General features: G+C 38.4%; 2 protein-coding genes across 2 annotated transcripts; one reads left to right on the top strand and one right to left on the bottom strand.

Annotated features, from left to right (window-relative positions):
• Positions 1 to 69,680: 69,680 nt before the first annotated feature.
• Positions 69,681 to 70,225, bottom strand: LOC131586092 (F-actin-capping protein subunit alpha-3-like). The gene is given in 4 exon segments (XM_058852832.1): positions 69,681 to 69,796; positions 69,799 to 69,947; positions 69,949 to 70,123; positions 70,126 to 70,225. Coding segments are annotated over 4 exon segments (540 nt in total).
• Positions 70,226 to 70,340: 115 nt separating this feature from the next.
• LOC131586091 (1-phosphatidylinositol 4,5-bisphosphate phosphodiesterase zeta-1-like) lies at positions 70,341 to 116,476 on the top strand. Its single transcript, XM_058852831.1, has 12 exons — positions 70,341 to 70,495; positions 71,508 to 71,658; positions 86,540 to 86,695; positions 94,575 to 94,677; positions 94,878 to 94,892; positions 96,407 to 96,435; positions 96,938 to 97,094; positions 99,022 to 99,138; positions 108,065 to 108,237; positions 111,138 to 111,270; positions 112,815 to 112,964; positions 116,391 to 116,476. Exons 1-12 carry the CDS (start codon positions 70,341 to 70,343, stop codon positions 116,474 to 116,476), a joined length of 1,425 nt encoding a protein of 474 aa, XP_058708814.1.
• The last annotated feature ends 20,264 nt before the right edge of the window (positions 116,477 to 136,740 follow it).

Raw genomic sequence — 136,740 nt, 5'->3', positions numbered from 1 at the left:
ACTGGTAGCAGCTTCCTCAAGGCATCAGTTTTATTTCAAAAGCCAGCTGGAACACACTTAGGAGATGAGGAAACAGGCTTCTGTCTGCACAAAGTTACACCAGAGTGCCACAGGGATCCACAGAGCAGATAAAAACAGAAGCCTGAAACTGATGGTGATTCTGATGCTGATGTGAAGATGTCCTGAACTGAATTCTGCCTGTTTTTAAAGCAGCAACACAACCACATGCTGCACTTAACACTGCAGATTGTTTTGGTAAAGAACACCCAATCATGAGGGTATTACAGACTCAGCTGTTAGGACAATGAGATCCACGGGCTCCACACAGCAGCTACAGTGAAGTCACAGGATTTAATGTCCTAGCTGACATTTCTTTAGGTAAAAATCTACTGCTTTAAGGTGGTGTCAATCTGGTAGCAACTCTCACAGTTTTAGGTTGTGTTTGTCATCACTGATATCTGCTGGCAAGCAGGAACAAGAGATAAATTGAAAAATTCTCATTGTAAGAAGCTCCTTGAGTAACAGCACCTTTTGGAAGCATCTGGTATTCGACTAGAGAAGCTACATGAATGAGATTATTTAATTTACAGTTCTACTGCACAAAACACAAAGCCGTCTTGCTAAAAGCTATGGAAGCATTTGGAATTGAACAGGACAGAATACACAACTTCAGATTGGTAATGAAGGAGCTGCTAAATGTTCTTATAACTATGAGCTTCACTGGAACAGCAGCAGCACAGAAGAGCCTTGTATTCCCTTTCCTAAAATCTGACACAATAGAGGTAACACACTTGAAACTATAAAAGCATAGGAATTACCAGTGAGGAACTGCAGAGGGAATTTTGAGGTGAAAGCAGAGCAGAGGCATTGGGAAGAAAGCTTCAAAAACATGTCAAGTTCTATCTTTCTCTCTGGTTTAACCACTTTTGGTGTGTAAGGAAAGTCTAAAAAGTCAGCCCAGAAATCACTAGGACACAGTGTAAGTGCCAACACAGGCAACCTTTTTGAAATAACTTCTGAGGTGCCTGAAGCTACAAGATTAAATCCCTTAGGAATTCTAACTCAAACCACTATCCCATTCACAATAACAACTCGAGTATTGTTGATGTGGAGGTTCCAGCAGGATTTGCTGGCAGGCAAATTACCTCAAACTTCTCAGACTGCTCAGCTACGTCCACCGCACTGCTGGGTTACGTCACCTTAATTGAGTAAAAAGCAACTTAAGTTGTGCTGACTGCTGACAGACAGAAAGACTAATCTGAAGGCACATTTCAAAAACCGACCTGCTCTCTGAAGTGATGTGATTTATTCCTGACTCTGGAAACGAGGACAGAGCTCCTGAGCTGGTGGAGCATTAGACTGAGAAGCAGAACGTAAACATTCTGGTTCTCATCACAAGCCGCTGCAGGGATGTGACAGGGTCAGAAAGGCATTCTTTGGAAGGCAGTGTGCACTACGGCTTTCCTGACTGCTTCCCAGATAATTTCTCAGCTCTGAACCCAACGTGGAGATGTAAAATATGCAAAATTTTATTGCTTGTTTTTGAGAGGAAATTGTTTAAAACCTTGCTGGAACGCACAGAGCTTTCTAGCAAGAGTAAATAACCACTCACTGCCCTACTGTCCTGGATAAAGCTGCATACGAATTTCAGCTTTACCCATTAGGTTGCTTTGAACAGCTGCAGAATGCTGCTTTTTTTGGAGAGGTCATCTTTTAGTGTTAAGAAAATCACTGCCCTGTTATGCCTCAGCCTGAAATAATGGCATTCAAAACATGCTATATTTAGTTTGTTCTGTTTATATTTAGTTTGTTATGTTTTCAGTGACTAATTAGAAAAGAAAGATGCTTGTTGTTTACAAGCCAATAAAACCCCAACCAAAAACCAAAATACTCTAAAATACACCCAAGGCAACATTTTTTTTTACTCCTAGAAAAACAAGTTATTTTACTTCTCTACTGATGGTTCCCTAAGAAGCAGAGTGAACCCTAACTAAAGACTTTTAAGCTACAAGCTGCAGTGGTTTTTTTTTCTTGAGTTTCCAAGCTATACAGCAGGAGTCAAAATACAGAGGCCCAAATTAACTCTGAACATGGTCATGTTGAGTTAACTGACATGTTTGGTTCACACAGCATTGATCATTTGAATAAACATGATGCAAGCTCTTTAAAGAAGCCAGTGCTGCAATCTGAAGTTTATATTATGCAACTTGTATTAATTGGCCTGTTCACTGTACAGGAAGATTCCACCAGCTGCAGTCTTTGTGTGACTACAGCAAAGGAGCAGATTTAAACTCTATTTTTTAAAAATCAAATGTTATGCCTTTAAAATAGAAAGTATTTTATGGAAGAAAGATGAAAACCAACAACTTCCTGCAGTTATTTCCTGAGACACTTTTACTGATTTTTACATGCAATGAAGCTAAAGAGTCAGAGAGAAATGCTCAGTATTAGAACTCCTTAAATGAAATTCAATGCAAATTCATTTACAGCCAGTTTCTACACTGCCAGTTTGGGATTATAACTACTTATGTATCAAAGTCATGCACCACTTTGGAGGCTTTTGCACGCCTTTGTTGTTTCCAAGAACACAATAAAATGATTAGTAACTGATAGAATTCTTCATTATTTATATCTTGTTAAGAAGTCAAAGGTCTCGTGCAAGAAGAACATATGGAAGGTGCTCATTTGAAACAAAGAGAGGCAGGAAAAATAAAGAGTAAATCCAGCAGCTGGAGCCGTAGTGCAGCTCGGGTCCACATGGGGGACCCAAGCCTAACACTTCAATAGCTCTGGCACCGAATATTCCCGAGGTGAGACATCATCACAGCTCTGGGAGAAGTTTAAAGTCTTTCCAAAGTGGCACATCCAGACAAATCATCTTTCTGATTACCGCAGAAGGAAGCGCTGCAGGTAGGCGAACATCGCGGATGGAAGGGAGGAGAAGGACAAGCGCTCATCCACTGACTGACACAAAGGGACAGGACACACTGGGGACTGAGGTTCCTGAATTTGACAAACTCAACTTCGTATTTGTTTCGTGAAGAACTGACTCATGACCCTCTCCCTAACTGGGAGCAAGAATGCGCTAACCCACCTAATGTCTAGAACTAATGTCTTTAGTTTTGTGAAGTTGTGCCATAAAAGCCTCCATTGCCAAAAAAACACAGGTCCCAAACATTCTAGAACACTGAGGAATTTTCTTGACACTTCTTCATTGGTTGTCACATCAAATATTCCGAAATAATTTCCCGTTACTTCTCCCCAGAGCCATTTCCTTCTTAAAGAGTGACTACTTAAAAGCAAAAGCGATACCCCAAAAGCATTTTAATATTGAAGAAAATTACTTCAAGTTGAAGCACCATGGCAACTACGAGTTGCTATGCATTTTAAGTTTATCACTTCTTTTGAATTTCCATTTATAACAAACCAGAGTTGTTTAACACTCAAACACACTGACAGTCCAACCCTCCAAACAATGACATTTTCATGTGTGATTCTCCATCATTTGTTTCTCAACAAACAAAAAAGGAAAAGAAGTTAACAAAAAACATTTTACTGGCAAGAATAAAAACTGAAATACTGAGGGATGGGGTGACCCTCATAAATTGCTTATTGCTTAAACAACTATTAACATTCTTGCCAGTCTTTTCATATGGAGATGTGGGGGGTCGTAGGGAAATGAATGCACTCACATGAGGTAAGGAAATGTGAGAAATGCTTAGAATGGGAATAGGAAACCATAGGAGGATAACTGAGGATATAAAGTAGAGATGAACACCTGGCAGGAATATTCAAGCTTTAAAAAAAAATCGAAGTATTCTACATGTGGTTGCAGAATGTCTTTACATTTCCATTTACGACTACCTTCCAAGTCTAAAATGTTAAAATCTGCACATGAAATACATCTGAAGATGAAGATCAGAAGTACAAACAAAGGCGCTTCTTATTTTTCTTTAGAGGGAACCATTTTTTCAGTAAAATTGTAAATTTCCACAAGTTATAGGATCCATAGCGATCAACTTTCTGCATGCTTTAGGCAAGAAGAGATCTCAATGCATTAGTACTTTTCTTAAGAAACTCTTCATATTTAAGCTGTTTCAGACCTGTTTTAATTCCTGTGCAGAAAAAAAGAAAAGAATAATATCCCCAGAGAACAATGCAGCTTCAATCAGTTCTCGTGATCTCAGGATTACGCACCTTGACTATACCTTTAGCAAAACAGATTTCTTTTTAACAGTATTGTTATTTTTAAGCTGTTTTGGACTTCTGATGAGATCAAAATACTGCTCCCATCAGAAGAGTTACTGAATCCAAATGTTTCCAAGGAAAACTTAAACACAGAGTAATTGCTAAGCACACAGTACAAGCAACTTTTTGGTGGAAATGCATTAGTTGGGCTATAATGTACAAGTTTCCCTTCTGGATTTATTTCAGTTCAGTTCCTGTACTGAGGAAGTTGAAACCAGAACCATTTTCCCATTTACAAAATTGAAAGGTTCAAAGAAATATTTTCTACTGTGAAACACGTTCCATGTGCTTCCTGCAAAACACAACTGTGTATTCCTCTTGCCTCTGCGAGTTTCCCAGTAATATCTAACTGGCCAGGGAGTTTGTGTCCAGGGTCCAAATCATTTCAGTTCAGTGATTCTGCTGCAGCAGAACGCAGACACTGCAAATTCAAACCAACACCTGCCTGTGTGACAGCTGGAACTTGTATTTCAGACCTGCAGGGACCCCTTTTCCTACACAGTAATTCAGCTAAGCCCTTCCTGCCAGTACCTTGGGGCTCACATCACAATCTTTTAAGGAACTCAGCAGCCAAAGTTTGGTTGCATCTCTGTTTAAATACAACTCCTCTGCCTGCAGTAAATTCTTCCTTAAAGAAAAGTCAGTTTGCTTTGTGAAAACACAAAGGTATTATGGACTATACCATGGACATAGCAATTTGCTTCATAATGAAGTGAGAAAAATATGACGTATTTCATATTTTTGTTCTGTATTTTTACAGCTGTCTGTGCCACAATAGTCACTTTTGCTGTAAAAGTTACAATTAAAACTAATGTTGGCAGTCTTTATGCGCTAAAATAAAAGATAGTGAATTATTTTTCCATTTCTACATGAAATATTCAAATGAAGCCCGTACAAATTAAGCACCTATGCTCAGCCAGAGGTTGCATAAAATTTATAGATTACGGATATTAAGTGTTTAATATAACAATTGTATAACTGCAATGCATCCTGTGTGACTCTCTTTGCTGAAAAGGTTTCTAGGATTCATTAAAACAGGAAAGGCAAGAAAAATAGGCCTTCATGACCATTTTTAATGGTGTGCAAGGTAAACGTTTAAAAAACTAAGAATTTTTACTTTGCTGCCTTAATTGGCATTTCAAAACTTGGAGATTTCTGAGCAGAAAGCAGCAGCAAAGGATTACATAATGGAAGGCACTCTTCCAAGACCAAAGACTATCAGATTTTTCTAAAAGGAAAGAAGTGTCAATTAAAAGATTCACTAATTGATAGAAGGCACATCACAAAACGTTTAAAATCCTGAGCAGACACAATCCATAAAAACTTTTGAACAGATGGGAAAACAAGCAGGGAAATACATCAGAAACTGATTATACTATTTTGAATATTGTCCATTTCCTGCTGATAAATAAGTAATAGCCTGTTTTAAAACCATGTGAGCAATTAACAGATCATAACAAGCACATTTTACAGTCATTGACTACAGAAACAAGTAGAAGAAACAGGAACAGAACTTTAAAAGCAAAACCCTTGGTGCCAAGGACACTACACATTAGGTTTGGTTTTGGTTTCAAACACTCCTGAGGAGCTACAAATTACTCCCATAGGTTATCACCTGAAACAGAGCACAGGAAAAGGAAAATTTAAGCTACTATTTCTGCTTCCATGGCCTCTCTTGGCTGACAGAGTAGAGCTGCAGGCCCACATTTTCCTGGAGGGATGATCTGTGGAAGAAAGGGTGCTCACAGAGATGCTCAGCACAGAAATCTCCCCAGTTTCCAACAGAGGGAGCTGGCCAAACTTGCATGGTAGTCTTGCTGGTCTCAAAATAAAACTCAGAGGTAAACCAACCACACGGAATAACTTATTCTCACTTCTGTAGGAAGCAGAATTTAAACATGCCAGCAGCCAGGCTATATAAAAATGGGGGAATGTCACATTATCTCATAAAAAATCCAACAAACAGAAGATTCTAAGGCAAGCAAGTGGCAAGATGTTTGGTTTTATTTGAGACATTTCAGTTGAATATGATCACTTAAAAAAAAAAAAATTAAAAAAAATTTGTAATCTATTCCAATTAGTAGGCTGCTTACAGGTCATGAACAGACCAGCAGAGGGGACACCCTTATTGCCCAGCAGGCAGAGAAGCTGAAAATCATCTCACAGTGATTCCACTAATTTGGAAAAAAAAAAAAAGAAAAAAAGATAATTTTTTTCTGGGTTTAAAAGCTGCTAAAAATCCACAGCACTGCTAAATCTTATCCTTTTCCATAATTCCATATGAAACCACACGAGCGAATTATTCATTGTCACAAGTGTGAATGTCAAGCTGTGACCATCCTGACTCCGGACAATTTGTGAAAGAACTCTTTGATGTGGATTTAAATTAAAAGGGCTCTTCCTCTTGCCCCCAAGGTGCAGTAAAATTCAAATGCAGACTTCAGTATCCTGGCTTCATTTATAAATTACTTTTTGACAGACAGAAGACTTCCAAGAGATTCTCTTTCAAGTCGATGGGAAGATAAGAAGAAGGTGGCTGTTAATCATATCCATAACATGCATGCATATTGCAGCTACCAGTTTTAAAATTACCAGGATTTTATATTTTTTTAGCACTTGAAATTCTTGCAGAAGCAAAATTATGTTCCTAACATTTCTCAGAAGAAAAAGCGAGACACTTCAGTATTTTCACATGTAAGAGCTACTTGAATCAAGGGCTGATAAGGATCTGTAACTAATTGATTAAGATGCCAGTTGATATCTACTAAAGATAAAATACAAATGAGAAAAATCCTCTCATATATTATATACACAATTAATGCCTGTCTACTTTTGGAAAAAAAAGAAACTATTAGTTCCATAGGGTTACTTGAGGTTATGGGAAGACTTTCAAATACACTTCTGTGCATCCCCTCCTCCCAAAATATCTAAAAATTGATAACCTGACAGCTCAGGGATGCACTCTGGCAATTCAAGAACTAAGACACATTAAAATACGTGCTCATTTGTGGACTGTAAGCTATAGATTTTCTTTATGATGTGCTATAAATAACAGGAACATCTCTTGCTGCATTGACTCTCCTAAGAGAATGACACAAAAATACCTTTGGTAAAAGTGTAGAAGTAAAGCAGCCTCTTAAATTTAACATCTAAGCAAGGAAACCTCTTAAACCGCTGTAAAATGCTGAAGTCTATATGAAAGTAGACTCATTAAAGGATCAGCTCAGCTTCCACATCTTGCAAGTTTCCAATCATTATTCCCCTACCTTGGTTCTTTACACTTATTTATGTAACATATATAGTGTAGTCCATTTTCTGCCATATTCAGATTGCACTGAGGGTTTCAGGATGCATCTGCCACTTCAAGCACCTTCTCACCCAGAAGAACGACTTCAAATAGTCCTGAAGTACCTACCACTTGTGACAGCTATTCAACTTCATTAGTTCAGAAGTTCTGATGTTCTTATCACTGCTGCTGGTGAATTCTAACCACCAAAAGCCTTGGGAGATGCTTGACTCTGCCCCATTGCTCAGGCAACAAACTCAAAATCTAAAAAATCCTTAATGCTGAACAACTTTTATTAGCACTGTATTGAGTCATTCCTTCTGCTCTTGCTCTTCTCTTAGTTTTGTTGTTGCTGTTTTCATTTAGTTTAATTTATGAGTTGTCATGCAATAAATTCAACTTATAATTTTTTTGGTAGGTACCAATGTGATACACCGTTTTCCATGTTAAAAATCAACACACATTCACATTCATGAAACTACTTCCTGCCTTGAGGGATTTTTGTTATATCTTACTGTTGAATCTTCTTCCTAAAAGATTAAACTTTAATCTCCCTAAGCCAAATTTATTTAAATATTTTGGCCTGAAAATTATAAATCCCACTTATACAAAGCTGTGTTTGTGAAGTCCTACAGATTTTTACTCTTTCATACTGGCATAACACACTATTTCTCAATGAAGCAAAAAAGTCAACACCAGCATTAAAGTTTGCGTAATCCTAAATTATTTGAAAATGGAGAAAAAAAAAATAAAGAAATAAGAAAAGAAAACCCTCAAGAGCTTCACAGCACTCATCAGTTACTCACCCTGGGGCCTAAAACAAGTTTTTCTTGTTGACCACACCAACCATAAAGTTCATAGTTTAACATGGAAGAACACACTCCAATTAAGCAGTGGTGCACAGAAAGGATGGTTTTTTTTTTTCCTTCTGTGTTAGTCCTTGATCATTTATAATCGAGGTAAGATAATTAATTGCCAAAGCTCCTCCACCCCAGCATTACTCATGTGTTTCAAGCTAGAAGTGGAACAAAACAGTGAAAAGCTTAAGAGACACTGTGTTCAAATCAAAGCAACACAAACACCTAAGCCAGCATTTTATTGCTATTACCTGTTCAACTACACTTGAAAGACGAGGTCCTAAACTGGTTGTAAACTGTTGTAAACTCTAAGTTCATCACCTGCACCACCGCCCAGGAGAGCCAAAATCACATGGACAACGTTGTGCAACACACTTAATAAACTTCATACAAAACTCACTCAACCCCACGTTCACCACAGCTTGCATTGGGTAATTTCTGATAGCTACAATATTGTGGGTCTTAAAAGCAATAAATTAACTTTGCTGATGAATGTTGTCCATTGTTTGATGTGGTTCTGGTAAAAGGACTCCCACAGAAGCAACTGACTTCTTTTCTTGCTCCCAAAGATGAGGTTTTCATGTTGGAGCAAATAAGGGATCCAAAGGGATGCTAAGCACCTATGGAAGACGTTTTACAGGCACTTGCTATTTCATGATGTCAGATGAGAAAGATACTGAGGTTTTGGACACAGGATTGCTCATTTTTGAGAGGTGTCTAAGAATGATATCTGGGGGAATTTCTCTTAATTTGGGAAAGTGATTAAACATCCAGATGCTATAAAAAAATAGAGGAAAATATTACAAGATAGCTCTCTGAAGCTCAAAAAAATTAGGCACTTTCACACATTGCCACAACAGACTTAATAACAGGACTCCTTCTCCCGTAGATGAAAAGTCTTGCTTTATGCTTTGAAGCATATTATTAGTCTAAAATACAAGTGTTTATTCCACTTCCTTTTAACCTATGTCAGCCCTAGGAGAGAAAAGGTGAGGGCTATAGTTTAACATGTGGGTCACTTCAACAAGAAGCTCGAGTTCTGTTTCTCTTCTGCTTCTACGAGTCAAAAAACAATCTGTGTCCTAAATTCCCAAATTACTCTTGCTCAGAGTTCTGATCCTGGCAATTAGTGCCCTCCTGAGCAGTCAAGCTGCAAAGTTAAGAGTAGTCTCTAGGTAAGCAAACCCAAACCAATACAGTCAGAACTGGATCATTATTTTAGTACAGGGACATCACTCACACCAGGAACAGGCGGCTGCAACCTCATTTTTACAATCTCTGTGTCTAGAAGAAAGGTTCTGAGCCCATTAAGCCTCAATAACCCTGCATCATTTACAGCCTTTAAGTACAGTATTAGTGGTTCCTTGCCCTCTGCTTTAACTACTGCAGTTTTCTTCCTAAATAATATTTCTAATAGAAAGGCACTATTTGAATACTCAAAAAAAACCCACCACGAGAAACACCTATCCCTAAACCCCACAACAAATGTACACTGATTTGGCTTTAAAAACCACTGTCAAAGAAATTAGCATGATTTAGATAAAAGATCAAAGCTTCTCATATGAGGTGACACAACTGCAGCCATGACTCACATTCATTCTGCTTCTTAAAGAAACAGGTTTGACCGAGTGAAGAAGTTGCAGACTCAACAGGTAGGGTGTTCTCAATATCCTGCTCCTCAAATGAGCTGCTTACAGAATCCTTGTTACTCTTGCAAATAGTTTCTCCTGTCCAGATGAAACCACGGCAGTCAAATAGAATTTTCCCAGTGTCTTTTACAACTTATTTCCCCCTACACTGCCATGATGGGGTAGGAAGTTGGGGGTTGCCTGCACAAAAACATGAAGCTTCACTCCATGCACCCTAAAAGTTATCATTTCCTCCAGTCTGCTCCTCATTGTACCACTTCTTCATCCCTGCTTCCAAGTTTTGGTTTTTTTTTCCAGACACATGAACTAAAATTAACTGCAGCGATGATCTCACCAACACAGACTCACTCAAGGAGGTGCCCAAAGTTCATGCTTGCTCTATTTTCTGAAGGCTGGAAAACACCACACTTTGGAAGGCATCTGGTTAGGCAGCCTTCTCTCTGCTCTACCAGGGAATGTCAAGAAATGTAGGACACGTTAAAGATGTGAAAGCACAGTGGAAATCTCTAACAGCCATCAAACTGGAAATACTTGCACACAACACAGAACTATGCAGCAATGCTGCTTTGGTCTGGAACTAGCACAGAAGTATGCCAGAGATGAAAAACAAACAATCTGAAAATCTTTTTATGCTCCAGAAAATTCACTCAGGAAAGATTTCTTGATTTAAGTAGTGGATTCTATAGCGTATCACACAAAAATTAATTTCTGAAGTTCTCCATTATATTTTCTCCACACAGAATAAATGCTTCTATCTGTTTACACAAAACCTTGTAGGGATTAATCATGTTTGAGCTCTAACCCACACCAGGCATGTTTGAAATTACTTACAGTAGATAAATGCCTTTATAAACATGTAGAAATTCATCTCTTCACAGTCACATTGGAACCCTGTGCCTGTTAGCTTGGCTTCCCCTGGGCTGAAAATCAAGGATGAGGATAACACCACCTAAATCAACATCCCACTAAGAACCCCACAGTGCTCTCAAGCTGACACAATGACCTTGCCCAGGTGACAACAGCTACAAGGTTTGAGGTTTTAAACGCAGTGGCAAGAGAGACCACCAAGGAAAACAGAGACAATGAGAGGACAAAAGTTTCCGAGGGTAGCTGTACCCCATACTTGGTGCTTTTCTCCCACATAAAGAGGCAAAGCTGTTTTTCTCTCAGGTCATCTGCATTTGCCACGGCAAAGTTGCACTAATTGATGCTTCCAGAGAGTGCATAAACCCAGTCAATCCAAAAAAGTGACCTCAACCGAGTTACAAGTCTGTGTGGGATCACAGTCACAAGGCCAAAGCTTCTCCCTGCAATTATTTCTTCAAGAAACACGTCCCAGTGAAATAAGATTAGGAAATTCATCTACTGGCATGAAAAGGCAGTAGTTACAAAAGACAGCAAAAATTAAAAAAAACCCCAAAACTCCCCAAATAAGCACATTTGTTATCAAATTTCCACAACAGATGCTCTAGAACAAACAAAAAAAAAATAAAGATGAGTCTGTAATTTCTACAAAAGTCCCTGTTTCTCTCTTCCCATTTTGGATTCCCACTTAATAGAGGGAATTGTAAAATTTTTAAATTAGATTTGAAGCATAAATTAAACCAGGATTATTTGTAACACACTGCAACAGACTCAAACCACCAAAAAACCCCTCAATAGTGCAAGTACTAACAACTTTAGTTGTTATTTATAAATTTAGGCTCCCCAAATTTAAGGAAGTTCTGCCTCTTTTTATCATATTTACAAGTAACATTCACAGTTACACTACATAAATTAAAACTAATGCAAAAACAGGCATGCAAAATGTAAAAAATAAGACTGTACTGGTTTCTAGACTTCTTGGTCTAGAAAATAAAGAAAAGAAAGAAAAAAAATGAAAGCACCTATGTATCACATCTATAGGTGTATATATATATAAATATAGATATATAAATACAGATATATAGTACAATCATATTATGGAGAGAGATGTTTGGTACCTAAAAACCTACACATTCCTGAGACTTCATAACATACAGTTTGTTTGAATGTACTCTATCAAGAGTCAATTCAAAAAATAAACATATAATGGTAGCTTACATCTGCACTTGTGCTTGGAGCCCTACTCTTACTAGCAGTGCTACTTATTTTACACATAGCAAACCAGAAACATCTAGGCAAGCATTGTGCCTATAACAATTACAAGTAAATATTCAATTGCCACTGAATTTAAAACAAAACTAAAAATAACAACCAAACAAGAACAACAAATATCAAACAACTTATTTGATTTATGCTTTATCAAATCAAACTTATTTTGTGTGATAACACCCAGAAATGCTGTCACACTCAATTATCCTCCAATTTAATTTTAAATGATTTAGCATCAAATTCTTCATGGACAAGCCCATATAAAAGCACAGAAACAAATTACAAGTTTAAAAAAAAACACGTAAAAGAACAAACTTTAATATTTGAGTTCTTTTGCTGTCTACCCAGAAGTAAAAAAAACAACATGAACCAAACTGAGAAACACTTTATCATTATCATCATCCATGGGATTGAAAAGAGATTTTCCTCTCTCTTATGAAGTAATATTTTACTGGACCAAACCAGAAATGAAGCAACTTACAACACTGCTCTGCAACCTTCCTGCATATTTTCATTTGTGTACCACAAAGCTATCCCAAGAAGGTACACAAGTGTTGGATTGTTTTGTTTGGCTGCTGCTGTTTTTAGACAATTCAAAGACACTACCAAGCTCCCTCTACTCTTTTATTTATTCCTGAGATGCCATTAAAGCACAAGGCAGGAAAAATGCCTTGTCCTAGACACATCTGCATCCTGGAAGAAGAGGTAATTTGATTACTAAGACTCATTTCAACATTTTTTTATAAACTGAAAAGTGCTACGTTCCAAATTCAATGTGATATAGAGAAGATTTTCCTTAATAATTACTGTAGCCCTTCCAAACAAAATATACAAATTAATATGAAGTAGAAATAATCCTTGCTACCAAAAAAAAAATAAAAGAAAATCCACAAGCATAATAAAACCCACTAAAAACACTAAACACAGTAAAAGCACCATAAATTTCTCCTTCACAGTTCACCAAGCTCAGGACAAGCCGGTGCCTTAACCCACTTCCATTAACTTTTATTCTGTATTTCAAATATTAATCTTTCATTGCATCCACTGGGATATGAGGGGGGGTCTTTAAGCTTTCTCTTAACATCACAGCCAACCCCAACACTGCAAACAAAGTCAAAATGCAGCTTTTGTGAGAAGCCTGGGCATGGTGCTTGCTCCCAGTATTCATCCCAGTCCAGACTGCATCACATCAGGCAGCTCAGAACTGAGTCAACCACCTCAGTTTGAGCTTCAGTTCCCTCCCAGGTACACACAGCCAAGACTTTAAAGTCTACATTTAAGGTGTGTCTTGATTTTTTAGTTCAGGGGGCTAAACTGAAAGTCACCTCTCATTGGTAGTGAGATCCACAAAGGTGCTCAGTTTTTATCATTACTGAACAAACTGCAATTTCAGAGACATTTCCAGCTCTCTGTAACCTACAACTATACTGGCGACCACAAAAGCATCAAAAATCCCCATCTCTGCTCACCCTGATATCACTCACTTCTCAGAACTGAGATCTGTGTTTGCACTCACATTTATTCTTAGTGCTTCCATATCTCAGCCACAAGCTGATGTCCATGGGGAAAAAATACTGTAATGTTATCATCTTATGGAAGAGCCACTGCTTCACTGACAAAACATCACCCAATGATTTAGGCTGGGAGCCACCTCTGGAGCTCATTTATTCTGACCCCGTGCTCCAAGCAGGAACAGCCTCAAACCTCGTTCAGGTTAATTAGAACCTTGTGCAGTCAAGTTTCAACAATCTTCAAAGACAGAGACCCCACGGCCCCTCTGGTCTAAAGCTGAGATGAAGCAGGTCACAGATTATGCTCCTCTCAAGGATAATTACATTTCCTTATCATCAAGAGCTGGCAAAAGCCCCTGCCATTGCTGACAAAATGATATTACTACGTCAAATAGCACTGGAAGAGTTAGCAGCAACAGCAGCAGCAGCTGTCAATGCCCAATAACAGAGTTTCTGCACTGAAAACTGTTTCTGACAGTATTTTTCAAAGCACAACCATTTCCTGAAGTCATCTTGCCAAAACTGACAGAACTCTGGGTATTCAGTCAGAAATATCTCCTCTATTTCATGGCATAGAGGTCCATATATTTACTGCTATGCTGCGATAACAGGTGGGTCAAATGCAGAATACGTTTTCTGCCTTTAAAAGCAGCAGACACATCAAATAATCCATGGAGAAAACACAGTGCTTACGAACAAGTCAGCTAAATGAATGGTCTTTTCCCTTATTTTATCAACATGATAAATGACTTGCTGAATCACTTCTGAAGTCAACTTCTTTTGTTATTTTGGGGTTTTGTTTTGTTTAGTTTTAATCAAATATAGTAATGAATCAAAGACAACTTAAAGATTCAAATTCCCCCTGAAACTTGTTGCCAAGGTAAACACTCCTTTTGCCATTATTTTATATTTGGTGCTTCCCTCCTTGATTGAAAAACAAATCTTTACCTGCTCAGTCAGCTTGGCACTCATTTTCCTATGTTAACTTCAATAGTTTAGTCTCTAGATATGATCTGTAAGTCCAAGAGAGGACCTGAATTTTTGATATTGAAACTGGCAGGAAACTATACTAAATACCAAAGTTTGTTTCATGTGCATACAAACACACGTGCACACACGTGACAGCCAAGAGAAAACACACAGGGGAATCAGCCTTCCCCCAGTGCCAAAGTTCACTTTTGAAAGCACCTAGAAGTTTAGACTTGCACCTGGCAAGTGTAATCCACAGGTTTTACACTCGTTTCAGAGAGTTCTAGTTATTTAAGATCTCAACACACACTGCTAAGCCAGAGCAGCTAATTCTACAGTTCTGATTCATTCCTGTCAGTACAGTTACTTTTTAACTTGATTCAGCTTCCATTTCAGCTGTACCCAACAACATTCTTTTTCAAACTTCTGTGGACAGGCAAGTCGCTCAACCCAATAAGCAGTATTAGCAATTTTGCTGGGTTCTAAAGTTTCTGCTGATTTTGGAGGCAGACTTCAAAGAATATCTCCACATCTTTATTTCAATATGCCTTCTATGCTAGAAATAGCACCTACTTACTGTTTTAGTTAATCAAAGAAAACTGTAAGCATAAATAGAAACACCAGTGAACCGCAGGGAAATACTGAGCTGGCATCACTTAAGTATGCACATAAAAATACTGTATAAAAACTATAAGCAAATCTACATGGCAGATTTTTTTCCCCCCATAGAGCATTACCAGGCAGCATGATATTTGGTGAGAAACATTTCAGCATTAACAAACCTTCTTTAGGCAGATGGAGCCTATGCCAGCACAAAAGTCTTTTGCCTGAATAGCTGAAACTGTCTGAGGAGCTGGTATTTGCAGCAGCTCTTCTGGAAAGTGATACAGGTCCACATCAGCTCATATCTCACTGTAAACTACAAATGACACATTTTCATTTTGATGAGACTTGCCCTATGGCTGCATGATTGCAAAAATTATTGCAAGAGAGGAAAGACTTCATGACCACAGGAAAAGGAATCTGTGGCACTGATAACTTTTATAGCTTCAAGCCAATCTCAGCCAAGATGAACCAATCCTGGCAAAGTGCTCCAAAGGTACAGTGAAAATACAAGCAAATAAAAACCCCTGAACACCTTTTACCCTTGGACTGAGCCATTAACCCTGAGCCTGGCAAAGCCACATCCACTCTATTTATTTCTCTGACTGCAGTTTGAAGTGTTCAGCCTGGAAAAGAGAAGGCTTAGGTGTGACCGAATTGTGGCCTTCCAGTACAGGAAGGGAGCCCACAGGAAAGATGGAGGGCCTGGAGGGACAGGACAAGAGGGAATGGCTTCAGACTGACAGAGAGTAGGTTTAGATTGGATATTAGGAAAAAATTCTCTACTATGAGGGTGGTGAGGCCCTGGCACAGGGTTCCCAGAGAAGCTGTGGCTGCCCCATCCCTGGAAGTGTCCAAGGCCAGGTTGGATGGAGTCCTGAGCTACCTGGGACAGTGGAAGGTGTCCCTGCCATGGATGGTCTTTAAGGTCCCTCCCAACCCAAGCCATTCTACAATACATAATTGTACAGCAGAGCCTGAAGAAGATCCATTATCATCTTTCCCCTATTCTGATTATGTTGCTATATTTTATATATTAGTAAAGGCCTGTATGCACAAACCAGCCTTTGAAATAAGTCGTGATATTAAGGGCTAAAGTCCTTGAAACCTTCATGCAGAAGAGAGAGTAAAGCAAAACAATATCCCTGTGTGTAAGAGAAAAAATGTAAACTGTGTGTGTTAGCCAATAGTAGCTTGCTCTGCCTGCAGACCCTGTAGAACCCTATAAAAGGTGTGCTAAAGACAGAAATAAACGGCATTCACAATTACTTCTGTGAAGACTGGTGAACAGCTCGGGGGTCTTTCAATATGATTATACATTTCATACTGTCAGCAATTAAAGTGGCCTCAATTCACCATTGCTTCAAGCTTGCTCAAAAATTACACATCAAACAGTGGCAGAAAGCAAATGCTGCTTTGACAAATGCAGCTCTTGACATAACTTCTAAGTTATGTCAAATTCCTTGTGTTGTTCCCTGCATTCCAATTTCTTCAGCTATTACAAAGAGTTCTGAAAGAGTTAGGTCCCAAGAGTTTTTTGTAGAGAATGAAAATTAGAAAGCCGCACCCCAATAATTTTTGATGCAGACAGGCCATCACATTAGATTAGGTGCAAGCAATTATGTGAGCTGAAAAGCTTGCACATAATACAAAAACTATTTTTAGATAAAAATACTTTTCAAGTGTCATTATTTTATGCAGAAGAATTTTAAAGTAACTGCATAGAAAGCTGTAGTCTCTCTAGAGTGGAGTCCATTTTCCATTTAGACTTGCTTCTGGAAGACTGGAGATCTTTAACTTTTTTTTTCAAAGTTCTGTTCGTGCTTTTGCTGTCAGCAACCTGGCTTAAAAAGCTGAAGGTAGTGCCAAGATACTGGCTGCTGGCTTCTCTGCCAAACAATTCTTCTATTGTTCCTCGGGATTTAAACAGGCTTCTTTTTGGATAAGGAGTAGTCACAAACCAGTCCAAATTAAAGAGCCTGAAAATTGGGAAAGCATGGCAAGATCTTTATCAGCATTTGGAAACTCACTCGGCTATTCTTCAGTTTTGTTATTTTCTTATTCTCTCTTCAGAAATGGACAACCATGCAAAAAAAGCCACCAAATGGCTTTAAAAGCTTTGCTGAATACCTGGTAGGATTTAATTCAGGCAGTGTTGGTAGAAGCTTCACAACCTAATTTCTGCTGATGAACAACTTAAAGAAACAAACTTGAATTAAAAAGTATTCGTTTCCAATATTCTTGTTACTCAGTTCTCTCTTGTTTACTAGATCACATGAGAACCCAGGTTTCCAGTACTCTTAGATACTTACTCCTAATCTTGCTCCTCCCAACCCAAATGAGAAATCATTAAAAGCACATAAACCCTACAGCGGGAATCCAGCTGGTGGTACACTAAGCAGCTTTTACCAGCTAAATTCTCTTCATAGCATTTTCTTCATATTTTAAAGATATTCCAGTGGCACATCCAGCAAATTTAGGATTTGATTCCCATCCTTTGAGAAAGTTTACAAGTCTATCCCCACAAATACAGTTTAACAACAAAACCCATAATCTGTGTCAGACCAGTAATCTGTATTTCCACTCTTCCAAACATCTAAATAGGAAAAAACACCACAGGTTTTCTGTTCTGTTTGATAACATGAAATAATATTGAGCCCAAAGCATCAAACCTTTCACAGAACCTTCTAACAGAGGGTTCTTGTCCTCCAAACCCTTTTGGAGTTGTGTGTATACAACCCACAGTGATTTACTATTAGCAATACTAAGGTAAGTATTTGGCTGTCAGATTTTAGGAATATGCAACTTTGTATTCTGACACTATTTTCTTAGGAAAACAAAAATTCATTTTCAGAGCTGACCAACATTGAGATCCATATGTAAAAAAGCTTCTGGATTCATTACTCAAATAAATTCATAGCTTCACTAGCTATAAGGAAAAAAATCCAAATCCATAACTTCAGAGAAAAATGTTGTCTAAATTATGATTAAACCTCTACAACATTTATATCCCACTTGTTACATTTTCCAAACAATTTATTTCTTTAGAGAATAATATAGAAAAGATAGTTACTTCCTAATAATCCAAGTACTGATCTAGAGTTGAAGAAAAATCATTCTTCAGATGCCCATGTGCTTTGATAAAATGGATCTTTTGGGAAGAAAGGGAGAGAAAAAGAGAAGATTTTCTTTTCAAGTAAGTAAATATTTCATCATTTAGACTGTTGTAAGCATCTTACTCTACACACCCCAAGCTTGTATCATCTAAATTAATCTCCTACTATCTCTAAAATGATCTCATAGGATTTCTGAAAGCAGGTACAAGTTTAATACTTCAAATCCATTTATAATCTGAAAAACAATTCAGCTTTAAAACCTTTTTGCCAGGTTCCAACTCATTCACCCAAACCCCTTTGTGCAAAAAGTCAATTACACCAGTCTGAATCAATACTCAGCCAGCAGACAGTATCTAATGATTTCATAACTTTTATGTTTCTCTCATTAAATCTGTGTGTGTAGTAAAGCTTCAGTAGGAAGATCAGTAAGGTTTTCATGTTTACACAGTTTATTTTCAAAACAAGTTAAAGCCAAAACCTTACTATAAGCAAACTATTAAGCATGCAGCCATGCTTTGTGCACACACAGCATCCATCAAAGCTTTAGTGATAAGATACCAGCCAGAGATACTCTGCAAGACCATTTCTAAGTACCTGCAGCGCCATAATTAAAACAACATTCCTCTCATTTACTCCTAGTAAATTAATATTTATACCCTGGTAATTAACACTGCTCTCCAGAGCTGCTGAACTAGGTTAGATCCACACAGCAGTGCTGTGATCAGCAGCAAACACCTGGGACAGCCCATCAGGATGGGAGGGATGCACAGGGATGCCTTGTTTTGGCAATTCCAATGTTCACAAGTGGGACACCAAACGAAAGGAGTGACCACAGGATTCCATGACTGAAGACTTCCAGCCTACACCATCCCCAGCTACACTTTCCATGTGTTTTCAGCCACTTTCCTGAATGACAGGCATTTCTTTCAGACCTTTGGAACACCAGCCACAAGGGCCAGCTCTTCTTGATTTGTGATTCCTCCTGGTAGCTCTCTTAGTGGAACACACAGCAAACATGTTCTTTACTTGTTCTTCACTTTACTATTTCTAACTTTGAAGACCTGCACTCTCCACATCAGCCCTCAGTGAGGAATTGCAGGCATTCCTCAAATGAAGCTCTTCCATCTTTGATCACCCTTGTCAAACTCCTCTGGGTCTCCAGTCCTGTTATATCATTTTCCTGTTAAACCAGTACTACTTTAGCATAAAACTAAGCTCGCTGAACTGGAACAATATTATTTCAGATGTCAGGCCTTTACAGCCACATGGCTTTTCCAGCTGGAGTCTGATTTTAAGAAGCCTGTTTTCTCTCTGCACTGTGGATGAAGGCCATAGCTTCTGCTTCTTCTCCTAAATGAAAGTGATAAAATATCATCCAAATATCAATAGATTACATTTTTTCCTATCCTGAGGGCATGCAATTCTGTCAATTCATAAGCTTAGCATCACGAAGATATCAATCGAATTTGAGCAAGTAGTGCTGCCTTTCAAATAGGAAAAGGAAATCTTGTTAAAAAGAGCCAGAAATCCTTGCTTGAAAAGGTCAGTGAAAAGCAGTGGCATTGTGACAAAAAAGAGCACACCTAAGAATCAAAAAGCACTTTTTACTTCTCAAATGAAATTATTAAAAATCCCCACTCATCTGAATAGCTTAGGACTCTCTAAGAACTAGAAATACCAATAAGGCAACAAATTGATATAATTGCATGTAAAGTTTTTTTTTAAATGCATGCAGAATTTCCTCGCTCAAACCAGAGGAGTAGCCATTAAAGAAGCAACATTTGCTCCAAGTTAATTTTAGCAAAGTAGAAATGAAAGATTCAATTAAGATACCGGCTCAAAAGGAGACATAAAGAAGAAAAGAAAAACACAAACTCCAACTCATCCACCTTTGGAAAGTCATCACTAAAATTTAAGACCTGGTGGCTCCATAAGCTGAAGTGATAAAATAGCATCTATTATCTGCAGGTTGCCTTTGAAGAGGTTCAAATCACATCAGGCAAAAACAAACAAAAAAAAACCCAAAAAAACCCAAAAACAAGCACAAGCTGTTGTTTAACTCAAAATTAAATTTTAATTTTAGTGCCTGCTTCACAAAAAAATCTGTACCACAATTGACAACAGTTGGGATATATTTGAAAAATTTGAAAGTCTGAAAGAATATGGAGCTGATACTCCTCTGTACTCTGTGTTACTGCTGAACTCAGTATTCACCTTGACACATTTAAAGTGAGAGGCCAGTTTTCTTCCTAGTTATCTTGAATAAGAAACAGATTCTTATATTTTTTTAATTCTTTTTCTAAAGAAACCAGTGGTAAAATCTGCAAAGAAAGGGATTTCAGTGTTCAAGTCAGTACCTAAAGAATGAACCCTACGTGTCAGCTATAGAGAAAAACCTTGAACCAGTATTAACACTACATAGATGTGCTTTTTTTGGCTATTATTTTAATTTCAAAAAGTCCCTCCCCCCAGGCAAATGGGAAAATAAAATAAAAATAAAGAAAATAGAAGAAAATCAATTAAGTAGTCAAAATGAACAAGTATATAAAGAGGAAAAAACATTTACCAAAATAAATTCTCTCTAGAATGTCATTACACATCTCTTTTTATTTTTTTTTTAATGCTGACTACCTATACAGGGTAACCAAGAAAATATTTTAATTGGCCTCTAACTTCATATTCTTCCACCTATTAATCTTGCACCACAATGAAAAGCTTTAATCTGTTTTTGTGGCAAAACAATCTCTGACAAGCAGATGGTTAATTTTGGTTAGATAAAAATAAAATCCTTTAAAAGGGAGAGCTGAGCCATGTAAAATATTTAACATCAACCACTTCAGCAGCCTCAAAACAGGTTACAAAGATACATAAACTTTTGATGAATTCACACTATTTAGTTCATCTACTGCCAAGACAGGTCATATCTTGAAAACACTGCTGTTCTTCTCAGCTTAAAGGAAACAGCTCCTGTATGTAAATTCCTGTCCTAATTTCATGGAGGGTGTTCATCACTCTCTCCTCAGCTGCCAGGACTGCTCATCAATCCTACTCCTGAGCATTTGGAGAAACAATCTTTCTTGTAGATATTTTCTTTCCTCCATTATAAGTTTTATTTTGAAGAAATGTCTCCATTCAGAGGGATGCTGCCTCTTCCCCAAGAGCTCCCTGTTTACTGCTGTAACTCACCAAATATTTACATCTCTAAAGTTACCAATGCACATCAGCTCCTACTCTATACCATTCTCTTTTTTTTTGGGAGCTGCACCTCCTCAGCTTTACATGAGTCAGCTCTCCCCAAATTATTACCCTGGCCATTAGCACCAGGTGAATCAAAGTAAGAGCACTGGAAGAGTATAGCAAATTACTGAAAACAAAATCCTAGCTTCAAAGATCATTCATTCCACACACAATATTTATATACTCTTCTTTATTACGCCTCAAGCAAGTAAATAAATAAATAAATATATATATATATATAAATTTATTAAACATCCAAGGATAACTTACAAACTAGCAATGGTCTTACATAATTTTTGGTGGTCCAAAGAATCACCAGAACAGCAATCAGAAATAGCTCAAAGCAGTGTCACCAGAGAACTCTAGAACTAACATTTCCATGGTATTTTGTGCAATACAAAACATGGCCTAAAGAGCATGAAAAGCTGAGATGCTTTGAAAAGTGAGCAAACACGAGCAGTGGTTTCGTATGCAAATTAAAAAAAAAAAATCAAATATTTAAAAACATAGTAAACTCAAGTTGCTAAATTATGGAAATTATTATGAAATTACATTCTTCTCCATTTCCACCTCTTTTATTTGAGTGCTGGGTGTTAAGAATGTACCATTATGTGGAATTCAGTCAAGCAAAAATTTTTTGCTTTGTTTTACCATTTCAATACATAACTTGGAAAGCAACCAGTGAAATGGCACAACTTATCTCTTAAAACAAGACCAGAGATTTTAGTGGCTCTCGATTATGTTTTCCTTACAATGATCCTTTGCAGAAAAGTACAAGTTTCAGTTTAGAGCCCTGATAATTAGTGCCTGTGGGAATAAAGTAAATTATTTTTTCCACAGCAACATAATTTCCTGTAACTTTAATTTTTCCATGATGATATTCTAGTAGTTGCTCAGACATAAGATTTTACTGCCTGCGGTGTGATCAGGATTTGAAACAATTATCTGCTTTCAGTTTACTCTCCCCATCCAAAGAAAAAGCTGGGTTTATAGTTATTAAAAAACTGTATATGAGGAAAGTACTTGCCAATAAGCTCCAGATAATTTTAGGGATGCTAAAGAACTCTTCTCCTTTTGGATTCAATTATTTAAGATGACAAAATCTAACAGATGCAACTTGAAAGTGCACCTGGAGTAGAGGTGCTGCAGCCACCTTCTCGAAAATGAGAATTTCCTCCCAAAACTCTCAGAATTCATCTTCACTGACCAGGAAAAGCTTAACCTACAGAAAAGGGGTGCAGACAAATTGCTTAAACACAGATTTCAGAGCATTCAGAGCTGCCAGTGGTTTGCAGAGAGGCAAAACCACAGAGGTGATGCTCCAAAGTCATCCCAAAGCCCGCTCAGTGGACGCGCTGACGGAACCCCTGTTGTTCTCAGAGCCTTTCACCAGGTATTTTTCACTCAGCAATGAGAAGAAACCGTGCCTTGCATGGCACAGAGCTGTACAAAAGACAGCAGATGCAACCACCCTTTCCTACTGAAATGAAAAACAAGTATCAGCACTTTTTTTTCAAGTTTTAATGATGCACAGGGATGCTATGTTTAATCATCACACCTCATGAGGAGGAATCATTAAACACTTCAAAAGAAGCCTCTAAAAAAGATCAATGTTCTACTTGATTGAAAAAAAAACCCAAAAAACCAAACAAACATTGGAAACTACATTCCCTTGTAGACATCTCAGCCAACAATATTGGATCTTTCCCAAAAGAAACGCTGGGGTTACAGAATCAGACCAGGGAAATCAGTGATGCAGTGATGAGCTGAAGGGACATCGTGGTGTTCACTCAGGCAAAACCCAAACCTCAGCCAATCCAGATGGTGAAGTCAGGCACTTACTGGTGTTTCCAAAACCCAATTCAACAGTGTTGTAAAAAACAAACCAACCAACCTCACAAATCCCAGCCAGCCACATGCCAGACTTCTTGTCATCCTGCTGATGAAATTCCCATCGTTTTCAAATGGACATTGGGAATTCCTATTATATCATTACATAAACAACAACAAAAACACCACATATATATTCTTCTATTAAGCACCATCAATAGCTTTTAATTTTATTTTAAAAGAAAGAACTGATAGATGAGCTGTTCCTACTCCTTCACATCTAATAGCCTGAGTTTTCACTTGAATATTTTAAGCAAGGGTCTATCAGCACACAGGTGTTTTATCTTTTAATTTTTAGAGAGAAAAGGTATGAAATGTTGATCTCCCAAGTAAATCATTTCTAGGAAAAAATGCTGCTGTCCAATGGCACAAAACTAAGTATTAATAAAGCTGTTCAAGGAACGTATTTTAGTGCTATTCTTGAAAGATAGTTTTACACTCCATAATGCATTCATCTTTGCTTCAGAAGGAGTATTTCCTAATGTATTCATTTGAACTTAACACTACTTTGCTTACATGACAGCTACTAATGCTTTTCATTTTAAAATCTCTTTTATTCTGTGTTCAGCACTGTAGTTTTTCATCAATACCTCTAACAGTTATTTTCAATACCCACTTCAATCCACTGAGAAAATCAAAGTGTTGTATTTAATAACCAAATATTCCTTCATCTGAGCATCATGAAGTCTCCAAGACAAAAACATGAAACTCTACCAGGAACATAACAAAAACATTGTGAAGCAGTAAGGACTTATCTAATGACTACAACACTATTTATCTCCTCCCAAAAAGAAAACAGCTTTGATTTAAAAAAAAACCAACAAAAATTCCCTGACCACAAATCGTATTTTTCTGTTATCACAGTGACATTACCAAGACATCTAAGAGACCTGGAGAGAAATGGAGAAAGAATCAGTCTTGCCATGGTGTGCCAACAGAAAATACCAAAACACAACTCAACCCCTGGCTTGTCTATTAACCTTCAGAGGTTATTTTCTTCTAATTTCTTCAATTAGACAGATTCTTCCCCAAACTCATAGCAGCCAGTCTTTCACAGACAACAGTCTGGAAGACAAATAGAATTAAAGTATGTCAGTCTAATGACAGCAGCCCTACAAAGCAAAAACCCCTCAAGTTCAATTGTTCATCTCCACTTCCACTCCTTGTAAAACGAGAAGTACTGGCCCCTAGCAAGCAATTCAAACTATCATATGGCAAATTAAAGAGCATCACTGATGTGAAGGAATCACAGGGTGCAATTCTCCCTGGAAAGAATGACCAGCAGGTTGTTTGAAGTACAGGAGAAAGTCATAAAGAACGATTTGTTTTTGCTCTGCCACGTGAGTTTACCCCTCTCCATCCTTGTCCAGGGAGAAAGGGAAGAGTGAAGGAGGTGAGGGGAAAAACAGAGGAATAGATGGGCTGAAGATTTTATTTGCTATTAACAGCACATTAGTTGAATGTTTAAGTGTCACTGTATTAAATATGTTGCAGGTGAGCATGCACATACATACACCTCTTCCTCATTTTCAGAAATAAATCAAGTAATCTAATCCATCAATTTACAGAGAGAGATTTCTAAACATATCTGTTAATTACCACAATTCTAGTGAGTAGTCCCTAGTGCACACTTACTTTAGGGGAAAAAAGTAAGCTTAATTAAAATAAAAAAAAATAAAATTAAAAATCTGTAAAGTTGAATATACAATTCAAAGTCTCAACTCTTCAACATTTAGCAGCGTATCCTGAGCAGGCTTTAATTTTGACTGAACAGCAGAAAATCTTGCTGGGTTCATTTCAGGCTGCAGGCATTTGATACTGCACTGACCTCGCAGTATTTACATTCCCCTCAGGAAAATCTGGCATGCAGTCCAACTGGGGAAGATCATGTCTAACACTACTTGAGCTACCAGTGCTAGAAGCAAGCAGAGTAACAGTGAAAATAGTAGGGTGAACAGTAAGGGCATGTACACAGAAATAAAATAAAAAGGAAGAGAAAGAGAAGGTCAAACAGCAGAAGAGGAGAAGAACTGAAGAGACAAAGACTTGGAGACAGTTGTTTTTCTGATATAAATAAATCCTTATTTTTTTTTCCAAACCAATGGTGCAGAGAGGCTTTCAGACTACTAAAAAACCAAATTACTTTAGCTCAAGGAAAATAAACTGATCAGAAGACTTGAAATATTTGCCTCTGATCAAAACAAATTAACAGCTGCCAACTGTAGCTTTGTCTGCATTGTGTTGAATTTTTTGTTGTGGTTGACATGTCTATGTCAAATTTGGACAGAAAAAAACAACCCAGACCATAAAATCCTCCATAAGCTCTGCTTTTGACCATCCCCTCTCCACTCCTAACAGAGACACGTGGTGAACCCAGCTGTTAAATCCAAAACCTGCTCACCTCCATTCATTGCAATTCAGGCTCCTACTGCTGCAAAGAAATTAGACAGGAATACAGGAGCCAATTTTCCACAAATTCTACTCCAATATTTCTTAGAGGTGCTTAACCCATCTTCAAACAAGTGAAAAATTTTGTTTGTTCTTTACAGATTCACTCTGCCAGCAACATAATCTCCTGTATATCAGGCCTGGTGAAAGTGTATGAGACACACAGGTCCTGAACCAGAGCCAGATTCATTTCTTCAGCTCCTTGAAAAAATAAATAAAAGCCTTAAGTTACCAGAACGCCTTTTAAAACCCTGTTTCAAATTGCACAATGCAGTTTTTCACGGAAAATAATAAAAGCAAGAGCTCTTGTGTAAGTTAATGGTTGCAATACTTGACAAAAATGATGGTACCTTCAATCCTCATTAAAAGTTTGAGAAGTCTCTGTCTGCACTAATGACATAAAAACAGCATCACTAAAAGTCAGAAAGAAAAAACAACTCCATTACTGAGCAAAAGACTTCCTCCCCCTCTTATTTAAAACCAGGATGCTGATAATTCCAACTCCTCAGCCTGATGCAATCTTTGCTTAAATCATCAAGGGCTGCGAAACCCCACTTAGAGCCTAATAGGACATCACCACTTTAATCAACAGACTGTTTTCTATTTATGTCTCACTTCTAGTTCTCTTTCAGCAACCAAACAGCAAGATTTTCAAGGAACTTACATATCTGAACTCAAAAATGTTTTGAGGCAGCAGTCACCCAAACAAAAGATTATAATGAACAGGATAAAAGACTGGTATTTGAATTGCTGAATTTGATAGCACTTTTTGTTGTTTTGAACCACAAAATGAGCAATCAGAGGCACCAGAAATCCCGAATTTCTTGTTAGACAGGTTTGGCACTTTCACCTGAAGTTGGATGAAAACCACAGAGTGAGCTCAGTTCTGAAGCACATTGCAAAGTGTGTAGCTTCGAATGCAAGAATAAAGAGCACTTCAGGAAAAGGTTCAGATATTTATTATACCTTGAAAGTGAAGTAAAATGCAAATGTTCCAGGTAAGAAACTTGGGAGTGGGTGGTCTGTAAAAGAGGCATAAAGAACAATGTGTTCTGAATATATATATGTGTGTATATATATACATATAGATGTAAGATATAAACACTAGTGGTAACAGGAAGACCAAAAGGATACCCTTTCATTAGATTTGCATTTAAACAGAAGTCATTTTACCATACTACTAGGCATCACTCATCTAAATAATGCTAAAATGACACTTTTTATGCTGTGTACTATGCACTGTGCAGTATATTCAGCTAGGAAAGTAGGCAAATTTAATGGTTTTGTTGTCACTTTATCTGCTCTAAAGAACAAAAAACTTTCCTTTAACCCTCCTCCTTGTGGCAATCACTAATGTGGCAATCCTAAACCTGGGAAACTTTTAAATTCAGTTTACAGGAAAAAACCCTTTCATTTAGTTATTGAATTGTCAGACAGACAGGAGCTGCAGATGAATACAAGAGGAAGAGGAGTACCAAGGAAATAAAACACTTTTTGCAGCAGGGTTAGCAAAATTCACACTCTGCCTCCTTCCAGCCTCATCCTCACAGCATTTCAAGGCAAGGTTGAGGTGGGTTAGGGTAACTTTAGTGCCATATTCCTCCAAAATTCACTGTAATAGGGATATTTTCAGGTTTCAATTAAACAAGTTAAAATTTTATTGATTCAAAAATCAAATTATTTTAACTCTGCTGATACAACAAAGAAGATGGATCAATCAGCACAAGCTGAAATGCTATTAATTGAAAAAAAAAAATAGTAACATTTGGGTGCTTTACCAACTGAAAATATTTCAGTGTTTCAGACCATGTAAGCAACGGATCCCCACATCAAGCAGAGAAGATGAGTTTGTACCACAAGAGAGATTTCAGATCAGAACAGATGATATGAATATCTAATGAGGTTTAGCTTGCATCATTCTTCTGATTAAAATTCATCATTAAATGAACACTTGATCTTACGACATTGATTGCTCAAACATGTATTTTTGTTTGCAACTTTCTTTGTCAACCTTTGCATCAAACCTTACAAAAAATTCCAACCAAAGAGTTTTATATTCATCTAGAGGATTTTCCTTATACATCAAAAAAGACAAAAGTAACCCTACAAAATGGTGTGAACAAAATTTAAAATCCACAACAAAACCCTCCACCTCACAGTCTTAGCCAAGAGGAAACCAAGTTACTCTTTCAGGCATTCAAGTAAATAAGATTAAAAGGTTTTGTTTTTCACTCTAAGCATTTGAGAGCATCACGTGTTTATTCTTGTTACTCACAAAATTTTATTTAAGAGAGAGATTTCTGTCCTTTTTATAAACCAAGTTCACTGAAAAAAATTTTTAGATTATACATCACATGTTTTTACTCATCTCAAAAATAGTCTCAAAAATGATAAATCTTACAGACGTTGGTCAGGAGCTGCATAATCTTCAGGATTAAATAAAAAAATAGGGAATAAAAAAAAATCCAAAATGACAGAATTTTGCTAGTAGTACAGCTCAGAACAAAATCCAAAGCTGTATTTTTGCAGGATTTGTGCAATTACGGTATCCTACTTATTCAGGGAGTAGATGATAAAAGCTTCCAGGAAATACTGGAGTGGAAAGATGGCAAAGATGACATTTGAAAATTGGAGCTTTCACCAGGCATTTTGCTTCCAAATACCTTTTCCTAGTAGGACCTCTCTTGCATGGTCTGACACACTGAAACATTTCCAGTTAATAAAACACAAGATTTATTTTTAAAGCGCTTGTTTCTATTAAACATGATTTTTTATAGATTCTGGAAGAAGTAAAAACAGAGAGCCAATTTTAAAGGTTAGGTTGCTTGGCAATGTACCTTTCCTTACAAATAATTGTTCTTACTAAATCACAGTGGAGAAAGCCATGAAGAATTAAGTTTGTGGAACCTCCTGAATATGCAAGTATTTTTTTAATTGCTTCTATAAAGCTTCAAGACAATCACAGGCCGCACTGAAATTCAAAATACTGTCTTAAAAACCCTTTTTTTCCCCACCCCATAGATTTCAAATAAGTATTCAAGTTTCATAGGTCTGGAGCAGAGATGAAGAAGAGATGAAACTTCTCAACCAAGCATTTAACCAGACCTCCCTGTCCTACCCAGCACTGGGAAGCAGAGTTTTACTGGAGTGCCTCTGCTGTCAAGTTCCCATCCCCAAATTTCTACTTCTGATGGCCACCACTGATGCAGCTTCTTCCCTCCTCACCATCACTGTCAGAGAACACCTCACCTTCAAGCAAATGCAAGGAGAGAGCTGCAAGGCATGGTTATCTCACACATTCCAAAGAAAGAAGGCAAGGGAGGAGGGAGAGAGAGAAGGGGAAAGAGTTTAAATTTAGGTATTTACTTACTGAAACACAGAAAAGAACACATATCCAGGCACCACGCTGGCAGGAATCCCAGCAGTCAGGGCTGTGGAGCTTTGCTTCCAGCAAGGATTTCTTTGCCTGAAGCTCCACAAGAGCCTTCTCCCCCTCTCACAAGCACACAGAAGCGAACTGAGGAGTGCTCTGCACTGCCAGCCCGAGTGTATCTCAGGTTTCATGAAGTCTAATTCATTAGAATAAGAGCTGGGGTAACATAAACATGTGCAGGAAAAACAGGCTTGGCGCAACACCACAACAGACACCGGGTTTGATCAGCACAACAAAACTCCGTCAGACCACAGGGTTAAAAAAGAAAAGTGGGTGCAACTCCTTTAAAGCAAAAGCAGAACATAAAAGGCACCAGGTAAAATTTGGACCTGTAAAAGCTCTAGCAAACAGAGCTACAACGAGTAGTTCACAAGGCACCAGGTGAGGTTTATGGAAGTGTCCCTCAGCTCCGGGTGCTGCAGGATATGGTACCAAGGTGAGGAAGAGAAAAAGAACCTGTGCAGCACCCAGACACAACAGGAAGATGAAATACAGGTATGTGCCCCAAAATCAGTCTGAAGAAGGCACATCAGTTATCTTTTTTTTTTTTGCAAAGGGGGGAGGGCTTGGGGAAAAAAAATGTACTACTGTATTTATTAAACACTGCAGCAACCACCTACATGAAAGTTTTGACTGATGAGCATTTCCTCTGCTTTTTGCCATCCTTCACACATGAAAGACCATGCAAGAATTCACTTCACTGTAATAAATGTAGAGTATATCCACTTTATCTGCCAGTAGTACTTAATCACCAAAAAAAGACCAAAGCTAGGGAAAAGATCTTTCCACTTCAAAAACAAGGATCTAAAGCTAGAGACCAATTTACTAATTTGTTAACAAATATCAAAAAAGTTTGAGTGTCTTCAATATCTTTCTCATGGACTTCAGTATCTCATGTGACTACTCATGTATAGGTATTTTTGTATTTTTAAATAATTACTTGTCAATTCTTACAAGTGTTGAAAAACTTGGTAAAGATTTTTAAAAAATCAGTAAGTTTTCTTATGCTTTCAAGTCTTTCTCAGTGAAACTGAAGCATTTAAGGTATTGCCCAATTTAGAAACACACTGCAGGAAAGAGACAGCTCCAAATATCAACCACAGACGTCATAGGCAAAAAGATCCTTTAGAAGCACAGCAATTCCTAACGTTCACATTTGGTATTCCACCTCCCAGACTAACTTTGAAACAGACTCCTAAGCCAGGGATAATGGGCCCTTCCAGACCTGCACACGAGTCAGACAACTTGTTTTTGCAGGGTGAACTTTTGCCACCCTTCCCTCTGGGAGAAATCCCATTAAGTTTGCTCCTAGGAAATCAGCTCCCACTCCTTTTCCTGACTTGCCACTGCTCCTTCCTGCCTGCTTGTCTCTCCACTCTTTCCCTTTCTGCAACTTCTCCCACCCTTTTAGCCTTCCCCTGCACTACAGCACTACCTACAGCCTTGTCCTTCCACATCCAACCCATAAGAAGCTGCTTTTTGGATGCAGTCCCACCTCTCCTCTGACCCACACCCATCTCTTCCTGTGCCTAGAATCCTTCCACCTCCACACCCAGCTTGAGCTTTGCAGTATTTTTGGTTCTCAAAATATTTCAGTGGAAGAAAGAAGCAAATGTTAAAACAGATAATAAATGTGCAGGCATTCCCAAAAAAGTTCTCCTTATCTGAACAGCTTTGCTCACTACAAAAGGCACAGGATAGCTTGTAGCTACGTCCCAGTTCACCCACACACCATTATTTGACCTACAGATCATACCATGTAAGAAAAAGAATTGAGTTTATTCTTCATTTTAGTAAAATAAAGGTTAGAGGTAACAAGAACTAAATTTCCAGGAGGAACACTGCGATTTTTTAGTCCTGGAGAAAAACTGTTTGATCTGTTCATATTTTTCTCAAAGTCCAATTTCCTTTCAAGAAAGGGCTTCTCTGCAAACACTACTGGTTGTTCTTTGATTTTTCTGGAGAAAGTCTCATCTGAATGGGAAAGGGTCTTTAGAATGCACATAAAAGACAAAGGTTCAAATGAAAGCTGAATTCTCAATGAGCACAGGTTTATTTTAGTAAACAATAGAAACTCAGAGCTGAACGAGATCTTATCCCTTTTAACCACTTAATAAATTTTTCTTGCCTTCCCAATTTTCAAGCTACATGTCTACAATAAACAAACCTGCACTGACAAAAAGCCTCTATAAAAGCACACAAAACCTCTGTTTGATGCAACAGTGCATTCACCTTGGCTGTGGCCAGGGTTTGCCAATGCCTTGATTCAGCTAGCAACAGGAAAAAACTGTTCTGATGAATACAGAAAAAGGTAAACTTCAAGAGCAAACCCTAAAAATGAAACTTCAACCCTCTTAATTCTTTGAGTTTTTAAGAACTTCTGCAGTCAGCTTTTTTACTGCCCAAAAAGTGTCAGTCCTACAGCAAAGTTGAGAAAAATCAAATTCTAACATCCAAACAGCTTACCTAATAGTACTTCTGTACAAGCCAACCTAGGCAAACTGATGCAAAATTCCACAAATATTGTATTTGGATTGATTTTTAGAACAACCTTATTTGACAAATTAGCAATTTAAATAATATAATATAACCCTTGTTTGGAAAGGAAAACAAAAAATTACATAAATATTGAACATGTATTCAGAACTATTGCAATGAGAACCAAAACTGCAAGAACAGGAAGCAAGTGCCTGAGTTTAGATCATTGGGTCGTTTTAACCACCAAAAGGGGTTTCTTATGCAAATACATAAATGCACATACACAGTTATGTAATTTTATAGTACTCAAACCCAGTGCTTCGGTGCCTAAAGATTATGAAGTCATCACAAAATCCTAAAAAGATCAAGCTGGAAATTCTCAATGATCTTACTAGATGAGGAGTCTGTGGCCCGTGACCAGGTCTGTCTTCTCCACTGGGAAGGATCACAATGGGATTGTCCCATGGGGTCCTTTTCCTTAGGCACTAATAAATAACATAAGTAACTTAAGCTCCCCATACTACTCTCCAGCTTAGATGTGTTTTGGGAGTAAAGCCCTTAACTTTCCAGAGCTCAAAGTGCACAATACACTCAGCACAATTAACCAGGCCAGTGAGAGACCCAAAGCAGGACAAAAGGAATATCAAGTTTGCTGCATCACAATTTTCAAGCCCCATGAGTTTTACTTCAGAAGATTCAATACTTAACTGAAAATAACAAATGTTGTAATTGAATGTCTTGGTTCTACAGTCAGGGGACCTATATTCTGGGTAAAAGTTTAGTTGTATAAATACCAAACCAAGCACTACTTCAGCAAAGTTTATTGCTGGAGTTCCCACCAAGTGCCAGTGAAGGGCTGTCAGTGCACAGGTCTAATGTAAATTAAACAAACCCAGACTTCTCACTCTGAAAGGGACAAAACCCCTAAACAATACAACCACTCTCCTGAGAACATACACAAGGTATCACCACATTGCACATTCTTTTTAACTCCAAATAGCAAACTACATCTTTTGTCATTCAGGTTTACTAGAGGTGAGGAGGATGTGGGGAAATGGTTCTGTCATTAGCAAATATTCTACTACTCGAAAAAACCCAAAAAAATAACATGCAAAAAAGGTCAAAGTCCTAGCTAGCATCAACTTATTAAGACAACCCTACACCAAAAGAAAACCACAGTATACAAAGGGAAAAACCCCTTATCTCTCCCTGTTATAGTGTATCTTTCCAGCTTAAAACTAGAACAAATTCAATGCCATGGGAGAGGAAAAAAAAAGTGTCAAATAGTCACCGTTTGGTATTTACTTATTCTGAAACCGAGTGCACACATCCCAAGAAAAATAGAGTGTCCTTTAAAAATAATCACATTTCAATGCAGTCTGTAAACTGAGTCATTTGTTTGAAATGCCAGTCCAAGGAATGCTAAGATTTAGCTGACGATTATCTCCTCGACATTATCCCAATTTGATTATACAGTGTTTACTACATCAAAGCCAAAAAAAGCACAGTAATAGATTCAGCAACACACCCACTTGGAACACTGAAGACCTATTATTAAAGAACCAGAGGAATAATTTTCAAAAGGTTTTTATTTTCAAACACAGTCTAGCATAAGAACTTACCACAAAGGAAGGTTGTTAAACATTTCTATTCAACCCACATATTTGAAGCTGTGCCTCAGAACTTAGGTCAAATTATTTATGTGATCAGGAAACTTGACTATCCTTCTTGTCTAACTCTGACTGGAAACATTGCAGCAATCCAACAGACAGGTTTCAGCGGATGAAGCACCAAAAGCATGACATTAAAATTCCTTTCATTGTAACTTTGTAACTCATATGGAACATAAAACGATCTGTTTCTTCCAGAACCACAAACAAGATTTCAATATTTTTAGTTTTTAACATAGCTTTATTACGCCGTAATTGGGTATTAATAACATTCAGCAAATCAGTACACACAAATCAGCAGGTTATGGTTAAAAATCCACATGTGGGGGTGTTTGTATAGCAGAAGGTCACAACAGCCCGTGCTGTTTGCCCCTCATGCAGAAGCCCCACAGTAGTTAAAATTCAGACAACCAGAATTATTATAATCAACACATCACCCGGAGTTACAGTGCCTGGGATTAGAAGACAGTGATTATAACGTTGTCACCCTGTCTTCGTTAGCTCTCACATCCTCTCTAGCACCAGCACAGAGAGGGAATGCGAGACAGCTTTAAAAGAAGCTATCACCGGGCAGGAATTCAAATTCAGCCTGAGACACTACACAACAAACCAGTATTTAACTTAGGATGCCAAACTGGTCAGACCACGTGAACCTTTCAGCAGGCCTGACAGCACCATCCCTGCTATCCTCCTACAGCTCTCAAACCACACAGAAGTGTTTGTGCAACATGTTTTCAAAGGCAGCACAACTTCCAAACACAAACAGAGCTATTTTCTGTTGGCTGTCAGCAAGACAATCAGCTCCATGCACATCTCACAGTTATGGCAGCACCTTGAACACAAGATCTTGGAAGGACAAGGGTGCACAACCAACTTAGCACTCAGTAAATCTGGCCAGAAGAGCATCAGTTACTGTACAACAGCTGTTCACACACTTGTTTATTCAGGAAAACTCAAGTTGCTATTTTCCAGTTACTACAGCTAGCCAACACTCTGTTCATGGGTTTATTCTACAAGAAAAGGTTCCATCTCAAAGTCCAGAAGAATATTTTTTTTTTCATATTGTATACACACACAAACACAGCTTTCTTTAATTCTCACTTGTCATCATTTAACAATCTGCACAGTACTCCTGAGGTGAAATTTTTAATGGATCCTTGTCCTCAGATTGGTGTATTTCTTGTCAACTGCTACACAACACTCCTGCAATGTAAATTGCAAGAAGGCGGAATAGAACAGAAAAACAACTTGCTTATTAACAAATAATCTGCCCTCGTAGACAGCACAGTGCCTATTCTGGTCAGATTTTTGGGAGCATTATGCTCTATTGTATGCTCTCTATTTTAACTTTTGTTTAGGACCAAATCAAACACACTCATATAAAATAAACCATGAAACACACATGTAACAGCCACCTCACGCTGCCTACAATGCCTCTTACACAGAGCAGCAACCTTGTGCTCAACACTACAACACAGGAAAAACCTACCTGCAGCCTATAAACTCTATCTGTAAAGTTCACTCATAAAAGTTACCCCACTAATGACATTACTAACTTAAAGACAGCAAACCAAACACAGTGCAGTGAGCAAAAACTCCTGAATGATTTGAGAAAAGCCTGTGAATTGTTAAATAGAAGAAAAAGAAGCATATTAACCAAATATACATAGTGTATTTTTAGCCACTTAAAAATTTTCCAGATAAGGAATAATGGACTAACTATCTGGAGGGGAAAAGCTTGTAAGAAATTTGTACAGATCCAACCAATACACCCCCTGGATTTCTACACAAGAGCTTGATTTTCATGTCTCTCATCCAAGAAGACAATACACACAGCAAGGCTACCACAGTGAACGTGCTCCTCAAAACATACTGAAACCAGAAGAAAAAAGAAATAAATAATGGAAATCAATGCTAGAAGCAGAAGCAGGAGGTCTGCAAAGAAAATGGCCAAATTAAACCTTCAGTGTGGCTTTAAACAATGTAATTAGCCAACAGGGCTGAAATCAACTCTTCTCCCAGTGATGAAGTAAAATCTTGCCTTTGTGAAAGCATTTATGGCACAAGAGGGTACGCACACAAATGTCAAGCAAACAGACAAATTCCAGGTATTCTTGAATTGCAAGGACATTTGTTGTCAGATGGTTACATTCATAGCAGAAACTGCATTTGAATCTGCATCCTCAAACAGCTTTAATAAACACAAAAAGTCAAGAAATTGTTTTAGCTGTGCAGAATTCAGTAAAAAAAGGGCTACATACCCTATGACAAATTTAAATGCACCTTTTGGATTGACAGCACAACACTCAAGTTCAGTTGGGAACGCATTCAAAATTACAGTGACATTTAGACAAACTAATTGAAAATTATAGTAATGTGACAAACATTCAACTTACTTTACATAATATCTTGCACCTTCAAAAGTATATGCTTCCTCCCAACCTGTGGGTAAGTCTGGAAAACAAGCAGCAAAACATTCCAATTACCTTCTGAAATGATGCTAGCCATACTGGTCTACTCCCTAACACTGAGGGAGTTGAAATACGGTGTCTGATTCCACATGTCGAAACCTTTAGTCCCAGAAACAAGTATTTCAGAATTGACTCACAAAACTGCCTAAGTGTGAATTCTGTGAGCCAAGAGAAGCTGCACGCCTGAAAATCTGATTGGGCTTTCTTGTTCTCAAATAATAACAAGGATGGCTTCAGTGTGCCCTTGTTTAAGGTCCCTTTGCCCAGCAACTTGGGGTCATCGCCACATCTCCCTGCCTTGAACTTGAGCAGCATCAGATTACCTGGCAGGCAGAGATCTAAACAAAAATCCACCTAACTGAGTTCCATGCAAGTCAGAAGCTCCTGAAGAGGCACGATATCAACTATACCAGAGCATTAGCATTGTATTAGCATAATTCCACCACTCTTGTGACTAACAAGTGTTCCTGCAGTGTTTACAACTCTATTGCATTTTACATGAAAATCATTTTCCATGTAAATCTAGTAGAGAATGTGGGCATATCTCTTCCTTTCTTTTACCACTCTTTGGAGTCAGGAGTCCAGATATAAAAAAAACCCATACCACTAATGGTCAAAATCTCTCAACTAACAGTTTCCTGGTGTGATTGAAGCTCTGGAGATATTGCACCTCTAGATGCACCACCACCCTTAAAAGTTTGCCCCTGTCAATAAAAATAATGATTGATACATAGAGCTCTCTCATTGAATTATAAAAGCAAGAATGCATTCCTAAAGAAAAAGAAAGCAATCAGTCTGGGTTATGTGGTGGTTTTCATCCTCCTTATTATTTATTTGCTCTGGCTGCTTTTTTTTTTTCGCTCCCGTCTTCTGCAGAACAAAAAATCAAGGTGTATTTCGACAATGGGGCAAAGTACAGCAAACAGGAAGTCTCTCCAGCAGAAGTATTTATGGTTGCTATAAGAACTTTGCAAAAAATACCCTTCCAGTGCTGAATAGCTGCAAGAATAAAAAGCACTTCAATTCATAATGGAGGACAAAGCTCTCCTCACCGTCTAGAACATGCCTCACAGAATTATTTAACAGAGAGCTTTGCAATAATATACATCTGCAAAAGAAGTGCCATTCACTCAAGAATTGTTTAAGAGAAGATAGATGCATTTTGAACATATTTTGACTAGGTTCCAAAACAATGGTCAGAGCAAAAGAAGAGATAAACCTCAGAATAATTCTGTTTGATTATATCTGTGTATGGAGAGATTCATTTACATACTTGTGAATGAGGAAAACATTAGGAACAGATCTGGTTTTTAGACACTTTGGTATCTGATTGATGAATTATGGCCAATGTATCCAAGGTCATGTCTCAGTCTTGTGTTCAAAAATAAGTTTAATTTACCTGATGATAACTCTACTCTGTTATACACAATACTCCAGACACTCAAAAGCAAACTGCATTTCCTTTCGAAGGCACTTAACAGCAGAAACAAATGAGACACTTGGAAAATTACCGGGAAATCATCATCAGTCAACAGAGACAGTGGGAATAGTTTAAAAAAAGAATTAATACTCAGCTAATGCCAGTGTTGAATGAGAAAAGCACTTCACACACATCTGCCCCCATGCATATTGCTGTAGATGAAGGCCACTCTCTCTGAACACTGAGAGCAGGAGGAAGAGGAGCCTGACAGCAATCAGTAGTTCTACTCCCAAGCATTAAATGACTTCTTTTAAACAACAGAACCTTTGCTGCAAATCAAACTGTAGAGTTCTAATAAACAGAACCCTGTGGTTTTTAAACTATTCCCAACTCAAAAACTACAAAAAAAAAAGAAAAAAAAAAGAAAGGCCGTCCACAGTTTTCTAAAAGGCTGTTTCTGATTCCTTAATGCATAAGTATTAACCAAACATGAAAGCAGATAATCTGATACAGACCAATTCACTTGCAGATTATTTCCCCGTGATTATCCAAGTGATTATACACATAAAAACAACTGCACGTATTACTACACTCCACCACCTCCCAGTGGCATATGCAGCCTGTGTGCAATTCCAGCAGTCAAGAGTTGGCTCCGGGTCTCCAGAGTGTCTGCTGTAAATCCTCCTCCTCCAGCACCTCCTGCTGCTACTTCTCCAGAGTGGAGCAAACAGCAGAAGCAAAGACTTGATTCCACCCTCCTCCCTCCAAGTTATTTCTAATGTTTCAAGTCCCTTTTCCTCCTACCTATTCCACCTCTCACAGTCACTTGGAAACCACACAGACTCTCAGCCTAGATGGAAGCGCAGGGAGAAAAAGGGTTTCTAGGTGACTAGCGAAATCAGCCTCTCCATTTCTAGTACACCTATCGTGGTTCAATCTAGGTACCGCTGGAAACAGAAATACGGCGAAAGGTTTCGTGCTCAAGTGAGGAAGGATGCTATGCAGGTGGATAACCGGGGTAGCCAGCAAGGAGCACGAGAGGAACGAGGCGGTCTCTAATGGTAACTACACAGCCTCGCAGGGGTGATACAAGGCAACGGAGGGAAAGCGGAGACAGATACATTACACAGGCACAACTCGGGGGCAGGGGGAGAAGGCGCTCGAAGAAACTGGCGAGCAGGCTGGACACGCAGGAGCGCCCGGCGGCTGCAGCGCTGCTCACCCCGGGGGAACAACTGCGCGAAGTGCGGGGAAAGCGGGATCGGGACTTGTCCCGGGGGGCTGCGGCGGCTCCGCGGGGACCCCGGGCTGAGCCCGCCCGGGCCAGGGGCGGGCGGGGGCGGCCGAGCCGGGGCAGGGCCGGGGGCCCCGGGCAGGGCTCCGGGCAGGGTCCTACCTGCGCTGCGGCGGTGCCCGGTGATCACGGCCTCGCCGGTGAGCGGGTGCAGCCAGGTCGTGCTCTTCGCCTCCTCGCTGCGGGGACGGACACACGGACACAGAAGACGCGGCCGCCCTGGCTGATCCCGTAACTCCAGCTGCCGGGCAGCGCCCGCAGCCGCTCCGCGCTCAGCTCCGCCATGGCCGAGCAGCCGCAGCCGGGGAGAGCCGAGGGGAGCGCGGGCGGGGGGGCGGCGCGGGCACGAGCAGCGAGCGCGTCCCCGCCGCCGCCAACACCTTGGGGAGGGGCGGGAGCAGCGCCCGCCCCGCCCCGCCCCGCCCCGCCCGCCGCGGGGGCGCGCTGGCCGCGGGGGCGCGCCCGGCCGGCGGGGGCGGGTTCCGGCGTGTGGGGAGGGAGCCGCGGGGATGGACGGAGCGCCGGGAGGCGGCCGGGGCCGTCCCGCGGGGCCGGGAGGCGATGTGCGGCCGGCAGCCGGGGAGGAGGGACGGACGGACGGACGGACGGACGGACGGACGGACGGAGGGAGGGAGGGAGCTGCGGCCGGTCGGAGCGCGGCTGCCAGAGGAGGGCACGGCTCCTCGGCCCCGGCTCCGCTCGTTCGCACCCCAGCGCTGCCAACTCCAGAATCGTGGCTGCGCCCCTGGCAGCCCCTCATCGGGTCCGTAAGGACAAAGGATATTGAAAGTTTTGTCCTATTTCCTCCCCGGGTGAACGCGCTCTTCTCACACCCTCCGCTTCAGGCGTTTTTGAAATTTCTTACGTAAAGGCTCAAAGTATAAAGAAGTGGCATATTTTTCCTTCACGCAAACCGTGCTATCTGTGCTTTGTGCCCCACTTGCGAAAGAGCTCTGGGATATGGCATGGGTGCGTGTTTTCAGTGCTTCAGGGAAGTGGCAGTAATTCAGGTAAAACCCACTGCAGAAATGACTCTCTGTGCCCTTGTGTATAGTTTAATGCACGTAAATTACCCTACTGCACGTGTATTATAGCCATGCACCCCTTCGATTTAACTTATACATGACAAATGTAAATTAAAAAAACACTGTGCCCTGGCCATGATATTTCTAAGGGAACCTTGCCTTGCAATACCACTTTCTGAATAAGCACTAAAGCTGGGAAGTCTTGCAGCATTCCCATGTCCACATCTGTAATTCACGGTATTTTGCACAGGCAGTTTTGCCCCCTTTCCCATTTTGAACACCTTAGGAAAACTAAAATTGTGTTTTGTTGTTTGGTCCCCATCGTGCCATGTGGTCAAAACTTTAAATCCCTGTTGTCCCACACAAGATATTCCAGATACGAAGAGCAGCCATATGAGAAGATCTGGAGTTATCTTTAAGTAACTGGATGCAAGATAAGAATTCCTCCCTGTCCAGCAATACCTTTCATTTCCACTCAGCACTGACAGCACCTGAGATTTATAGACTACCAGAGGAACAATACTCTGGGGAAAACACAAGTTATTCTATAAACAGTTCCCTTCTCTCCTAAGAGAAAGAGCCCTTAGATGATGAGTGAAGTGAGTAATGGCTCTTCCTGTGAAGGGCTGTGGAAAGCTGCCTGACAACAGCAAGGTGGGAATCCTGTGCATTTGGGGCTCCTGAGGTGCTCATGCCCTAATATTTCCCCACACAGCCTAAGTAAAGCGTAGAGCAAGTGCTCTTAATCCCCCGAACAGTGGATACCTTCCAGTATGCAGAATCAATTTTTTTCACAAGCAGAGAAATGCATGCAGCACAGCTAGACTTATATTGGCCTAGATCCATAAATTAGGTATTTAGGTAGAATTTAGGTGCATAAATCCTGCCCAGTCCCAGCATGTGCTTTGCCAAATGGCTTCCTCAGGCCACCAGGTTCTGCCAGTCCCTTGCTTTGCAGCCTCTTTCTGTTTTGCTTGTGCTTAGAATTGCTGCCATCTTGGTAAAACCAGGATCATGGTACTTAAAATATGCCCAAATTCTCAGGCAAGACATTACTGCCCCAGATGCCACAGAGGCTGGATAAATCGGCCGTGTTCAGGCCACACCTAAGAAAGACAAGTTTCATTTCTGAATAACTCACAGCAAACAGGCTGGCAGCAGAGTCATCACCATGAGCACTACGGGGAGCATATTCAGCCTCAAGGATGAAGGGCATTCAAAACCATGCCACTCTATTCCCAGGAAAATGTTTTTGCTCCAAGCTATACGGTGTTCTGAAGCTGAGACTATTCTATGAGGATACTGAAGGTGCTCCTCCTCCCCCTCACATTATTTTGCAAATGTAATTATTGGGTTATAGGGTGGTGGCATGACTTGCTGGTTTCATGAGTAGGAAGCTCAGCCAGGGAGTGATGGAAGACCCTGGTTCTACTTCACCCAGGGACATTGGGTTCAGGGACTCAAGTATTTTATGTTAAGTAGCCATCAAATAAAATGTATTTGCAGATGCTTATCCTGCCAGGTGCTATGCACCCTGAACTCACAGTGATTCCTGGGAGCCCGAAATGTTGCCATTTTGTGGAGCAAAGGGTATGGGGGAAAGCACATCTGCACCACTTGTGCAGGCTGGTGCTGGCAGCTTGTCTTTCTGAAGGCTGCTGTAGGTTCCACAGTTAAAACTTTGGCTTCAAAGTTGGTCTAAAAGTTTGATCAAAACAAATCACACATGGAGTTTTTTTGCAAGGGTCAGTAATGATACATTTTTTTCTACAGTCAGATAAGTGCATGAATGCTCTTAAAAGAGGGACTCGAGAACAACATTCAGGGAAAAAAAAGATTTATCTCTAGGGGGAGTAAAACTTGTCTTTGAAAAGAGTTTATATCACTATAAAAACTGCATGCATAATTCAAGACACTACATATTGTACCTTTCACATCATTCCTTTTACTATAAAAAAGAGCTAATGATTCCAAATGTGAAACTGGTCAGTGTGATTTATAAAGCTCAGAGAAATCCATCAGAATGTTCCCATCTGCCCAATGGGGTTTTTTTGGTTTATTTTTTTTCCCAGAAGAGTTGAAGACAGACTGTTGGAGTGGTGACCACCACTGGCACAGCTGTTCTCTGCTCTCTGCATGTATGGCCTTATTTATCTGCTGCTCCTGTCACCGACGGGAAGAGGATGTGGAGCAGGATGTTAATCTGTGAGACAGAGCCCTCCCATCAGTACCCCCAGCCCTGGGAGCATGGGATGAAGCAAAAACCCAGCTCCACTGAGACTTTTCCCGTGTTTCTCCATCTTGATCCAGGCTTCTTCTCTTCCTCTTTCACCTCCACACGACAGAACCTTTCCTAGCAAATCCCTCCAGGCCAGGGAGTACTAAGGGAGAAGTAAGACTATTGATGTTTTAAGAAAATAATTTTGGTTCAATAATGTATTCATAATCAAAATACTTAAAATTCCTGGGGCAAAGGAACCCTGCCCACAAAACAATGAATCCCTTTAAATGAGATTAATTAAAAACAGTGTTGAGAGAACATTCATTGAATAAGACTCAGAGAATTCCATCCACACCTCTCCCAACAGGTCTGAGGTGACAACAAACACGATGAGCTGAGTAAAGAGGGCTAGACCCTAAGCATAGCATCTGACAAAGCCTCTGAAGCAGGGAGTGGACTGCAGTCAGAGAATCACAGAACATCCTGAGCTGGAAGAGACCCACAAGGGTCATCAAAGTCCAACTCCTGGCCCTGCACAGTCACACCACGTGCCTGAGGGAGTTTTCCAAACCTTTCTTAAACTCTGCCAGGCTTGGGGCCATGACCACTTCCCTGGGGAGCCTGTTCCAGTGCCCCACCACCCTCTGGGGGAAACACCTTATCCTAACATCCAACCTAACCCTCCCCTGATGGAACTTCAGGCCATTCCCTTGGGTCCTGCCACTGGTCATGAGAGCGAAGAGAGCAGTGCCTGCCCCTCCTCTTCCCCTCACAAGGATGCTGTGACTGCAGTGAGGTGTCCCCTCAGTCTCCTCCAGCCTGAGCAGACCCAGTGCCCTCAGCTGCTCCTCACACGGCTTCCCCTCAAGGCCCTTCACCTTCCTTGTGGCCTCCTTTGGACACTGTCTAACAGCTTCATGTCCTTTTTATATTGTGGCACCCAGAACTGCCCCCAAAACTCGAGGTGAGGCCATCCCAGCCCCGAGCAGAGCAGGACAATCCCCTCCCTTGCCCAGCTGGAGATGCTGTCCCTGATACCCCCAGGACAGGGATGTCCCTCCTGGCTGCCAGGACACTGCTGCCTCATGTCCAGCTTGCCCTCGACCAGCACCCCCAGGTCCCTTTCCCTGGCACTCCAGACCCCAGCATTCCATAGAATTCCATTGCTGGTCCATTTCCAGCACTCCAGACCCCAGTCTGTCCATACAGCCAGGGCTGCCCCATCCCAGTGCAGACACTCCACCTAAAACCTCTCTGCAGAACTGTGTTCATCACGATTGATTCTGTGTGTTCTGTCAATGTGAATCAAACTGGATGAGGTTATTTCATGGAGTCTGTGACTTTACATTTTTTATGTTGTTTAACTAGTGAGACAATATAACCCTTTAAATGTGAGGAAAGGCCATTGCTGGAGGTGCAGTTTTATATTACACATTCTCACGAGGGAATGTGCACTGCTCTACTTCTGAAGGGTGGGTTCCCTTTTACCCCATCCCCAAACATTAGTTTTTCTTGCCTTTGTAGCAATACTGCAGACCATGGTGAATTACATCAGTTTGCTGATCTGTTAGAAAATAAATCACAAATCCTCTCAAATAATTAGTTTCCTATCAGATCAATAAGCTGATCTAACACATCCTGAGGTCACTTGATAACTAGATCCAACACATGGGGTGAGAAGAGAAGAACCACTCCTTTAGGCTACATTCTTCAGTGATGAGGAGGGGGGAAAAAATCAACAATCTGCTAATTAACGTTCTCTGGAGTCAGGATATCTCTGTGCAGATGAAAGAAGCAATTAGCCTAGGTCAGAGGAAATAAGAAAGAGGAAAAAAGCTGTTGAACACAGCCTCTGCAGACAGCTCTGTTGCTAGAATGGATCCTCTCTTTTACTCCAAATAAAGAGCCTGACGACTGTCCAGGGCTCCTGTCTGGTTGCTCTGGAGGCTGAAAGTTTTTCGGGGGGTCATTGGTACCAGTGGCACAGGAGTCCTCCTCTGGGTTAAAGCATCAATGTGACTGAACAAGCATTGGGTCATTAGCCTGCCTGCCATCAGCACCAGATATCCTCACACACTGGGAGATGCACAACCAAAGCCTGTGCACACTCAGGCAGTAGAAACGAGTGGTATCTTACAGCTTCATAAGTTTTGCAATCTGTGCTTGACAGGAAAAGCAGTTGTTCTCATCTCAAAACTATTTTTTTTTTATCTGCAACTAATGATTTCCAGGTCTAGCTGTGCTGTGTAGAATTTTTGTTTCCTTCATGGCAGTGAATCCTAATATGAGGCCATTTTCTTTGAAACATCCAGTCAGACTAATACAAAACAAACTCCAAAGCCAAAGTGTGAAATTTGCCTTTCCCTGGCAGACAACACCAGAAAAGAAAAAGGGGTTATTATTCTCTGAACCAGCACCATCTTGCCAGAATCATCTTGCCTGTTCAGTGTAATTTTGAAAAAAGTCTATACACTTTTTTGTTGCAAGCCTTTTTTCAGAGACTCATTCACTGTATGGTCCATGCCATGTGTGAGGTTACATGAGAATCTTCCAGCCTGAAATGATGGATGCCCTCTTTGGGACATTCAGGTTTCTTTTAGTGATGCTATGATATTCAGTGTTTCAAAAAGGATTGAAGATGCTACTTTTCAAGATGAGCAGCTACTTTTCTGGAACCTTCTTCATTATTTTCACACCATTTCACAGCCTTCTTGCTTAGGAAGCCCTCAAGCCTACTATAACAATAGTTGCCTGTGATGTTCACAGAGTGTTAAAAATGACATTTTAATATCATGTTTATTGCCAGGATTAGTTTAAAATAGTATTAAGAAGGAAATAATTTGTGAGGGAAGTGCAGTGATCTCAATATGTTACTTTTCCTCCAACTGGCCATTGCTAGGTCCATTTGACTTAAGCCAGGGTATTTCATCTCTCAAATAACCCTCTCACTTGAATCATCTAGATGGAAATCATATACAGTGCAACACAAATAAATTCCCTGTCTCTCAGCTGGCTTCTCTGTTTCACAGATCTCTTCAGTATCTGGTAGACTTCAGCATCTGCTTTTCTTCACACAGTTCTTTTCACTGCTGCTGTCCAGTTGCACAAAAACCTGCTCTGTTTCAAACAGTAGGAGATGAAGAAGCTTTCTCTGCTCTAGAAGAAGATGACCTGAGTTTCTGCCAAAGAATTGCCTTTGTTTGTTCAGTAATTGCTTGAACAAATAAGAATGAGCTTCATGTGGAATATCTGGAAGAGCTTCACCTGTGGTTTGCATTATGTGAGATATACAGGGCCCTGTGGCTGCAAAGGTTTTATTTATGTGGTCTTTTATGTGGTCTTTTTTCATACCTTTCCTCATATGCATTCATTCTCCCCCTCCCTCTTTTTTTTTTTTTTTTCAGTGGGGCTAGTAAGAACTTGAAGTATGTTTGTGTTTAATACCAACTATATAATGAATTTTAAGCTATTCCCATTCAACTTTCAGCAGTTTCTAGAGCAGGGTGAAATAATACTGTGTTTCACCCTTGAGATTTTGGTAGGCACCCTTGTTGCAATCTGGATGACATTTTCCATAAAATCATGATGTTGTGGATACCTTGGCCATGAAGTGCTTTAAGTGATACTATTTTTGCAAGCCATTTAACATCTTAATCAAATCATGGGCCATTTTCTGTAATTACCACAGTTGGTGTAATACGTGTGTCAGTCTTTATGGACTAGACATAAGATTACCAGTGATGTTCTTTAATAGTGTTACAGCAGAACAAGAAAAGTAATCTATTTTTAGCCTGTAATTTTCCCTGCAACATAAGCAAATCCAAGCCATATCTTAACTTGTTGATCTAAAATTTCCTTGGCTATATTTAGATATGGGCTGGTATCTGTTTCAAGGCTTGTTTTGTTGTTAACAGCACTCACCTTTTATCATCTCAGCAGGTTCTATCTGGCCTAATCTATTTACTAGAAGTTCTATTCTTTTTTTTTGTTGTATTTTTTGTATACTTCAGCTTTTCTGTGCACATCTCTTTCATTTTATCTTCATGAACTGCTGTTCTTCCATAGTTTCAGCTCTCCCAACGGGAGGTAAGACATAGTTTTGTTCTTTCACATTTGTTTCCCTTACATCTGATTTACATTTTACTCACAGTAAGAATATTTTGTTCACTGCATGACATGACTTTTACCTACTCGTGCTGAATAGTTATTTAACTGAAAAAAAAAAAAAAAGTTTCTGCAACTTGGCTTGCAAAATTGTGTCCAGCTCAAACTCTTTGGATTTCAGGTACTGGGGCTGGATTTTCCTGAGAAAAGGAAGGTGTCTTCCAAGGCCTCTTTTACAGCAGCAGTGGGCTGGTCTAGATAGTCAATACAGTTAATGTAGACTATGGAGCAGTTCTTATTCTGATGTAGGGACCTATATCCACTCACTTGAATCACACCTTGAGCTGGACTGGCTACACTGACTCTGTTAACAGTGGTGGGATTCCTTCCCAGGCAGGAGCAGAGACCTTTACTGTAAACTGCTGTAGTCAGAGGAGACAAATCCCACCTGAAACACAGCTGCCATTTGGACAGTCCCCACAAAGAGCCTCCCATACAGAGTATTTCTTTCAAAGACAACTGTAGTCACTCTTGGAAAGCTTTTACAAGATGTTTTTATTCTTATTTAATTTAACTGTGCATTTTCTTCCAACCAGTTTCTTCCATTGCTTCATGAAACTTCACGCTGGTTGACTGCAGTTTTTAGACTTCATCTCTGACTATTCAGACCTGTTCTGCTTCTTCATTTTGTGATGAGGTTCTGTAGCATCAGCTGGTTTCATTTTCAAGACTTGTAATCAGATCTAGCTCTGTTCTGCAGCCAATTCTGACAACCTTTAGCAAGCTAAAGCTGTGCACTTCTAGCAACCAACTTCTGAGGGTCTCTTGGTCCCTATAGTATTCTGATCTCAGATTTGATTTTGAAAATTACACAATCATCAGTGCTTTCAAACATTATAAGTATTTGGAAAGATTTCTTCTAGGTTTCAGTTATACAGTGGCCATGTCTCAAATATTTCAGTATTTCCAAGAGCACAATATTTTCTCAAAGCTATAGCACAGGATTTCTCATTAGCAATCTGGTGCTTCTGGTCCTGCAGTACTCAGAGTTACCTTAATTCATCTTTCTTTTCATCAGCCCTGTCTCCTTTTTAAAGAAAAATTGTGTTACTTTATTGAACCTACTTCAACCATATCCCCCATTTCAGGAGAATTTAATATGCTTTGAATTTTTTTAGTTTCTGCTCCAGTGTTCTCCCCTTACCACTCCTTCTGGTCTTTTTTTTTGCTCCATGTCATCTTTTGTTTGTACTCTGCCACATGTTAAGTTACATCAAAGAAAATGCCAGATTAGTGATAAAAAAGGCATTTCTCATAGAAAAAAAGGGACACATGCAAATGTATATATATATATATATATATATATAAGTAATAAACATACAAGAGAGGAAAGAACTTGTGAAGGAGAAACTAAAAATGTTCCACTGAGCCAGTTTCTGTCACCAAGTATCACTGACAGCAGTTGCTGAACTGGGGAGTGTTCCAGCCTCTAAGGCAATGGGTCACTTTGTTATAGCCAGAAACCCACTGTCATTTGTCTTGCCATAATCTCAGCTGCTCATCTGTGCTTGGTTTTATGCTTGTATAGTTCTGTCATACATTTTATTTTCTCATATCCTATTGTCATTCAAATGGTTTCCAATCTTCATTTTTATTTTTGTGGATTTCTCTTCTCCAGGGGAAGCAGGAGCCCTGTGTGGCAGGGTTGTATTAGCTGAAAACAAGGTTATCTTTCATTAAACACTTTGTGGTTCACACATCACACACAGGCTGTAATTCCCTGGTTAAATATTGCTGTTAATGCATCTCTTTTTTTCCCCAGCTATTTCCATTTGTCCCAGCTTGTAGCAAAGGTTAAGCCAGCTTGATTTGTAGTAGTTGCCTTTAATCTTTATGCTTTTAATTTTCTGAAATTATATTTTCTGTACTGAGGAACTTTCATCTCAAATTTTTTATACAGATTTCTGCATATGGAGAATATCTTGTCTTTCCCAATCTAAACAATTGTATGATTTTCTGATTCTATTTCCTTTCTACCTTCTTCTGCTGCTCCCACCAGCTTTTACCTTCCCATTTTGCTTTCCTTTCTCAACTTCTTCTTTATCTTCCTCTGAAATGGCGCTCCCCATATTCCACCTTGAACCCTACTTCCTCCTCCTTATCTTTGCATTTCCTGGCGTTCCCCTTTAACTCATCCACTCTCTTCCTCCATTTACACTTCTGCTCCTTCTCCAGAGGACAGAAACAGGTAAAAGCTGTGACAGGGTGACCTGTCCCCTGCGCCTGCCTTTCCCCGAAGGCTGCATCTTCTCTCCAAGGCTGGCTGCGCACCTGTCCTCTCTTGTGATAATTTCTGCAGAACTCTGCTCCTCCAGCTGGTCCCCAGAGGACCCAGATTCGTGCTGTGAATAACGAGGCTTCCCTCCCTCCAGTCTGTTCTGACTATCACTTCTTTTTTTTCCTCCCTGCCCACTCATTTTCTATGTTTAATGCCCATCTGACACCATTCTTCTCTCTCTTGTACTCAGCCTTCCGTTACAACTGGCTCCTGGCGTTCCATTTTTGCTTCCCAGAGCTGATGATTTCATTTTCTGGACTGAAATCTCTGCTGCTCTGCTAGATCAGCTGCTTTATTTCTCCAGATAAGCCCTGTTTGTTTTGCTTTCTTCATGACATTTCAGTATGCTCATGGTAATTTCATCAACCAAGCTACTGACATCGTTAAACATGTAACTCTTTTAATTTTTCAGGTTTTCGAGAGGTCAAGGAGGCATGTGTCAGCCTTGCAGCTTGAAGAGGTTAACATCCAAGCTTTGCCATTATTCTTAAAACATCTTGAAGCAAAAAAGAAAGGATACTACTGTCGTACTAGGAAGAGAGTAAGAAAAATCTCTGTGAGATCAGGCTGCTGGGAAAAGCTTGAAAGAAAACCAGGAGCTCTCTGGAACAGAAAGAAATTAAGTAATCCTGAATCTTTGAAATGAAAAAAAGAAAACCAGAATTCTTCAGCAAGAGCAGGGGGAGGGCTTTTAAACAGAGCCTGTAACAAAGACAACTGCAGAGGGGATTGCAAAAGCTCTGACAAATGAAGCAACCCTGCTCAATCAAAAGCAGGAGTGAGCAGCAGCACGCCAGAGGCCCAAAGGCTGCTGGTGCTTCACGACAAGCTGCAGCAGAGGCCACATGGCCACCCTGCTCGAGGAGTTGTGCAAACCCTCCTGGGTGTGTTAACCTGCCTGCCAAGGAGCCACAAGACTCGTCAGATAAATGCCCTAATGTGTGTGGTAGGAGATGGGACAATGCAATTGTTACCATCTGTGTGTCCCTGTGCTAATGTGAGGAAAGGAGAAGGTTTGCAAGGAAAGGGATGTGCTTGATTTCTTCTCGATGACAGACAGAGTTTGTGTCTAGCACCACTTACAAAGATTGCCTGCTGCAACAGAAAAACAAGCAGAAGAAAGGATATATTATTTTTTTAACAAGAGTTGTTCAGTGCTGTTTATGTGGTGGTGAAGAAAAGTTTTACCAGTTCAGCTATCCCAGGGAAAAAGTTCTTCCGTGTTGTTGACCACTGCTGAAAAGATCATGTAAACCAGCAGAAGATAAAACATTTCCAGTAACACTATGAGGTAAAAATAAAAGTGAAAAAAAAAAAAAGAGAAAGTCAGATTGCCAGTGTAATAATAATTATAGTGCAGTAGAAATGCCCACAGCAGAATACCTTTATGAAGGAGATGAAATAATGAACTGTAGAAGAGGTTGTGGTTATAGGCTGTATCCAGTATGAGGAAAGAAGGGAAGGAAAAGGGGAGGGAAAAGGGGAGGAAAAATTTTAATATATTCCTACCTTAAGAGTTCTGAGCTTTGATTACTGCTGACCTTTCCCAAACAGTAATGGAGACTTCTCAGCTGTACCTCCAGTATATAATCAAATCCCATGGACAGGTTCTGTGAGCACTCCTACTCCTTGTTTACTTTCTGGGCAGAGAAACAGCAGCAGAAAGCGATGCTGGGGTCAGAGTTCATGCATTTGCTTCCCCCTTTAGGAGCTGGCAAAGCAGGAGAGGTGCACAGGGTGGACATGTGCAGCTTGCTGATCAGTTCAGAGTGAGCTTCACAGCAATTCAGAGCATGACCTGGGGCCAGGGGCTGCACCCCTGCTTTCTTTGTGATAACTTTTGCCTCCGTGCTATTCTGTGTAAAGAGTGTAGCTTCACCTCTAGTTCCTTCCCTCCATGTCCCTAAATGGATATATTTGGCAGCATAGCAAGGCATATAGTGGTGATAAAATTTGTTTTACTTAGCTCACCTGTTTAAAAGAGAAGAGGGAACTTATTGCTTCTCTGCTGTAGTGCATGACCTAACAATCTGTGAAGTTTATGTGTGGTTTTTAACACTGTGTAAAATAGATGTTTCAGTCTTTACAGGTTTTAGATTTTAATCTCTAGAGGGAATATAGATTTTTCTAGTTTAGCCAAAGCCACAGTCAGTACAGCAGAAGATTCCACAATTCTGTGAATGCCCTAATACAGACCCCACTAATACAGAGGAGACATGCAGCAACATTTAGGGATTTCTGTGATAAGACACTGGCACAACAGTGAGGTTATACACTACAGAGTTTGCCTTCAAATAATCTAGATTTTCAGGGAAACTCATCAGAATTTCTACATCTTTTGTAATAAATCTTTCTGAAGAAGGAGCAGGATATGCAGCAATAGCAAGGTCCTTTGGCTTAAATGAGAACAAAATCGATTTCCTGAAACATAGTCCATCTTCTTGAGACTGGAAACCAACATCCAATAACTTAAAAGCTGAGAGTGTGAGCTTCTGAAAGTCTAGTGGTTTAACTTCATTTCTTTTCCATCTGCAATATTCCATTTAATTGATGACAGAAATGAAAATTTGCAGTGACCATTCAAATACACAACGACATAAACAGTCACATGTAGTGAATTGGGGTGGATAGTCTGCTGATGAAGTCAGAGATGCGAAGTTGTGCTATTCTGTTGTGCTGTACAGCAATAACAATCTCTTTAATCTATTTTAAAAGTGGCCCACCTCAAAACGAAGTTATTTCTTCTTTTTCTTAACATGTCAAAAGGAAGAGAAAGTGTAAACTGTATCCCAAATTCATCCATGTGAATGAAATAAGTTAATGAAAAAAGAGAACATTTGTGCAAACCAAGCTAAGCAACACACCAGCCAAGCAAGCAGAAAATAACTAATGTGTGATTGAGCAGTTAAAGAGTGTATCAGAAAGTAGAAATACATAAAGGTAAACATCTCACTGCTTTGCTTTCAACATATTTTTCGTTGAATAGAAAATTTAGACACAATTTTTAAAGAGCAATGGATCAAAACAAGAATTCTGAAACCTTGGAAAATATCGGTATTTCTTTATTCATAAGAGTAGATCATTTTGAAGCAGAGTGCAATGTCTGTCGCTTTGATAAACCAAGGAAAATGTCATAGCAAATTGACATATGGAGATAGTATTGACACAAGGAGATACCCATAAGAAAGGTGGTTATAGTGAATAGGAGGTTATTATGAATTGAATTTTAGAATTATATAGAATCAGCAGAATAAATTCAAAGCTGAACCACAGCAAAATGCAGAGTACTCTTCCAGAGCTATGGGCAAGTCTGCTTCTACAAAATCCATTTTCTTCCAGTCCTTTTCCATCTCCCCTTGTTTTAACTTCTGGTCTCTAGTCATCCCTCTTTTATCCTTCACAAGCTTTTTACCCCTGTGCACCATAATTCACTTAATTCCCGCTTCTCTAGGCTGTGCAGCTCGCTGTCAAAGGAGTACCAAAAAGAAAAAAAAGGAGAGGTTTTCTGCCTGCTCAGTGTCATGTAGATGCAATTTCAGGGGATATTCTTCCTAAAGCTGGAAACAATCTGCTCAGTATTGGTGGAGTGTCTGAAGACCTCCCCCCTGGCCAGCACTTGTGGGACTGTGACCATTAAGTTCTCCACTATGAACTCCACCTCGTCCATCTGGGCAGGCTTCATTCCTCTCCCACCTAAGACTGAGCTATGACCTGGCACAATTTTATTCCCCTCATGGGTGGAAACTGATTCTCCTGAAGCTGTTTGCCTGTCTGTTTAGGGACTTTTAGATTTGGGTTCTTTTTCCCTTTGAACTGAAGATTGATGAGAGGGAGGCGGTTTTTTCTCTCGTTCGGTCTCAGTTGTTTATTTTTTCTTATCAGCATTACAAGGTACAAGGAGCTATGTGCACTATGATAGAAAAGGGGTAAAATGGCTAACAAAGATCTTCTTCAAGGTCTTTTATATGTCTATTTACCCAATTAACAGATGCCAACTAAGCTATTTTTCTTAGTGACCCAATGACCCAACACCTGTGTGCTGCACTGTGACATTTTCTACCCAATCACTTACTACTACCCAAAAACCCCTAGGAGAGGAACATGAAGGAGAAAGAAGAAGGACAAGAGACAACACCCTAAATCCTCCATCTTGTCTCCTGTTCTCTAAACTACTTTTTCACCCAGTGATTTAAGAAACTTTCTAATCTACACATTTACACATTTCCTATTTAACTTTAACATTTGTTTTCATGTATCACCATGAAAACATGCACATGAATTTCATATTATATGAAATTCAGTGTTTCTTTGAATCCTGGAACTAAATATTAAAAGCAAGGGCACACAGTCTGTATCTCAGACTCCAACATCTGCCCCTCTCTTTTTTAAAAAAAAATTAAAAAAAAATCAACCTAAATCTTTTCTTGGATTACTTTTCAAGAAAGGTTATTTTTCTTTCACTCATGTTTTAACAAATGAGGCTTTACAATATTAATTTTCCCACTTTTTCACTTGAAACCCAAAGTCCATTGTTCTTGCATGTTGGATTCAAGCTGTTCTGCTGTCAACTGTGGTTTTGATACAGTTCACATCAGCATGCTCGCTCTTCTGCTCTTTAGGCTGTCTGCTTGTCTCTGCAGCTGATGAGTTTCCATGTTCTTCTCTAGGAAGTTACTTCTGCTTTAAACCTGTGAATACACAAACATAGACTTTCCTCCAAATTATTAATTGAAATGAATTTTTTAATCTTGTTTTTGAACCTTTGACTAGACGCAAAGAATTCTCTCTTAACTTTGCTTGAGTACTTGTTAGAACAATACCTGGTAATTGATGGAATTGGCTTTGTAAAAGACTTGTCTAAAAAGGACTGTTTAAGAATTATTTGCAATAGATATAAGATCTTTATACTTTTTTCAAAAATTTAAGATATATAAGGTTTTTATACTTCCGAGGCATAGCCTTGGTCCCCCCCTTTTTCTTTATATAATTAAGTAAGGTATTTGTTTTTTTGTTATGAAAATGAAAAACCATCAAATTAAAACACTTGCACATGTATACACATAGGAATTAACACTTTTACAGAAATCAAAAACTTATTAAGAAGATGCATAATTAATATTATGCGAGATTAAATTTATCTAAATAATCTATAGTATGAATTGCTGAATGTACTAAATATATACTCTCATCCCAGAGTCTGCCACAGCTGATAAATCAATGGAAGATTGGAAAATCATGTCCGGATAACAATTTTCCAAGCTCACTGTAAAATCCAGCTGCTATATTAAGTCACTAATTGCTAAGTCAAATTGACCTGAATATTGTTTTGATGCAGAAAACTTCTGGGTTTATTGGTAAATTCCCCATCCAGGTAAAGTCAAGGCTTGGCCAGAGCCTTAGGCTTCATCTGGAAAGATGTCTCCTAACTCATTTTCAAAGCAAGGGGTTTAAAAATAACAACTATAAGATGCTTAAAACACAGCAAACTTTTAAAAAGCATTTGTATAAAACAATGATCAGATGTCTTAGGCAATTGACTAATTAAACCATTCAGTAGTCAATTCAATCTGAAGTTTCTTTCTTAACCCTTGACTTTCAACCATGATACATTTTCTTAGAATTTTGGAAACTAAAATAATAAAGATACATTGGATTAGGCAAATGCAAATATTTTTAAACAAGGAAAAGAGTAAAAACCAAGACAAAAAAACTCTGTATAGAGCAGCTGCATAACTTATTTACCAAGATGCATCTGTAGTGAGAAAACAAAAAAATCTCAAATGACACGTGTTTAAAAGGTAATTACACAAAGACACATCAAAATATGCACAACGCCGGCTGCAAACACAATGACACTCCATAGATAATGCTCATCATAGAAATCTATAAATTTACATTATAGAATGAATATGTCATCAGTGAATGTCTGAGGAAATCAGGATAATAAATTAAAAATATTTGTAATTATCTTCATCTTTATAGGAAAATAACTATGTAGTTTAAACAAATGTCTTCAATAAGACATGAAGCAATTTAAATTTAAACCTGTTAGAAATTAATTATGATAAAAGGAAGTAATAAAACCTAAAATTAAAAAGTACTAAAGTTATAACTTAAGTAAAAAACACTTAAACTTAAACATAGTGAAATTTAACTTTGATTAATCTTATTAACACAATCTATATTAGATGAAAATACAACTTAATCTTACTCTGTTACTATAAAAAAAGGCAATTAAAAGTTTGGTATACACTTCTTTGAACACAATATAACGGGAATATTGATTCACTATAGAGATTATAGGGATGCAACAAATTTATCACCATTCTATGCTATCTGGTTTTGAGAATAACTTATAATAACTGTAGATGTTATTAAAAATACCATTTGTAACAAGAATTTGCTTGGTATATGCTTAAATTTGTTAGGATTTTTAGAATGCAGTTTTACTAGAGAAAAAATACAACACTACAGATTTGATAATTTGCAATTTAGCTTTTGCAGTATTTTTCAGAAACATTAACTTTTTTAACTAAAATCTAAATTGGTATATATGCTGTTATACAGGTTTTTTATTATAACAAAAAGACTCACATTAAAATTTCTTTATTAAAACTGTAAAAAAAAAATACCAAGCAAATGGGTATTGTATGGTTAATATGACTTTCAGATTACTGAAAACTGTATTGAACTAAATCTACAATACACTTATTCAAATGAAATGTTAAAAATGAAAGAAACCTGTCATTAAATCCTTTTTCTGTAGGATTAATCATATGATTTTTCAACTTAATTTTAAAGAAATGCATCTTGCAGAAATTAACTGTAATTTCAGTAATACTGCTTGATCACTCTATATCATACAATACTACATTATCAGTAGATATATAGAGAAGATAACATTTTCAAAACCTTCATGTATTGAGAATACTGAATCTGAAGAAAAATCTTTTAAATTTCTTGGGATGTATAAATATCATGTTTTTCTACGTTATTCTGTAAAAACAAAATCAACAGATATCATAAGAAATACAACATCCATATGCATTCTATTATGCAACATTTTTAAACTTTTTGATCCATTTTTGAAGGCACTTCAATAAGGGCTTCTTTCTGAAGCTTGTGACTGCTCTAATTTGCAGACCAGCTAGCAATGCATCTTACAATGCTTTTGATTTTTGCTTTTCGGCTATTTTTCTGAAACCATTCCAGAGATGTTGGACTTTGTACTGATATGTCTCGTAACCCTGTGTCCATGTCTGTGGGAGGATTTGTAGATTGAAAGGACTGTGCGTTAGCACGGCTGTGCTCAAAAGACTCCTGGCTTTGTGTGGTGTCCAGTAAAACTATCTGCGGTTGTGAAGCTGTTGTTTTTTCAAGATGTTGTTGCTCTGCCGCAGCTGTATTGCAAAGCGAATTCAATTTTAAAAGTGCCGCCGCAGTGCTCGGTGCAGGCCAAGGCTCGGTTTCTCCACCCGCCTGTGCCCCGGCTCCGGGCTGGGCATGGAGGGACGGGACCACGCCTCCCTGTGACGTCATGGGCGCCCCTGATGAGGGCTGGCCTGGGGGCGGTGCCGCAGGCGGGGTCTGGAGCTGCGGCTGTGGTTGCGTCACTGCTGACGTCACGTTGACTGACAGCTGTGGCTCCAAGCCCACCCCTGGAAGGCGGGGCGCAGGCGCCGCTGTGCCCGTGGAGGTCCCGGACCGCTCTGGGTCGGGCCGAACCCTCCCGTACCCTCCCAGGGGGGACAGGGCTGTCCCCTCCACCCCCCTAGGGCCGGAAAGGGACTCGGCTGCTGGCACACAGGCGGCCAAGGAAGTTTCCCCTCCCTCTTCTGCCGGCACCAGCATACCGGCTGCTGGAACAGCTCCAAGAGAACTGAGACACTCTTGCAAAAGCTCTAAGACCTCTTTTTGCAAATTCTGCCCGCATTTTTGAATCGCCTCCTCGTCTCTGTATAGTTGTTTCTCTGGGCTTTCAACAGGCTTAGACATTCCTGAGGTAGATTTCAGGAAGTCTAATACAGACTTTTCAGCGTGCAGTAATAAGCATTCCGGATCTGGCTGAAACAAACCCTTCTGTTTTTCTGGACCCATAGTGTCCTTTGCCTGAGTTTCAAACTCCTATTTACAGGCGATGACTTCATAAGTCACTGCAGAAGCTGTTAGAAGTTCAGCTGCTACCTTGTCTCCAAGAGTGGTTTTTTCATATACTGTTACGTTTATCTTCTCTCACAGGCTTGGAGTAAAAATATTCTTTGAATTCACATTAGGGAATTCTACTCGTACCCAGGATATAAGGCTTTTAAACTCATCCGTGGATACAGAGAGCGGGTGCTCCTTTACCATAGCTTCCAAGGTAGCCAAAACCTCCCCCTCAGGTTTGGACATGTTTTTCATATTTTTGCTCCCTTTTGACGGCTTACCTGACCTCAGGGTCAGCTTTGTCTCAGCTCCTCTATCCGTGATCCGTTTCACAGCTCACAGACGTCTGGCTTGGCTTGTCCGCTCTCACCAGCACCGGGATTACCGAGATCTTCTTTTTCCCCTTTCCAGGGGGTTTTCCAGCTTTCCGCTGTCTTCTCCTTTTTTCCAGCTTTTCGCTGTCTTCTCTTCTTCTCTCTTTTTTTTTTTGTTTGTTTGTTTTTTCTGAACAGGAGCATTCAGTTTAAAGAGCCCCAAGTTTGGGAGCCATTTGTCTGTTTAGGGACTTTTAGATTTGGGTTCTTTTTCCCTTTGAACTGAAGATTGATGAGAGGGAGGCGGTTTTTTCTCTCGTTCGGTCTCAGTTGTTTATTTTTTCTTATCAGCATTACAAGGTACAAGGAGCTATGTGCACTATGATAGAAAAGGGGTAAAATGGCTAACAAAGATCTTCTTCAAGGTCTTTTATATGTCTATTTACCCAATTAACAGATGCCAACTAAGCTATTTTTCTTAGTGACCCAATGACCCAACACCTGTGTGCTGCACTGTGACATTTTCTACCCAATCACTTACTACTACCCAAAAACCCCTAGGAGAGGAACATGAAGGAGAAAGAAGAAGGACAAGAGACAACACCCTAAATCCTCCATCTTGTCTCCTGTTCTCTAAACTACTTTTTCACCCAGTGATTTAAGAAACTTTCTAATCTACACATTTACACATTTCCTATTTAACTTTAACATTTGTTTTCATGTATCACCATGAAAACATGCACATGAATTTCATATTATATGAAATTCAGTGTTTCTTTGAATCCTGGAACTAAATATTAAAAGCAAGGGCACACAGTCTGTATCTCAGACTCCAACATTTGCCCTTGCTCAAGAAGCCAAATTGTATTGGCTGCTCTGTGTATTTAATTGCAGGTGCTTCTGCAGCATTGCAGCAATTCATTAGGATGGGGCTTCCCATAGGATGGATGCAGGGTACAGGAATATAGTGGTACAAGTAATGTTTGTTTTCAGGACTTTTTATTGTATTCTATAATATATTATTATATATTATTATTATAATGTTTTATGCAGGATAAACATGTCTTCAATAAATAGTTACATACCTTTTGTCTAGGTTTCTACATGGGCATTGCCAAAGCTACAAAACTCATTTCATACACAAGCCTTTACTAAGTCTGAAAGCTTTTAGCAACATTTACTCTCAGTGATATTTCACTTGATTTGACACAACTCAGGCATTTCAATATTCTTTGTATATAAATAACAAAATTTAAATCAAATATTATGTTTAAAGCAATCCTGATGTGTATAAATACTGTCTTTGTAGGAACAGATTAAGTATGAGAGCAGGATAGATTTAATGTGGGATAGATTTTTATCATGAGTAATAGCAAGTTTATACATAATAACTCCACTTTTAGAGATATTTACAGTGACCTGTAATCAAAACTGTTTTTTGTCCAAGTTTTTAAGTGATCAGATAGCATTTTCCAAGGCTGTAATACTGAAAAACACAGTATTTGCTGTTTTTTAAAAAAGTATGCAGATACCAATGAATTCTGTGTATAAACCTTCAATGTTCTATAATTATATTAGATACAGTAGCTAAGTCACTATTTTAAACTGCATATTTGTAAAACTATCTGGCAGCCAGGGAAAAAGTTTAGCTGTCAACTAATTATTATATTATTTTCTTTCAAAGGAAAGCTTTTATTATCCTGACATGTGTAGCATAATACAGATGTACCCAGTGCACTCAGGTTCATTTTGCTTAGATATATTTATTTTTCAATAATTCCTCAAATATTACTTCCACTACAACCTTATTTCATAGACTGAATCTTCAATGATACAGCATTAAACATTGAATTAGCGACTGCAACTTGCATCCTGTATGGGAATTAGAGCATACTATAAATATATACATAAAATATCTCAATAGAGATTTTTAGGTCTTCTAATTTTATTGGCTCTATTTCATCTCAAAGTGTGTACATATATACACACACATGCTCTTTATGCTTTATAATATCTATCTATATACATATACACACATACACTTTATATTTTAGATGCAACTATAGGCTTTTTTCTTCCCCTGAAATATGTTTGGCAGGTCTGTCCTGTCCTATATGGGGCATTTCATGGCCACAACCAGTTTGCAGTGACCCCAGAGGTAGCAATGTCAGTTGTACTGTGCAGCACAACTGGGGATTCTCTCAGAGATCCAACATGAATTCCAAAATCAGCTGAGCTGCAGTAGTTCCATAGTGCATAGAACCTCCTTAGCCTGGGTTTTAGCTCTTCAGGCAGAGCAGGAATGAATCTGGTTCAAAAACTAGGCTGATCAGGGTTTGGATATCCCAGTACCAAGATCAGTTGTGCAAAGATTTTAGAAGGATTTAATACCAAACAAATGTAGATTCACACTTGGCTATCCAAAATCCTTATTTCAACAGTCTGATAGAAGCATATCAGCCCCTCATTTACTGTATTCTGAGTCTTTTTAAAGAAACAGGCACTACTGTACTCTAAGGACAAACACTATTTCCTCCCCCAGCACACTTAGACTTTTTTCTGCCTCCTTCCATTTCTTTCATTTTCAGATGTGGGTACTCTCATTCACCAGGCTACTTGCCAAGCTCTTTTCTTTTGGTGTGTTGGTGGAAAACAGGATTGTCTCTGTTAGGCATTCGTGATTATGTTCTTTCTCCCCTTGAACTGAAGTTGATGAGAAGGAGGCAGATTTTTCTCTCGTTTGGACTTGGTTGTTTATTCTTCTCTTATCAGCATTACATGTACACAGGGTACAAGGAGCTATGTGCACTAAGATAGAAAGGTGCAAAATGGCCAAAAAAGATCCTGCTCAAGGTTCTTTATATGTCCATTTACCCAATTAACAAATGCCAAGTAAATTATTTTTCTTAGTGTCCCAATGACCCAACACCTGTGAGCTGCACTGTGGCATTCTCTATCCAATCACTCATTACTACCCAAAAACCTCTGGAAGAAGAAGATGAAGAAGAAAGAAGGACAAGAGATAACACCCTAAATTCTCCATCTTGTCTTCCGTTCTCTAAACTAGTTAAAACTCCAAACTTTAACTTTTTCACCCAGTGACTTAAGAAAACTTTCTAATTGACACATTTACACCCCTAGCTTTTCTATTTAACTTGAACAGTTGTTTTCAGGATGTTATAAGAAATCAGTGCTTTCTTGGATGTCAGAGCCAGGTATCAGAGATAAGGGCACACTCTCTATGCCTCTGACTCCAACACAGGCTCTTAATCCTTTCCACCTGACACACTGAAGAAGAGTTCTGCTGTTAGGTGTGAAGGTGTGCACCCAGATCTTGCTTTAAAGGGAGGAAGAAGGGGGTGGATGAACCACTAAATTGAGCTTGCAGCTCAGGTGATGTGTGTGCTTGGGGAGAGACAGCACCAAGACCAACTTCCCTGGGAGAAAGTGCAATCTCTTATTTCATGCCACACTCCCTGACATCAAAACAAGGAGTCCAGATGAAGTGCTCTGTGTGATGACTTTATTCTCCTTCTCAGCAGACTGAGGAAAGAGGTCACCCAGCCTTTAGCCTGTGCATCTGAGCAGGAGCCTCTGAGGTACCCAGCACTTGTGTCACAGCAGCCTGGAAAATGACTCCTGGCCCACACATGCCCAAAGCCATGAGGCTAATTCAGCCTGTACTTGAATTTTCTTCAAAAGGCAGAATGGGAACAGAACAGACTGAATTGAGCTCTCCTGTAAAACCATATATTGGCAGTCAGGGCTGCACAGCTGAGTAAAGAGAGAAATAGAAAAAAGAAAAAAAAAGAAGCAAACATGCTGAGCAATATATTCTGACTTTTGAATTGTTTTCCTGCTGCTGAATGAAGCAAATAATGCACCCAAGAAAGCATTTCTGCCACTGTTGATATGAGATTACAGATTCTACATGAGACTCTGCATGGAATACTTGAAAATGCATAAATTGTTCACTAATTACATCTTAAACAAACATTTAATATAATTTCAGATTTTACCACATCATACTAATGAGCTACAAACAACTGTCCTTTGACCCAGAGCTTACAGCCTCTGGCAATTCCCTTTCTACTTAGCACATCATCAAGTCTTTAGATGGCAATTTTACAATATGACATGGTTAATAATTCGGTCCTTTAGAAGCAAATGAAATAGAGAATATTCTTCTAGGGAATTGAAATTATCAGGATTATGCTGCCTATGAGGAACTTAATGAAACAGGAACAGACGGCATCAAAGTCACTTTTGACTGCAGAATTTTATGATAAATATATTGAGTTCTTTTTGTTTCTACTTCAACTTTTTGCTTATAAAAATATTGTGCCAATATCAGTAGAAATCAGACACTGGAATTACCTACTCTGTTGCAGGGGTAAATCTACAAATGCTTTCACCTCTTCTAGTCTGGTCCTATGTCTTCAGAAAATTGGCAGAAATTCCCTTTTTATAGGAAATTCTTATAATAAATCTTGCTTTAAAAAAACCCAACTACTGGACAACCTAAAATTCTAAACTAAAGATCCATGGCAAGCAAAAATCCAATTTTTTTTTTTCACCCTTATTATGAATTTAATTTCTAATCTCCTCCCTGTCATCTGAAAACAAGTAAGTAGCCCACACTCTTGTAGAATCTCATCAGCTCACATTGCTTCATGTATTTACTTTCCCAATACACAATGGTCAATTACCTCATAGAAATGAAACAGAACTTCACTCTTCTGAATCCACAAAAGCAGTATGGAAAGTTTTAAAAAAACTGCTTTTACATCTTCCTGGTGCAGAAGAAATGACCAGAACATTCTCCAGCTACTTCCCTGCTATGTCAGGAGTGATGCTAATCTTGCTCCATTCATGCCCACAAACTGCTCATTCTGTAGGACACATGAACATTTTCCTACAGCTGTAAGGGAACTCCAGTGGAAAAATGAGTTGAAGCACACAGCTGAACCTGCAACTTTTTCTTTTTTGTTTCTTTTTTCTCTTTCTTGATTCTGCTGCACTTCTGTATTTTTATTTCCTCCCGGATTTCTCAGTCCCCTTTGGGCTGAGCTCCTTTGGGATCCTCCCTCGTGGAGAGACCTGCTTATCTCAGTTCTCTGGGTTTGAAGAAAGCTCTCAAGCTCATTAGGATCTTGTTTCTCGTGTTTATTAGGATGTTATCACAAAACTTGGCAGGTCTCTCCAGACTTTCTGCACAAGTTCAATTCACTGCAATCTGGCTCATTTTCTTCTGATGGTACAGAATGGCCTTGTGGCTCACTTTGGGCTTTGAAGGCACAAAATGGCCTCGAACTACGCAATTATTTTATCTTTATACTCATTCTTATCCAATTAACAATAGACACGTGTATTATTTTTCTTAATGACCCAATGACCCATCACCTGTGTGCTGCATTGCAGCGTTTTCTATTCAATCACATACAATTACCCAAAAACCTCTAGAAGAAGAAAATGAAAAAGAAAGAAGGAAAAGAGACAACATTCTAAATCCTCCATCTTGCCTTCTGCTTCCTAAATTAACTTAAACTCTAAACTAACTTTTTCACCCAGTGACTTAAGAAAACTCTCTGATCTACACACTCACACTTTTAGCTTTTTCTATCTAACTTTAACAGTTGTTTTCATGTATCACCATGAAAACATGCTCATAAATTTCATATTGCATGAAATTCAGTGTTTTTCTGGATCTTAGAACTAAATATCAGAAACAAGGGCCCACATTCTGTGTCTCAGCCTCCAACAGAACCTCTTCAAATTCAGGAGACATTGAACACTCTTGCTCAGAGCTTAAATGGACAAGGCTCTTCACTTGAATGTTGTGTTTCTGACTAGAGCAAGAATAAATACTTAGCATTTAATTTACCAAAGCTTCTAGACTTTTAAGAACATTTCTGGATCTAGAAGTATTAATTTAAAGAAAATGAATCAACTTGTATTATATTTAATACGAAAAAAATGCAGCAGAATCGTGTAAATAAAGCTATAAAATAGATTTAAGCAAAGGACTGGAAATTGGTCTGTAGCAACTTTCTTCAGCCAGGTCTAAAGTCCACAGTCAAAAGAAGGGCACATTTCTGTTGTTCTCTGTACCCTCTTTATCAAGTCCTTCATTTTGTATGATGAAATTTAACCAACTGTAGCATCATGGTACCTATATCATACTACTCCTCTCAGTGGAAATAGTCACATAATTGCAATTAATCAGACAATTAAGCACTTTGTTGAACTGGGACTTAAACAGAGGAGCCAGAAAAGAGCTGAAGGCAAAATCGAGCCTATGCATTTTAATCTCTTTCTTCCCATGAATACTTCATGGGAAATAACAGGTTGTTTTGAAAGAACCTGCATTTTAAGCACAGTTTGTCCCATAATCTGTATCACACATTTGGCAGCCTATGTAACTTTGATAACAGAAAATAAATTATTGCACACCAAATACCAAAATGTTAATTATGTTTTTCATTGGCTTGATATAAATCCAGATTTTATAATGGATTTAGGCATATGGAACTACAGCCCAGGGGCTGAAACAACAGCTTGGTTCTTGCAGGGCTTGCAGATCATAGAAGGCATGTTGTGGATGTGTCTTTAAAATGACCTTTTGATGGAAAAAGGAAGAATAAACTATAGCTGCTCAGTGAATACATACAGCATTGGATGATAATTACTAAAGGAACTGGTCTGAGCAAGAATATATTAGCAGATAATGTTAATTATTGAAGAAAGAACAACAGAATAAATCTGCATGTAGATGTTAATATGGAAAGCAATGGTATTAAATCTGTGTAATACAGTACCTGAAGCAATCACATTTATTTTATGGACTTGAAAAACTGATGAACAAGAAGGTGACTTCTTACTGCAGATGCGCTTCAGGCATTACTTCATTAACAATACAAGAATGAATAATAAATACTTCAAATAAGCTGCGCTTCTCATATCTGTCTCTAATGACTATGTAATTAAAGTGAGTTGAAAAAGGGAATTCTTGTGTGAAATATAGTTCTTAAATAAAATTAATATCTTCAGTGAGCTGGCAATTGCTTTCTTCTCAAAAATAATCACAGGGATTTGTAAAAGATATTTACTAATGAACTCGTAAGAATTGGAAACAAAAACTCACTTTTTCTCATCTGTTGAATGCTATAAAGCAAGAAAAACAGCATAAGGAAACTCGATGGCTTGGAACATGCCTGATTCTAAAGAGAAGTTATCTATGACATTTGCTTCAAGATCAATGGAGTCAATGGTACATAAAGGACAACACAGCTGTTCCAGGCATGTACAGGAGTGTTTACTTCTCTGTGAGTTTCTCAGAGGAAATCCTATTAACAGTATCTTCATTGCAGGGTAAAACTCACAAAACTCTACAAATACCGCCCCCCCCCCCCCCCCAAGAAATGTGTTCATCTTTGCTTTGATTATCTTGTTTCAGAAACAGTTTCTATCTGAAACTAAAGATGTTTATTGAAACTTTTTTTTTCTTTTTTAACTGATACCAGTCTCTAGGAGGTTTAGCTGCCAATTCCCCACTCCAAGAGAAGTGGCTTGTAGCGTATTTATTTTTCTTAACCTTTAGAGGAACTTGGACTCTTTCAGCCATTGAATTCCCATAGTGGGATATGTTCCTCAGTATGCTCTCCTGTCCCAACAGAACCCTAAATTAAACATTAAACAAGGGAAATAAATGTGAGTAGGTGGACAAAAATGAGCCACATGAAATGGGCAGTTCACCATGTGCCCAGGTAGAATGACTGGAGGATTAATGCCAAAAGGAGCCCCTGTGACAATCTCCAGCCATGAACATGAATGACTGTGAACACATACTCATAGTTTCAACTTAGTTGAATGTGTAGGATTTAGTATGGCCTGATCAATTTATTTGGGTTAAAGTCTAACTCCTTGGTGGGCTGGTTGTGTCTCAGAAGTCAGGTAACAGTAAAATTACATGAGCAGCACCATACTCAATATTTTATCTTCCTCAGGCTCCTAAACCTGTGTTTAAGAATAAACAAAATATATTTAAGAAAAAGCAATGAATAGCTGAACAAGCAAAGACCTTTGATCCTTTGCTTTCTGCCAGTGAAGATGAGCACACCTAAAAAGCTGTAGGCTTGCCAGGGGCTGCTGCACTGATCTGTCATCTGTCATCTGTGATCTGTGTAGGTAGATCTTGAATCTTTGCAGAGAAGAAAGCTGTCATACATGAGAACACAGCAGCGTGCTTGAGGATGTAGGTTTGTAATTCTAAACTTCAACCAGGATAGAAAATTTCTTGTTTCTTAATTCTTTTTCATTTTGTGAAAGAAACTTGCATCAGCTATCAAAGAGTTTCATCTGGGATTATGGCTGCCTTGCACACGTGCAATATAGTATATATATTAATTATATATTTATATATATTATTATAATTATGTTAATCCCTGCCTCAGGTTTTAAGAACCAACTATTGTTGTCTCTAATTTAATCTAGATGCTGTCCATCCCTTTAATAATGTGTCTCAGGATATTTTCTGGGCATTAATTTAAGGATGTGTAATAGTTCCTTTTTCCATTCAAGAATAATGGACTATATTAATGATCTAATATGGAATGGGTAATTTATTATTATTATTATTATTATTATTATTATTATTGTTATTGTTATTGTTATTGTTATTGTTATTGTTATTGTTATTGTTATTGTTATTGTTATTGTTGATATTATTATTGATATAATTATTGTTATTGTTATTATTGTCTCTTGTTCCCTTAGTTTTGTATGGTGGCAATCCCAAAGTCGTACTATAACAAACATGTCTCATAACTTTGGAGAATCCCAGGATATTATGCTTTGAATAGCTCAAAACAGGTTTGTTTTTTTTGAAATAGTGACTTTTTTAAACCACTCCACATTTTTTATAACTCTGCAGCTTTCATTAAAAAGGACTATAAAAACCAATATTTGGCCAGGAATGGCATACTGACATACGGACTTAGAAAATATCCTGCACTTGGCATGTAATAAATCTGCTTTTTCAGATTTATTGGAACATTTTAAACCATTCTTACTGTAGAAGGGAAAATAATCCTTGAATTTAGTCTTACTATAGCTGCAGCATCACGGTGTTGGTTGTTTGAGCTCAGTGAGAGAGACACTTGACAGAAGGTTCTTTGGATTTCCTTCATTTTTATTTCCTCTGTTTTAAAATAATATTTTCTTTTCTTTCTCACAATTTGGAAAGGAATGGGAATTTAGGCATACAGTGGAGATTTTAGTACAGACTACAGGCTGGAAGACATACAAGCAAGGTGTTTTGTTTTACAAAAATTGTCTTTTCTGTTCCATGAATGAAGCAAAGAAAGAATTTTTGGAAAATGTAGAGAGGAAAACATTAATTTCTTCTGGTGACTAGGAATATTGATAGACTTTGCTTTCTGCCAACAGATAACTGGAGTCTTTATTGCCTGTTACAGATTTATCTATCTATTCTGAAACAAAAAATAAATCAGTTTTTTTCACATATATATTTGAATATGTAACCATTAAGCTTGTTTCACTGTTTTCATTTTGATAGGTTTTCCACCTGCTGTAGTGGTAGCAAAACATGAAGCAAACTTTAAAATGAACATTAAATATTCAGTCCAAATGCTGTCTTTTCATTTTAATGCAGCTATAAGCTGACAATGAAGTCCAAGCTAAACTCTAATGTGACTGGCATAGTAAAAATGATCATTTTCTTTACAGCAACAGTTAATGACAGATTCAAAATTACTATCAGAAATGAAAAATTTGAGCCAGTTTGCCTCAGGTGCATTTGTACCAACTTGGTGATTCCAATGAGTCTGCAAACCTGAAAATGGAGGAGCAGAGTTTTAACAAAATTCCCATTTTATTTTGAAATAAAATTACATCTCTGTGCAAAGCTATTCTGAACTTATGGAGCGGGTGATCTTCTCCCTGTAAAAAAGATCCATGGCCACTCAGGAGCAACCCAACATAAGAAGAACCAAAAGATACCTGATGATATAAAAAATTTATTTTTGCAGGCACAAAGCAAGTCTTTACCAGCAGTGGAGCTATGACTGTAAATAGGACAGAGCTTCAATTCCAGGTGTGCTGAACTCCTTACTGCAATGGAAAATTTGAATTTTTGTTTTTGTTGTATATATAAATATACATATATTATACATGTCAATCCTTCATTAAATTTTAAAATACAGGGAACTGAAAAAAAAAATAAAAGCGAGGGGTTCACAAGCAGCTATAAGAATGTGAATGGTTTTCAAAGCATTAGAGAGAACAGGAGGCAATTTCAGGAATAAAAATAATGAAAGTTGGCATATTCCCTATGCAACAAAAAATCACTTACAGACAAAAAAGGGAGCAGTTGCAACTAAGTCTCAAAGACATTCAGAGCCATAAAAATGTATAAATAAAAGTTCAGTGAAGTTTTCCATGGAGTTGTACACCTTCAGTTTCTTCTCATAATGTTTATTCTTTCTCAAATTTCCACTTTCCAAAAATTAAAAAAAATAAAAAAAAAATAAAAAAAGAAAAGAAAAGAAAAGAAAAGAAAAGAAAAGAAAAGAAAAGAAAAGAAAAGAAAAGAAAAGAAAAGAAAAGAAAAGAAAAGAAAAGAAAAGAAAAGAAAAGAAAAGAAAAGAAAAGAAAAGAAAAGAAAAGAAAAGAAAAGAAAAGAAAAGAAAAGAAATCAAAGCCCATCCTGGAGAATGTAGAGGGAAAATTGGCAAAGCCTGTTTTGTAATTACCTTCTTCAAATTAATTTCATAGCATTGCTAAAAATGAGTAGGCATTTTCAGTGACATCAGAACATTTATTCTGCTGAAATTTCATCCTTCTGAGCAGCTTTTGTTACAAATTCTGGTTTCATAGATCCCCTCTTTTCTAGAGAAAGGAAATTGAAAGAAAATGAGAAGTTCATAAAGGTAGACTGATAGACTGATACTACAATATTAAATACTTTTTATTATTGCACTCATTGCTACAGTTTTTCTATATAGAAACAGCATTTTAAAGTTGACAGAATTTAATTCTACAGAACAAAACAATGTATTGCAAAATCATATCACATAAGGGATTGATCTGGTGGAATAAATCTTGAAACTGAAAGTCATTTAACTGTTCCATCTTTTTCATCATTCTTTGTTGTTCCTTATTATTTGTTCATGCTCAATATTTGTGAAAAAAGTGATTTTTTTCCAATCCAGAATTTCTAGTGTTATATCTGTTTCTGTTAGCACTTGCATCTATGGCCAAAATTTTGTCTATTTTCTGGTACTGCAGATATAAAGATATAAACTACACTCCCAATAAGCCATCTTCACTATAGCAGCCCTGGATTGTATAACATTTTTAATAAAATTACTCCTACTTTCAATAAAGAAATAATCACTTTTTCAACCAAATTTCATGTAAAGACAGCTGCTTGTTCATTGAATGGTCTCCAGCAGGAAATAGGCACTAAAGGGTTGGATTGGTGTTGGATGGATCTCAGTAGCAGCTGTGGGGTGAAAAGAGAATGACCCAAAGGTAATGCAGCTCTCTTTGAAGAACGGAGGGAGCACAGAAAATGCTCTCTGTGCTCCATCTTTCTCTCTATTCAACTGCATTGGTTTCTCTGGGATATTTATTATCATATCCAGATACATAGAGAAAGGAACCTCCCAAATCAGAGGGCAGTAAGTATGCAAAATCTTCATTTGTCATCACAAGAGTAATCTGAAGATGCCTATTTTTACACAGTTTTTTCTCCTTGAAACCATATCAATGCATAGTTCTTTATGACATTTTAAAACCAAGACAATGAGAGCAATCATGGTCAGTCAGCAGTGAATCTATAAAGCCACAAATGAGTATTTACAAAAGGGTGTGTTTGACCCATGTGGCACTGCAATTCCCACCAGCTATGATGAACAACAGCAAAATCTTATGCTTACAATGAAAACATCTAATATGTGCAAGAATAATGCTTGAATGTTTACACCTTTTTTTTTTAAAGTGTAGTATTTACAGTAGTTCTTGCAATTAAACTTTGTTTCTGTTGAAACTCCAATTAAAAGTTATGTTTACAGAAAACAGCAAGGATGGTAGGCATTTGTAATAATCTGTGATAAATGTTAGGAAATAATCACTATCATAGTTTGAAAGTAAACCAAAATCACATGCATTCCTTTGACCTTTGTAATAAATACTGGGAGAGAGGAATAGCATTTCTTTATTCTTTAATGCTGCAACACCCAGCCTACATCCCTGGTCAGTCCTGAAATATCTTCTGCACTAGCTATAAGAAATTTATTCCTCCAGTGTCCTGATCTTCTCTTTGTTCATGTATCTATATAAGGGATTGAGAGATATATGCACAAGCAAAGCCTGAAGGCTGAATTTACAAGGTTTCAGTAGCAATGAAAAAAAAAATCTAGATATAATGTCCCAATATCTTTGCTGATCTTCCTTACTAGATTCCTTATAATCAATGCTTCATTTGGTGTGAAATTACAAAAGTGAATATAATTTTGGTTAAAACTGCGAAGGAAAGTAAGAATTTGCTTGCTATCTCAGCTGGAGCACTGTGCTGCCTTTGACATCTTGACCATCCCTGGTAAAGTACTTGAAAAGTACATGAAGAAAGTGAAAAAAAAAACCAAACAAATTATTTCCAGTCACCGCAGACCTGAATTATTTTTAAAGTGGTGATTGACTGATGGAAGTCTCTGTACTCTCCTGAGTGATCCAGAAATAAATCAATTAAACAACTCCATTTTGTTTTTTTTCCCCATTTTTTATTTAGGCCATCGTATCAAAGCTGGTATTTCAGTAAGCATTGAGGCACTTCAGCACTGGAGACCTTGGTGTTCAGATGCTGATTGTTCCATAGTTTATTCCACTTCATAAAAGTGTGAGTAACAGGGAATTCCTCGACAGATTTTCGTCCCATACATCCTCTGACAAAACCTGAATGTTTTCCAGAATGTCAATACAAAACTTAGTGTCCTCAGCTTTCACAAGTTTCATAAAATCTGTGGCAAACTGCCTTTGGTCTGTCACATTTCGAGTCTCACTCAGGCTTGCTGACAGCTACACGGAAGCTGGCAACTTCGAAGCAGTTTGCCTGGGGAAGAATTCCTGTAAAACGAGTGGGAAATGGAGTCAGGGTGTAAGTCCAGCCTGATTTCCAAGGGCTGTCCCAGTGATTTGAAGGCTGATACTGGTGTGCCTCAAAGCAGGACATGGACAGCTGCTCTTGCCCAGGCTGGTTTTGAGGACAGAGAAGTTCCCAGCAGGAAAGTGGGAGCTTGGGTGGCCTCCCAGCACTTTGGGGTGGCATCCCACAACTCTCAACATCCACCATCACCCTGTGCCGTGAAGCCAGCTGGTTCTCCAAGGCCCAAAGAAGGGATTTCCCCCCAGGTCTCTGCAGTGGGTTGGTAGCACAGTGCTCCTGGTTATCTGGGGGAAGATGTTGTGCTGGCAGCCTCTGCCTCACCAGCTTGTCACCTTGGACCGGGACAGAGAGACCTCGGCCAAGCTGGCCAAGCTCCCCTGGAGGACATTGGCACGGCTGGCTGCAAAAGGCCTGCTCTGCCCCACACAGCTCCTGCCAGCACACGTGCTGTGGGTGTGGGATATCCTAAGGGTGGGAGACGGGCAGGGCCTGGGGACACTTTGTGCTGGAAGGAAAAGGCACAGGATGGTGGCAGGGTGGTGGAGCAATGGGTGGGAGACAGGGGCAGGGCCTGGGGACACTTTGTGCTGGAAGGAAAAGGCACAGGATGGTGGCAGAGTGGTGGAGCAATGGGTGGGAGACAGGGGCAGGGCCTGGGGACACTTTGTGCTGGAAGGAAAAGGCACAGGATGGTGGCAGGGTGGTGGAGCGGGGGCAGGAAGGGGCCTGTGCTGGGCGCCTGCAGTTTGTGACATCACCAGAGCAACACTGGAGCGACACTGGAAGGATGGGGGAGTGAACATTCCATGCCATTCTGTCAGGTCACAGTGGCATGAGGAGCCCACTGTGAGCCCAAGTGAGATCTCGGCTATGCCACTGCAGTGAGGGGCCTGGAGCAGGCGGTGCACAGCCACCATGGATGAGAACAGATATCCTTTTCTTCTTCTACCTTCTCCTCTTCCTCTGCTCTCCCTGCCCTGTGACAGCTGCCATTGGGATGCCCCTGACATGGCCCTTTCCCCTCAGGCCTGGGCACACAGGGGATGCCCTGGAGGGCCTGGGGCAGCCAGTCCTGTCAGCCAGGGCCGGTTGATAATGTTTGGGTGGGCACAGTGCTGGGAGCACTCGTTCCCTGGTGTTTCTTGGCACTCCCCACCATTCCCTGAGCCTGCTGAATCCCCTCGGCTTCCCCACGTTTCCCTCCTCTCACTGCAGCCCTTTTTGCACCCTGACCACCCCTTGATCACACCCTCCCTTCGGCCCTTCTGTCACTGCTCTCTGGGACTTTGAGGACAGAGCAGAAATCTCTTCCTGCACACCTTGGGGCCTGCTGCATTCTCAGAGGGCAGAATGCAAGGATGTTCTAGATTATGAAGAAAGGGAAGCACAATCTTCTTAGGTTTAATGAAATTAAACTTTTCCCCCTCATCCCCTCCATTAAAAGGCAATTTAATTGGCCAGAATCTTCCTTAACCTGACGTCTCATACGTGGTTTTGGAATACAATTCAGAATGATTTCAAGAATGGGAATGTTGATTTAGAGGGCTGCAGGAGGCTGCTTGAAAAAATGCAAATAAAATTTGATGAAGACCATTTAAAACATATTTTCAAGGTAAGGTGTATGTCCATTAAGCAATGAATGGTTTAGAAGTTCAGTTACACACATCATATGTTTGCTGATTTTTTTCAAGTTAATTTTTTGGGAAATGTATTTCAAGCTAGTGTGGTGTGCAAAATCAGCAAAGAATTTTCCTCCTCCAGGTCTTTCATGTCTGTGTAAAATAGATAACCCAGGGTTTGAATTTGAATCATGAGCCTTTAGATTGGAAGGTATCTCTAAGATCACTGAGTCCAACCATTAATACATTGAAAAGTCCACCTCTGCAACTTGTCCCTAAGCACCACATCTGCAAGCATTTAAGTACTTTCAAGGAATGGTGACGCAGACACTTCCCTGGACAGCCTGTTCCAATGCTTGACAACACTTTCAGTGAAGAAATTTTTCCTAATAGCCTGGCACAACTTGAGTCCACTCCTGCTTGTCCTACTGCTTGTTACTCGGAGAGACTGACACCCACATAACTCTGTCTTTTCTCCACAACAAATTAGTGTAAGATGGAAAATATGTTGGTTTGGATTCCCAGGTTTTTTTTTGTAACATGTCTGCGCTTGAGAAAAGTTAAAGCATTCTGGTTTCATCCTATTCAGCTTCTCTGGTCAAGCTAATGAGCCCAGACATGTCTGTCTGATTCTGGACAGAGCCATGAGAGCAATCTTCTCAAAATCCTCTTTCCAGGAGGACAATTGGGATTTCTCTGAGCTGTCCAGGCTTTAGATCCAGCACACATTCATTCCTTTCTCCACAATTCCTCTCCTGTAATATTTAAGAGGTGTGCCTGAATGGATGGGAATCGCTCTCTAACTCCCTGGGAATGGATTTGGCCTTGAGAGGTGGCAGTTTTTAAGATATTTCTGTGAAGATGACATGATACAGCTAGAAGCTGGACTTAAGTTCATTTAGTGTAGGCAAGCAAACTACTGCCAAGCAGATCTTGTCTCAGTGAGCAAATACTAACAAATGAGTACTGGATACATATTTTCTTCATGTAATGACTCAAAATATCTAAGATTTTCCCTTTACATCATTTCCCCCCCAAAAAACCCCATCTGTCTGGTAATGCTTTTTCCCTAAGGGAATGAAAACAAGTCTGTATATATATATAAATATATATATATATTTATATAAATACATGTATATTTACTTACTTTCACCTTTATAGATATGATTCTTTTGAGAATGTTGCAACCAGCTGGCAAATTTTGTCCTGATTTGGCAGAGACAATTAACTATGGCAAGTCAGAAAGGTCATAAGAAGGAAGGCACTAAGCTTTCCTCACCCTGTCTTCCTCTCTCATTGTTTGCCTTCTCAAACCAAGGTAGAACCAGCAGCATGAGCTCAACCCTGGCTAAAGAGGCTTCCTGTGGTTTTTTGAACTTTCACTGCATGGAGAAAGTTTCAAAGCTAGAGGATCTCTTGAGAACTTAAAGATATTTCTCGTTGTTTCCTCTATCTTCCCCCTACTTTAGTTTCTGGCAGGAATGTGAGAGATGGTCAGCTGTGGGAAGAGAAAAGGAGATTTGAGGGAAGTGACCTGCAAAGAAGAAGTCTGATCTAGTTGTATTTAACAACATATTATACCCAATAGCCTGATCTAGTTATTTATAGCAGTACTGTTAGGTGCCCTATGCTATTTGAGAAAGATTTACAGGGGTTCAGTAGTTTGGGGGGTTCAAATATTTCATCAGCGAAACAATATGTAAAAATCCAAAGCATTCTGGATGTTACTGACATCTTTGTAATTAACTGCACATCAGCAGTTAATCTAATGGTTCTACATAGCAAAATACATTTTATAGAAAGCTAATTTTAAGGAATAATCAGCTTTTTTCTTCTCTGTTCTCTTTGAGCTTATTTTACTGTAATACTCTTTTGAGCAGTATCAGAATTATGAACATTAAGGTTTTAAGGAATAATAAATTTTCATCTAATTTCTCTCAAGACTTTGTCTCTTCTTTTTCTGAACAGCAAAAATTTGATGTGCATTAATAAAAATAGGAATGATAAAAATCTACCCCAAAAATTTACAATATCTTTTTATAGTGACATGATTTTTATCACTTTAATTTGAAGAGTTCTTTTGTGTAGTATTATTGCCTGTATTTCACCAGGAGGCAGCTAAAATAGAAACTTTACTTTTTTGTCCAGCTTCTCTTTGTGCCAGTAACTAAGTGAACATCCTCCAAGTCCTGATAGACTGTTTATTTTCAAAAGAAGTTGGTATTTTCTTTTCCTGCTTAATGGTTATAAGCAAATTTGCAGCACTGTTAAGAACATTAAAAATTGGATGGAAGAAATCAACCTTAGATGGGGAATTTCTCAGCAGTAATGAAATGTGTATAATTAGCATTTGTACAGAAATATTTTCTTGCTGGTGATTTCTGTTAATAATGATCATTATTATTCTCTTTTGCAAACTCAAAGCAAACACTGAAGTACTCATTTGTAAGATTTTTTCACTAGAACTCCTCATGAAATTTAATTTTGTACTCGTTTCAGTTATTTAATATATTTTTACTCCTATTGTACTTATTCAGAAGTGCAGAAAGAACTTTACTGCATAGGAAGGAACTGGCACCAGATCTTTAAACTTTTGGCTTTCATGGTATGGCTTCAAAACCAATCTAATTTAGCAGTAATCCAATCTCTTGATCAAAGAGCAGCCAGAGCTCAAGTAAGCAATTTCCTGCTTCTAGACATTTCTGTGGAAGCCAAACCAGCCATAGTAAGGGCCATGTTTGGATGTTTGGATGCTGGAACGTGGTGTCTTTGGCATCTCAGTTTAAGGAGCCAACAACTGAGAATTTTCATCAGTTTACAGTCATAATCACTGAGGCAGTGGATTGCCATTTGTGGTTTTTGTGAGCAATTTTGTCAGAAGATTTCTCTTGATTTGGCAGGTTTTAAGCAAAAATCAGGCTAAAATGTTAGAAACATTTATATTTCTATATTGATATTAATTAATTAATCAGTACATAATTAACTAATATATAACATATATACAATATACAGCATATAGCATATACTATATTTTATATTATATATTAATAAATAATCTTAATATACATAGTATATAATATATAGTTTATATAATAGAATATGTTATATATTATTATATATATGCTATTATATCTTAATATACGTATTACATATTATATCTTATTATGGTTATATTATATTATATTATATTATATTATATTATATTATATTATATTATATTATATTATATTATATTATATTATATTATATTATATTATATTATATTATATTATATTATATTATATTATATTATATTATATTATATTAATGTTTTAATAAATTTATATTTATATTTATATTTATATTTATATTTATATTTATATTTATATTTATATTTATATTTATATTTATATTTATATTTATATAGAAATGCAATTTATATTTATATATTATATATATTATATTTATATTTTTATATATTATGTTTATATATATGCAAGACATATATTTATTTCTATGCTTATTTATATATATATATGCAGTTACTTTTTTTAAGTAGAAAATTTTAAAGGAAAAATAGAATTGTTAAACCTGTGAAAAATGTAAAAAGCAGAAATGGTAAAAAAGCATTATTCTGCTCAAATTCTTTTGTGGCCTTTTAACTTTTCTAGTGACTTTTATACTGAAACACAGAAATTAATTACTATGGTAACATTTTGTAAGCTGTATGAAAACAAGCTTACAATTCAAGAATTCTGAAAGTGTGAATAATTAATCTAAGTTCAACATTCTGGCTTGTTAAGATTAGAACATGGTGTCATAGGTTATTACAAAATATCTTGTCTTCAAACTTGAATATTGTTTTGTTGTGAAACAATAAACTTCGTTTATTGAAGTGTTGAAAGGTTTGTATTTCTTGGTAATTTGGTCATCCTTATTTCATTTTTAAGATTACTGGTTGCTGATTTTGTGTGCAAATTTGACTGACAGTATTTACAATATGGTGTAAATAGCTGTTGGAGAGGTATTATACTAAATATATTTTCCACTTGATAAGTTTTATGCTGCACATTTATTTTAATGCATAGCATTTTAAAGATTTTCAACAATGTGTTTGAATATTAAAAATGCATTAAATCTAAATTTATTGCACTTATTTAGATGCTAATTGTGTCATATGGTCCATTTTACTTTATATAAAATATTTGTAGCACACAAAGTGTCATCTTAAAGTTGAGGAGTGTAATCTGATTGTAGTCACTGTTGCCTGAGGATTCTTCTATGATGCTCACTCTTATGGTCAGTTATAAAAGAGTGTTTGGTGCATAATTTGTATAATTGCATGTTGTTTCATTAATTTCTTTTTTTTTTTAATAAATTTTGGTTGCTTTTTTCCCTCAGGAAACTGTGGACGAACAGTCAGGAAATATTATTGGCATGGACGACTTCAGAGCAATTTATCGAGCTCTTGTACACAGGCCTGAATTTGAAGAACTATTCAAGGCTTACTCGACAGATGGCAAAATTCTACCTGACAGCCAGCTCCTTAAATTTCTTATAAAAGAACAATTTCAAACTGAAGCTAATGAAACAACTGCCTTAGAAATTATTATGAAGTATGAACCCATTGATGAAGGTATGTACAGTTTAACTATTTGATATCTAGCTCTTATTTCTCGTGCTTCTCTCAATGACTGTGTTGTCCTAAACCTCATATATTTATTTCTTTAAAAGCATGTCTTTTCATCTATTTATTATGTTTTCTTCCTGTGTTTTAATTTCTTTTTATGGTGCCCTCCTTTCTTTGCTCTGTTCTTTTTTCTGTCATTTCTTTATATTTTTATTTCTAGTCCTTCTACAAATTCTGTTCTTCAGCTCATTACAAACCATTTTCAATTTGTTTTTCTTAAAGTCCATATCTGCCATTTTTCTTCTCTGCTCGTTACACTGTCTTCTCTCCCTTGAGTAACTTAGTGAAAATTCAAGGCCTCAGACAAGACTTTTATGTCCTTCTGACTTCCTTGCAGGGGCACTGTGGAAAATTTTTGTAGGTGCCTGGTCACCTTTTGTGAATCACTAGAATGCTGAGATGAGGAGGGCTTCATAAATCTGTAACATGTTCTTCACCTATTTAAAGGTGCCTCAAGTTGGGGTGTAACACTTCTGCTGAGCATCACTGATTTCAACTTGTGGCAAAATTTACAGCTAGGAAAAGGATAGAACTGCATTTTGCTGCAAGCTGTTACTTTATTCAGTGGAATATGTTCAATTCTTTCGTTTCCTTGGTTCCCAGTCGTTGAAAACGGGTGGAATTGATAAGTGGTTAAGAAAAACAAACCCAAGGGGAAAATATTTCTTCTGGGATAATAGCACTGGATTTTCTATGCTGACCTGTGGTGGAAGAAGAAAATGGAAAATGCCACTTTTTCAATGAGAAACAGAAGAACATTGGGTGTTTCATTTAGAGGCACTTACTGTCCAGTAATAAAAACATGTGACTCCTTATGCCTTTACTCTTTAAGGCTGCCTTTCAAATTTAACTGTATTTTATTAAACATATTCTGCTCTTTCAGAGGAGCTAATGTTTACTAATTGTTCAAATTACCAGCTTAAAAGGTTCCTTTTATTTTGTGTTACCTGTTTTGATGGGAAAGTTCAAATCTATAGCACAGTTAAACAATGAATAATCTTCAGTCCATTAGAAAACACCTTTATAAATATCAACTGAAGTTTCTATAGGTTTAATTTAATGTCTGGTTGAAATTTCAGATGCTGAGACAAATTCTTGTTTGTTTCTTCACCTGTGATAAATTTGTTTGTCTTGTTATTGGAAATAATCTCGCTGAACAAAATAACCTCTGTATTGTTCATGCTCCTTTGAGTGAATTCATACTCCCACTCAAACATATTTCTTGAAAAGTTCCAGTTATGATTGACATGAGAGATGATTCATATGGTATTGTGATAGACCATTTTGTGTAAGTGTCGTTCTGAATTTGCTACAGAACATTATTCATCAGGATGATCTGTTGGACTCATCTGTCACCCTTGCCCTCCCTGTGTCTTACAAAAAGGGAAAAGGCCAGGCTTTGACATTTGATTGACAGGTTTGCTAATAGTAATGACCATTCTCTCATAAATGTGATAGCACTGCTATGTCAAGATTAGGATGAAAACAATGACTACATTTTACATCTAATTTAAATAAATCCATTTATAGCATCCAGTGCATCCCTAACATTTCTGCAGAGAGATTTTCAAAGCTATTGAGCCAGATAACTTTGAATTTATTCTCTGTAGGTACTGTAGCTAGCTCAGGACAGTATGGAATAAACTAATCTTTCATTCTTGTTATACAATTTAGATGCCTAATGTCAAAATACTACACTAACAGGTTTTTTCACGTGTGCGCTAAAACCTTGCATTTTTGGTAGAAAGAGCCATTTCTATGGAATTGATCACAAAATATGTGATTCACACCTGACAGTTGTGTCTTACTAGCACCCCAATGAGAGTTTTATTCTTCCCAAACATTCCATTATCTTCCCATTTTACTATTAGCTTTGAATAGAAGACTCAACTCATTAAATGAGATTAAAGAAAACATGCTAACTAAATAATTTTTTTTTAAGCTTGGTATATATGTCTTTTTTAAAAAAAATTCTGCTCATTTACATGGATAGGATTAGAGGCACAGTGAGGATAAGAAAGTGCATCCCAGTATTATTTACAATGTAGAGCCATTCAAGGACTCTATTCCTGCCTATTTTCCTGCTAGGCAATACAAAAACAGGGCAAAAATGCAATCCTGTCTTAAAAAAAACAGCTTGCTTTGTAAATAACAATATAAGCCTGGTGCATCTGTCAGACAAGGACTTTGAGTAATCCAGAATGTATTTGTGAAGCAAAAAAAAAACATTCGCAGTTTATTCCTAGTGCACACAGTCGTGAAGGTTTTTTTTGGATTTTTGATGTATGCGAGACAGAGCTGAATGTAGAGCACAAATTTGCAGAAGAGAGCATTTGATCCCATTGGCCAAGGTAAATCAAACTTAATAAAGGAGACATCTCTGCCAAACTCCCACCGATTTCATAAAAAAACCATGTGGAGTAAGAAAGATGGCTTAAAAATCTCAACTAAGACAATGGCTGTGGCTGGATTTGAGAGACACAATATATCAGATTATGAAAAGATGTGTAAAGGTCTAGTCTCAGGGAAAAAATTCAAGACAAGGTGATTATGAGATATAAACCCTTAGAAAACTGAACTGCTGTTCAGATAGATACTTTATTCCAGCATGCACCAGTTGTAAGTGTGGGTAAGGGAGAAAAAGCCTCCCTAGAATATAAACTGAGACTAGAAAAGAATTAAGTGTATTATAACTTTAGTCAAGGAAATACTTCTCTTTACTGTTCCCTTAGAGCATGAATGTTTCATACTGATGTAGTCAAATTTCATAGTATGAAATTCCATCTGATGATGTTTCTGCCTTTTAATGACTGAAAGATTCCTCCTTCCATTATAGCAGAGTAAAACCCTTGTCTGTGATTGCAAGTATTTCTCATGAGTTCACCCCTAAAATTCCCAGCAAATGTATCTGTACCCACTCCACTCTCTCTGTCCCAAGTACCATAGACATTTAATTACTCATTTAGCTCTCTGGAAGCAAAGAGCACTCACATACATTTAAAAACATGGGAAACATCTCTCTCTCCACATTTCCTAGTCTCACATTCCGTTCAGGCTCTTCTCCTCCCCACTCCTGAGTCTCTATTTCAGTCCAGACACCTCTCCCAGACCCTGGCAGGGCTGCAGGTTGTACTCAGTCCCTTCAGGAGGAAATGGGTCTTGCAGGAGGCTCTGGCCAGTGCAGAGTGATTTCTTGCTTGTTTTGTCTGCCTCGTTGTGTGTACTCCAAAGGCCTTCAGGGCAACAAACATCTTGTGATAGTTTTCCATTTTTTCTTTCTGAAGAGAAACATTTTCAAAGAAATTCCAAGGTAAATAAGAAAAATGGAATGTAATAAACTCTGAAAATAATGTATAATGTAATCCAAGTTTTTCAAATACCCAGGTTCAAATATCCATAATTCCTCTCTGATATGACAGTATTTGTATATATGGCAGAGCTGGAGTTTACCCTAACAGGAGGAATGAGAAAAATAATTTTATCTTAAATCAGATTTAAAAAAACCCCAAACAATATAAAGGAATATTGTTAATAAAATGAATTGTACACTATCCAAAAGAGGAGGGCAAGACAAAAGAAATCATTGAACTTTGTGAACAAAAAGAGGCAACGAGAAGGCAGAAATCTTTTCTTGCCTTCCCTTTCTACAACAAATGGATATGTGTGTGCACACTAACTACTGCTAAAAGGTCCTAATGGAGAAAAAGACTGAGGTTCCTCCAGGGGAGAAATGTAAGGTCTTGATGAAAGTCTTTTCACTGTGGAATAGTTATGGAGATGAATTCCCATTTCCTTTAATGTAGAAGCAGAAAATGTCTGTAAGTGGTCAGAAAATAGCATGGCTGGGCTATTCCTCAGAAATGTAAGCTCTGTAAAAATACAAAGATTTTTAGTCTGTTGATTGGAGACATGAGCTGAATGTTTTACTGAAGTCTATGAGCTTACATCTTGACTAACAAAACAATGTTAGATGTCCATTTTTTGGGGATAATGGTCATTAGCATATTTGCTTGAACATTAATTTCTCTTGAGAATATTGCAGTTAACTTTTGTCGATGACAAGAACAGCCAGGAAAACATCATAAATAATTCAGAAAAAAAGCAAGACTGAAAAGCCAGTATTTTTTCACTAATTTAATAAATAAATGCAGAAAAGGTAGAACATAAAAGATGTACACACACACACACACAAATAGTTACTAGCTCTACTTGTAATTGCTCAGAGAAATCTATAGACCATGAAAAATAAAATAATCCAAAATGAAATCCAGACAGTTCATGTAATTCATTAGAGGCAAAACATACAGGATGAGTGTATTCTGTTTTGAGTAATGTGAAAAAATTCAAAATGTTTTTTAAAGATCCAGACAGTAGAAATTTAATCCAGTTGTTACAAGTATAGAACAATATACCACGTGCATGTGGATAAATCTATAGGATTCACTTTTCAAGAGTCATCAAGGCTGCAAGAAGTCATCCTGCAAATCTCTCAGCTAAAAGAAGACCAAAGAAATTCCCGATGCAACAAGTACAGTCGGTTCTGTAATATTATTAATATTATTAATCTGAGTAAGATAGTCAAAAATATGGATGGAACAGGGTAGGACCTTCTTAAATGATGTAATCAGGTCAGTGAAGACAGGTTGACAAATCCAAGTTCTTAGAAAATTGTAACAAGCTTGACTAATACAAGTCAAAGGTTACTTTTGAAAACAGGGGGGAAATGAATGATGAATTGAAAGACTGGAAAAGATCAAATGTAATATTTGTTTTAGAAAGGGAACATCTAAAGAACTAGTCACTGTCAGTGACTAGAAAAAAAAAGGAGAAAATAATAAATATGTAAACCCTTCTAAGACGGTAAAAGTGAGTTGCAGTTTGTCAGGACATTCCATGAAGAAATAGTATCCTGTTTTCTCCTATGAAAGATTAACAATACAGATGGATAGCAGAAAAACGAAAATTATCAGAAATCTGAAACAGAAAATGCCCTGGATTGGATTTTTTTTTGAGGAAAGGAGTGGAAAGTGGGAAGTGCAAAAGCAGTGTTCATAGGAGAAAAAGTGTGAAAAAAGAGGAGAGGAATAATACCAAACAGAACAAATATTTTGGACAGCAAGGAAGTTTCAGGGTAAATTTCTGTTTCCTAATTATGAAAAATTTCCTAACAAGGTTATTTAGCAGTTGAAATGCTTTTGTTGGGTTGTCTGTGGATTCTTCATCAATGGAAGACTGGAAGAATAACTTCAGAAAGACTTCTGTTAGGAATAAGTTGTTGGGTGAATGCATGTTTGATGTCTGGATGCCCTTCTGTTTTTCTTTATCATTGTAAAACATTGCAAGTTTTCTAGTTCAAAGACCTGTGTAATTGAGAAACAATTATTTTCTGTAAATTCTCATCCAGGTGTAAAACTTCCAGTCTGTCACACACCAAAGATGGATAATTGCAATTCTAACTTGTACATTCTGATTCTTATAGCTGCAGTAAGAATTACCAGGGCAGAAAAGGGGGTTTTCCTACTGGTATTTCCAGTCCCCAAGTTTGTATACATCGACTTCTAAACTATTATTAACATAAAATAATCTTGGATTATTTACTTATTGTTAACTGCTAGCCTAACGGTGACAATAAAATTATTTTAGAGTAAGAACTGAGCAAAATCCCTCACTAATTCAAACTATATTTTGAAGCAAATCTAACTTTTGAGATTATATCATTTGTAAAATGACTGCATTACAAACATGACATTGAGAGCAGTAGCTGGCAGTGTAATGGCTCTGTTTGCCATTAAATCAGTCAAAACCAAAACAAATGGGATGACTATCACTGGTATGGACTCAATTAGTTCATTTTGTTATAAATATAGTAGTGTAATAGGCTTGATTTGCAATTAATCTGTGTAGACAGTTATTTCTTTGGTTAAAATGCTATTTTTATTTCAAATATTTCTAAACATGATTTGATCAATATTTATTTGGAATTTTCCACCCCTGGCGAAGACATTTGGTGCTAGAAGTCATAGTTTCTGCAAGATTATATTGAGAATTTCTGACTTTTTAGAGAACAATCCTGGTTCTTTTAAAAGAGAAGATTCCCTTAACACGTTGTCTGGCATGTTACTTTCCAAAGTAAATGACAAATATTTTATTTATATTTAATTAGGACTACTGAAAATTCTTCTTAGTGCTGTCCATAGAAGAATAAAAGTGTCAAAACACTTTTTTTTCTCTCAGAAGTTTGAACCACAGCAATTCAGCTCCAGAGTCACACGTATCTGATGTTTGTGTTGTTTATACATTTGGTATGAATTTTAAAATTGCAGGAAAGCTTTGTGCTGTATAACCTTTAGCAGTGTTCAGAATTGGCTATTAAAAATTTCAGAAAGTGCATCAGAGTGGCTTCACAACAGAGATTTCTTTTTTTTTCCTTTTGTTTTTGTTCAGTGAGGAAGAAAAGGCAGTTGTCATTTGAAGGATTTATAAGATACATGAACTCAGACGAATGTTCAATATTTAAAAGCCAGCACAAGACCGTCTATCAAGATATGAACCAGCCATTATGTGACTATTTTATTTCATCTTCTCACAACACCTACTCGATAGCTGACCAGCTAATGGGACCCAGTCACTTATGGGGCTATATCAGGTATATAGACATAATTTTTTAATATTTTAAACTTTCTTTGGCTTTTTTTTTTTTTTTTAATTAATGCTAAGTCACATACAATCCTACTTGGAAATAAGGGACAAAGCCATCAAAGATACAAGTTGAAATGAGAGTGGTATTTTATTTTGTGTGTACACTTTTCAATATATTTGCCAAACCATCTGTTCATAGTCTGGAAGCAATCTATTTTTTTCACTTACATCTCAGAAAATCAACCTTGCAGCAAATGGAATCTATAGTATATTGTACAGTACACGATTAAATCAGTTTTTAATCTCAACACGCCATGCAAAAAATAAATAACTCCCTGAAAGTAATGTAAAATTCCTGGGCAAGCTGTGATCTGTTCAATGTAGAAGATGTGTGTTGGAGTATGTCTGTGTCAAGGATATCTGTGTTCAGTGCATGTTGCAGTGTGGGCAGGTTAGAAACAACAAAAACAACAAAACATGGGCATTCAAGTAGGCAGCAGGGAGAGGAACCTGTGCAGTGTGTGACTCCAAGAGGATGATGACCAGGATGCCTTATTGCCAAGACAGGGAAGAAAGAAATTAATTGTGTAGTAAATGCAACACTGAGAGGGCAGGATGTATTAAGAATTAGGAGGAGATGTGTCCAGAATTATTTGTACTACTTTAATGAAGAGAAAGCAGCAGGAATCATCATCTATCTGAACACTTTGTAATTTTTTTTTGGTTGCTCTCTTGATGTTCTTTAGTGACTTGCAACCATCAGAAACAGTACTGAATTTCTAACAGTATTTAAAATTCCATTATGTTAATGCTGCCTTGCTGAAAGTAATTGCAAAGAAGGTATAACCCCCTCTCTCTTTATCTCCTATATGTGTGAGGAAAATGCTAAAATCAGCTAAAGGCATATTTGACATATTGTTAATGTGTGAAAAGCAGGATGTAAAAGACAGCTTGGTAATTAAGTAAAACAGTTTATAAGAAATGTTTCAGTTAGTTGCAAGTCAAATATTAGAAACCTAAGAATTTAAGGGATGACACTAACATATTCAGATTAAAGCAGTAAAGTCAGGGTGTCTCAGAAACTTTAGCACTCTTAGAAATGTGGTCTGGGGAGAGGAACTGTTTTATGTAAAGACCAAGCGCAACCTGATTCTCCAAGTACTATAGATTTTTAAATATAGTGATTCTCAAAATTCTAAGCAAGTTTGGAATAGTAGCACAAAATAGCATTGAAAATATTTATTCTTTTATTTTAAGTGGCAAATTGCCTTTGTTCCAGAATTCCTTTATTGAAATCTTTGATTTTTAGCCTTTTAAGGAAGATAATGCAGGTAATCCCATATTCTTTAAAGGTCTAATAAAGTTTATTAAATAACACACACCTAAAATAGGCAGAAACAGAAAGTATGTCTGTCTCATATAATTCTGTAGGATTTCTATTTATGGTGAAAATGAGGTGTTTTTTCTGTAATTAATCCCTGTGCTTGTAATCAGAAACACAGCAACTTGTATAAAAAAGTTTGCTATCTTTCTTTTGGCTGCAAAATTGTTTCTCTTGTTCTTCTGAAGTGCTCTGTTAAAAGGATGCCGTTGCCTGGAGATTGACTGCTGGGATGGCACCAACAACGAACCTATTGTGTATCATGGTCACGCTTTAACAAGCAAAATTCCATTTCGCTCTGTAATTCATGTGATTGACAAGTATGCATTTATGGTACGTACAGATCTGTGTGTGTATACATGAGTTGGTTAGAATGGGATGGTGGCTTTAACTAAGTGGGGACATGGCTCTTGTAAATTCTCCAGGGTAAAAAAAAATGCAACAGAGACTGTGGCAATGGGTATTTTAAAAATTAATTGCAGAGCAATTGTGCTATTTGTTCTTAAAGTATTTTAAAATCTTTTTAAAGGAATCATAATCATTTTTCCTGATAATGAATATAAACCAAACTTAGTGCAAAGGATTCAGGTGATCTCACTCAGCTTGTTAGGTGGAATTCTCACCTGACATAATTTAAACAAGGACTGAATCTATATTGAAGACCTAGTTCAGATTTTTTCTGATGTTTTCCTCCTTCTTTATATCCCTTAAAGGTTTTTTTGTCACTTACTCTTCTGCTGCTATGAGTCTGTCTTGTATCCTCTGTGTGAATTTATAAAATAGACAAAAATATTAGATAATAGATGAGTTTGAGACTGTGTTTTCCATTTCCTCTCTTTTGATTTTGAATGTTGACACTGATAAATGTTAGCAGCTACTGATGTTTTTTGGTCAGGTGACCCATCAGAGCAAAGTTCCTTTTACCTATCTCTAGAAAAACACTGAAATCTGGAGAGTTTTTGCACCGTCTCAGGCTTTTGTATAAGCTTCTGGTGAAACTCCTGCTCAAAGGAAGTGCTGAATGACAATTAAGATAAATCTCAGAATCAGGCCAGCATTATGTGTGTGAATATATACATCCACGATCATAAATTTATGTGGATTTTCATGCATATGTATTTATAGCCTTCTCAGTGTTAATCAAAGCTGTGGTTTTTTTCTGTTTTCTATATAAAACTTAATTAATCTCTGATTTTAAAAGTGAAATTAAAAACATGATTTTATTCCACTGTTTTTCAAAACCCACTGGATAAAACTTTCCTCTTCTTGCTAACACACAGCATATTGTGCTTAACTCTAATTCAAACTTCAGTTCTCAAGCCCAAGTGCCAATGAGATGATAAAATCACAACAGGTCATGGTTGGTACCAGCTGTCCACGTAGGCTGAGCTTTGCTTCTCTTAAAAGTCAATAGCAAGTGCTCAGGAGACAAATGTAAAGACAGGAAAAACATAAAATGGTGTTTTCCTTATGGACAATTTAGGCTCTGCCTGAGCAAAGATTTCATTCAGACTATATTTTTGGTATCCACCAGTATTATTGGCAACTTATGAGATTTACTTATAAGTCTAGATGGATGCATTTCTTTTGAGTTCTTCTCTAATTTTTACTAATTTTCTCTTTTTCACCTTTTAGCTTTAATTTTTACTCAATTACCCTTGCTTGAGTAGTGTGATGAGAAAAGTGTATACTGTCCCTAGAAAAGTTTGTGGTATTATCAAAAATAAAAAATATCCATAGCTTGTTCATGTAAAGGAAATCATTTCTGAACAAGCTTTGGGGAGACTATCAGAGTCTTGATAGACTATTTGAAAAGTAGTCAAAAAATCTGTCATAAACTAAAGCAAAAGACATTTAATTCTGATTTATGCTTTCAATTTTAATTTTAGAATCTGATTTTAGCTTTTAAAACCAAAACAAAGCAGTCCTTTTTTCATATATGTCTAGCTCTGTTTTAACTTTCTGAAGGTGCATTTCTTTTTTCTTCTTCAATTGTGCTTTCTTTTTTCCACAAATGTTACCTGTTTTATTGTGTTACTAACCTGGAACAAGTGATCTATATTCTGAAGTTTTTGAAAATGAATGTAAATACAGATGGCCAAGGGGACTTTTGTAAGATATTTTGGAAAAGCAATTATTCATATTTTTATTTATTAATAATAAAATCCTAAAATTATATTTCCAGTTATCTGCCTATCCAGTTATACTGTCTCTGGAGAACCACTGCAGCCCTGAACAGCAGGAAGTAATGGCAGACTGCTTGAAAAGTATTCTAGGTGACAAACTTCTCACTACACCAATTGGTGGTGCAGTAGATATGACTGAACTGCCTTCTCCTGAGGTAATAACTTTTCATTTTTCTCTATGAAAGAAATGAAAAAAATGGTGGAGTTCTGTTGCCGCCCATTTGCTTGGTTTTATTAAGTTCAGAGGTGGTTTACCCCAGTTGCTCCCCTGTCATAAAGAATGGTTTGTCCCCAGTTGCCCATCGTTGTAAACCCTTCCCATTTTTCCAGATTGTTCCCCATCCATCACCCCAATCCTGCCCCTAAGCCCTATCAATCTATGTGAACCCCCACCTTTTGTTCCAGTTCTTTCCTTGCCTATCATCCCTTCCTCGACGCCCCATTGATTGTACAGTTGCTTTCCCTCCCCCGGGTCCTTACCACTGGTCCTGCATATTGTAATCCCCACCCATAACCCCTCTGTTGCTGTTGTCCCATTGGTCACCATACGAGCCGCCCACGGTCCTTAAAACCTGGCGCATGGGGGTGCCCAGGGTCTCGGCTCAGACCTCTCCCCTGTGATCCCAGCCCTGCACCTGTTGGAATAAACTTGTTCCTGGGAAATCGGGAGAGCCTGAGCACTCTTTCTCCCTTCGCCACAACCCGTGTCGCCCTGTGAGCCACAACGCCAGAGCGCAGAGGAGCTCTGGAGGTTCCAGGTTGAGCCTCGCAGTGCTTGCCTGGTTCCCCACTCCTGCCGCTGACATCGGCCACAGCTAGCCGAGGCAAAAGGGGCCGAGCGGGCAGCGACAGAGTTCTTAATTATTTTTTTTTTTCAGTCCTCTTGGACTGAATTTATGGATCACATCTGGTGTCAGAAATAGACTTCAGGTAGTATTTAAAATTTAAAATTTAAAAATATTTAAACTGCACCAAAAAAACACATGAAAATATATCTGTTATCTGCTGATTTATTTTTTTGTTGCTTAAATTGAAGGAAATTCCTGAAATTTAAACATGTTATTGAAATGGAAACCTGAGCCTACATTTTTTGTCAATAACAGTGATGATGGAGGTTTTTTTTGGTCCTCTGCTACTGCAAAGCCATTCTCTTTCTCAGTGTGTTTCTCCCTCAGACAGCGTTTCTCAGCGGATGGCCCGAGACCCCTGGGACATGAAGTCAGAAAAGGCAATTAGATGGGTGTTGAAAATTTTATTGCAAACTAAAACAAATACATTTCCTTTGTTCCAGTCTTTGCACATAATTTTCTTTCAAGGACAAAAACTTTTCTCAAGTCTTTTGTAGCACAAATACGTGCACACATACAAAATACTTATTTCAGCTTCTCGCTGTTGCCAGTATAGCCATATTTTATTCCTTGTGTTTTTACAGTAGCTAAAAAAATGCAAATGAAAATGTGGGAAGGAAGCACTGTCATAAGGAAAAACAACACACAAAAGGTGTTTAAAATAATTTTTTAAGGATTTCTCAAGGAAAAATATTTTTGAAGTGATCTGTGCAAGAAGATGTGCTGAAGTATTACCGCACTCTTATATTTCCATAACAATGTTGTAATATTTAATGTTCACGTTTCTCCACCCTTTTTTTTTCTTATTGTAGCAATATATTTTTTTGCATCATGGTTTCCAACATAATTTTGAAGCCTTGAAAACTGTTTTTTCAATTAGGAAAAAATCTAAACTCTATCAAACAGGAGGGCTTGTTGTAAAGCTTCTCAAATCACAGCTGGATTCAGTGTAGGAGATGTGCAAGGATCATATGTCCTCTGAAGCAAGCACAAAATCAGTGAAATGGAATCACTGAATCACACACTTAAAAATATTAATTTCTATGATATATGTCCCTTACCATATGGTTACTGTGATACAGGGAGTTCATACTTCATATTTCCACAGCTTAGAGTTTTCATGAGTCAGCTCTGTAGAGTTTTGCCTGAAAATGGATTGCTGGGTCTGTGTATGGAAATGCTGTCAGCTGAGATTAATTCTCCTGAGCTTTTAACATATTAAAGTATTGTGAGACATATTTCCCATCTGTGCAAGGTGTAAGGATTACCTAAATAACGCCACTGTCGTCACCTGATTACAAAAGTTTTAATTCAGAAAATTATTATCTTGAGAATGAACACAAATGAGGATCTTCTCTGTTTCTCCTAGGTTTTCTGATCATGCATGTAAGAAAAGTCAGTAGGACTTTACTTAGCAATGGAAATATGTAGCTATGACTGAATTTGTAAATTCAGTTATAAGCTTGACTTTGGCTGGCATCTTTTTGAAGAGCCAAAAAAGGAGTTTAGTGACATCACATCTTTAAAGCTTGGGACCTTGTGCATTTTCAAGGCCTGGGTAAATTCATTGTCATTTGAGAAAACCAAATTCTGAATTTAGTCTTCAGACTGCTTTACTCAAGCTGTGCAAAAGAGATGTTACAGAACCACAAATGATGAATTTGAAATGCTCTTTGTTGGAAGGATCCTCAGTTAGTGTGAAAAAGAAAAAAGCTGTCACCTATATAAGTTGTTGGTCCACTTTTTTCAAGATGGAGCATTAGCAAGAAAAGGGAAAAAGCCACCTCAGTGTTCTTCAAGATCAGAATTGAATGGTTATTTTGTGTGTACATGAAGTGGGAAATCACATAGTTTCTCCAAACACTTCAAAGAAACATTAGACAATTACAGGTTCCTTTTAGGTTTTGGAGTTTTGGAGGCTTCCATTGAAATAATTTTCTTTTATATGGTCAATCTTCTACTTCTTTCTTTAAGTAGGTCTTGAACTATACCTTTGTCAACTGAGATGATTGTGTGTGTGTGGAAGGAGGTTAAAATGAGGAACACGCCCACTCTTAGGTGGTTCCTTGGACCACCTTGCAATGATGTCTCCTACCATTGTAATTCTAAGTGAAAATCACATGGAGGCGCAGGAAATAAAAGCGGAGGATCACTGAACACTTCCTCTCTCTGCTTTTCCCAACACTTGCTTCATCTGAAAAACAAACCCCAGAAAATTTCAGGACTAAAGGTTTTTTAATTCTTTGCCTTCAGTCATATATTCACACTTCCATCTGACTATATTGATATTATTAATTCCCTGCAATTCCTGTATTCTGTGGCATCTCAGCACACAATTCCTCCTCTACATATGGAGGAAGGAGAAGACTTTTGCACTACTTCTTTCTTTCCCACAAACTTTATCCCATGAGAAACTGAGGCTGCTTTTAAGCTTCACCTGTCCCATCTCTTTCCCAAGAAGATGTTTTGCCACCCAAAGCGACAGACCTGATACAATTCTCTGCTCCCAGTCTTGGCCATCATGGTGCTTCTAAAGAGACTTCATGAACTCCCTCTAATCTTCACTGGAATAACAGGTCCTTTGAGTCAGGTCCTGCATTAAATTAGATTTGACATCAGTGACGGGCGCCAGACATCTCTGCTGGTTGTACCAGCACTCGTGGTGATGTGCTGATAGAAAGTGAAGGAATGAAGTGCCTTATGCAGCAATTTGTAGATGAACTTAGAAAATATCAGGATGCTAGAAGAGATAAGGTTTTACTTACCCTGCTGTGTTCTTCCTCTCAAGAGATCTGACAGCAATTGAAAGGAGCATGTGGGCATCCAATATAACACAGAAAAGAATGTAAGCACATTGATGCTTTGATGAAAGTTTGTTCCTCAATTATTTTGCATTGTAGAGCATTGAACTGCCTTACACTGCTGACAGGATAGATATATCAGATAGTTAGGAATCTTTTATTATTTGCAGGTTTCCTGTCACAAAGTTGGAATGAGATATTGCTGTGTGATTAACTGAAAGTGAAGTGGCAACTACTGTGATTTTACAAGTTCTCTTTAATGTTTACCACACAGCTGCAAGATCAATTACTGCATTGTGATGTCTCAGAAGCATTTCTGGCCAGGATTGCCAAGGCTTCCCTATGGTTGTTAAACCTGTGGTGTCCAAATAAAAGGATCTGTTTAATGAGATCCTTGAGAAAGATCAATAGAAGGTCTCCAGTACAACTTCATGGGCTATGGATATTTTAAATTCTGCTATTATGGGGAAAACCAGCTAACTCCATAAGCCAGGACTCATCCTTCACACTTTTCTTCACCTTTATCTACTCAGTATAAAAAGGAGAGCTTTCTCTACACAGTGAGTGTTTTCAGTGAGAAATTCAAGATTAAGCACATCTAATTCTGTTGCTTCATTTATGAGATTAATTCCTATTTATTTTGACCAACACATTCACATATGCAAATGTCTTGACCAAGTCTTTGCATCAGAAATACTTTTGTTTCTTAGCAAGTCAAAATGTTTCTAGTCACTCTTATGCCTTTCGATCAGTCTATGGCATCTATTCTTTACAAAAAATATGAAAAAAAAAAAAAGAGAATGTTGTATGTCTTGGTGATGACCTCAAAAATAATAATAAAAAAATCCATACTGTTTCTCATAAAATATCTGGAATCTCTAGGCTGTAGTGAGTACATACAGAAGACTCATCTAATTCCTTCACTATTTTTAGGCATTGCACTCTTGAGGGAACATGATTTTCCCAGAAATGTGGTAAACATGTGACAGTCATTATCTGTTAATAGCTTCTTTGCATTGTAAAGCAACTTCAGGAGATAACTAAAAACAAGACATTGCCATATTTTATATCATTACCCAGGTAGGTCTTGGGTCAATGGCTTATTTGGTGTATAAAAATCATGTGGTTTGTTTGGTAAGGCATCGTCTTGGACCATTGAACTTTGGTAAGGAATCTGTGCAATGAAGACTCTGAGCCAACCTGTAACCATCTCATCTTTCTCTGCAATCATCTGGACTTATTTCCAATGCATCCAGAGATTTAGTTGCCCATGTAGAATATAGTTTCAGCTATAGCACAGCTATTTATCCTTAAGTAGACTTAAGGTAAGTAGACTTACCTGAAGTCTACTACAGAGCACAACACAGAAATGGAATTTTCAGGGTAGGGTGCTTCTCACTGGGTAAATGTGTTGTAGGAAAACTTGCTATGAGGTAGCTAAAATGCTGCTCCTGATATAATTAATATTTGTTTGCCTAGAGCTCAGACCTTGCTGGTGGTATTGATTAAAAATATCTGTATAATAAGTATACAGTATTGATATAAAGTATCTGTAGATGATAACTGCGATTTATAAGGCTGCCACAAAGACATCCATTCACACTTCACTAAGTGTGATTCGTTAAAGATAGCTGGTGTTGGGTTTTTTTAACAGTTGTACTTAACAAATCTTGTCATTGTCTCAAAACCTTTCCCTGTGTCAGACTTCACAGGAGGTGTTGTATCTTAACCCTATATCAGTATTTAAGGCAGCAGTATCATTCTTGAAATAGAATATTATGTAAAACTCAGAAGAGATTTTAACTTTGTTACTTAGCAAGATTTTCAAGGCTTGATATTCCTCTAACTGAGCACCTACAGCTGGTCAGGAGAGAAGAAGGGAGAACAACAAGCTCAATTTAAACAGGAGAAGCTATTCTGTCTTTAATACTTCTGTCTCAAATCCAGGGTTTGTTCCTTACATTTCTGGGCACTGAATTTTCACATTAATTGTAGTCATCAATAGGTGGGTTTGCCCGATCCAAAGTGCTTGTGATTTTTATCTTGGAAACTTGGCATTACTTCAGCTGATTTGTGTTATACATCCCATTAACCAGAATGCACAAGAAAAAGGTTTTGTTCATTTAATTATGTAAATATTTGTTCCAGTTGATTGCACTTCGAGGTTTTTGCTTATGCCAGTCTTGAAGTCCCACTATGCTCTAGGGAGGTCCTATGATGTTTTACATATTTGAATTTTTTAGTATGCTTGCAGTTTTTATAGAAGTAAACAGCAAATGTATTTTTAACATATTTTGCCTTTCATAATAAAACTAGAAAGGAGAAGTTATAGTGAATGCTCAGACTTTCAGCTCATTAAAAGGCTTTTCAGCTCTCTTAGAAGACCTGGACATGTAGAGAAAAAGGTGTCACATGTTTAGCAGTGCTGATTACCAATTAAAGAACTCAGATTTCACACAGTCACTGAATTTGTAACCATATATTTGTTATAAGTTTTTTTGAAGATGTGTGAAGTTCAGACAAAAGCCTATGCCATTTTTTCACTCTGTGTTTCACTTTCAGTGATTGGGGGTAACTATTATTGTCATTTGCTTCTGGCCAAAAAATAGCAAATTCTCTGGAGTATTTTTGTAACTGTTTCTGAAAAGAACCATGATTTTAGAATGTTACCTTTGTAGAAAACAAAGCAAACCTTAAAAAACTTCTCCTACCTCAGGATGTTTATGTTTTTGCTAACAGCTCGCAAACAGAATTTTAGAGACTGATTGACACCATGACCCATTTTTATATCATTACACACACACACTATTGTCTTTTTTTACTTAAAGTTATGTTTGCATATAGGAGGCAGTAATGTAACCATAGATAGTTTTTTCTTCCCTTGTATACCAGGTCTTTTTTTATTTTATTTTATTTTTTTTTTATTTGTAGAATGAAGTCTTCCCATGAATAACAAAATACAAGATCAAAAGTGGATAGAATTGCTTTTAGATACTGGGAAATGTGAACATGCAAAGCAAAATTCAGAACTCTTAAAAAACATGAGTAGCATTAATCATATTAAAACTCTTCTAAAAATACCAGAGAAAAATAAAAAAAAGAGTGCATTAATAAGAAATGAAGGCAATGTTAAAGGGCATCCTTATCCTGAGTCACCAGTGCAGAGAGACTAATCAAAACTTCCAGCAGCATGGCATTGATAGATATTGGGCATAGGATGTCTCATTCCACTGGCACCCTGGCAAACTACCAACACGAGATCTGAAGCGATAGGGGGATTATGAGCAATGGAGCTTGCAATGGAAATAAATGGAATGTCTCTATCCTTGCCTATGGCTCTGGTTTCTACTAAAAAACTTTGGCTTTATATATTTCTGTTATCCATACCTTTCATATTTACTTCGTGGATACCTTAAAACACAGCATTTCAGTTACCTTTCATTTATTGTGAATTTTTTTGTTCCCTCTTCCCGCCACACTCCCAGTAGTGTAATCTTCCTTTCCACTAGAGCATAGGAAATTCAAAGAACATTGTTGTGGATCACTTTATTCAAGAGTGACAGTAAGTCCTGTTACTCCCTGACAGCTCCTGTGCACAGATGTACTGCTGCATAATAGAAGCTTTACTATTAATATAGTTTTGTAAATTGAAGTGAAATATATACTCATAGGATTCTGTTCCATAGATGAAAGCCATGCTGTTAGAATCAATATAATTCAATGATGTTTTTCTCCCTCTACATTACATATTATGGAGGTTGATACACGTCTATTTAAAAATAGAGAAACTGCTTAGGCAAAATCACCAAACTTTTGTTTCCCTGGCCAGGTAAGACCAGCATAAGGTTCTACTGTAAAATAACACAAGTTATAAACAAAAGTTTTCATTTGGTACACCAGAGAGATATGCACAAAGGCATTAATCAAATAACAAATTTCCTGCAGGCTTAGTGATAGATGAAAACATTCCAAATGAATAGCAGACACATCTTTAAGTGTGTATATACACATAGAAGTACATTTAGGCTTAAAATAGAAGTAAAAAAATAAGTAAAAAAATATACCTTCTATGTCTTGCCTGGCTATCACTTTTGGCTCTTACTTAGCTTTCTACTTTTATCTTTTCATAGTTTCAGCATCTGGGTTCCTGTGGAAGAGAGCCTTTTTTCCTGTCATGGTGTTAGATAGGCTCATTCTGTTGTGTACATTGATCCCCAGATTCTGTTTGGTTTCTTTGGCTTTGGCTTCTGCCTCACTCTATTTTAATTCATTTTGCAACCTCACATCATTATATTTAATAAACAACTTTGAAGATTGGTTAAATAACACCAAGAGATGAAAACCTAAGTAATTCTAGTTACTATTGTTCAACCTCTTTTCTATAGGCATTAAAATTCAAAGTTCTGATAAAAAATAAAAAAGTTGGAACAATTGAGGAAGGTCTGCTCAGGATGGATGCTGAATATGGTGGTGAGACAGAGGAACTGAGTGACTCTGAATCTGAGTCTGAGGATGACGACGCACATGACACGTTACCTCTTCAGCCATCAAGGAGTCCCACCAGAAGAAGAAGAGATCATAGACTTTCACCCCCACCTCAAAAAAAACCAAAGGTAACTTTTGCTGCAATTGAATATAGAGAACACACAGATTTTTTTTTTTAAAGAAACTCGATTATCTTAAAATAGAGACTAAACTGAAAAGTTGTTATAAATAAGTTATTTTAAAATAATTTATATTTTAAATTTAATTTAAAATTTAAAGAGAAAACTTTAAAATTACTAAGATCAGTGCATTTGGAAATTACATTTTTTAGCTCGAGGTTTCAGAGTTTTCCTACTCTTATAAGAAAAGTCAGACTGGACCACATTTTAGTACCCAACTCAAAATCAACCCCTTCCTGTGCTCCCATCTTGAACTTCAACATTTTCCTCTCTCAAAACTTGTGCTTGTCCCAGGCTCTCGGTCCCAAAGTAGATTTAAGATGTGTTTTGTTGGTGCCATGGCTCTCCTGGAACTATGTATAGAGAACACTTACAGCAGTACCTGATGACAACAGGCAGAGTTAACCATTTCTTCCCCAGGTCTTCCAGTCTATTTTTAAGATAGATAAAGTCTCCTATTTTCTTCAGTTCTGGATTTTTTTGCATTAAATTAGGTGCACATTCCTGGTTGTGCTGGAACATTTTTCAGCACCTGGAGCTGAAGAGGTGTTTTTAGATTTATCATGCAGAGACTTAACTTTATTTCTGAAAAAAGTGTAAAAATTTGGTGTTTGAAAGTCAAATTGAACTTAGTTTTTTTAACCAACTATAATTCTCTACCACGGAAAATCTGTTGCTTCATCAAGGTTGAAACTGCCTTGTTCAGCTTTTTTAGGATGTCAGGCAGCACCTGGTGTACCCAGTCACTCTTGCACATCATGCTCTGATTGCCTGAATGTGGCTAAACCAGCAGTGCTCCTCAGAGCCCAGCACTCTCGCTGAGAAGCAGTGTCTCTTTTTTTTTATATGATTTGAAAGTTTTTTTCTTCTTTCTCATTCCAACTGACATGGAGAAATAGTAAGGAAAAATTCTGAGGAAGGATGGACTCTGACCAGGAAGGACCAGCTCTCTAGACAATAGGTTTCAAGAATATTTGTAGGACCATGTAACAGACTAGAATGAATTCCACAGACTCTTAAACAGCAGCAACAAAAAGGATCTGCTCATGTTTCCCAGGCAGAAGAGAAAGTGGTTTCCAGGGTCCCACTCTGTTGGAATATTTGCCTTGATGTCCCACTGTATTGCTTTATGGGAGGGTGGGAGAGCATTTGAATCCACAGCCAAGATACCCCAGTGATGCTGCTGGCTTTGCCTGCCTCCAGAGTTGTATTTTTCAGGATTTCCATGGCAGTAGACTCCTGGTGTCCTCATGGGACATAGCCCCAGAATAATTAATGCACTTGAACGTTGCATAGTTTAAGAGCCATGAGCAGGCAATCTCTATTATTTTGTGGGATGAGAATTTGCCTTCAAAAGCTTTAATGGAATGTAAACATGATTAGCATCAGCAGCTCTCTGCTGGCTACTGCCCCCAATTAGCTCAGAAGTTATGCTGAGGAAAATGAAGTGGTCACACAGTGCTTCTCTGTAAGAGAGAAGATCCTGGTAAAATTTCAGTCACTTTGGCTTATTTTGGTAATTGAGCAAGACTAAATTAAGATTTTGGTGAGAGAACTTTCAACCTTAATCAAGAAGAAAAGAGTTTTCCTAACTTCAGGGCAATGCTTAAAGGAATAGGCCTTTGATTAATTTTCTTGGCGCAATGTAATATTTTCCTGTTATTCTACATTTTATAGATGAGTTTATTCTGTTGGTCTTTTCTAGTACTTTATATATTTATGAATAGAAAGTTGGAGGTATATTTTTAAGGAGCAACATTAAAAGCCATGAAAAATTATATTATTTGCAAACCACTCTTAGGAGCAGGAAAACTGTAAAGCTATCGAGAAGAACATTCTGCTAGGAAGGATCTCTCCACTCACCCTATGATTGCTGTGATAAACGTGGGCACAATAACCTCAATTTTCTCTCAGCAGATCAGATCTCACTATTAAAGGTCATATTTATTAGATTCATTAACTGAGACGTTTTTTCATGCTTTATGCATCCAAAATGATTGTTTCTCTGAATTATTAATATTAATAATAATGAAATACTCATCATTGTGACTTTTTTATTCCATTATTCATCTGATGATGTTTAGGTGAGAAAGGGAAAGATTGCCCTTGCATTGTCAGACCTCGTGGTTTATACCAAATCTCAGAAGTTTGTGAGCTTTGAGCATTCCCTGCAGCATCAGCAGTGTTATGAAAATAATTCAATTGGAGAGAGTGCAGCACGAAAACTTTTAAGATCTTCAGGTAATTTCTTTGGAGTCAATCAGTTAAAAGTTACATTGGTGCTATGATTGCTTCACTGCTTAGGCATTGAAGGGTTAAAATTTCATGAAACACCTGCTGTCTGATTTTATTTGGTTCTTTGTATAACACTGTTTTAGATATGTCCTTTGCATAATATTTTTATTTCTGTTGGCTTTGGGAGGAAAACTGAAATTCAACTTTGCTTTAATTCCGTGTATTTTTGTAAGAACAAATATTAACACAGTCTAAAAAATGTACGTCTGCCTTTCGATTCATTGTTTTCTGCATCAAGTAATTTAGGAATTGCAGTCAGCACTTGAAAAAGCGTGGAATAAATTTCACTACCTCCCTCCCCACCCCCATGTCTGGGCTGAGAACTGAGCGGAGTTGGCTCGGCAGTCGCCTGGCTTTGGTGACAAGTGCAGATAAGAGAGTCCTCATTAATGGGATGGATAAACCCCAGAGCAGGCAGCTTGCTCCACTGGAGCAGACCTTCCATCCCAGCCAAACTGAATTATCCAAACCATTCTGGGCTGGAGCAGCTCCATTTGGTGCAGCCTCTGCTGTTTGAGCTCCAGCTGCCTGCAGAGAGCCCCGAGGGAGCGTTAAAAGCAGAGATCACCGAGCATGACAGTGACAATGACAATGAAGGCTGCCACATGCCCACTCACTTTGTGGAGGTGATTCAGTGGCTGGCTGTTGCTAAAGGACACAAAATGATTCACATGAACACTTTCCAGTGGTAGAACAGGAAAGAAGGAACTTTATTTTCTGACCCCAGTATTTATAGATTCTCAACAATGACCAGGGATTGGATAATTAAATTACACCTTCCCAAGCACACTGGTCGTGTGAAACGTCCATCAAAAGATGTTTCTTAGAAGGAATGTGATAAACAACTTCTGTTTATAGAACTTCCATGGGAAAGTAACTAAAACTATGAAAACATTATCAGGTTTTAGTTTTCAGGGCAACAGCTGGCGAGGTGAATGATGCTGAACAGTGTCACAAAGTAGGATTTTCCAGCCACTGAGTCCTCTCTCTGGTTCCTCCAGCACTCTAGGAGATAGAAAAGTAGCTCTAGAACCTCTCCTCCCCCTCAATAAAACCACCCCCAAACAACAAAGCAAACCAAACTCTACCAAACAAAACCGCTAAACAAACAAAAAATGAGGTGAGAGGAAAATGGAGATCAGAGAGATGACCCTGGAAATGTAGATTTTTGTTTAATCACTAAAAAGGAATCGTGCAGATAGAAGTCATCTGAAGTTTCCCACATCCCTGCAGTCAATGCTTACATATGAGAAAGGAGGGAACACTGCCAGCAGAAGGAAAAACAATGTACATGATAGTTATCTTCTGAGGCTTATATAACAAGAATTTCAGTGGCTTTTGAAAACGTGCTCTTCCCTGGTCCTAATATTATTTAGCCATTTTATTTAAACCTCCAAACAACAAACAAGCCAAGATCATCTAAAGATGATTTTTTTTCCCTTTTTTTTTCATTTTGAGCTATTATAGAAGGGGGAAACTTTTGTGCAGTTTCCTGTGTCTCAGTTTCCCATGAGAATACAGTGGGCTTTAGTGTAGAAATCATAAGCTTACCCTGCAAAAAGGTGAAGAAACAGAATATTTCAGTGAAGGGATGGTTTTTGGATAATGAACTTCTTACAAAGGAATATATATTTCTTTATACAGGAATACTGTCAGATTCAAGTACACACAAAATATTAAGGTTTAAAAATTAATTATTAAATGAACAAATGAATAAATTTCAAAATAAAATGATGTTAAAATAGAATAAATTGGCATAATATTGTGTAAAAAAATTGCTGGATCAAATTACTGTATTTTTATTATTTGTTCAAATAGGATTTCTTTAATAACAAAGGTTTTCTTACCAAGATTTTATCCTTCTGTTTATCAGCTAAAGAGTTTATTTCACATACTACAAGATTTATTACAAGAATTTACCCCAAGGGAACAAGAATGAGCTCGTCAAATTATAATCCTCAGGAGTTCTGGAATGTAGGGTGTCAGATGGGTATGTATCCTTGCAGAAACTATTGCATTCTAGGCTTTACAGATAAAGGAGTTTCTTGCTTCCTATAGTATTTTGGTGTTATGTAGGTTACGTAATTTTCCCCCAGTGGCATTATTTTAATTTTTGTTGTATAAAATTTTCCTTCAACCCACATATTCCACCAGTTTTTTCTCACTAGAATTTGTAAATATCACTTTGTGTTAAATAGCTGTTTTCTATCCCAGATATTCCATTTATTCTATTTTATTAATCTCTTTAAACTACCTCTTTGAATTGGATATTAAGAAAATCACTAATAACAAGCTCAGCATTTTTAAGTTTCCGTTACTCAGCAATGCAAGTTTCTTCTGAAGGGTCTGTGGGTTTTCAGTGGCACTCTGTGACTTGCTTAGGTGCAGATGTGAGCACAACAATTGATAGTAGTGCCAAAAATTCCCAGAACAGGATATGCTACACAAGGCAGCACTCAAACATTCCTGGTCAGCACAACATCCAGAGACAGCTGGGAGCTGCTGGGAGTCTCCAGTCTTTATTCAGATGAACATACATGTAGAATTTTAATTTCCAGTACAAAACATATTCGTTTCCTGGGCAACAAAAAAAGTGGTAACTTCTGCTTCTTCATTGAAAGTTATTTATTTGAATTTTTTCAAAATAAGCATGGCATGACTTCTGTACCCAGCAGGCTTTGGAAAACCTCTCACCTGTAAGCATTTTGTCCTTTTTAATGGCTTTAGAGACCATCTTACCTTCACGTGTTTATTCTTCAGTTTAAAAGATTCTCAGTTCCAGAACATATTTCTATGTTTGCCTGCTAAATTTTCTTCAGCCCTAGGTAAAGTAGAGCAGAATAGTTTTTGTACCCAGGTATATATTCTGTCTTTGAGTCTTTGCCAAGGCCACCTGAGGGAGACTGTGGGGTGAGCGGGGCACTTTGCCTTAGGCTCTCGGTTTTGAGAGGTGAAAGGTGTGGATTCACCTTGTTATGTTGAAATACACACTCATCCAAGGACAGGCACAGATTTCATTCTGTCTGTAGGGCCCTGGAGCTTATGTCACCCTTGTTCCAGCCTTCCTTTTCCACTTGTTTCCTTTCTCAGCTCTCCATATATCTTCTGTGACAAGTTACTTTCTCCATCCTGACTGTTATTTTACATAACTACATAAGGAGTACAAAAATTACTATTTAGTATAAATTTGACTTGCTTCTATGTCCTCATAAATGCTTATTTGCAGTACAGATTTGGACTTGTGCTGGACTATCCAAGTATCTTCTCATCACCATACTGTGTGAAATTGGTTTGATTATGTTGTGTCCTTGTGGTTCATCCACACTTAGTGCCATGTCTGGATTATTTACCTGGGGTGCTGCCCTCCCTGTGTGCTATCATTGCTATCTAAACTATACATTGCCATTAAAAACTAGGAAGTTTGTTTCATTCTTAGAGAAAGCACTCGCCAGAGGTCCTTAATTTAAAATTGAATTAATCTCCCAGTCTTATCATACTGCAATTTACTAGTTTTCTTTCTAGCCTGTGAATCTCCACACTTATCTCTGCAAAGGATAACCATTTGTTAGATCACAGACAGCGCCAAAATCTTTCAAAATTACTACACTGGCTGTTTACTCAGAGTGTGCCTTAATGAGAAGTCAGTCTAACATTAATATGCAAAACATATGACTTTTGGTGCATAGGGGGTTTGGGCCCCTTCCTGGAAGAATTAAAAATCTGCAGGAAGTGGTTAGATTTGCCCTCTTGGTCACTTCATTTGCATCTTCACTTAAAAACCCCTCTATTTTTCACATGGGAATAGGCTGATTAAAAACAATTCTCCACATACATTATTTCCAAGCTATGTTAGATCTATTTATTCCCTAATCTGCTTTAGATAGCTGTTTGGCAGAAATATAGCAGCTCTTCACAATGCAACTCCCAAAGTGAGGGTATCTCAGTGAATCTTCTGCTGATGTCCTTTCACTGATTTAACACAGACTTTTGATTTTTATATCTGCCCCATGTCTGTATAATTCACACACCCCTCCTGTCTGCCTGCCTTTGTGCTTTACACCCCATGCACAGAAGTGAATCCTCTAGATCCCTTTTGCAATTCCCTGAAACTCTTCAAAGGACTCTTGGATTTCTCTTTGCCACCTATTCCCCTTCTTAACTCCCTTCTCCTCCCCACACCTGCAAGCTTACATTCCTTTAACATCCATAACCTTTCTGGCTGGGCAAAGAAAATATATTAGGTTTTGTTCAAACCTACACATAACACTGCCTTCCAGGCCTCTGCATCTTGTAATTATGAGAACTGAGTTACTCCTTCACTTCCCTTAGTGATTGACTCAAAACAGTGCTTTCTTCTGTACCTTGCCAGCAATTTTCTCTGAATTGCTTGGAACATATTAACTTGGAGCAGCCTGGCACTCAGCTAAAGCAGGATGAAATGGTCCAACAGGCTCAAGACTTTTTGGGGCTGAGGACAAGACATGTAATTGTGTAAACCTAATTTCCAGAGGAAGGCAAGTTAAAAAGCTCAGTAAAAAGTACAGAGTTTCCACAAAATAGCTTTTGGATATCACTGTGTACTCCCTGTCCACTCTCTGAAAATTGAGACTCATAAGAACAGGAGGTTTTGGGAAAAAAGAGGTCTTATGGAGAAAAACCCTCACTTTTCATAGTCTGTGAAAATTAGTATGCCTCCTGCATACAACTGCAGTGAGGCACTGGAAAGAACTGGTTTGATGTATCCATGTCTCCTTTTTATTTAGGAAATAAAATGAAATGGAAAGATTTATGCAGGGAAATAAAATTCAGGACATTTATTTAAATAAACTGATATCAGTTGTTTTATATAGACTGAAAAAAACAACAAAAATCCAAAATGAAAGAAAGCCTTGGTGAAAATCATAATAAAAAAAGACTTAAATAACCTTTTGAATGTGGCATTTGGAAATGTTCTACATGTACCAAAGCACTCTGCAGGAATGACCAAAACATGCCATAACTTACAGGAGAAAACCATGGTGTTGTAGGTAGAGAATTTTATTTCAGAATATCTCATATGTGCTTTTTGGGGTGTGCATAAATTTATATGCTGCTGTGAAAGTTGTACTTGTATGATGGGTTTTTTACTTTCTGTAGGTTTTATTTTGGACTGTGACACTGAAATGCAGCTTGGCAATTTTGTCACATCTGTTTTGTGGTTCAGTCTTGTGTGCAATAATATGACAAAATATGGTAAAAAATGATGCATGAAAAGAGGAGTGATAAGGAGCTCTCTAACTAGTTCTGATTTTAACCTCTGAAGCAACCAAGGGAAAAGAAACCAACTAATTTTGATCTTGGTATGCCTCACCTGTGGAAATTAAAATGACTCAAACCTGACCCTGCTTGGGTTCTGTGTCAATAACTATATTATTGCTCTCTTCTACTGGTTTTAATAGTCCAGAAATGCCTCCTTAGGAAGTGAAACCTAGAGGACTAATTTTTTTTTTTAATGTTTTCCCTTGAATTTCACTGATTTAGTCTTCACAAAGAGTGAAGTGGTACTGCTAATTCAGGTGTAGACACCTGCAAGATAGGTGGGATAATATGATTCAACATCTGAAGCTCTCCAAATGCACTCAACTTTCCTTTGGAATGGCTCCAAATGCTGGGAGTGGTTTTGAATGAAGGTTTTATGTCTCTTCTGCAGAAATGCTTCTACTGCCAGGTTTATGAAAAAGCTCTTGGGCTATTCTGCTTCTTTTTAGGCAGTTTTTGGTGTGTGTCATAGATACTGGAATTTCACTTTAAAGCAAAGAAACATTGAAATTCCATTTTATCAGTTTTTCCAGCTGTCTTCACTGCAGACAACCAATAGAATAGTAAATAATTTATGTGAAGTCTAATAAATTTTAAAGGAAGATGGGAAAAAATTGCAGGAACACAATTGTTTCTGAAGTAGTTGCTGATCTTGTTCTAAAACTTGTCAGTGACTCCAGACTAAAACAGGAGAGGGAAGCTGATAATATTCACTTTTCTGCCAAGAATCACAAGTTAAGTAAATTTTAAAAATTATTTTGGAAACATTTCAGGTGTAAAATTGGTCAAATGACAACCAAAAATACTCAGACTTACACTGAAGTGTGACTTTCAGACTGACACATTAATTAGACAGCAAAAATCAATTTAGATTTTCAGATCTGATAATTTATCAGAAATGCTTTAGGTACTTTTCCCATGAGAATCTCACAAGAGAGAATCTCTACTTAAACCCTTTGCAGATTTACTTGGACAATGGAGGACTCTTAATCACCTGACATCTCTTTTCCAGTAGGACCACTTGAAATGAAGTAGGAGCAATGTCAGCAGTTATGAACTGTGTGACTGGATTCTTCACATTTCTAATGACAGTGTCTTTAGAGCCACAGTATTAAACTGGCCCAAAGACCATACAAAAAAGACTGACTGCACATTTTAAGGATGTTATGTCATGCAGTTATGCATTTATTCAGCTCTCAGAGGAGCAGTCCCTCTTCCTACGGCAGAATCCCTCACATTGTAAGCCATAAATCAAGCTTCTGTAGAGTGAAAACAACCATTTCAAAATGTGCAGGTGAAAAATAAAGCCAGAAGTTATCATTAAGATTAATATAATTTGGAGTCTGTTAGGGAAGAGAAAAAATACAGTTTTACTGATTTTTTTTTTGCCAGGAAGAGAGGTGATACTTTTTATGCCAAAATGTATATTGTCCATATAAGCTTGCTCAGTGTTGTAGGAAAATCAATCATTATATATTTTATTTTTTTTCTGGTAGAAAAAAAAGAGGTTTTTTTTCTTTATTTTTGGTCTAGTAGACCAAAGTCCTTGCTCATAAAGTTTGTGTGGGGTCTCACCTCTTCACGGGTTTATTCTCTTTCACTTTGAAGCTCTTCCCCCCTGTCCTGTTATGCCCCTGTAAATAGTCTCGCTCCATCTTTCCTGGACTTCTGAAATATTTCTGTAAATTTGGGCAGTGATGGATTGAGTGCAGCTGTGACCTGCATGTGAGAAGAAAGCCTAGACAGTCTGTGCCCAGCTTGGAGTGCTGGTGTGGAATGAAAGCAGTGGCTTCAAATCCAATCACATTGATCATCTCATAACCAATGGCAACATTCCAGAGCATTAGGATACGCTCCTGTTTGCAATAGCATTTCCCAGGCTGGGTGGAATTCAGCTCAGATTTGGGATATCTGAGGCACAGATTTTTGTTGCATTCATTGTGAGTGGCCCACTTTAAGAGCACAGACAACTGGAAAGAGCTGAGAGCAAGACAAGAAGGCTGATAAAAGTGTGATCTATTACATCTCTTTAGATTCAAATGAGTGAGGTAAACCATGGGGATAGGAACATTGGCACTGTGAGTGCTTTCTGAATATGAGTTTTTTTGAAAGGGCATAAAATTGATACATTTTGAGATGCATTTTTAAATGGCATAAAATGCAATTAAGTAACTCATTTCAAGAAAAAATGGTGACAAATGTGTCCTTATCTATTTTAAAATCTTCCCATTTAAATGGGAAAATGCATTAAACCTTATGGTTGTGATGTAGCTGATAGAACCAGCAAGCAAAGAACAAAAAATAAAAAATTACAATTTAAAAGTCCCACTGGGAATATTAATGAGAGGCAGGATCAAAAGATGTGCAGTTTTCCTCAATGCCTTCAAATCACAGTCACAATTCTCATTTTGGTTTTACAAAGCTTTTGCTTTTAGTCCACAAATCAATTATGTCTTGAATGGTGGCACCTATAGAAGGTGCTGTGTATGAATATTTAGAGTGTCTTTAGTTCTGCAATTAGTGGTGGAACTGACTTCAGTTAACTGCTTGTGATACAGAGGTTTGGGGTCAAAAATAATATTCTTCTGTGTATTATGGATTGGCTCATTTTTTGGAGCTAGTCTATTTCCTAACCTCAGTTTGCCATATGAAGTTATTTACACCTGGGGCTTACTGGGACTGCCATGGCAGCTTTGGTACTTTGCAAGATGATTTGAGTATTCAATACTCTGATCTGAAGGGGATTTAGCCTCATGGTTCTAGGAATAGTTAAATCTGTTTTAGGTGCAGGAATCACAGTGAAGAATTGCTTTGCTCAGGTTGTTCCCCAAGCCCATGTTTTGCTGTGCTGCTTTGATTTTGATGTCAATATTAAAATTCTTCTGGTGCTTAATGAAAGGACTGAGGAGAAAATTTAATGTACACCGTGTTCAACTTCAGATGCCTTTACTTCCCCATGAAAACCATGCATTAAGATTATGTACTGCTCAGATGGTTTCATTGCAAGCTCATTTGGGTTTCTTTCCAAAATAAACTGTCAGTTTAAATCTCTCTTCATACATGCATTATATTTATACTGTTTCATAAAACAAAAGTACAAAGAATATTATTGAACAGTTCTGCTCTTGAATTCACCAAAGCTAAAATGAAACACTGGGTAGAAGTTCAGGATTGTTTGCAGAAAGATATTGCTCAGCCCAAGCTGCTGGGCATAGCTTTTAGTTTATGATCCTTGCCATTTCTCAAGAAGTGTTAGGGCTATACTGCACCTGATTAAAAAGAAAAATTGTACATCAATGCACCATAAAGTAGTGCCCTGGGAGGCTCCAAGCAGCTATGAGCCCTGTAAACAGTTTTAGTAGAGGTTTGCATCTCAGAGAATATGACACAAAATCTCACATTTGCTTAATCACCTTAAAACTTGCAATACAAAGAAACCAGTAAGTAAATTAAAACTACTGTTCCATGCGTTTCTTAACTTGTTCTTAAGGTCAAATTAAATTAAGTGAAAACACAGTGCTGATGTTTAGAGATATCAACCCATAATAACATTGCCCTTCACTTGTGTTGCAAAAGTAATTTTCCTAATGTGATAAAATATAAAGTATTCTCGTTTGCTTGTTGCTGTTGTTACATCAGATTTTCCTGCTTAGTCGCCTATAAAGCTTGGTAAATTTAGCAATAGTCTCATTATGTGCAATCATGTAATTTGGTTCATCATGTGGAAGCTGCTATTTGAAGCTGACTGTTCGATGTGCCTAATTTCAGTTGCACTTTTAAACCCACGTATCCTGAAAGTGTGGCCTAGGACTCACCTGAGGAGTGAGAGATCCTGGCTTATCTGTAGTTCAGACTTCCAGGGGCCACAGGGTTGCAGCTCCTGTAGCATCCTCTGCACAGCTTGATTCAGTGCATTAAAATATACAAGCATCATATAGCACCAAATTTGGGGCTGTTTCTGGATGATGGGTTGAGTCATAAAGAGAAAAGTTTGAACCGCTGCCAAAACCATACCAAGAAAATACCAACCCTGTTTAAAAAAGGCAATGGTGGGCAATGGGCAATATGAACACTCTGAAGTTTGGTTTCTGTTGTTAAAGGTAAAACAAAATTCCTGTGTATATTAACATAAAATCATGTCTTTACATTAACACTTAGATCAAAGCAGGAGTGCATGTTGTGTTTTGTTTTGGAGGCTTTTTTTGTTTTGTTTGAGGTTTTTCTAGACAGGGTTTCCAGTTATTCCTACTTGCTGCATGTTGGTTCATGATGCAGAGCAATTTTAGCTAGCACAGATGGGATTTCTTTCAGATTAAACAGATGATGCACTCTGGGAGCACTTCATGTATTCCACCCATTAATTGGTTTTGAGACTACGGAACCAGAGCTCTTCAGAAGTAACCCCACCAAAAACATGTGTTTATATATCATATTATAAATATCAGGTCCATTGTACCAGCTGCTTCATTCCTATTTGTGTTGTTTGCTTCAGAATATTTTAAAATGATCATCAAAGCAGTGAAGGAACGAGTAATTTTTGCAGTGAAAACAATTTTGTGTGTTTTCCACTTGCAATAAGGATTTTTGCATTATGTCAAATGTTCATTCAATGCATTCATATTATCTCCCAGGAAAATGTAATAAGGTCCTCTTTATGAATTATTATGAGTCACTTGAACTGCTTAAAGTCTTCTTTTTTCATTCCTACCAAACCATCCTTTTAAGTAAATGACTTCTTATCATTCTCTGTTTAACACATGTCATGGGTTCATAATGTCATAATTCATTGCTGATTTGACTTCTGCATTTTCTATTTGGAATGTGACAAGAAGCTCCATTGCACTGGAATAGGGGGAAATTTCATTAAACAGGTCTATTTCAATGTTGGCTTTATCTCATGAATTACAATATCCTGTTGATGAGAAGTGTGATATTTTATTATTGGTGCTGCAGCAAACTGAAAATGTTTTGAACTGCCAAGGAAAGGAAAAAATCTGTCAGGTGTATTCTTAGAATAATCACCAGTACTTGAGGATTAAGCTCCAAGAGAGTGTGTGCTCACATAAATTTAAGAACACTTTTAAAATTGCTTCTAGTTCTATAAATTTATATGTATTTTCACTGAGTATTCTAACTAAACTAAAGCTTCTTAATCTTCTGGGTGAGATGTTTTTGTGATGAATTCTGCACCATAACTAAGGTTAGATACAATCCTGAGGTTTTGACTTCTGCACCAGATCTTTGATAGCAGGTTTGGAGTGCAGGGTCTTGCTGCTGTAGAGAAACTAGGATGTGAATTCAGTTCTTGCAGAGAGAAGGATCTCTTATTTCATATTCTCCAAGGTCTAATTTAGAAAGAAAAGGGAAGAGAGGTATAGCAATGTAAAAAAGATCTATAGATTAGTTCTTAAAAGAGGGTGCAGTTCTAAAGAGTGTACTGTTTTTGTGCACAAATAATTCGTTATTGAGTATCACTTAATTTAAGGGAAATAACAGGATCCTACATATGAATTGAAAGATGTAGATATCTTAAGCTCATTTGAAATTTTTTTTAACTTTTTTTAATAAAATGTTATCAAATCTAATTCACTAAAATCAATACTGATATAATTTTACAGTGGCCTTAAACTTCCAAACACCGGGAACACAAATGGAATTGCAAGATGGAAAATTCCTGGACAATGGTGGTTGTGGCTATGTGCTGAAACCTGTATTCTTGAGGGATCGCAATACCACATTTACACCCCGAAATGTGGGAGGATACAGCAAACCAATGTCTCTGTCAATAAGGGTAAGATGACTGAAGTGTTGTTTTGTTCCATGAAAATGGGAAAGCAAATTTTATGTATTTCAGATGCAATTATTATCTAATTTTTTTCCCCATTTTATTCCTATTCCTGTTTGTTGGGAACTAATGTTTTCAACAAGATGGTAAAACTCTCACAGAGTATCAACTGCTGCTTGGGTGCTTTCCCATCTGTATTTCACTTATGCTTGCTAAAAATATGTAGGGGTTCAGAGCCTCCAGGAGACTGTAAAAATACATGATTTTTAAGGATGCTGTACAAATAAATATAAATAATGTAGCTGAAAAAGGGGCCAGACAATTGTGCATGTGGAAGCTGAACTGAAAGCACAGAATTCAAATGTGCACTTTGGGTGTTATTTCTTTCACTATCAATAATACCACCTGTACTATTATAATGTTAATTGACAAATGGAAATTTTTAAAGATAAGATAGGAAGCTTTATGCTTCTTTTAAGTCTCATTATCTTTCTATGCATATATAAAAGACTATTTATAATCCTTAAATGGTATAAATAAGGGTGAAAGGAGGGATGAATTAATAAGTCTTTGAATTATTTCTACTTCTCCCAAATTATAATGTGATTGACTTCCCAAAAATACTTGAAATGCATGCCATTTACAAATAAATGATTAGATAAGGCCTTTATTTTGAGGTCAAGTAGATTTGTTATAATTGTTCACTAATTAGAAAAGTCCCTTTTCCCAATGAAAAAGTAATATTTCTGATTACACAGAATACCACTTGCATAAATGCTATTTAATTAGCATATAATTAGTGTGTAATTGCTATTTTGTTTCTTTCAGAGTAATAAATAGCAGAGATAAAACAATAGTTAGTGACAATTATAAAATACTTACATAATGCACGCACCTAATCAAGAACATTCTAGTGTCCTGACAGTGAGCATACCAATTGTGAATAGACATTGCTGGATGATTTCAGGCAGCCAGGCAAATACATCACTTATTTTAGCCCTAATTTGTATGAAGCTGGAATTAGGATGAGGAGAAACCCTGAATTGTAATGCAGGAGACAGGCAAAACCATTGTCAATGCAGAGGAAGTGTCTGAGTTTGGAAGGAGCTGGAGAAGAGAAAGGCTGTGTTTAAGATTGAGGACTTTAGACTGAGACTTCAGGCTGGATAGTGCGGGCTGCAGAGAGGCAATGGCATCCCACTGGCTGAGGGAATGAAGGGCACAGAGAGCCCCATTCATAGCCAGCAGCAAAAACCAGGAAATTGTGGTTGAAGACAAAAGCAATTTGGAGCAGGAGTCAAAGGAAAAGCAGCTTCTGCTGAAAAAGTTACTAACCAGATGAATGCAGAAATGACAACAGAAAGCAAAGATAGAAAACATCTAAAGGGCAAATCTCTCTGAACGAATGAATGAATGAACGAATGAAGAATAGAAAAATCACATAGGGCCTGATGTTACTGAATTCCTTATCCTTAACCCAATGTGCCACAATTCCCATCAAGAGGCATAGAGCCTTTGAAGCAGAAATAGGGATGTTCAAGGTGCTTCCTAAATTTTTACATCACTCTGTATGTCTGCTTCACCTTGGATGTCAAAAATTGATTTGATTTATGGATTTGGGTCATGGTGTGCTTGAAAGAACTCACTCTTTTCCCATGCCAGGGGAGGCTTAGGCTAGGTCTAGCAGTGGGTCATGCAGGCCTTGGCAATGGCCCTCAGGAAATGGCAAGGAATCTCCCATGTCCTTAGTGGGCAGCCCATCAGTGATTGCAAAGATTCCTGGTGAAGGCAGCAGCTATTCCTTAGGAAGAAAGAGCATCAGTGTTTGCCAAGCCACTGCTCTTCAGTATTTCAGGCTAGAACTTCTCTGGGGGCAAGGTGCTACAAGCACTGGAAAATATCAAAGCAAAGTGTGGGATTTGTGGGTTTTGATTTTTGGGGTGGTTGACAGGGGAATAAGAATCTCTTATGATGCTTAGGCCTGAGACCAGGATTGGGAGTCATATCTTTCACCTGGGCTTTCAGGCTTGTATATCTCTCTCAATACATGTTATATACTGATTCCTAAAAGGCTGATTACTGCACAGATGTTGACTCTTTCCTAGCTACCCTGAAATATAGATAAAAAGCAGACAAAGTTGTGACTTTCATAAATCCTGTCTTAGTCTGGGTGCCAGATTACAGGGCAGTCTGAGACAAAATTTCCTGTTTTTGGAAATTTTGGTCAAAACACATCAGGAAGCTCACTGAATGAAGAGTTTTTGTCTAATACTAAGGAACACTGTGCAAGAGATGAGGCACAGGTGAGGCAGTCTGCTACATATACCCTGTAGCACAATGCTGATGTCACGGTGGGTCTTGATGCTGATCCACTCCACACAGATTGGAATTCATGAGCTCGATAGCAGAAAATGTAAAAATCACTGTAGGCTGATTCCAATAGGATTATTTTGTACAGTAGCAAAATATAATTTTTATGTATAGCTATTGAATAAAAAAACCTGAAAATTATTGTTTAAAATATTATTTCAGTTATTTATTTATCTATATATTTATTTATTTATAAAGAGGGTGGTGAAACACTGGCACAGGCAGCCCAGAGAGGTTATGTGTATCCCATCCCTCTAACCATTCAAGGTCAGTTTGGACTGGGCTCAGACCAATCTGATCTAGTTAAAACATGCTCCTATACCACAATATTTCTAAAAAAAAAAAATATATATATATATAAGTAAATTAGATAGGAAGCACCATATTCTTGATTCCACTGTGTTTATTACACCAGTTTATGACTGGCATATACTTAAAGTAATTTCTTTTGAAAGCTATTTCTATTATGGTGACTATATGGCTGTGGTGAATTAGTTCGTTCTTACAGTTATTTCAATATAACTTTAATTTTCCAGCTGATCAGTGGCCATCAGTTACCACCCAGCAGCATCTCAAGGACAAACAAAGCTGACCCCATAGTGCAGATAGAAATCTATGGTGTACCAGAGGACCAAACAAGAAAGAAATCTAGTATTGTAAGAAGCAATGGTGAGCATCAGTCTGCTCCTCGAGGCTGTGAACAAAGCACAACAACATTTTATAAGGAAACACCAACTTTGCATCCCAAGGAGTTATAGAAAATGCAATTATTTCTCTCTAGACTAGGATTTCCTGGCACAAAATCTGTAGCAGAAGTTCATGCTGTGTGTGCCATGTTTCTAGACTGATAGATTAAGGAAGCACAAACACACAGCTGGGAGCACTCCCCCTTTCTAAAGGAAGGTGGAATTTTTTTTTTTTGCACACTGCTGTGGGCTCATCCTGGACAGCAGCTCAGCTCCAAAGAGCTGCTTGCTTGTTCTCCTCTAGTTGGATGGGAAGAGGGCTGGAAAGGCCAAAATGAGAAAACCCTCGGGTAGAGAAGAAGACAGTTTGATAGATAAAGCAAAAGCTGCCCACACAAGCAAAGCAAAATAAGGAATTCATTCACCACTTCCCATGGGCAGGCAGGTGTAGAGCCATTCCCAGGGAAACAAGGCTTCATTTTGGAGCTCTGAGGTTACTTGGGAAGACAGACACTGCAATTCTGAATGCCCTCCCTTCCTCCTTCCCCCCAGCTGTGAGCATGACACCATTTGTAAGGAACATCCCCTTGGCCAGCTGGGGTCAGCTGTACCACTTGTGCCTCCTCCCAACTTCCTGGGTACCCCCAGCCCCCTCACTGGGATGGGGAGGCTGCTCTGCAGTGAGAAAGACAGAAATCTCGACACTGTGGAAGCCCTGTTCAGCAATAGCTCAAACACTGGGGTGTAGTCAGTGCTGTTTGAGTCAAAAATCCAAAATGCAGCACCATAGGGGTTGACATGAAGAAAGTTAACCCTATCCCAGCCTTAACCACTTAACTTAATGACGAGGTTTTCTTAAGAAATTGCTGTAACTTCATCACTCGTCTCATTTGAAGTCTCTGGTAGGAGTAATCCCTTAATTGCTTGACAGGTGAAGTGTGTACTCTTTGTAGCTGTCTGTGAGCACTCCCTTATCTTTATAATACAGATCTTCTTGATGTCTCAGACTACAAGCTTTCTGTGATCTCATTTTGTCTGTGCCTCTGTCTTCTATGCTTCCTTTTTCTTTTTTATAGATAGCTGCTGTTTAAAATCAGCCCCTGAATTTCTTTTCCCTGTATGAACATTGCTAAAGACCAGGCAAACCCCTCCTGTTCCACATTCTCTTTTTGTATTTCTGGTCAAGTGAACGTTCTACTACCTGAATTTATTCATTTCCAACACTGTGAAAGGAGAAACTTTGACAAAAGCATGAAACTGGTATGGCTATAGGAAAATTTAAGCTGAGCAGAAGTTCTTAACCTGGCTATCCTTGTCTCATTTTTCTCTCTTTTAAGGGATGACACCAACTATCTTAGGCTTTTGCCCCACTACAGTCAGTGGGAGTTTAGTTATTTGTTTAAATGGGCACAGATACCTAGGGTAAAAGAAACTCTTTACCAGTTCAAACTAGTGATAGCAGCTTAGTTATAGAGTAGAAAAAAAAGAAATCATATTTTAATCCTGTTTCTTTTCTCCTTTAATTAGCTTTGAGCCCTAAATGGAATGAAACATTCTCTTTTAACATCCAAGTTCCAGAACTGGCAATGATACGCTTCTGCGTTCAGGATGAGATTTCTCTGTGTAACAACGAATTCCTTGGCCAGTACACTTTACCTGTGATGAGCCTGAATACAGGTAATATTTTTATGTCAACCACCTATAACAGCTCAAAAAAATCTGCAACATTCCAGGCTTTTTTTGTTACTGTAGCATTGAGAGACTTCAGCACTATGTTTATTTTCTAGAGCACGATTTTGTAACAAAATGAATAAATGGCACTCTCTGTTTTTGAAATAAACATATTCTCTGAATGCAAATCCATGATGTTGAAATCAGAACAATATTAATGGCAGGTGATTCTTCCCACTGCAGTGTTCCATTCTAGATGGAAACTGCCCAGGTGGTATTTTAATTCATTGCAAGAAGTGAGACTAGTCAGAGCTGCTATGAAGACAGTGGTTTTGTGCACTTAGATAAGTTCAAAACCCAATACCAAATTAAAACAAAATCAACCACCAAAACCCCCTCAGGTAACCTATCTGCAACTTTTCAGAGTGGAGCACAATGGTTAAAAATAGGGCAAAATATTCATGGTATTTTTCTTGCTGGAGTTTCTTTTGTTAAGCCAGTAGAGTTCCTGGAACTTTTGTAATGAAAAGGCTGCTCATAAAGAGCAGACACAGAAGCCAATAGGCCAAGGAGAAAGGCTTATGTAAAATGGCTGTTTACTACACTGGCTTTCCAAAGCCATTTCTGACAAAACAAACAGCTTTTATTAGTGAATAAAGACGGCAAGGCAAAACACTGGAGCTGGCAACAGGCACCACACCTTTTTTATTAAGCTTAACAGGATTTTAAATGGTGCATTTTTTTTCCCTCATGTTTGGAAGTCATAAAGCTGCTTGTGATTCTTAGTTGAGGCTGAGGAGTTATACAAGAAAAATGACATTACTCTTAGAGCTCAGTTGTTTTTCTACAACATGAATTTTTACACTGATAACCTTTTCGTTTCCTTTTATTTGTATACTTCAGGATAATGAAAGAACACTCAACCTAACAATTCGCAATATCTGAGACAAATTCAAATATCAGGCACTGCTGCTTACAAGTACTTGCAAAATTATTGATTGAGGCTTTTTTAGATACAAATTTTCAGTGAGGCTTAATGTCTTTATAATTTTGGTTACAAATGAGGGATTCATATTTTGGAAAAGTAAGAGCAGTAGATTTCTGAAGAAACATTTTCAGTGCAATAATTAAAATTCTAGGGAGTGAGTCTAGGTACAAAAATTATAAATGATGCCAAACAAATTACCCCAATCCCCACTTAACACAATATAAAAAAAGTAATTTGCTATCAGAATGCCCAGAGGCCATAAATAAAATGCTTCTAAGAGGTAAAGTGATAAATAATTTCAAAATTTATTACAAGCATTCATTGCAATGCTTAACATTGAGATCTCTGAAAGCAGGTCTGGAACGATGGTTTTGCTTTAGGTACCCAAGTACTCTCTAAACAGTGAAATAGGAAAATAATGTTCTTGCAGAGGGAGTCACAACAAGCAGAAGACAAGGCAAGAACTGCCTAATATGCTGGAGAGTGAGCATGGATTTCAGTCTTAGTCTTCAGCATTCCAATTGCTTAAATCTGTACTACAGGACTGTCCCCAGGTCCCTAGGATTCATATCCCTGAGGTTTCCCTGAGGGCAAGTTGCTTCCAAAAGCTGAGCAGTGCTTACATCTTTTATTTTCTTTGACAGCCAGAGGGGCAAAGTTGTGCCATTTCCTCCCTCCTCTGCATTTTCTTTTGAAAGGATTCAAATCTATATCCACACTGCCTTCCTTTCCCCAGCAGCAGACTCCCAACTACCTGTAGACTCCACTGGGGAGGAATGCTCGCTGTCCAGCTGCAGCAGAATTTGATTTTCCATGTAGTGATTCTGTAGCTATACTCAGAGGGGCTGAAATTGAGAAAAATTCTCTACCTGGGTGGTTAAAGGCAAATAGGAGGGGGGAGTCCTCTCTTACAGTCCCTGTGCCAATGAATCTGCCATGGTGAATACTAATACAGGACAGGAACTCAATTTTTAACTCTATTATCATGGGATCCAAGAGTAGTTAATCATTTAATGCAAATTGGGGCAATTTCAATAACAAAAAAGAAGTTTTACTTCTCTCAGGAAACTTTGTAGAATCTTCTGTAGGTAGGGGCTAGAACACAAGTCTTCAGAAATTAGTCTTAGTCTTTGAAGTGTATCTTTGGATAGGAAATCAACCAAGCCTTCCACATATTGTGTGCATGCCTTAAAAACTGATCTCAAATGTAAATTGCCTACAACCAGCTTTAATATTTGCTGCCTAGAATCTGAACCTTAAATACCAGAGGAACTTATGTGTAGTGTGACAGAACAAGGGGAAATGGCTCAAGCTGTGCCAGGGAAGGTTCAGTTGGACATCAGGGAGAATTTTGTCACTGGTAGGGTTGTCCATTATTAGAAAGAGCTGCTCAGACAGGAGGTGGAACCACCATCTCTGAAGGTGCTCAAGAAACAATTGGATGTGGCACTCAGTGCCATGCCCTGGTTCACAAGGAGGTGTTCAGTCAAAGGCTGGACTTGATGATCTTAGAGCTCTTTTCCAATCTAAACAATTCTATGATTCTGTATGAAAGAAGCAAGAAATTCCAAACCCAGGTAAATGTGGCTCCCAAAGACTCCACAGGCATCCACACACACCTAAAGAGGGATTTTGAAAACTATTGTTCAGAACATGGATACTTCTACAAAACAGACTTACTTAAATAGCTGGAATTATTTACATATATACATAGAAAAAATACAGAATTCTTTTTAACCATAAGTGACATTGTCACTTGTTATTAAATAAGGGACATTTAGTCATATAAAGCAGTACAGGCCGGGATTTTTAAGAAAAAGTTGTTTTGTTTTCTAAGCAGGTAAGTGAATTATGTTTGAAATTGAGAACTATGGCTTTTCCAAATGCTTCAACAACCAGATGAACACGTAGCTTCATGATGGCATGACCTATCTCTGATAAAGTGAATTACTCATATGAAATTAACTTTTTAAGAAGTCATGGTAGAAAGTCTTACACTTCACTTTTTTCTGCCTCAGCTGCACAGTGCATGGCTGCTGCAGCACCGTTCTGTAGGTGCTATCACTGCTGATTCACAAGTTCTTTCATTTGCTCTCAAAACAATGTGTGCAGCACATAACCTGGGATGTTACAATGTAAGTTTGCCCATGTTTAAATATCACTGGGCTGAAAGTCTTCCATTTGAAAAAATATCACATCCTGCAAAACACTGGGCTTTTTCACTCTGACACCAAAAATACCAGAATTGAAATACTATATATATATATAAATGAGAAAAACCAGCACAAATGATATTCAGTTCTAGTATAATTTCATTTTATTTTAAAGAGCTACTTACAGAATCATAAATTATGCCTTGTTTGCATTGGTGATCATAAAAACACTCCATCATAATATTTGTGCTTGTGGTTAATACACTAATAAAGGTGTCATTATATTTACAGGTTACCGTAACATTCCATTGATATCCAAAGAAGGCATCAAGCTGGAACCTGCATCACTCTTTATTCATGTTTCATGTTATCGATGATATTCTGCAGAAGAAATCATTAAAATAACATCTGTGGCTTTGCAACAGCCCCAGTGGCCTGATTCCCAGAGAGGCACATTCACAATGATTTTGTGAAGCCAGAGGGAATATTATGGAGGGGGTATCCCAAATAAGGGCTGCTGTCCTTGGCCCTACTGCTGTTTTTCTGTAGGAGAAGACTGGGTCTGAGAAAACCTAAGGAGCCTTGAGGTGCACAGGTCCATGGGACGTGATGAGAAACATCCACAGGTCCTGAGGAAACTGGCCTGAGCCGCGATCCCTCACTTGGGAAGTCAGGGCAGGTTGGGGAAGTTCCCACTGATGGAAAAAGTGGAAACATAGCCCACATCTGCTATCAAAATCAGCGTTGAGGGAGGTGATTTTACCCTCCTAGTCTGCTCTCAGGAGGTCCCACTTGGGAAGTTGCATTTAGCTTTGGGGCCTCCAACACAAGAAAGAGGTTGATCTTTTGGAGAGAGTCTAGAGGAGGGTCATGAAAATGATCATAATTAGCATCTGTGAACTTAAAGGAACCACTCATGTTAATTATTTAATATATAAATATATATTTATAGCTCTAAGTCTATTCAATGCATGTATTGACTTGAACCCCTTATGCAGCATAGGAGTGCAATGTGGGAAGACTGCTGAACAAATATCTGTGGCATCATGAGCTTAAATAAATCCCCCCTGAAAGCTCACACTCAATATAATCTCTTTATTCATGAACATCAGCTTCTCCCTCCTCTCTTCACACAAATGACCAGTTATATCTGCCTCTTGGATGTCAGAATAAAAGAAACAATGATACATATTGTTGACAAATTAATGTCCTGGATTAAATGTGACATTGTATCAAAACTTCTAACATTCTTTAAAAAACCCAAAGTATTGATTGGATAAGATTTAATATGAAATTTGCTGGACATCTGCAGGGAAATGTATTGTCAGGGAACCATCCCATGGTCCTCTGGTGAACTCATCACATGCAATGATGATAAATTACATCATTACCAGCATTGTTTCAACACCATCAGTGGAATTAATGGGCAAAGAATGCGGCCCCACACACTGAGAATTTAGTATTTTTACTGTACTATTTAATATTAACAAAACCAAGCCCTTCATTGCTGTCATAAGAACTTCTGCATATTGCTACAAGTCCTTAGCACGTGATTCCTTAAACTCACGCTGTCAGGAATCTGTGGCAGGAACATGGTAGCACATTTAAGACAACAGCATTATGAAATGTTAGGATATGTGCTCAGCAGATGACTGCCTATTCTCAAGGGCAACTGAGACAAAATGTACCGTGGGAAATGGGATAAAGAAACATTAGTGAGTGGGCAAATAATTGAATCATCTCGGAGAGCATTTAAATTACACTGTTTCCCAGGGAGTACCACTTTTCTTCATTGAACTGGACACTGCTCAGCTGAATGTTAACAGCTCCCACAAATGTTCCTTTGCTTTTCACAACAAGCTTCAGTACACGGCCTTGGAGCTCTGGGACTCTGTCATATACAATCTGCAATAATATATAGTGAAATAGAAAAAAAAATACAAGTTTGTTAATCTATTTGACAGGCAAAGCACTTCAAATAGGATGATGATTAATCCAACTTTGTGATAATTGCTTTAAACTTCCATCCAGAATAGTAAGCTATTAACCATGAGCCAAATTCACTTAACTTAGTGAATTTACCTCAGAAATACATTTGACCTTATCTAGTTTATATAAAGAGATTCTACCTTAGAATCACGAGCTTAAGCTCATGAAATCTGATTACCATTTTAAAATAAATTTGAAACCTGTCTTGAACAATGCTTGAGAAAAAAAAAAAATCAGTATTCATAATTTTCCCTGTGAAAACTGGGAAAGATTGGACCCAGTTGAGCAAATGGAAGTTACTAAATTTAGATATATCTGATACTCCAGATGTGCTGTTGATACTTCTCCAAATAAATGAGATGGTAGTTTAGCATGTCTTAAACAATTATTAATGTCTATAGATTTAAAATAGCTTTTAAATTACCTTAATATTGTGAGAACACACAGGGATAAAGTATGAAATTATAATGGTGTAGTTTCTGAATTTTAAAAAAACCCCAAATAATCTGGAGCAATAGCCTAACAAGAATAAATTGCACTTAGAACAAATTCCCATGCTTCAGTCCCTGCATTAATCAAAAACTGTTGAGCAAACTGCATGTGGGCTGATAAAAATATGAAGGAAAATGCTCTCAGAGCGGGCCTGAAAGGTAAGTTTGCTTAAGAGAAGCTCATTTAATCTAAAATTGGTATGGCTGGAAATGTTTTTGCTATTTCACTTGCAGTGGAAAAATGCTTTAAATTTTAATCTCTCTATGCCATTTAAAAAGCAAACGTGGCGACATTCTCTCACTTCAGGAGAATGGAAAACTGAAACTGCCTTAAAGTCATTTGCCTGCTTGGATTTTCCATGGAATCTGAATGCAGGCTGTTACCTATGGCACTGCTGAGGGAAAGGAGAGGCAGACTGAGCCCCTCTGGCTTGGACCTCTGTGGGCTGGACTGATAAACCCTCTCTGTATTTCCACTTGCAATTGCATTCATGGAATGGACAGGACACCAGGCGATCCTCACAGAAAGCACCAACAGGACACCAAGAAAGGTCTTACCAGGGGGTTAAAATTCCCTTTTCCATTTAGAAGCCTTTGGAAATAATAGATTGGGATGGCTGTCATGAAATTTGCACCTGGTGCTTTTTGGTTTTCATGTTTACTGTGCCTAATTTGCCAGATTGCCCATGAATTACAGATTCCACAGCTTCTCTTTTCCTCACCAAAATAAAAGTGAGATGATGAAGAAAATCTGAAAAGCAAGGACAGGCACAGTAAGCAGAATATAATTTAGAGTAAGTCTGTGATCTGATGCTGAGGTGATGCTAATGCTATCAAAGAAAGCTGCCTTGTTTCTTTGCCAATGTATTAAAGGTACCAGCTGTTGCTTTAAATCACCAAAACCTACACATATCAGCTGTAAATGTTAAGAAACTGAACTGGGGTAATGAGCAACTTTCAATCTTTGGCCAAAAATAGGCTTTCATCTTTGAGCAATGACAGACTTTTGCAGTGCAGGGTAGGTGGTTTTCAAATTCTCCCAGTAAACTGTTTCTAAAATGGTATTGCAAATTCAGCTGGAGTAAGGATTATTATCAGGATGTAGGGACAGAAGAAATGTCTGGAGAAAGCTGAATAAGGGTGTGGATAAAACAAATGACACGTTCCAGAATTTGGGAACAGTTAAATCCTGAAATGATTGTGCTGTGAGAATATTTGCCTGCCTTTTACACAGACAGATCCGATGGAGGTGAGTTATATGTGGCCATGCAGCAAATCAGTGGGACAGTTAGGGCTGGAATTCAACTATTGCTGGCTGCAAAAAGAGAAACACTGTTGACCTACAGGAGTCTAATGACATTTTAATCACAAATGAGGGACAGTTGCTTCTCCATAGGTAGCCATGGCACAGTTCCTAGATTTGGTAATTAATCCAAGGCAGTTTTGATGCATGGTGCTGGAGGGAGCAGCCGTGGCTCCTGGTGCAGTTCCCCTCCTCCCCTTTCATCAGACTGGCTGGGGCTGCTCTGCCTTCCTTTTCTCTTTACACTGCATTCCACTTTTCTGTGTTCCTTCTCCTCTTCTCTACCACCATTTCTTAATGCAATATAACATTAACTGCTATGAGTGCTACAAATTCCAAAATCCAAACACAGGCACAAGAGAAAAGAAGGATTTGTTTGCTAAAAGCAGCTCCACAACATTTGCTGTAACTCATTTTATTGTCAGCCCTCCTGGACTTTCACATCTTCACTCTCACACCCGAGTAAAAATCAAACATAAAAAGCAGTTTTGCAAGGTTGATAATTTGCTGTAGGCAGTCATAAGCAATAGAAGTACAAAACTAGAATCAAAAATACCCAAGAGAAGCACATTTCAGATTTTTCTCAGTCTGGAACAAAGAAGGAAATTAATATACAGCTTCCTTCCAGCCATTTGGCTTTAATAAAAACTTATGAACTCATAAAAAAGGCTACTACATTTCTGTACACGGTGTTTTGGACAGCAACTAACTTAAGAGACAGCTGACTTATATTTTTAGTAGTTTTGCTTCCCTGGGGCGGCTTCTGCCTCAGTCTACCAGCCTTGGACAAAAAAATGCATCCAGAATGACATCACATATGGAGGAGCAGAGCTGCTAAAGCACAGGCATCGGGTTGGAAGGGGCCAAGTTCAGTGGAACCATATGTCCCCACTGTGATTAGCACTTCCCAGTGAAAAAGATTGAGCATCTGGGAAGAAGGCTCTCCGTTTTGATTAAGGACATTAAAGCTTTCACGGGATTTCTTTTAACAGCAGCGGAATACTCGTGAACCACAATTAAATCTCCTCCCAGTGACTAGTGACTAACTGCAGACGGGATTTTGGATTTCCTTGCATTCAAAGGTTTCTAAGAGCAATTTGAAAGATAATTGTCTTCCAGTGTTGCTGGCTGGCTCTTATCTGTTGTCCATTTTGGATACCTTACAATGAATGTAATGATATAATCATATTATGTTTGTTTGCTTTAAATATCTTTCAAATGTAAAGGAATTTCTTTAGACAGATTAATTAGATTTATTCCACTCTGATAGCGAAAAAAGAAGGAAAGAACAGAAAAAATAAAGCCTAGTTTCTTGTTATTCCACTGCAGTACTGTAGGGAGGGAAATTTGTCTCAGCTGTGAGCAGCAATACTACTCAGGGAGCCTTCTTACAGAACGCTGGAAGTCATCAGTGTAAGCAGGCAACTTTTGTAATTAACAGATGTGGGAAAAGAGAAATATTACAACTCCAGGACTGAGAAACGAAGAGATAAGCACTGAGACTCTGCTGACTAACCTAACCTTCATCATATCTTATCTATCGAACAGGGTGGAGTGGTAATATTTTCCACACCTTCTACTTTATAGCCTGCTGAAAGAGCATTTGTAAATTGCTTTGAGATCTTTAGGAGATTTGTTACATGTAATAATTATAATCTCCAATCCCACCTACTGTTTCAATCTCATCTGCCCTTACAAATGAACACAGTTTATACCACTTCCCATTCTGCCATAAATGCTTCTCCATACAAATGTTTCCTTTCACCCCAGAGGCATGAGCACTTCAGTGGTGTGTGAAATAATCATATATAGCTGTGAACTAATGGCATTTTAACATGAAAAGAACCTGGCTATTCATTCTTGTGTTATCATTTAGGACAGTGACAGCCAATTTTCAAATGTTAATTTGAATAACAGCATCCATTCAATTAATACTTTTCATGCTATTGTGCATATCTTCATTCAGAACTGCTGGGTTATGGTGCAATGATGCTTGATCTCATTTGGCTAACGTGTAACTGTGGTTATGGGGTAAGACAGGGCACTGTGAAAAATCCAACTGTTTTCCTGAACAGAGAGACATAAAAGACGCTGTTTCACTTCTGAGAAAGATGCAAAGCAGACAGTCATCACCATTTGTGGTTCTCCTTATGGTACATTCCTTCTTCTTGGTCACCCTCATTGCAATGGCTCTAAAAATGTTGTATTGTTGTTTTGTTTCAAGAGAGGGCAAAGCAAATAGAACAAATTGCACCTGTGTGGGTTGTAGGTGACCTGCTGGGAAGGAGCTCTGCAGAGAAGGACCTGGGGGTTCTGGTGGACAATATGAGCCTGCAGTGTGCCCTCATGGCCAAAAAGGGATCCTGGGGTGCATCAAGAAAAGCATTGACAGGAGGTTGAGGGAGGTGACCCTGCCTTTTTACTCAGCCCTAGTGAGGCACATCTGGAGTGCTGTGTTCAGTTCCAAGCTCAGCAGATGAAGAAAAGCAGGGAACCACTGGAGTGAGTCCAGTGAAGGGCTATGGAGATGGTGAGGGGACTGGGGCATCCCTCTCATGAGAAAACTCTGAGTGAGCTGGGCTCACCCTGGAAAAGAGACAGCTGAGAGGGGACCTCATCCATGTCTGTCAGCATCTGCAGGAAGAGGTCAGGGAATGTACCAGGATCTGCTCCGTGAGGCCCAAAAATGGGACAAGAGGCAACAGGAGGAACAGATACCCAGGAAGTTCCACCTGAATGGGAGGAAGAACTTCCTTGTGCAGTGATTGAGCACTGGAGCAGATTGCCCAGAGAGGCTGTGGAGAATCCCTCACCGGTGATATCCCAGAACCATCTGGACACAATCCTGTGCCATGTGCTCTGGGATGGCCCTGCTGGAGCTGGGAGGTGGCACCAGATGACCACTGTGGGCCCTTCCAGCCTGACCCATTCCATGATTCCATGAAACAAGAAGGGGTGGAAGAAAGTGAATGGTACTCACAAGTTCATTGTAAGTAGGGTCAGAGCCTCTTGGAGCTGTTCTTGTTTTCCTTCGACTGACCTCATAAGGATCTGGCAGAAGATAAAATTCAGCGTGTGCACTTGGGGCAGAGCCATCTGGGAGGTGCTGGAAAACAAGAAGGTCATAAATATGAGTGTCCATGTTCTAGCAAAGAAAACAAATAAAAAGTACCAAATGAAATCTGTGTTTTTAGCAGACATAAAAACATGTTGCATTTTCAGTATTCTCTGGGCTAAACTGGAGTGCCAGTGGAATAACAAGCATTAGTAGAATTCAGCTTAAAATGGAATCAGGAAAATAAAAATTAAATAACACAGAGACAAGGTAAAATTATCTGTCTTTAATATTTTCATTCTGATGGAAAAAATCCTTAAGGCTCAATCTACTCTAACTCATCTTAATCTGATACAAAGTCTGGCCTTTCCACTTTCCAGAGCAAGGCATAGGAACTGGATTTTAGATGGTAAGCTCCTACTGATTTTAACCCCCAAGTATCTGTGCTGATATTGGGGAGACCGATGGTTTCTAAGGGTGTTTTGTAAAACATATTGCTATAGAAGAGCCAGGAGCATTTCCTGCAGCAATATGGGCAGAACAGGATTCTTACAGCAGCCTTTCTGATCTCGCCCATCACACAGCTGCAATCTCTAATTTTCCAGTTCAGGTTACTGAATGATATTCCAGATATTCCATCTTATACGGCAGCAACTCGAGATCAGAGACAATCTATTAACCAGGCTCAGTCATCAACACCAGCCAGTGCTGGTGGGTGGAGAATTTTCTGATAACTTCTGAGGAGCTGTAAAGTCATTCCTAAAGCAGATTACAATTACTCAGGAAACACATTCTATTACTTGAGGCTTCAAAAGAACACACAAGAAACATAAAAATTAAAAACTACGGAGCAGGCACGTGTCACTTAATGCTTGGCTTATAATTAAATACAAACCCTTGTGTTGGTTACACAGTATACAGTCAGAAAGCACAAAATGGAGTGTATCAAAATATCAATAATTTTGATCATATAATCAGCATTTTAGACAGGAAGTTTGCCTGTCAGCACCCAAGCAATGCAGTGACATGATGCAAATGAGAATACAGGCAAAAAGAAGAGAACTTAAAACATTTGGAGCCAATGAACCCAAAGGATTATACAGGCACTTGCATTTCTATCTCCTGTTGTAGTTTTACACCTGGCTCAGGATGAAGAAATTTCTCAGATTTTGATTATTCACAGTATGTGTCTGGAAATGTGGGGCTTTCTACAGCATTACCAACATCATATCCCTGGGATAGAAGAAACTGCTGTCTCCTAGCAATAAATAATTTCTCTGTTGGGAAGGAAAACAGTGCTTGTGTGTGTGAACAACCAGTTCTTGCACAACAAACCTCTGGTTTTTGTTATCTGAAGTGATCCTTCAAGGCAAATGATGTGGTCTACTGCAAAGCTGATTCTTGCTACCATTAACATCATACAGCATCAAAGGATGCCCCACTCAAACCATTACATATTGTCAGCACTATGGGAGTGATTAATATTGCTATTGCTAAGTTCCCCAAAGCACATCTGATTTAAAATTCCCATGGGATTTAGATAGATGGGATTCAATAGCCAACATAAGAGAGCCATTAAAGGGCAATGGAACTAAAGGGTATTTTCCAATGTGGCCACATTGTTAATGCAGGATTTATAATTTACACTGTCCACTTGAAAACCCACCTCTGTTGATTTAGGACTGTACTAAAACTTCAATTGAGGATTACAAGTAACAGTAAACAGAGCATCCCTTAAAAATCAGGAGGGAGAATGAAATGCAGCCCTAAGTCCCAGTCCAAGGAACCAGGATCCTAAGTGCAATCTAGATCTCCACTTCTCAATGAATAGGTAAACATCACTGTAACTTGAAGGTCAACTGATTTTAGTTGTTTCAGACAAAGGAAGGAACCAGGCTGAGGTGACAGGCTCCAAAGGTAATGTAGTTTAACAGGACATGGGTGTCCAGAAGTGGATGTGATTAACTGAAAAGGAGTCAGGTAAAACTGTCACTATGCTTTTGAACTGCTCTTTCTCATGTTACCTTGCCTTCAGCCAACTAACCTTCCTCTGTCAGCTGATTCCTCCCAAAATTTAAGGGAGGCACTTTGCAGCAGTGTTTTGGCTGTATGAGATGGACTGAAAACTACTTCCTCACTATCTCTTTGAATGTATTTAAATCTGTGTTCAAAGAGGTGAGTGGGAGGAGAGGGTCAAGAGAGAAAATTAAAAAAGAGAACATTTTAGAGATTCAGACGGGAAAACTCGACGGGGGAGCTGTTGCTCTGGATTATTTCAGAACTAAAATAAAGCCCCTTTTCATGAATAGTAGCAATCAGCAGTCAGACTGTTAGAGGTAACTTGATGTGCAGCCACCTGAATTCCAAGTAGACATTGTAGTTCTGATTATTGTTTCTTTTCTCCCCCACTTTAGAGGTGACATTTCCCTCCTTCCTCCTCCCTTGCTGAGGAAAGGCAAACAGGCTGCTCCAAATCCCACTATTGTCCCAGTTTTCCATCTGCAGAGGCACTGTTATGCCACCAAACAATCAAAAAAGCTCATATGATGAGTTTATGTCGGTTTCTCTTTTGATTGGCACAAGAGCTGAATTTCTCTTCTTGTGAAGAGCCTGTTTAACCGTAGGATTTCTTGAGGCAAGACTTGCAATGGAAAGAGTTGTACTTTGCTAGACACTTCCTAGCAGGAACAAGGAGTGATAGTGGCAATTTGACTGTAATAGTGCAAAAACAGGGCTTGGATTAACGTGGCAAAAAATCTCTTTTAAAATCATGAGTAGGTGGAATTTGAAGTAAACTGTTTTATTAAGACAACAGACATAGCAGGCAAAAAACCCCCAAGTTTTGGGCAAACTAATCCTCTCCTAGGGTTTCTGAGTTATAAATAAAGGAGAATGGAGAATAAAGGAAAAATGGAGGAAACATCAGAAATATTTTTCTTACTAAGGATTATGACTTCTGTCATATTACAGTATCACATTTAGTGATCACTTCTAACTCAGTCTGCCCTGGCTTATTTATAAATTTAGGTTAACATGAGGAATACCTGACCAAAACCACAGAATCCCAGATGGGGTCAGGCTGGAAGGGCCCACAGCGGTCATCTGGCCCCACTTCCCTGCTCCAGCAGGGTCATCCCAGAGCATATGGCACAGCATTGCATCCAGATGGTTCTGGAACATCTCCAGTGAGGGATTCTCCACACCCTCTCTGGGCAATCTGTTCCAGACTCTGGTCACCCACACAGGAAAGAAATTCTTCCTCATATTCAGGTGGAACTTCTCTCTTTGCAGCAAAGAGTACCTGCTCTGATAGTTCATGACAGAAACAGAGTAAGATTTCTAGCAGACTCATAAGTAGTTCTGAAATCCAGCAAATTCCCTCTTATTAAAAGTTTTTAAAAAATCAATTATTTTTGTCCATAGTCCAGGGCAGATGGAAAATCAAAGGGTACCTTGGGAAAGTAATTTTGCACTTTACAAAACCTTTATGGCTTGAATGGACTTGTGATCAAGGTAACAGAAAAATCCTAAAGTTTTAAAATGAATTCTATTTGTGTTTAATTCTGAAGTAATTTCATTAACCCAAAAATAAAGGCTTTTACTTCCTTAAGGAGAAGTTATTCCCAATTTAAATTACTGTCTTAAAACTTTCATTGTGTTAGTTTGCAAATAAATCCAAGCTATAAAAATCTGCAAGACTGTAAAGGTGTAACACCAAGCTCCCACCAAAAATGCCATAGGTTCTCTTGATATGCTTAGGGACAAAACTCCCACAAAACTGATGATTTTGATCTGCCAATAAAAAAACCTGAATTTAGAAGTTGGCTCAAATTGAATTTAGAAACTGACTGTATTTTCTTTCTTCAACAGCCAGGTGATGATTGAACTGTCTTCTCAGAGAATGACCAGCCTACTTGACCTTGATAATGACAGATGTTTTTTAAGGAACTCAGTTACAATTGCCTGTATTTATGTGAAAAAACGAATTTACTTTGGAAACATTATTTTCTTCTAAAGTCAGGCAGAAGGTGCTGAAAATCTTTAAGAATGAGGGAGAATGAGGGAGAGAAAATAATACTCTGGATTTGCTTCTTTTCATATGTCTAATTCAATACTGAAAACCTAAAATACAGAGCCTGCATCTGTTATGACTGTTCCATTTTCCACTCCAGTTTTATTTTCCAAAACCAAAAAATGTTGATATTTGCTTACAGAAATCCACACAGATAGGTTACATCCTATATAACTTAATTTTAAAAATAGTAGCTGTGGCTGGGATATAATGGATGAAATTCAATTAATTTTTCCACAAGAAATATTTTATCCTAATGACTTTTCTCCCATGATCATTACTAATGATCCTCAGCTCTCCTAACATAAGCATTCTTTGTTAGCATTACTATAGGCATAACTACTGAAAAATTTGCCACATATTCAACTATTAAGTGATTTAGCACCCAATATGAATATTGAGCCATACTCACATGATTTTTAAAATATGCATTTTAAGGATTATTTATTGTAAAACTTTTTAAAACTCACGTCTTCCTAAGCAACGTAAAATTTTCTTTTTAGGAGACTTTTGCCTCAAATTTAAACCATGTCATCAGTTTCTGTTAGTGTTAGACATGCAGATCACCTTTTGTCCTAGAGATTGATGGCTCCTGAACATTTGATAGTTCCAGCTGCTGTTCTCTTTTTCCCATTTTTCATTTTCAACAATTTTGACAGTAAAAACAAATGATCAACTTGTATTAACCAATGACATCTTTCCTCCTCTATAAATAACTACTTTTCTTCCCTGAAAAATTAATTTCCTTGACATTTTTAAATCTCAGTTTCTCTCTTCCTTTTCTTCAATGGAAAAAGAAATAATATATATCTATATAAAGATAGATATATATATATGGATATATATATCCAGACATTAGAAAGACTCCCATTTCAGCTCCTGTCCTCAAATAAAAATAATTCACTTTGTTCAGTAGTTCTCTTAGTCTTCCTATCCTTTACCATCCTTATGTTCTTCTCTTACATACACTGCTGTAAGACTTTATTTACATAGCGAAGAAAGGACTACAAAATATTTCTTAATTTTTAATATCAAGATATTCATACACCTTTTGAAAGCAAATCAATATAGTAAGTGGTTAGGAAAAAACCTTCAACAAGACAAAATATCTATATATTATATACAGACATTAGTTGGATTTGATTATTATCCAATAAAGGAGGATTAGGAAAAAAAATCCACAGAAGAAATCATCCTTGCACTGCAGCAACCTCTGTAAATTACTGGCTGCCTCTAGACTAAATTAAAACCAGTAAGGAACGTGGAAGAGCCATCACTGCTGCTGCTTTTCACTTCCTCTGAGTCCCTGTGTAACTGAGCAGAGGAAGGCTAAACCCTGTCTGTCAAAGCTGCAGCTTAATTAGCAAATACAGCCTCTGCCTCAGGAAAAAGAGAACATCCTCTGGGCTACTTCTAAGCTTGCAGAGCTGAGAAATTAGTATTACAAAGCAAGAGGCTCCTTCAAAAGCAGGATATATAAACTTTAGGAAAAATGGGTGGTTATGGTTGCTTCCCAAATACTAATGTGGTACCAAGACCCTTCCTTCTTCTTCCTTTGAGCATATACCAAGGCATGAACACCTCTCTTCTACCCTGCTACTTTCATTTTCCTCTTGCAGAATAGACCCAAATTGCTTCGAAGAAAATTAAAAATAAAATCCCAATCGCAGTAATTCAATAATAATTACAAAAGAAGATAACCCACTCTGTCACTACGGTACACCCTGCACTGTCTGCTATCGGCAAGACAAAACTGGAAGGCAACTGGCCAAAAGTGATTGCAGAAATATGGCATTTTTCTTCCCCCAAACAACTGCCTTTTTTACCTAAAATTTGAAAATATTTAACTGCTTCTCTTCAGCAGCAGTTTCTTTTTTTGTTACATTTCCTGATCCAATTTTTTTTGGGTTATCTGGGTATGTGCATGAAGACAGAAGACACACTGACAGAGATCACTGCCATGGAGGTCAGTGGCAAGGCAACCAAAGAAGAAATTGCATTTATCTCAACTTAATGCAGGACAATAGAAATATTTTGCTGTCAGGGAAATTCTGGAGAGCATTTTTTTGAGCAGGCATTTTCTACCTTTCAGAAATCTGACAGCGTCTGTGGAGCGAGCCTCCAGATGGCTTTGTCATTTACCATGCTAAAAATGTAAAGATGCTCTATGCACGTTATTGATGTGAATATCCAAATATAGCTTATGTCCAATACCTTCAGCATCCTCATCAACCTGCCCGTAGCAGAGTGGCCAGGACTGGAGCAGCCTGGCTGGAACAGCTGCTTATGCAGCATTCCTGAGGGGGAACAATTGTGCTGGCAAAAATAGGGTTAGAGCTGTCCTGAGACACAAAATTTCTAAAAAGTCAACCAACAATTTCCAAGGGGTCCTGGCTGTCAAATGGGGAAAAAGTAGCCCTGTCAAGGGGGAAACCAGCAAGAGGTTCACTCTGTCATATTGGGGACATCTCCTGGCTTGGCTTGGTTGAATTGCCCCCACATTGGTGCCTGGCCCCAGCTGGTTTGTGCTGATCCTGCTGCTTTGTATCATCACCAGTGACAAAATGTGTGTATGGAACCAGAAACTGGAGGGAAAATGGTCCATTCTGGGGTGACCACTGGAGGTTAGGCAAGATAATTCATGGTGTTCAAAACAGCCGTGGTCAGGCAGGTGATCCATCACAATGAGATGGAAATGTGATTCCAGCGCATCTCAGTTTCAAACTGAGCCCAAGGCACAGAGATACTGGGATTTTCAAAATGAGCAGGAATTATTTGTTAAATATTTTAAAAAAACAAATTTTTGGTTTTGTTTTTTTAATTTTTTTAAAGGAGATGGTTCTGGAAAATGGACTGGATCCCAAAAGACCCAGAGTTTTATAAGAATTATGCAAAATGCTTCTCATCTGCTTCAGTCATTTATAGAGGACAGCCCATCTACCTCTGCTTAAATGAATTATATAAAATGAAAGCTGGCCTAGGATACCCAGAAGCTCACATGGGTTTCTCTCCCTTTATTCAAGCCTTTATTTCTATGGTGCTCTGAAACCAGAAAGTTGAAGAAATGCACTGAAATGTATCTCTGATGACCCATTTAAAAAGAATAATTTATTGTCCTGATGATCCACAAAGAGATAAGGAGAGACACAACCCCAACTTGATATAATGTCAATAAAATATAAATATAAATATAAATATAAATATAAATATATATATATAAAAATATAAATATATATATATTATATATATAAATATATATATATATATATATATATATATATAAAATAATAGAATGGAATGGAATGGGGAAGAGTCTGTACATCCACAGGATCTTCACTGATGCCTGGGACTCGATCACTGTGTGCTCCACGTGGCACCATGAGGGCATAAAAAAGTTACCAAGGCTGAAAAAAAGAATATAAAACAGAAGTGGGAATGTATGGAATAAACGTACAACTCCCAGTGAAAGAGCTGAGTGAGAATCACATAGATTTTTTTTTTTCCTGAAAGAAAAGGCAATGTGTTTGCATTGCTATCTTTGAGACAATTAACTCCACTGGTTTGGGTTTTTTTCTAATAGGTGAGAGAAATCAAGAATCAAGGCTCAGTCATGCTCTATTATCCTGTGGATCAGCAATGTTGGTGCAGGGTGAAGAATGCAGAGAGTAGATTTCATAAAGAAGTCTTAGAAGCTTTTATTTCAGAATCACCACCAAGCCCATAAGGAAACTAAATTCCACTGCTTTCAGCCTTGTATTACTGCTGTGCTTGGAACATGTTACTTTCAGATGAACATTTAGTCACAAAGTCTATGACACTGGCTGAGATAAGAATGATCTTGTTTTGACCCTTAGAAACATAGATCCCAGAATTTCTTCTTTTGAATAAAACACAAAGGAGAACAAATACTTTAGACAAATCCCCGTTTCACTTTCTTTTTGAAATCACTCAGGATTAAGAGCACTGCTGCCTGTTAGAGGGCATGAAAATAAATTAGCCTTTGAGAAAAGAAACACAAGCAGAGGCTGTTGTTCTGTTTCTATCTCTCTGCCACATACAAATTCTTTTCTCTCCTTGCCTGGGCCCAGATAGTAAGTGAATATAAAAATGTGTAAAGAAACAGTGAGATTGTGATCTGTGTCTTCATTCTGCACTATTTTTCTTCTCAATTTCTTAATTAGTTACTAAAGTCTGTATGTGCCTATCTTTAATTTCTCCAACTGTACAATCTCTCTGCACTTTTCCTTCAATTATTCTACAGCATGCCATCTCCCTGTGTAAGAAAGCATTTCATTATATGAGGCTTGCAATTTCTGCTCCTTAATTAGCTCTCATTACTTCTACTTACGCTCTTGCTCAATGTTCTAAATAATTCCTCTTGAACCTTCCTGTCTTCTCCCTTAAATATTTGCACAATTGACTCGTGTCCTTGTTAGTCTGTCCTTAACTAAGTTTTAGTAACAATAAATCACTCCTGAAGAATCAATCACTCCCCAGCAACCCTACTGAGAACTGTTCTTTGAACTTGTATTCTAGTTAAGAAAACATCCTGAGAGAAATAGTTTATTATCAAAGCCTTATAAAGATGAACTACTTCATTTCTGCCCCATGACACCAGGATCTGGCCTTTCTCATTGGCATCTCTTGTAGCAACCTCATGTCTCACCATGGGCTTGTTTTATCTTCCCATTTCTCTGGGATATAGATCTCTCCCTCCCTGAGGAAATATTTTTCATTTGTCTAAGCCGGTCGTAGGGTTCTGGAAATTATTTTTATTCTCTTGATCTTGCTCTGTCTGCACTATTATTTTTAATGTTTTCTTCATTTGCAACCAGTGGCAAATCTAATTTTTGTTCACCTTCATCTCCCAGATCACTCCTATCATTAAACAGAACTCACTGTTTGTTGTCTTGTCTTTTTTTTTTTTTTTTTCTTATTCAACACATATCAACTATGTAGGGAATTACTTATTTAAAAATGAGCAGTTAGAATTTAGAGCTGAGGCAGTACTGTGACTGTGACAGATTAAAGTGTTTAACAAGAAATAATAACAGAACTTTCTGTACAACATATTTGTCAAACACCTTTCAAAACAAATATGTTTGAATCCAACAGTAATCCCTGTGCCACAAGAACAGACCTCATCTCTTTCCAATTTAAACTACTGCTGAGTTGTAGTACCCTTTGTTTAGAGGTGTTCAGCTAATTTTGAGTCTCAAGGAGAACATAGCTTATCAGAGCTAATTTCCTTTCACTTCAAAAGAATTTTCTATGAATATAAAATTAAATACAAATGCTTTATAAGCTATAGTTAGTATGAGAGCTTTTTTCCTATGGCTTTTTGTTTTGTTTTCCTGTGCCAGACTAAGGAGAACTTCACCTGAATGTTACCTCCCCTCTGTCAGCCAAGCTGCTGATTTAATTCTGTTACTGATACTCTCTGGATAACTTTGTTCAGCTCAAAGTGATATTTTTCCCACTTGTTTTCCATCCCTGCCTTGCCTACCTGTGCACCTCCATTCCCATCCCTGTTGGCTGCAGTAAGGAAAGCAGTACACATTCATAATATTCTGAAAGGATAATGTGGCTTTTTATTTCACTGGCAGGCACTGCGTTGTTGGCAGGTATTCTATATTTTCCATTTAAATCTATATCAGGATAATCATAAAGTGTAAAAGTTAGGGAGCCCATGAGAGGAACGATGGGAACCAGCTAAGACTGAACAACGATCTCCAACCCTTTCCCAGCTCAAGCTGAAAGAAATGCCAGAAAAGGCAGCAGAGAATCCACCTGTACTGTAGGTGGGAACATCCCTATAGCCCTGTGCTGCAGGCTTAGACTTCATCCCTTTGGATTGGGGAAAGACTGGCTTCCACCTTTCGTCCCAGCACATTTAAACCATCGCATCTCACAAACATTTTTGAAAGCAATTTGTACTCTCACGGCATAGGACACGAAATGGAAAGAGGCTGGATGTCTGTGTAAGCCTAAAGCTGATTACTCATTTGTCACCCACATATCAGCTATCCCAGAATCATTAATCACCAGGAGTGGTACATGACAGCTTCAGAGCTTTTATAAAAGGAAAGCTGGAAGTACTTTTGCACAGAACTGTAGGAGTTTCTTTTTCTTGCAGCAAATTTTCCCCCTGTAAAATTGGTTCTGAATTCATCGCCCACGCACGCTTTCCTGAATTCTAGTAATATTTTACATTTACTGGCATGACGTTCAGGATAACTTGGCTTTGTTTCTCCTCCCCTCTACCCCTGAGGAGTTACTCTGTCCACAAGAAGTAATGGGCAAAAATGTTTATCAGTGAGGATTGAAAGTTTAGCTGCTTATCTAGGAAAACAGGGCATGCCTGAAGTCATATGGCAATGAAGTCAGTGGCAAAAACAGGCTTCCTCCTGAGCCAATGCTGAGCCACTGTTCCCTTTTCTTCTCCGTGAAGCAGGCAAGGAAATATGCTAGAAACCTCTCTCTGGATGTCAGCAATGGCTGTTTCTCTTGTCTCTGGTATTTTTTGAGGAGTGAGCAAGCCCAGCAGTAGGAAGCCTGGCTGTTTCTGCCTGTGAGGAGCTAAACCAGCCCATAGCCAGCCCTGTGTGAGACCTGGTGGGCTCTGGATAGCTCCCACTCTCTGTGTTGGTTAATGAAGGTGAACAGAACTGGACTTGTTCAAGTTCAAAACCTACATGTATTTCAGTGTTCAGAAATTCATCTCCACATCTGCACAAGCCTACATTTTTACAGTAGAGCAGCATTCCCCCTGTGTTCTGTTCCTGCCTACTGCTGCTTTTCTGGGTATTGTGCTGCCACAGTCGGACTATTCTTGTTCTAAGCTAACAAATTCTTTCAGAGGCAAAAAAAAACCTCCTCTGGGGCTCCTTTATATTCCTCCTAAGACTATTCAGTGCACTTTGCCAGGTACTGTGCTATTGTCTTTAAAAAATAAACCTGCCCTGTCTCACCCCTCCACCTGCCACATCCTCCATGACTCCAGAGGCAAAATCTCCAGGCCTCCAGGGTTTTCACCCCTACACAAATGTTTCCTTCTAGCCCAGCCTCACTTTATTAAGGCAATATTGACCGTAAACCCTATGCATAAAGTGCCCAGTGTTGCACTGTTTGTATTTGAGAGGAGCGAGCAGTGCCCCAATAAGCTGACTTCAAGTTATGTAATACACGCTTGGAAAATTGCATTTTATTGGCATCATGGCTTTTCTATATTTGAAAATGGAATTTAAAGTTATTTTCCTCAGCAATCGTGGTGATGCCATTCAAATCATAAGCAGAAGCAGTGAGCCATCTGACTTACAGAATCTCAGGATTCAAATGAACCTATGAATTGCTGAGGGAAATCTTGAGACTGAAACATTTTTAGTATCTTCTAAATATCTGTTTAACAGAACTTGTCTTCATTGTGCACCCACAGCCTTAAACTGTAGGCAAACATTACCAACCAGTCTTAACATCTCTGTGTTCAAACAGTTTCCTTGGCTGCAAGTATTGCCTTAGTGAAAAAATACAGCTTTTACTTTGCAGAGGGTTAGATCAGATTAATGGTCCTTTCCAGTCACAAAATCCATAGGGCTGTTCTCCGTTGTTTGTCTTTGCAGAAATTTTGGTAGAGTTTCCCTCAGTCAGGACTGGCTTTTTTCACACATGACTGAAATGTTGCAGCAGTGAGGGAGAGGACACTCTGAAGCTGATCCAGGGGTGAGAGTTGTGCATCAGCAGCAAATCTGGCACGTGTGGATGTGACGGATCCAAAGGTTTTTTCTCTAGGACACCCCACGTGAATGGGCAAATTCCCTTCAGGGAATTCCCTCTACAAGGGACGTGGATCTCCCAACAGAGTCAGCAGAAGAGCCAAAGCCTTGGGTGTAAATACAAGGGCTTAGTTTACTGCGGTTGCAAGCCTGCGCTGTGGGCTCGTCACTTGACCGCTTGCTCTGACCGGTGTCTGGATCAGTGCCGGAAGTTGACTGACTCGAGGTTTCCAGGCTGCGGTGCCTTTTTGTTGGGCTTCGCCCTCTCCCTTTTCCAGGGACGGGTTTGTCCCCTCCCTTTCTCCGCCTTCCTTCCAGCGGGCTCTTTTCCTTACTAGGAGACACTCTAGAGCATGCTCTCCGGTTGGACCGTGAGCTCTCCTCCCCTTCACTCTCGGCGCTGTCCGCCCGCCTCCCCTTAGACTCCCGATCGCGTATGTCCGCGTGTGTTAGGCACCCTTCGCTCCGCCCCTTGCTCGTGTCCCCGGCGCCATTTCGCGGCGCATATGGCGGGGGCCTTTCCCCGACATCTCCAGGGCCCGCGGTGTCGGGTCCGCCCCGTGGCTCCGTGGCATCGGTACGCCCCGGCGGCAAAGTGTGTTCCGCGGCCAAACCTGCATTAGGACCGGGCAGGCGGGACGGCGACTTGGGTCGGCCGTCATCATTAGATGGCTCGTTAAAATCGGTGGGGTAATCAATACACGTGGTCTGAGTGGCAGCTCCTACCCCCACCCGTGGTGTAACCCTTAAACAGCTTTGAGCTGCCTTGCAAACTTTCTGCTCGTGAAGCGCTTTTCTCAGCGCTTGCGTAACTCTCACCCAGCTTTTAAGGCACTTGCTGGACTTAATGCGCAAGACGTCATTTGTGAGCGCCTCGGAACACCTATCCCAGCAATCTGGGAGAATAATATCTACGGGATCATCGGTAACACGATTCTAACAATCTGACAACCACGCATTCAAAATTCCTTGATTTTTTGCAGTCTATACCGCTCTGCTTATGCAGCTGCGAATCTACCTTGCTGATCGACTGCATCTCGGCGGTACGGGAGCGTCCTCCCCGCTGGAGTCGGTCCTGCCGCTCCAGCCGTCACTCAGCGTCCGGCGAGACTCCTGAACTCCGGCCGCTCGAACCCGCGTGTATCGGGGAGCGGTCCCGGGTTTCGGCAGCACTTGTCGCCTCGGGGTGAGGCGTAGCGACCCGGTTCGTGGGTGACACGACGGCTGAACTTACAGGCCTGTCTGGCAAATCACGCGCTAACACCAATCTGGTGGACGGTGAAAAAGCCGTTATTTCCGGTGAGCTAGGTTTTTATAGCACCGAGATATGATGACGTAATCACCGTAGTATTATGGGTTATAGAACATTGTAGAAGGAGGGGCCCTATCTTCGCGTACAACGCGAGATCTTCCGATCGGCTTTCCCTGTCTATCCACAGCACCCTTTCCATAATGAAGTGAACTGAACCCTGGATTTTATGTTTGCACTACACAGCTATCTATGCTGTAATTTACTTTCATTTAATTAAATGACCAGAACTTCCTAAGAACACAGTTAGGAACCTACACATTTACAAAGATGGAAACAAGGAGAAACAAAGACTAATTCCAACACCTGCAAATTGTGTGCATCTCCACACCACCTGCTTGAAATCTCAATGATATCATCAGCATGGCAATCACTTTGATATGCCCCTCTCACCAATTAGAACTTTATCAGAAGTTTATCAAAGTCACTTAGATTTAGAAAGCTCAACACAAAAAATAAAGAGGGTCTTATGCTACATCCTGAAGGTAAAGTTTGTATAAATTGGGCCTGTCAGCAGAGGCTGATCTCACCTGTCAAAGTGACACACAGGACACAGAAAACAAGCCTCAGGACAGAGAAGTATTGAATGTTACAGACCAGAATGGAGATGCTTGAATTGCAAATGAGAAGCCAGAGTGGCCAGCAGAAAA

Source organism: Poecile atricapillus, chromosome 18 (assembly GCF_030490865.1).
Source record: "Poecile atricapillus isolate bPoeAtr1 chromosome 18, bPoeAtr1.hap1, whole genome shotgun sequence".
NCBI lineage: Eukaryota > Metazoa > Chordata > Aves > Passeriformes > Paridae > Poecile > Poecile atricapillus.
Note: the sequence above shows the minus strand (reverse complement) of the source record. Positions and strands in the feature narration are given on the sequence as shown.

What these genes read in the sequence shown, in the direction of transcription:
- LOC131586091 (XM_058852831.1), top strand. Translation starts at nt 70,341, where the DNA reads ATGTTGTGCTGGCAGCCTCTGCCTCACCAGCTTGTCACCTTGGACCGG. An exon ending in GAATGTAGGGTGTCAGATGG is followed by an intron (nt 99,139 to 108,064) that starts GTATGTATCCTT and finishes ATAATTTTACAG; the next exon opens with TGGCCTTAAACTTCCAAACA. An exon ending in TGTGATGAGCCTGAATACAG is followed by an intron (nt 112,965 to 116,390) that starts GTAATATTTTTA and finishes TTATATTTACAG; the next exon opens with GTTACCGTAACATTCCATTG.